At 42.4% G+C, this 143,167-nt stretch overlaps 4 protein-coding genes and 2 non-coding genes across 14 annotated transcripts; 4 read left to right on the top strand and 2 right to left on the bottom strand.

The window, feature by feature from the left end:
- Positions 1-3,249: 3,249 nt before the first annotated feature.
- On the bottom strand, positions 3,250-6,529 carry IFI6 (interferon alpha inducible protein 6). 3 transcript variants are annotated; one of them, XM_027109509.1, is made up of 5 exons: positions 6,421-6,529; positions 4,918-5,017; positions 4,503-4,556; positions 4,273-4,422; positions 3,250-3,486 (listed from the first exon to the last, which is right to left on the bottom strand). In XM_027109509.1, exons 2-5 carry the CDS (start codon positions 4,985-4,987, stop codon positions 3,380-3,382), a joined length of 381 nt encoding a protein of 126 aa, XP_026965310.1. In that variant the 5' UTR covers positions 4,988-5,017; positions 6,421-6,529; the 3' UTR covers positions 3,250-3,379. The 3 variants fall into 3 exon arrangements, 2 of the variants coding, with proteins under 2 accessions (XP_026965310.1, XP_026965311.1); XR_003433363.1 differs by lacking the exon at positions 6,421-6,529 and adding an exon at positions 3,566-3,785 and having other exon boundaries at positions 3,390-3,486; positions 4,918-6,362; XM_027109510.1 differs by lacking the exons at positions 4,503-4,556; positions 6,421-6,529 and having other exon boundaries at positions 4,918-6,328.
- A 7,967-nt stretch (positions 6,530-14,496) lies between these two features.
- Positions 14,497-14,569, bottom strand: TRNAG-CCC (transfer RNA glycine (anticodon CCC)). The gene has a single exon. It is a non-coding gene; the product is annotated as a tRNA-Gly (tRNA).
- Positions 14,570-31,952: 17,383 nt separating this feature from the next.
- FAM76A (family with sequence similarity 76 member A) lies at positions 31,953-60,086 on the top strand. 2 transcript variants are annotated; one of them, XM_027109506.1, is made up of 9 exons: positions 31,958-32,145; positions 33,438-33,502; positions 36,396-36,450; positions 37,198-37,350; positions 42,150-42,307; positions 47,156-47,242; positions 54,416-54,551; positions 57,176-57,277; positions 57,802-60,086. In XM_027109506.1, exons 1-9 carry the CDS (start codon positions 32,065-32,067, stop codon positions 57,886-57,888), a joined length of 924 nt encoding a protein of 307 aa, XP_026965307.1. In that variant the 5' UTR covers positions 31,958-32,064; the 3' UTR covers positions 57,889-60,086. The 2 variants fall into 2 exon arrangements, with proteins under 2 accessions (XP_026965308.1, XP_026965307.1); XM_027109507.1 differs by lacking the exon at positions 47,156-47,242 and having other exon boundaries at positions 31,953-32,145.
- An 8,462-nt stretch (positions 60,087-68,548) lies between these two features.
- Positions 68,549-102,826, top strand: STX12 (syntaxin 12). 4 transcript variants are annotated; one of them, XM_027109503.1, is made up of 11 exons: positions 68,683-68,791; positions 79,533-79,679; positions 80,460-80,648; positions 81,832-81,901; positions 83,681-83,780; positions 87,930-88,067; positions 94,180-94,223; positions 95,532-95,637; positions 99,080-99,152; positions 100,210-100,292; positions 101,594-102,826. In XM_027109503.1, exons 3-11 carry the CDS (start codon positions 80,561-80,563, stop codon positions 101,684-101,686), a joined length of 795 nt encoding a protein of 264 aa, XP_026965304.1. In that variant the 5' UTR covers positions 68,683-68,791; positions 79,533-79,679; positions 80,460-80,560; the 3' UTR covers positions 101,687-102,826. The 4 variants fall into 4 exon arrangements, with proteins under 4 accessions (XP_026965303.1, XP_026965305.1, XP_026965304.1 ...); XM_027109504.1 differs by lacking the exons at positions 79,533-79,679; positions 80,460-80,648 and adding an exon at positions 100,432-100,502 and having other exon boundaries at positions 68,572-68,791; XM_027109505.1 differs by lacking the exon at positions 80,460-80,648.
- Positions 102,827-107,754: 4,928 nt separating this feature from the next.
- PPP1R8 (protein phosphatase 1 regulatory subunit 8) lies at positions 107,755-125,223 on the top strand. 3 transcript variants are annotated; one of them, XM_027109499.1, is made up of 7 exons: positions 107,755-107,899; positions 109,792-109,852; positions 114,484-114,637; positions 115,942-116,162; positions 117,748-117,892; positions 122,207-122,271; positions 123,759-125,223. In XM_027109499.1, the coding sequence occupies exons 1-7, from the start codon at positions 107,844-107,846 to the stop codon at positions 124,110-124,112; spliced, it is 1,056 nt and encodes a 351-aa protein (XP_026965300.1). In that variant the 5' UTR covers positions 107,755-107,843; the 3' UTR covers positions 124,113-125,223. The 3 variants fall into 3 exon arrangements, with proteins under 3 accessions (XP_026965300.1, XP_026965301.1, XP_026965302.1); XM_027109500.1 differs by lacking the exons at positions 109,792-109,852; positions 115,942-116,162 and adding an exon at positions 115,405-115,883 and having other exon boundaries at positions 107,876-107,899; XM_027109501.1 differs by lacking the exons at positions 107,755-107,899; positions 109,792-109,852; positions 114,484-114,637; positions 115,942-116,162 and adding an exon at positions 116,182-117,649.
- On the top strand, positions 111,424-111,589 carry LOC113622523 (small Cajal body-specific RNA 1). Its single transcript, XR_003433564.1, has one exon.
- Positions 125,224-143,167: the final 17,944 nt, after the last annotated feature.

Genomic DNA, 143,167 nt, shown 5'->3' with positions numbered 1-143,167 from the left:
ACCTGGTGGCCACATCCATGCATAGAGCAATGGAATTGTGGGAGGCTTGCCTGGAGAGGGAGTGAGTGGACTTTCAAGGGTCTGGGGGCCAGGGAGGCCCTTAAACAATAAAAGAAATCTCTAGATAAAGGGATTTTTATCAAAGAGCAAGACACCTCTAACTTGAGCACTTTGGAAAGACATTCTAGGTCTAGAGGAGAGTCCAACACTTCCCTTCCTCTGTTTTATAGACTAGGACACTGAGGTCCAGAGAGAAATGATGATGTCAGAGGACCTCAATGCTGTTTTCCATCAAGTAAGCCACACAGATGGGATCTATTTTTGGGCTTGTGTTAGGGTGTGGTCCCAGAGTGAGGAACTGCCCTGCTAGTTTCTAGCCACCCTCATTTGTGACCAAACAGGCATCTCTCAGCACCATCACCCACCTTAGTCACCAAAGTTGGCACCACAAGGTGGCTTTTGGTAGCTTCCAAAAATAAAATCTCAGAGGACTGGGACCTGACAGGACCCAGGGGATTCAGAAGTCTGTGCTTCAGCTCAGCAGTTTTAGAGCAGGAAGCGCTCGGAGACTCTGATGTCCAGCCCCCCTGGTTTTGAAAATGAGGAAGCTGGGACTCAAAGAGGGCAAGTAACCTGCCTGAGTGCCCCCGCCCCCGGAGCTGGGCCAGGACTCAGCATTGTGTCTTTCTGAAGGCCATTGTCAAGGAGAAGTCCAAAGGTGATTAGCATGTCCAGACTTGTTGCACTAGTGAATTCTGGTTTGTATTCATCATTCTGTCTCATACTTTGTAGACAAGACAATTGTGGTCCGTGAAAGTTGACAAGGGCCAGGATGGGTGAAAGGAGATGGGGGCGAGGAGGTGGTGACAGGGAGGGAGAAAGGGGGTCATGGATGCTTTGGGGGGCTCCTAGTTTGTACGCTATGGGCTCCAAGTACGTAGGAACTGGGTCTCTTCCACTGCAGTGTCCTTAACACTTGGCACAGTGCCTGACACAGAGTGAGTGCCCAGCAAACCGCTGCAGAATGAAAGCAAAGATTTATCCTGCACAGGCCCAAAGGGATCCTGTGGTAGGCAGAGGATCTCCTTAAAGACAAGTCATTGCCAGTGTCATTCAGCTTGAGAATTGCTGAGGCCTCAGATCTAAAATCTGGGGGCAGAGCTGTCCATTTCTCTCTGGCCTTGACGCTGTGCAAGGCAATACGATGTCTAAGGAGGGTGTTTGCCCCTGGGGCAGGCTGCCCGCCCTTAGGAGGAAGGAAGAACAGGGGCTGTGAGCCCCAGAAAGTAAACCCTGACTCCACAGTTAGAGCATCTCATTCTTGGCTGTTGTTTGGCTCTTTCCTCTTTGCTTCATGCAAGTCCTTAATCATAATAATAACGGACATTGACTGAGTGCTTACTGTGTGCCAGCATCATGTTAAACTCTTTCTGTTCATTATTTCATCTAATCTCATAACAAAAACCCCGCCAGGTAGATGCTATTATCATTCTCAGTTTACAGGGGAGGAGACTGAGGCACAGAGAAGTGAAGGAACTTGTGCCAGGGCATGCAGGTAGGAGATGGCAGGGCGGGTTTGAACCCAGGTCTGTGGGACTCCAGAGGGACATCCCTAACCACTCTGCTCCACTGCCTTATTGAAAACCCAGCCTCATCTGTGGTAGAGAATATTGAATAAAAGGTTAGGGGCCTGTGTTTACTTGACCACAGTGTTAAAGGGGGTTGAGGTCCCCTCTCCGAGGCCTGCATGGCAGTGACAGCGGGTATTATCAAGGGCTCCCCAAGGAAAGAACAAGTGGTCCAGTCCCTCCTTCCCATGAAAGTTGGGAAAGGTAAAGGGACAGGTAGATGGGCGGAGACTAACCTCAGGTTCAATTCTACCCACATATATTGAGCACCTACTGTGTGCCAGGCACTGGGGAGGAGAGATGAATTAGATGCAGTGCCCGCCGTGAAGGGGCTGAGGGATACACGTTTCTGTCTCTGGGATATCAACTCTACAGACTCGGGTGCAGTTACCAGGCCTGGGAGAGTGTGATGCTTGAGACCCCATCCCCTCCTGGGCAGAGGTCCACTCCATCTGCCCCTCAGTGAATGGCCCGAACAAAGGCAGGACTCAGCTGAGGTCCAGTGGTGATTATCAGGGCAGGGGACTCAGCTCAGCTTCCGCTCTTGGACACAAGCTGTGGACACAGTGTTTGAGGTGCAGATGGTACCTCCACCACCTGTGTCCCCTCTTCCACAAACACTGCTTCTCTGGGGGCCTGGGGCAAGCCAGCTGAGGCAAACCATTGCCACCTGCAGGGGTGGCGCTGGACCTGGAGATGGGAGCAAGCACGAAGGAGCCTCTTACCCACCTCCATACATTTGTAATCAAAGAAGAAATTCTGGATTAGAAGTGGGACTGGGTAGGGGAGGCCTGAGGACAGCTGGCTTGGCCCTTTAGTGACCAGCTTTTGTAGTTCACACATGGCCACTTCCCAGGGGTGCAGATCTCTCTAGAAGGCTGGTCTGGTATCGAGGCTGGTACACCCACTCAGACCAGAACCACAGCACGATTGGTGCTAGAACCAGCCCTAGCTTTACTACCAAACAATTTCCAGGGCCTTTTTGCCCTCCCCCTGCCTAAGTCCTGGCACTCTCGTTCACTGAACAGGCCTCCCAAACCTCAGATCCTCCCAAGGGCTTGGCCTTCCCTTCCCCCTCAGAAGGCATGTAGGCTCCGCATGAAAACTGCCTACCCTGTCCCCAGAGTTTTCTGAGGGAAGGGAGGCCTTGTTGACCCCCCAGAAGCTGCTGTTACACCGTTTCCCCAAGACAAATGTCTGGCCTTCTATCCTCCACTTGAGGGAGACTACTCTAGCACTTCTTTGGAGAATGGAGATCTGGCTTCTCCATCTCTGCCCAATCAGGGAAGTAGTTGGAAACTTCTCTCACCGAAAACAGAAAGAATCTGCCTCCCCAGGAACCCTGAGAAATAGAGCCTGAGCATTCAGGCTGTGACAGGAGTAGCAGCTCTGCTGGGAAGGAGTCCCGGAGGAGGAGATGTCTGCGCTGGGTTATGAGCTTCAGAAGGACATTCTAGGCAGAGAGAACAGAATACGCCGAGGCTCAGAGGCAAAATCAGCTAGTTTTGCCCCAGGAGCTGTGATGGCCTTTGGGGGAAATGCGGGTGGGGTGTGTGGATGAGGCAGCCCAGAGCCAGATCTTGTGGGGCTTCTCATAGCCAGCACGACTCACAGCAGGACAGAGTGTTTTCTGAGAGACGTTTATTCTGTTTTTTTTACCTAGGTCATTGCCAAGTGTGAAAGAGGAACCTCTGGACTGCAGCTGGAAAAGGAAGACAAGGAGGAAGGAGGGGGGTCCAGGGAGCTGCTAGCTACTCCTCATCCGCTCTCTCCTTCCCTCTGCTTTCCATTTGCTTGTGGACAGTATAGCCCAGAAGGGCCCCAACCTTGGCCATGAGGGCACTGCCACCGTTAGCCCCTGTAAAGCAAATACAATTGGTGAGAGAACAACCACCTCATAGCCCAGGACTGTTTCTAGCCTTGCCCACACCCTTCACCTCTCACTGCAGACCAGGGGTGCAGCCTGGTCTGTGTCTTCCTCTCTGCCCCCTCTGAGAAGGGCTGTGTCCTTTTGGGCTGGTTCTTCGGGCTTTTGCCATCCAGAATTGAGGGAAGATGGAGGGTTCAGAAAGGCAGAGGGGCAGTTTGTCAGGGGTGGTTTTTCTGTAGGATTTTGGATGCCTCAGAGGGGGAGAGGAAAAAAAAAAAAAGAAAGGGCTGGAAGAAAGAGAGAGAGAGGTGAAAGCACGTATTTTAGAAGCACCATTCTGTGCTCTGTATCCATCCCCTTCATGATGTTCAAGAAATGCAAGAGCAGGGTTGGTATGAGATTGAATCGGGTCGCTTCACCACATTTCCTTGGCACTCTGGTTCTTTGGGATTGAGGAGACTCATAAAATGTTAAATTGAGGATGTTTATCCTGGTTAACGCATGAGGAAACTGAGGGACTTGTGACTTGGCCAAAGCATTAGTGAAGGCTCTGGCCTTAGAGTCTGAAAACCAGAAGGCAGACTGACTGGGTTTGAATCCTGGCCGTGGTGCTAACTATATGGGAGAATTTGAGTAAATTCCTTAATCCCTGGGTGCCTCAGTTTCCCCATTAAGTGGTGGGGATTAGAAGAAGCCCCACCTAGTAGAGCTGAGTTAGCCTGTGAAAAGGGCTCAGGACAGAAAAGAGGGCCACCTGGGCCGGCCCACACTCACCCAGGCTCTGCAGCGTGGCCACCAGCCCCCCGGCGGGCACTCCGCCCCCGTTCGCCACGGCCGACCAGCTCATCAGCGAGGCAGCCACCGAGTTGGCGGCGATGCCTGTGCTCGTGAAGCCCAGCCCGGGCAGCGCCACGGCCATGAGCCCTGGAGGAAGAGGAAGCAGTGAGGGACGCCAGCCGCAGGGCCCGCCCCACCTTCCGGGGCTCCCCGCCCTCCAGACCCACCTCCTCCGACGGCCATGTAGGTCAGCGTGCCCCAGAACCCGGACTCACTTTCTTCTGGAAGGAGAGTGGGCAATGTCCAGTGGGGAGCAGGGTCCCCCTACTCTGTGCCTGATGCTCCGGACCACCCCCGGAGGTGGGGCCACCATCCTCCCATTTCGGAGAGCCTCAATGAAGGGAAGGGACTTTTCCCAGGGCGCTCTGCCTGGTACAGAACTGGCATGAACTCATTTAGGGAGAATGGAAGAATTGACAGAGCAGGGACTCGAATCTGGGACTCCAGCTACAGGGACCCCGCGCCGCGCTGTCCATTGGAATAGCTTCTCTCGTTCAGAGGCACGCCTGGGTCTCGAAACCAGGGATCCTGAAACTCTCCGCTTCTTTATCCCGGAGTCCCCAGGTGCCCCAGGATCCTTACCTGTCTCCTCGCAGCCGCAGGTGTTGAGTAGCAGGTAGCACAAGACGAGCGATACCGCCTTCTGCCGCATGGTGGCACAGCGCAAGGCTTTGTCGCCGTACTTGGGATGGGGGAGAGGGAAGAGACGGTCCCCAGAGCCCTATTGGAGCCACTCCCGCTCTATTGTATTCCCTTTAGATTCGAGGGGGAGTCCACAAAAAGCAGCAAGATGCTCTGGACTGAGCCCAGGACCCCTCTAAGGAGCCGCAGGCTTTCCGTTTCCTCACGGCACCAGCGGGCTGATGTTCCTGCCACACCGGTGGTTATGAGAATTACAGGATGGAATCCTCTCCGGTACAGTGCCTGGCATGCACTGTGCACTCAGCGGAAGTCAGCTAGTATCATTACTGTGGTTTCTGTTTCTGGCTTTGTCTGGTTTTGTCATAAGCAGGATACCTGGGGCTTCTCTGAGCCTGTTTCCTTATCCCTAAGGTGGGCCTATTAATAAAGCCTATTTCGGAGGGTGGCTGTGAGTTTTGCAACCGTTCACCACTATATCCCTAGCAATTAGAACAGTGCCTGTCGCACAGAATGTTCTAAACGATGGTTGATGATAGATTTATTCTCCCACTGCATTGAATATTTACAGGCCCCAAACACTGGCTTCACATCAACTTCCTTTCTCACAAAGAAAGCAGAGAGGGGTAAAGGAGCTTGCCCAGGGTCACACAAGAAATTGTGCAGCCTAGACACAAACTCAAGACTGCAGAATCCAAAACCTATGCTCTTTCCGTTACACAGCAAAATAGAAACACACTTCCCTTCCCCCACCACAACTCACCTCTAATGTGAACTTTGTCCGCTCAAAGCATTTTCCTTGAATTGAAAACGAACAAAAAACCCAAACTTCCCCTCTACTGAGCACTTCCTCAGCACTTTATGGTACAAGGTTATTTATACCCATAGCAACCCCATAAAGTAGGTACCTTTGTTCTAAACCACACGTTATAGATAAGGAAACTGAAGCTCAGAAAAGTAATAATCCCAAGCCTGCTAAACTAGGGAGTAGCAGTCAGGATTTAAAGCCACAATTGACTAATGCCCAAACCCACACTTTGAATATCTACTTCAGATCACTTCATCTATCCTCAAAGATAAACTCACTGTCACATTAGATTCTGCAATAAAGGGATTTCAGAAATCGTCCAGTCCTTTGGACAGGTAGCTTGATTCTCATTTTACAGATGAGGAACTAAAGCCCAAGGAGGTGAAGTGGCAGGGTTAAGGCCAGAGACTGCTGACATGGCACCTATAAGCTAAGTTTCATGAATCTTGGGGTTTTGCAACCCAACCCCCTAAAAGCCCACCAACACATCCCCTCAGACCACTCTGAGTCCAGGGCACTCAGGGGTGTAGACTCCCTGAAGAATGGGCATCCCGGCTCTCATGGCATGAGCCTCAAGGGCAGGCAGCCTGGCAGAGGTTGGCAGCTTGACACCCACATCTCATAGCTTCTGGGTTTACCTTGGAGGAGAGCAGAGAAGGAAGCTTCCTGCCTGCAGCCTGCTGATAGACGGGAACAGCAGTGAGGTAACAGCTCTTAGGCTCGCTTTTTTATAGCCCTTTCAGATTGCCCCCAGGTGGCCAATCCGTGTCAGAGTTTCTAGTTTTGGTTTCCCCGAGCTCTGCGGAATCTTTTCTCTTCCCCTCCAGCTCTGCTCAGTGACAACATCTCTGCTGAGCTGCCTACTGGCCAAAAAGTGTAATTCAAGTCGGAGACTTTCCGAATAGCTAAGAGTATTCAAAGCAGGTCAAGCTAGAGTGAGATGAACAGCCCTACTGGGCTTAGTGAAGCCCGATCACCAGCTCCTCCTGGGGCAGAGGGTCTTTCACAGTTTAATTCAATTAATAATAATGCCTACCACTTATTGAGCACTTGCAGCATACAAGGGCCAAGAAAGAGATCCAATCCCACAACAGTCTTGTGAAGTACTAGAACTGTTTATAATCCTATTTTGCAGAAGAGGAGATTAAAACTTGCGGAAATGAAATCACTCCATTCCATTGTTCTCTCAGGCTGGCTGCTTCTGGGTGATGGGCATATGGTAAGACCAGTGAAGCCCATGTTCATGAGGCCATGGTCACATATCCTTTGCCATAAAATGAGTCTTCTGGCTCTGGGTAATGGATTGAGCATTCTTTCAACCTTTGGATGGCGATGCTTGCAGAACTAGAAATGCAAACCATATTTGGAGTACATAATTCCAGTAAGGATGAATCATTGCTTTCTGCAAGGTGGAAGGGGGTTGATACAATTGACCTGCCCACGGGGGGCTGGCTGCCCTCCCTGACCAATGTTTCTATGCTGCTGCCTGCTGCTGGCTGGTTGACTAATTGTTGGCCGTTGTCAGATCAGCCTCGATGAAAGGGAGCCCAAGTTGTTGGGTCCATTCATAGCCTCCATCCTTGCCACTATGGCCACCATTTTATGGGTCTTTTGCAAAGCAACAGGGTGGCTAACTTTAGAGGCTGGCTGACATCCATAAGATGGGACATTTGGCCATCTGGCTGGAGAGCCTCGATGGTCTCTGGTGAGCATTAATGTGAGACACAAGATCTGCATACTTTGCACCCACTCCGATAAGTTCATCTATGTGCCCCTTACCCAGACCTGCTTGTCTCTGAAATTCTGCTCTTTCTCTTTCCATGCCCTTGACCAACTAGCCAAGCCATTTGCCAGTTATTAGGAATTAGTGTATATCTGTGCTTCAGTCATATCTTCCTCCATACAAAAGGAAGGACAAAGTATATTGCTTGGAGTTTTGCCCCCAGGGAGTTTACCGCCGTCCTTCAGGGCTACCCCTTGGGGTTGTAATAGAGTGGTTCATTTCCAGCTTGTGCCTATACTGACTTGCGTGTAAATTGGCTTCTACTCCCTTCCTCCTTTATCAGTTTGCTATAGGGAACCCTCCATGAGGCCATAGGTATGAATTAAAGCAGAGGTGTCAGATCAACAGAGTTAGATGCCATGAGAGTCTGAGCTACCTGTTCATTTGATTTACTCATGCCTCTGAACTCTTTGAGCCCAGCCCTGAATGTACCACTTCCATCATATTGGATTGCTGCTGTGCCTGTCTGATAACATCTAGCTTTAGACGTACAGCCACCTGACATCTGGTGGTCACATGCTCAGTCACTACTGGGGCCCAGTGACACATCAGAACCTTTTTGTTCAAATGGACCATGGTAATTATGGCCTTACTCCAGAATCCTAGGGGTCCTCACTGCAACTCTCCTATTTGAGCTTTCAGAGACTCCCCACAGAAACTTTATCCACCACAGATTCCTCAAGCAACATTGTATCTGCAGGATCATATAATCCAAAGTGGCCGCATTGCCTGTTTTATGATCTGAACCTGCTATACAGTCCTCTGTTGGTCTGGGCGCCACTCAGAATTGGCAGCTTTCCAGGTCACCTAATAAAGGGTTGGAGAAGTAGTTCTAAGCGTGTCTATTCTGTCTCCAAAATCTAAAGAGGCCCCCCCAAAAACTGTGCATTTTTCTAAGAGATATGTGAGGTGAGATAACTTGTCCTGGCATGCCCCAAACCACTGAACCCCTAAAAATATTCCCAGTGTGGCAGGACCATGAATCTTCACGCAATTTATCTTCCACTCCCTGGCAAATATGGTGCTTACCATTTCCTTTTCATGTCCAATGAGCATGATGTCATCAATATAGTGGACCAATATGATGTTCTGTGGGATGTCAAGGTGATCAAGTTCCCTGAAGACTATAGATAACAGAGAGCAGGAAAGTTAACAAAGCCCTGAGGGGAGAGAGTGAAGGTGCTCTCACTGTCCTATTGTGACGTAAAGGCAAACTGACTGCCTTTGATCATCTCTTCTCTCGGGTATTGAAAAGAAAGCATTTGCTAAATCAATAACCACACACAAGTGTTCGAGATTGTGCTGATGTGCTCCAGTAAAGATACCACATCCAGGAGAACATCTCTGATTGGGGCTATCACATGGTTAAGTTCACAGTGATCTATCCATCTTCTACCTGATCCATCTGTTTTCCTGGAGGCTAGACAGGTGAATTGAATGGGGATACGATGGGGAATCCAAGCTCAGCTAAAGTATTAGATCAGAAATAATACTACACAAATCAGCTGCAGGGCAGCGTAATGGTTAATTTTACGTGTTAACTTGGCTAGGCCACAGTACCTGGATATTTGGTCAAACGCTACTCTAGATGCTGCTGTGAGGTAGTTTTTACGTGAGATTTATATTTAAATCAGTATACTTTGAGTAAAGAAGATTACCTTCCATAATGTGGGTGCGCCTCATTCAGTCAGTTAAAAGCCTTAAGAGCTAAAAAATCCTGACTCTCCCTTGGAAGAGGGAATTCTGCCTGCAGTCTGCCTTCGGGCTCAAGCTGTATTATCAATTCTTCCCTGGGTCGCCAAGTGGCCAGCCTACCCTGAAGATTGTGCACTTGCCGGCCTCCACAATTGCATGAGTTAATTCCTTAAAATAAATCACTCTCTTACTATATACGTACACATCCTATTGGTTCTCTGTTTCTTTGGAGAACTCTGACTAATACAGGGAGTTTCAGGAGCTTCTGCTTGGCTTTTCCTATCATTATAGCCTTTACTCTGCAGATCGTGGAATCAATTAAAGGATTCTGTCAGCTTCTTTGGGACCCATTGGACTTAAACTCCATCTATATCACCTGCGCTCCTTTACTCCCTGCTCTAGCCAGAGAACTCTGTTTTGTGTCAATTCAGACTCCATTTCTTTAACAATCTTTCAATATTCTGAATATTGTCCTTTTTCCAGTGCACAGTTATCCTGGTAAATGGCAGCAGATTCCTTTGGGGAAGGATTGGAGGAATATTTACTATATATAATTATGGTATCACTGGAGAGTTGTTTCTTTAGGGGGATGGCCTCTGCTGTAGTCAAGGGGTTCTGGCTCTGTGAGCTTAGATCTAGAATCTAGATGAGGGACTGTGGTTATCCATTGTAGCAGCTGATGTCAGTCATCTGCTTACCAGCTCCTGATTTTTTAAAAAATATGAAAATAGAGGATCCCCCAGTCAGCGGTCCATCCATTCCATCTCCATAACAACTTGCCATAGATTCCTGCAGATCGAGGCATCCTCATCGTCACTCTGGCCTTGCTGCCCTTGACAGTAATTATATTCACCTGGTCTTGGATGCCACCTCTGCCATTCTGGAATCCCAACATTAGTATTGATATTAGGGATCCCAATTCCATGGCAGCATCTATTACTCTTAATCCCAGGGTACCCAAAACAGTCACCACTGAGCTACTCAGAAGTGCTGGTGTCCCTTTTATCAGTGAGTTCCTTTTTGACTTAGTGCAGAGGGTGTCATGTGGGCCCTCCTAGAGAACATGGGTGCTGAGTTCTTAGATCTTACATTCCCACCTCCCTAAACTTTCTGACCTCTTCTTTTTTTTTTTAATTTTTTTAAATTTTTATTTATTTATTTTGGCTGCGTTAGGTCTTTATTGCTGCGTGCGGGCTTTCCTCTAGCTGTGGCGAGCAGGGGCTACTCTTCATTGCAGTGTGCGGGCTTCTCATTGCAGGGGCTTCTCTTGCTGCGGAGCATGGGCTCCAGGTGTGCAGGCTTCAGTAGTTGTGGCTCTGGGGCTCAGTAGTTGTGGCTCGCAGGCTCTAGAGCGCAGGCTCAGTGGTTGTGGTGCACGGGCTTAGTTGCTTCGCGGCATGTGGGATCTTCCCGGACCAGGGCTCAAACCCTTGTCCCCTGCATTGGCAGGCGGATTCTTAACCACTGCGCCACCAGGGAAGTCCCTGACCTCTTCTTAGTACTCTACCAAGGAAGTTCTAGCATCTTGACCTCATTTATTGTAGGTCATCATCCTGCTTTAAGGAACCATCCTTGCAAACTATTAAGATCATATTTCAATCATCTATTGCTGAATAACCACCCACCCAAAACTTAAAGGCTTAACACAACAGCAATTTATTATTTCTCACAATTCTGCAGCCTGGGTTAGGCTCAGCTGGGTGTTCGTACGCTTCATGTATTGTTTGTAGGTGTTGCAGGAGGCACAATGTCCAGGATGTCCTTTTCACTTACATAAATGGCAGCTCAGCTGGGATGGACGGAACATCTGGGGCTGGTCAGGCATCTCTCTTTCTCAGCATGGTGTCTCTTCACAGTGTAAGGGCGTCCGTGTGGTTGGATTTCTTACATGGTGGCTGGCATCCAAGTGGGAGGAAATGGAAGCTGCCAGTCTTCTCAAAGGCCAGGTCTGGAACTGGAACAGTGTCACTTCTACCATATTCTGTTGGTTATGGCAAGTCATAGGCCAGTCCAAATTCAAGGAAAGGAGGAAAATAGACTCCATCTTCTGATGTGAGGAGTGGCATGTACATAGAGGGAAGGAAGGAATTGATGGTGACCCTCTTTGGAAACTACCAGAGACCAGCTCAGGCATCCTTGCAAGCATATGAAAGCCTGACTTACTCAAGTGTGGTCCATGACAATGTATTCCCCATTAGCCAGTCTTATATTCTGCCATGCCTGCCCCCTCACTGCCATGTCTAAAACTCCCAAGATCACTCCCACATATATTAGCCAGGCCTTTCAATTCCTTTGATGTGTAGCTTATTTTTCCTGGGTCAGGACTTAAATCTCCCCACTTAGGATTTGCTAGGAACTGATCCCAGTTCTTTGAGTGTGTTTTGGGAGTACATTTGTATTAAGGAGAACAAATATCTTATGAAGGACCTGCTTCATGTGAGATCATTGTATAGTCTCAAGGAAGTGAGAAACTGTTATTCCTTAGCAAGAGGGCAGGGGCTGCTTCAGCCACCCAGGAGAACTTATGAGATAAAGATTCTTAGGTTTGTCTACCCTGATGTCCCTAGCCCAGGTCTCAGGATCCTACTCTTTCCCTATCAGGGCCTTGACTATGACATAGGAGGTCTACTGACACTGTACATTTAGAGACCTTTGCAACTCTGCCACTTATAATGTGATTGGCTGTGATTTTTTTTTTCTACATAGCCTTCCCTTCACCACAAGTGAAAGCTTTACTAATTGTGATGCCAGCTGAAGGGCAAAGTTATTATCACTCCATCTACTACCAACAATGAGATTCCTATTGCTTTCACATGGGTGAGAAATTCAACTACAAAATCACACCCCGGAGGTCTGTTTTCTAGGACCTCTTCTGGTACTAAATGTCAACCTATGTTCCTTAGAAAATGGAGCCTGAATCAAAGGTTGTACACTGATGCTTTCTTGGGTGTTACAATCCCAAGGAAGCAAAAGTGAGGGGGAGAACAGAAGTGAAACAAAAAGAAGGAAAGAAATATAAGATCTTACATTACTTAGCTGGCCAGAGCCCCACAAAAACCAAGGCCAGTTGCTCAGTCACATGGGATCTCTTCAAAGAGGTCACATGGAACCATTATGTCTTGAAATAGTCCATAGTAAGGCAGAAGAGTGAGGAATTTATCTGTCATCAATTTTTCATTGTCCAGTCTCATGGTTGCCAACAGGGTCTTAACAGTCTGCCCTTTGGAACCGTGTTAACTCCTTCCACTGGGCTGTTGCTGGGGAAGCCAGAGCCTTCATAAGCCCAGTTGGGTCAGACATGAGTGCCAAAGCTTCTGGTGTTCCTACTGTAGCAGGCTTAATTGAGTTCATGCCAAAGACTAGCTCTTGCCTCCTGATGATGCTGAGGCAGCCAGTAACGTTCGGCAATGAGGCAAGGATGTTGACTGCTGAGAGACATCTAAACTGAATCTGGTACAATTAAAGGAAAGACTTTGGCATTTACTTAGAATGAGATGGGAAGCCATTGGAGAGATTTGAGCAGAGGAGTGACATGTCTGAAAAGCTTTCACAGGATCACTCTGGCTTCCCAGGAGGGCAGGGACAGAAGCAAGGGGACCAGTTAGGAGTCAGTTGCAATAATCCAGATGTATCCATCAGGGTTCCATCAGAGAAGCAGAACCATTAAGAGTGGTAAGAATAAGGGATTTATTATACATATTTGATTATATGCAATTATGGGTGCTGGTTACACAGTTTATGTACAGCTGTTGTTTGTGCTTCTGCTGTTGGGTTAGGAGTCAGCAGGGAAGTCCTAAATGATGGGTGTTCTGAAAGACGGACATGAAGTGGTGGAGGGCAAGGTCAAGCTGGCACCCATGAAGATGAACTGGAATCTATGAGGACAAACTAGACCTCCACCCCCGCATTTCTCTCTCCCCACCTCTAAGCCTCCAATTTTGATGAGGACCGGCAAGAGAATCTGGTGCCTTTCATCAACACACACCTACCCTGGAGCTGGAGAAGCTGGGGCGGGGAGGGGGTGCTGGAGGAGCTATGGCCCAGCCGCTGCCTTACACCGACAAGGGGAGCCAACAGATCAGTGAAAACATGTATGAACTGCAGCAGCACTTGACCCTGTACTAGCCTTCCAAGCGTAAGCATGTCTACAGCTTCACTTCCACCTCCTAAATCCTGCCTAAATTTCCCTCTGTGGTCAATTCTCATCCAAAACTATACAAGAAAAGGAACTCTGGGAAACATAGTTGCAGCTTGGTTGAGTTGACGTAATACAAAGCCCACCACACCAGATGAGAAATTGAAATGGCTTGGACCAGAGTATTGGCAACAGGGGTGTAAGAAGTGCTTGAATTCTGGAAGTATCCTGACTATCCCTCACTATCTGAATCTATGTGGTTTCTGAGCTTGGATGGTGAGCTCTGATGTGAGAGTGGTCATGTCACCTTGAGTTTGATGAGGGAGAAGCAAACAGGCCCACCACTCACTTCTACAGGGCCTGGGACAATGGTATAAATGGATGCTCACCTACCAGATGTCTAAATATTTAAAAACTCTAAATCAAGACAAAAACCTATTATTTAAGGTATATTCTATCTTCATACCTTAACAAATATAGTTTCATAACAACAAAATGAAAAATATGTATAGAAACCTATGGTTTTTATATGACTGAGAGTCTGTTAAAATGACTGAATATTAGTACATACCTGGGTGTTCTATTGGTGGACTGGAAATACTTGGATGAGGAGTAAGAAAATATGTACACAATTAGTAAATTATGTATTTATTCCATTTAAGAAAGAAAAAAAAAAGGAGGCTGGCCTGGCACTCCGAGCTAGGTCATGTTATTAAACATAAATGACCACACAGAATACCAGTCTTAGACAAGATTGCTCTGACACCATGATAAAATGAGACAAAACAAGGCCACTTTATATTTTGTCTAAGCATAGACAACAAGTCAAAATATCAAACAACCCCACCTTAGCTAAAATGAGTGACTGCTACTTCTTACCAATTAGTTTTACCCTTGAGCTAGTCTCTTCCTTCTATAGATCAAACTTGCATCCCCAATCATAGCATTGTCCTTGCTTTCTATCTTTTTTTCTTTTTTAAAATATTTATTTATTTATTTGGCTGTGCCAGTTCTTAGTTGCAGCATGTGGGATCTTAGTTGTGGCAAGTGGATTCTTTAGTTGTGGCCTGTGAACTCCTAGTTGTGGCATGCAGGATCTAGTTCCCTGACCAGGGATGGAACCTGGGCCCCCTGCATTGGGAGTGCAGCATCCTAGCCACTGGACCACCAGGGAAGTCCCTGCCCTTGCTTTCTGACATCCAATCTAGAGCAATCCCTCACTTTCTTAGACCTTCCCCCAAGTCACTCAACCTTAGCCCAGATCCTATAATAGGTTCTTCCTAACACCCTCTGAGACATCCTATGATTCCCAGTGATGTGTATTCTCCCTCACTGCTGGGAGTTATAAATCCAATTCATTTAACTACAGGTGTGTCTCTGCTGGTCTTTGGCTGAAGGGTACTGACACACCTACAATGTATTTTTCTTGATTTTGTTTCAGCAAAATTACTAATATTTTTTCATAATTAAAAATTTCACATAATTTGTGTTCTCTTGACAGCACTGGAAAACTATAACCTGTGGACCAAATCAGGCCTTTCGCCCGTTTTTGTAAATAAAGTTTTATTAGAACACAGCCACATTAATTCATTTATGTATTGTCTATGGCTGCTTTCATGCTACAATGGCAGAGTAGTTACAACAGAGAATGCAATGACCAACAAAGCCTAAAATATTTAGTATCCCTCCCTTTACAGAAAAGTTTACCAACCTCTGATTTAAAGAATTAAAATTAAAATGTAGGGCTTCCCTGGTGGTGCAGTGGTTGGGAGTCCGCCTGACGATGCAGGGGACACGGGTTCGTGCCCCCGTCCGGGAGGATCCCACGTGCCGCAGAGCGGCTGCACCCGTGAGCCATGGCCGCTGAGCCTGCGCGTCCGGAGCCTGTGCTCCGCAACGGGAGAGGCCACAGCGGTGAGAGGTCCGCGTACTACGAAAGAAAAAAAAAAAAAAAATTAAAATGTAATTGTTTTCAGAATACACAAAATTTGAATATATTTTCATCAAAAGATTAGCTAAAAATTAATATTTTATTATATATTTTAAAATTTAAAAAATTACTTCAAAAGATTTAAATCATATATTACAAATAAAAAAGCAAGCTATACATATTAATATAACATTTTTTTTTTGCGGTACGTGGGCCTCTCACTGTTGTGGCCTCTCCCTCTGTGGAGCGCAGGCTCAGCGGCCATGGCTCACACGCCCAGCCGCTCCGCAGCACGTGGGATCCTCTCGGACCAGGGCACGAACCCCTGTCCCCTACATCGACAGGCAGACTCTCAACCACTGCGCCACTAGGGAAGCCCCTAATATAACATTTTAAATCAAAATTTGAAGCTGATATATTTTGTTTTGGTAAAGTTTATCAAATCTTATTTTTTTAAAATAAAACTTTCTACCATTTTAGTATTCAATATCTATCTAAATGCTAAAAGAAAGAATTTGTACTATGCTTCACATATAATCTAGAGCTATACATACCCAGGTGAGTAATAATTGTTTAATTGGAAAACATCCCTTTGCTGCCATGTGCAGCTGTTGTGAATGCTGAGGTAATTTATGAGTACGTCTCATTTGGAATTGAAACTGGAAGAGAAGCAAGAAAATGGATATTGGGCACTACCGGCAAATGATGCTTTGTCATGCAAGGATTTATAACTACATTCATGCTATCGGAGAGGAAGGATTTGGCAGGTCAACCAGTTTGTTGTTTCTCTTACCTAAGCTCTTCCATCTCTCAATCTTCCCCAGACACTGTAGCCGTGTCTGTCCCTGATGTTGGCAGCAACGCAACCTGTAAACTTTTACAGCAATCGACACAGTCAACTTTTGTTTTGAGGACATAGGGCAAGAGATTTTAGAAGCATTCCCCAGGGCCTGAATGGTGCTAGTCCTAGAGCGGATGTTTATGATTACGAGCTGTGCTGTGTCAGTGCTGGGCTTCGGATCCTGGGAGTCAGAGGCACTTGTGTGTTCTTTATTTGATGTGTGTTTGTGATATGCAGGGTCCCCTAAAACACAGGGCCTAGGTGGAAGGCTGGTTGTAGTAGTAAGGGCTCAGATACTGAAGGACTTTTCAAAATAGTTATCTGTGTCTTTTTGGTTTCTGAGTTTGGATAACAGGAGTTCAACTAGTGAGGGATACGTAGCCTTTACTGACTGTCCAGATGTGAGATATGAGAGAAAGAGAGGAGTAAAGGATGACACCAAGATTTTTGGCCCAAACAACTGGAAAAATGGAACTGTTGTTAAAAGAAAGGGGGAGGACTCCAGGACTTTTTCTGCCAGTTCAACTCTACATGAACTAGCCTGTGGAAGGAATCTGGGTGCCTGGATGACAACAGAGAGCACAGCCACCAGACGACTTGAATGTTAGTCCTTAGACCGTGATTGTCAGTTCAGGCTGCTATAGCAGAAGACCATAGACTGGGTGGCTAATCAACAACAGAAATTTATTTCTTACTGTTCTCTAGGCTGTGAAGTCCAAGAGCACGGTGCTGGCAGATTCAGTGTCTGATGAAGACACCTGTTTCCTGGTTCCTGTCTTCTGTGTCCTCACATGGTGGAGGGAGAAAGGGAGCTCTCTAGGGCCTCTTTTGTAAGGGCACTAATCCCACTTGTGAGGGCTTAGCCCTCTTGACCTAATCACCTCTCAAAGGCTCCACCTCCAAATACTATCACACTCAGGATTAGGTTTCAACATATGAATTTTGGGAGGACATATTCAGTCCATTGCAATTATACAAGAGAAAAAGAAACTTCTATTTCGTTCAAGCCACTGAGTGATTGTTCATTCTCTTTGTAACAGCAGCCTAGCCTTAGGTCCTCACACCCAACCCAGTCCAGGAGCAGTGGAAAAGGAATGGTTGGAGAACGTGACTCCTCATGTTTGAGGGTGGCACCGGGAGCAGTGGAACATTTTCTCCAGTGGCCTTGAGCAGAGTAGGTGTGGCACATATTGCTGGCAGGCATGAAGAGGAGGACACAGTAGCAAGCCACATGGGCAGATGACTTCACACCAGGTAGGAAGGAAGATGTCAGTAAGGACAGATGACCAAGACTAGATATTCCTTACCCTGCTCCATTCCACCTGTGTTTGTGGTTCAGAAGACTCCTAGAACTTAGATGCAGGCCCTGGGAAGTGTGTGGGGAAAACTCTAAATTATTCCTCCTGCTATGCCTATAGGCAACTTTCAACTTATACACTGGATCCCATCCCCACTCACCTACTCAAAGACTTTGCTCCTGCAAGTTTCTCCTCCTTCTCCTGTATCACTAATTTCCCCTTTACTGTCATAACCCCTATTTGAGAGAAAGAGGTCAAACTTCCCTTGACCCCCAGGCCCCCCTTCAATTATTATCCTGTTTTTGTTTTCCACTTTTTCTAAATGCTTCTCTATACTCCCTGACTCCACTGCCTCACCTCTCATTCTCTCTCTTTCTCCTCTTCTCCCCCCATTCTGTCTTTAACCCATCCCAAGCAGGCTTTTCTTCCTGCCAACCCAGTGAAACTGGTCATGTCAGGCTCACCAAACACCCTTTACCACAGGTGATCACTTCTTTCTTGAAGCCATTTCTTCACTTGGCTTCTGAGACTCAAAACTCTCCTGGTTTATGGGGCTTTCCTGGTGGCGCAGTGGTTGAGAGTCCGCCTGCTGATGTAGGGGACACGGGTTCATGCCCCGGTCCGAGAAGATCCCACATGCCGCGGAGCGGCTGGGCCTGTGAGCCATGGCCGCTGAGCCTGCGCGTCCGGAGCCTGTGCTCCGCAACGGGAGAGGCCACAACAGTAAGAGGCCCGCGTACCACACCAAAAAAAACCAAAACAACTCTCCTGGTTTTCTTTCTTCCTAACTGGTTGTACCTTCTCAGTCTCATTTGCTTATTACCACTCTCTCCTTCCTTCATCCCATCCTCAGTTCCCAATCTATTGTTTGGAGCTCCAGGCCTGTCTTTGGAATTCTTTCTTCACTCTTCCCAGATGATCTCACGGCTTTTGAAGCCATCTACATGTTCATGACTTCCAAGTTACACTTGCAGCCCTCGCTGATACTCTACACCCCAGGTCTGTATCTCTAACTGCCTATTCATCTTATAATCATCTCAAAATTATGGCCAAAATGGAAGCTTTGATTTTCCCTTCCAAATTAGCACCTCCATGACTCTTCCCATCTCAGTAAATGCCATCACTTTTTACCCAGTTGCTCAAGCCAAAAACATAGGACACACATCCTTCATTCCTCTCTATTGTTCACACCAATGTCCAATTCCTTGGCTGGCCATTTAAGTTCTAGTCTCGAAACTTATCCCATCTTCATGATCTTGGATTTGGCAATAGTTTCTTAAGTGTCACAACAAAAGCACGGGCAACAAAAGGAAAAAATAGACAAATTGGATCGCACCAAAATTAAAAACTTTTATGCATCAAAAGACATTATCTTATTACTCAGCCATAAAAGAGAATGAAATAATGCCATTTGCAGCAACATAGATGGACCTAGAGATTACCATATTAAGTGAAGTAAGTCAGACAAAGGCAAATATCATATGATATCACTTATATGGAGAATCTAAAAAAATGATACAAATGGACTTGTTTACAAAACAGAAGTAGACTCACAGACACAGCAAACAAACTTATGGTTACCAAAGGGGAAATGGGGGGAGGGATAAATCAGGAGTTTTGGATTAACATATACACACTACTATATATAAAACAAACAATGACTTACTGTATAGCACAGGGGACTATACTCAATATCTTGTAATAACTTATAATGGAAAAGAATCTGAAAAAGAATATACATATATACATATATATTATATATATATATAACTGGATCACTTTGCTGTACACTTGAAACTAACACAATATTGTAAATTAACAATACTTCGATTTTTAAAAATGTTTTAAAAAGACACTATCCAAAGAGTGAGAAAAAAACCCCACAGAATGGGAGAAAATATTTGTAAACTATATATCTGGGGCTTCCCTGGTGGCGCAGTGGTTGAGAGTCCACCTGCCGATGCAGGGGACACGGGTTCGTGCCCCGGTCCGGGAGGATCCCACATGCCGCAGAGCCACTGGGACTGTGAGCCATGGCCGCTGAGCCTGCGCGTCCGGAGCCGCAACGGGAGAGGTCACAGCGGTGAGAGGCCCGTGCACCACCAAAAAAAAAAAAAAAAAAAAAATTATACAGCCAATAAGGGATTAATATACAGAATATATAAAAAACTACTACAGGGCTTCCCTGGTGGCGCAGTGGTTGAGAATCTGCCTGCCAATGCAGGGGACACGGGTTCGAGCCCTGGTCTGGGAAGATCCCACATGCCACGGAGCAGCTGGGCCCGTGAGCCACAACTACTGAGCCTGCGCGTCTGGAGCCTGTGCTCCGCAACGAGAGGCTGCGATAGTGAGAGGCCCGCGTACCACAATGAAGAGTGGCCCCCGCTTGCCGCAAGTAGAGAAAGCCCTCGCGCAGAAACGAAGACCCAACGCAGCCAAAAAATAAGTAAATAAATTAATTTTTTAAAAAAAGAACTACTACACGTTAACAACAAAAAACAAATAATCCAATTTAAAATTGGGCAAAGGATTTGAACAGACATTTCTCCAAAGAAGATGTACAAATGACCAATAAGCACATGCAAAGATACCCATCATTAATCATTTTAGGGAAATACAAATCAAAACCACAATGAGAAGAGCTCTTCAGACCCACTAGAATGACTATTAAGAAAAATAATAGGAAATAAGTGTTGGCAAGGATGTGGAGAAGCTGGAACCCTTATTCATTGCTGGTGGGAATGTACAATGGTGTAGCTATTGTGGAAAACAATTTGGAGGTTCCTCAAAAAGTTAAACATAGAATTGCCATATGATCCAGCAATTCCACTCCTAGGTATGTATTGCAAATAATTGAAAGCGAGGACTCGAACAGGTACTTGAACATCGATATTCATAGCAGCATTATTCACAGTAGCCAAAAGGTGGACAAAACCCAAATGTCCAACAATAGATGAAAGGATAAACAAAATGTGATATAGACATACAATGGAATATTATTCAGCCATTGAAAGGAATGAGGTTCTGATACATTCTTCAATATGGATGAACCTTGAAAATAAGCCAGACACAAAGGGACAAATTTGTATGATTTCACTTATTTGAGATATCTTGAATAGGCAAATTCATGCAGACAGGGGTTAGAATAAAGGTTACTGGGGCTGGAGGGAGGGGGAATTGGGGAGTTATTGCTTAACGGGTACAGAGTTTCTGTTTGGGATGATGAAAATGTTCTGGATATAAATATATAGATGGGTGGATATAAATAGTGATAGTTGCATAACACTGTGAATATATTTAATGCCACTGAATTATAGATCTAAAACTGGTTAAACTGGCAAATTATACATATTTTACCACAATGAAAGAAAAAAAACTTATCCCAAATCTGGCCACCTTTCACCATCTCTACCTTTTTCTCCTGAGTCCCAGGCATCATCACCTCTGGTCATCTAACTGGTCTCCCTGCTGCCATTCTCATCTCAGATCAGCCAGAGTGATCTTTTAAAATGTAAATCAGATCGCACACTCTGCAGTTCAAAACCGTCCAATGACTTAGCATAACCCTCGAACAACATCCAAACTCCTTATCATGGCCCATAAACCCTGGAGGATATGGCTGCTGGCTGCCTCTCTAACCTATCTCCTACCATTCTCCCTTTCACTGGTCTTGTTACTCGGACATGCCCAGCGCTCCTAGCCTCAGGCCCTTTGCACTTACTGTCCCCTTCCTCTGGAATTCTTTCCCCCAGATCTTCACATGCTTGACACCTTCACTTCATTTAGGTGTCTGCTCATGTGCCACCTCCTCAGGGAAGCCTTCTTGACCATTCTATCTAAAATAGAGCCTTTCCCATCATTCTCTGTCCCTTTCTCCCACTTTATTTTATTTATTTTATTATTTCCCCCACTTTATTTTTTATCAGAGCACTTAGCATCACTTGAAATTATGTTATACGTTTGTTTACTCGTATTATCGCCTGTCTCTCCCCTCTCTGGAATGGAAACTTCACAAGAGCAGGGACTTTGTCATATTCATTGCTGTCCTTCCAAGGCCTAGCACTAGATACTAGATGTGCAATTCATGTTTACTGGATAAATAATATAGAAATTAAATTCAGTTATATGTCAATTATATCTCAATAAAGCTGGGGAAATAATTAACTTTAAAAAAATTAATTAATTTATTTTTGGCTGCATTGCATCTTCAATGCTGCACGTGGGCTTTCCCTAGTTGCGCTGAGTGGGAGCTACTCTTTGTTGAGGTGCGCGGGCTTCTCACTGTGGTGGCTTCTCTTGTTGTGGAGCACGGGCTCTAGGTGTACGGGCTTCAGTAGTTGTGGCACGCAGGCTCAGTAGTTATGGTGCATGGGCTTAGTTGCTCTGCAGCGTGTGAGATCTTCCCGGGCTGGGGCTCGACCCCGTGTCCCCTGCATTGGCAGGTGGATTCTTAACCACTGCGCCACCAGGGAAGTCCAATAATTAACTTTTTTAAAAAGAAATTGAATTCAGTTTTTTTTTAAGTGTGTTGGTATTTGTTTTCACACACACACTGTATTTTATTTTTACAAGAGATAAATAAACTGACACCAAGCATTGTAAATGGATGACCACAACAAAAGCAACAATGATTGCAATTACCAAACACGAAACACACTCATACTATGTCATAATATTGACATTCACTCCAGTAATCCTCCACTGTAACAGGTCCTTTACTTTGCAGTGAAAATTGATTTGAATATTTTTTTGCCTCTGAGCCCTTGTAGGATTTTTCTTTTACTCAAAAAGAAAGTCACAAAAATTATAATCATCCTCATCAGTTTGCTCAGACCCATGTAATTAATTTTTTTTATCTTGATCTTTTGTTAGCACTTTTATGAATTCATCAGTTTTCCATTAGAGTTCTGAAAATACTTATTCATTCAGTTCAGCAGTATAGTCAGTTACCAGAAATCTGTACTTGTCAGAGTCTTTTCCATGAATTCCTTGAAGATGAAACCCTTTTATAGGAACATTTTTGCAAAAGCATCAGAGTACACCCAGAACTGTCTGTAAATGACAAAAGACTTTAAAATGACCACGTTAAAGATTTGATGAAAGTTCATAATAATGCAATTGACAAGGAAATTTAGTTATTTCTTAGATATACATTTTAAAGTAATAACTAGAATTATGACTTATAACATTATACCAGAACATATAAGATTTTTAGAAATTTCATGTAATGTCTGAAACATTTATATAAACATATTTCCATACAAATAACCCAAGGAAAGTTTAGTATGTTTTTTTGTTTGTTTTTTTATACTGCAGGTTCTTATTAGTCATCAATTTTATACACATCAGTGTGTACCTGTCAACCCCAATCACCCAATTCAGCACACCACCATCCCCACCCCACTGCAGTTATCCCCCCTTGGTGTCCATACGTTTGTTCCCTACATCTGTGTCTCAACTTCTGCCCTGCAAACCGGTTCATCTGTACCATTTTTCTAGGTTCCACATACATGCGTTAATACACGATATTTGTTTTTCTCTTTCTGACTTACTTCACTCTGTATGACAGTCTCTAGATCCATCCACGTCTCAACAAATGACTCAATTTTGTTCCTTTTAGGTCTGAGTAATATTCCATTGTATATATATATCACATCTTCTTTATCCATTCGTCTGTCGAAGGGCATTTAGGTTGCTTCCATGACCTGGCTATTGTAAACGGTGCTGCAATGAACATTGGGGTGCATGTGTCTTTTTGAATTATGGTTTTCTCTGGGTATATGCCCAGTAGTGGGATTGCTGGATCATATGGTAATTCTATTTTTAGTTTTTTAAGGAACCTCTGTACTGTTCTCCATAGTGGCTGTATCAATTTACATTCCCACCAACAGTGCAAGAGAGTTCCCTTTTCTCCACACCCTCTCCAGCATTTGTGGTTTGTAGATTTCTGATGATGCCCATTCTAACTGGTGTGAGGTGATACCTCATTGTACTTTTGATTTGCATTTCTCTAATAATTAGTGATGTTGAGCAGCTTTTCATGTGCTTCTTGGCCATCTATATGTCATCTTTGGAGAAATGACTATTTAGGTCTTCTGCCCATTTTTGGATTGGGTTGTTTATTTCTTTAATATTGAGCTGTATGAGCTGTTTATATGTTTTGGAAATTAATCCTTTGTCCATTGATTCGTTTGCAAATATTTTCTCCCATTCTGAGGGTTGTCTTTTCGTCTTGTTTATGGTTTCCTTTGCTGTGCAAAAGCTCTGAACTTTCATTAGGTCGCATTTGTTTATTTTTGTTTTTATTTCCATTACTCTAGGAGGTGGATCAAAAAAGATCTTGCTGTGATTTATGTCAAAGAGTGTTCTTCCTATGTTTTCCTCTAAGAGTTTTATAGTGTCTGGCCTTACATTTAGGTCTTTAAGCCATTTTGAGTTTATTTTTGTGTATGGTGTTAGGGAGTGTTCTAATTTCATTCTTTTACATGTAGCTGTCCAGTTTTCCCAGCACCACTTATTGAACAGACTGTCTTTTCTCCATTGTATATCTTTGTCTCCTTTGTCATAGATTAGTTGACCATAGGTGTGTGGGTTTATCTCTGGGCTTTCTTGTTCCATTGATCTATGTTTCTGTTTTTGTGCCAGTACCATATTGTCTTGATTATTGTAGCTTTGTAGTATAGTCTGAAGTCAGGGAGTCTGATTCCTCCAGCTCCATTTTTTTCCCTCAAGACTGCTTTGGCTATTCAGGGTCTTTTGTGTCTCCATACAAATTTTAAGATGATTTGTTCTAGTCCCATAAAAAATGCCATTGGTAATTTGATAGGGATTGCATTGAATCTGTAGATTGCTTTGGGTAGTATAGTCATTTTCACAATATTGATTCTTCCAATCCAAGAACATGGTATATCTCTTCATCTGTTGGTATCATCTTTAATTTCTTTCATCAGTGTCTTGTAGTTTTCTGCATACAGGTCTTTTGTCTCCCTAGACAGGTTTGTTCTTAGGTATTTTATTATTTTTGTTGCAATGGTAAATGGGAGTGTTTCCATAAGTTCTCTTTCAGATTTTTCATCATTAGTGTATAGGAATGCAAGAGATTTCTGTGCATTAATTTTGTATCCTGCAACTTTACCAAATTCATTGATTAGCGCTAGTAGTTTTCTGGTGGCATCTTTAGGATTCTCTCTATATAGTATCATGTCATCTGCAAACAGTGACAGTTTTACTTCTTCTTTTGTAATTTGTATACCTTTTTCTTCTCAGATTGCCATGGCTAGGACTTCCAAAACTATGTTGAATAATAGTGGTGAGAGTGGACATCCTTGTCTTGTTCCTGATCTTAGAGGAAATTCTTTCAGTTTTTCACCATTGAGAATGATGTTTGCTGTGGGTTTGTCGTATATGGCCTTTATTATGTTGAGGTAGGTTCCCTCTATGCCCACTTTCTGGAGAGTTTTTATCATAAATGGGTGTTGAATTTTGTCAAAAGCTTTTTCTGCATCTATTGAGATGATCATATGGTTTTTATTCTTCAATTTGTTAATATGGTGTATCACATTGATTGATTTGGGTATATTGAAGAATCCTTCCATCCCTGGGATAAATCCCACCTGATCATGGTGTATGATCCTTTTAATGTGTTGTTGGATTCTGTTTGCTAGTATTTTGTTGAGGATTTTTGCATCTCTATTCATGAGTGATATTGGTCTGTAATTTTCTTTTTTTGTAGTATCTTTGTCTGGTTTGGGTATCAGGGTGATGGTAGCCTCATAGAATGAGTTTGGGAGTGTTCCTTCCTCTGCAATTTTTTGGTAGAGTTTGAGAAGGATGGGTGTCAGCTCTTCTCTAAATGTTTGATAGAATTCACCTGTGAAGCCATCTGGTCCTGGACTTTTGTTTGTTGGAAGATTTTTAATCACAGTTTCAATTTCATTACTTGTGATTGATCTGTTCATATTTTCTATTTCTTCCTGGTTCAGTCTTGGAAGGTTATACCTTTCTAAGAATTTGTCCATTTCTTCCAGGTTGTCCATTTTGTTGGCATAGAGTTGCTTGTAGTAGTCTCTTAGGATGCTTTGTATTTCTGCGGTGTCTGTTGTAACTTCTCCTTTTTCATTTCTAATTTTATTGATTTGAGTCCTCTCCCTCTTTTTCTTGATGAGTCTGGCTAATGGTTTATCAATTGTGTTTACCTTCTCAAAGAACCAGCTTTTAGTTTTATTGATCTTTGTGATTGTTTTCTTTGTTTCTATTTCATTTATTTCTGCTCTGATCTTGATTTCTTTCCTTCTGCTAACTTTGGGTTTTGTTTGTTCTTCTTTCTCTAGTTCCTATAGGTGTAAGGTTAGATTGTTTACTTGAGTTTTTTCTTGTTTCTTGAGGTAGGCTTGTAGAGCTATAAACTTCCCTCTTAGAACTGCTTTTGCTGCATCCCATAGGTTTTGGATCATCGTGTTTTCATTGTCATTTGTCTCTAGGTATTTTTTGATTTCCTGTTTGATTTTTTCAGTGATCTCTTGGTTGTTTTGTAACGTATTGTTTAGCCTCCATGTGTTTGTGTTTTTTACGTTTATTTCCCTGTAATTCATTTCTAATTTCATAGCGTTGTGGTCAGAAAAGAAGCTTGATATGATTTCAATATTCTTAAATTTACTGAGGCTTGATTTGTGACCCAAGATGTGATCTATCCTGGAGAATGTTCCATGCGCACTTGAGAAGAAAGTGTAATCTGCTGTTTTTGGATGGAATGTCCTATAAAATCAATTAAACCTATCTGGTGTATTGTGTCATTTAAAATTCGTGTTTCCTTATTTATTTTCATTTTGGATGATCTGTCCATTGGTGTAAGTGAGGTGTTAAATCCCCCACTATTATTGTGTTACTGTCGATTTCCTCCTTTTTAGCTGTTAGCAGTTGCCTTATGTATTGAGGTGCTCTTATGTTGGGTGCATATAGATTTATAATTGTTATATCTTCTTCTTTGATTGATCCCTTGATGATTATGTAGTGTCCTTCCTTGTCTCTTGTAATATTCTTTATTTTAAAGTCTATTTTATCTGATATGAGTATTGCTACTCCAGCTTTCTTTTGATTTCCATTTGCATGGAATATCTTTTTCCATCACCTCACTTTCAGTATGTTTGTGTCCCTAGGTCTGAAGTGGGTCTCTTGTAGACGGAATATATATGGGTCTTGTTTTTGTATCCATTCAGCAAGCCTGTGTCTTTTGGTTGGAGCATTTAATCCATTCACGTTTAAGGTAATTATCGATATGTATGTTCCTATAACCATTTTCTTAATTGTTTTGGGTTTGTTTTTGTAGATCCTTTTCTTCTCTTGTGTTTCCCACTTAGAGAAGTTCCTTTAGCATTTGTTATAGAGCTGGTTTGGTGGTGCTGAATTCTCTTAGCTTTTGCTTGTCTGTAAAGCTTTTGATTTCTCCATCAAATCTGAATGAGACCCTTGCCGGGTAGAGTAATCTTGGTTGTAAGTTCTTCCCTTTCATCACTTTAAGTATATCATGCCACTCCCTTCTGGCTTGTCAAGTTTCTGCTGAGAAATCAGCTGTTAACCTTATGGGAGTTTCCTTATACATTATTTTTCATTTTTCCTTTTCTGCTTTCAATAATTTTTCTTAGTCTTTAATTTTTGCCAGTTTGATTACTATGTGTCTTGGTGTGTTTCTCCTTGGATTTATCTGTATGAGACTCGCTGTGCTTCCTGGATTTGGGTGGCTACTTCCTTTCCCATGTTAGGGAAGTTTTTCACTATAATGTCTTCAAATATTTTCTCTGGTCCTTTCTCTCTCTCTTCTCCTTCTGGGACCCCCATGTGAATGATGTTGCGTTTAATGTTGTCCCAGAGGTCTCTTAGGCTGTCTTCATTTCTTTTCATTCTTTTTTCTTTATTCTGTTCCACAGCAGTGAATTCCACCATTCTGACTTCCAGGTCACTTATCCGTTCTCCTCCTCAGTTATTCTGCTATTGATTCCTTCTAGTGTAGTTTTCATTTCAATTATTGTATTGTTCATCTCTGTTTGTTTGTTCTTTAATTCTACTAGGTCTTTGTTAAACATTTCTGGCATTTTCTCGATCTTTGCCCCAATTCTTTTTCCAAGGTCCTGGATCATCTTCACTATCATTATTCTGAATTATTTTTCGTAAGGTTGCCTATCTCCACTTCATTTAGTTGTTTTTCTGGGGTTTTTATCTTGTTCCTTCATCTGGTACATAGCCCTCTGCCTTTTCATCTTGTCTATCTTTCTGTGACTGTGGTTTTTGTTCCACAGGCTGCAGGACTGTCTGAATTCAGTTTTTTAAAGTTTTATTTCTGAGTTTGCAGATCAAGAATTTACACCTGCCAATAGAAGGCAGTTTCGATTTTTATCAACTCCCCCCTTCCACCCTGGACCTATACCATCCTCCTTAGCATGAAGATTTTTCTGGAGATTGTGAACAGGAGGCAAGCAGTGACACTCTGGGAGAGCTGACCCCGTTGAAGCTAAGTGTCCCCTCCGTGTACTTCCACGATACTCTAAGCACAGCACAATTCAGTCATCCATTATTCTGTCCATGGTTATTCCCTTTTTGTCCTCCTTTTCTTTTGCTACCATGAACAATCCTGCTAGAAATACCCTTTTTTCCTACTGTTCCCACAGGGACACACCCAACTGCTGTTGCCGAAGACACATGGAAGGAAACTTGATAAAGGGAAGGAGGGATAAGGTTTGACAGGCTAGACATTCAGCAAACAGGTGTGTGTTCAGATCAGTTCAGGAAACATCAGTCACTGTCATCACTTTAGTCTCCCAGTAGCTGATGCCACTGTTGACTGATGTCTCCTGCTCTTCTCTTGGCTTCTGTGAAACTACTCTCCTCTCTGAACTCTCTTGCTCACGGCTCCTTTGCAGGCATCTCCTCATGACAAGATCTCTGTTGGATGGACTTTCTCTTGACTCAGGAAGGGGCACTGCTATCTTCTCTCTCTAGGCTTCCAAGGTAATATCGTCCAGTCTCAGGGCATATATGCTGATCATTTCCCCAGAAACTCTCTTCATCCCAGACCTCTCCTCTAAGAGATATACAGACTAGAGCCGCCACCTACATAATGTCTCCCTCTGGAGGTCCCATAGGCATTTAGAACTTACTATGTCAAAAATAAAACTCTTGGGGATTCCCTGGTTGTCCAGTGGTTAGGACTTCATGCTTCTACTGCCAAGGGCCCAGGTTTGATCCCTGATCGGAGAACTAAGATCCCACAAGCTATGTGGCGTGGCCAAAAAAAAAAGCAAAGAAATAAAACTCTTGGTTTTGTCTCTGAAACCCGTCCTTCTAGTCTTCCCTTTTGCTGGAAATGATACCATCATCTGCACACAGCTGGGCACATAGACCATAATTTCTTTCTTTCCCTCACCACTCCCTAAATCCACTCCACCCCTAAGTCCTGTTGACTCTATCTTCAAAATATATCCTGACTCTTTCCACTTCTCTCCACTGCAAACTTGTCATCATCACCTCTCACCTGGATGACTGCAATAGCCTCCTCACTGATCTCTGTGCATTTATGCTGGCCCCCTAAAGTCTATTCTCCTCGTAGCAGCCAAGTAAATTGTTAAAAAAAATTTATATCTGTCACTTGACTGCTTAAAAACTGCCTATGGCTTCTTTCCCATTATACTTCATACGCTGTACTTTGAAAAAAAAATCATATGCGCATCAGGGTCTACAGGCTTTGCACATCTGGCCCCTGCTGACTCCTGCCAACCTCTCCACTTGCCCTCTGTCCAACTAAGCCCCAGCTATACTGGCCTCTCCTCCATTTCTTGAAGATGCCAAGAAATATTCCACCTCAAGGTCATCACCTTTCCCTCTGCCCAGAACATTCTTGGCTAAGTCATATGTCTAAGTCCTTCTCAACCTTCAGGCCTTGGCATCCCCTGGCCTTCTCTCTACCCAAGTGACTCCCCCTACCTTCTCCCTATCCCAACTTTGTTGTTTATCCCTGCAGCATGTTTATTCATTCATAGTCTTTGCTATTTAACTGTCTTTGCCACTAGACTGTTGGCTTCACAAGGGCAGGGATCACATCTGTTTTACACACCAGCGTATGCCCAGCGCCTAAGCCAGAGCCTGGCACATAGTAAATATGTAAATATTTGTTGAATGAATGGGTTAATTAGCCCTGCACTGGATGAATAGGATACAGAGGACCCAGATATGGTCTTTCTGTTCCATAATGCCATAATCTGATGCATGAAAAAGAAGTAGATAGGTAATTGCAAAACTGGTAAATAATAGAGACCAGAACTGGAGGCAGTAGAAACATAGAGGGGCCCATACCCCAGTGTGGAGTATGCATGTGAGCAGAGAGGAGGCTGTGTTTCCATGATCGATGGCACCAGCATTTCCCTAGAAGAAATTCAGTTTCTCCTAATAGCATTTATTTAGTGTACCAAGTTCCATGTACTGTTTCTTGTTTGTTTGTTTTTAATAGGCCCAAAGTCATACAACTTCTAAGTGATAGAATTGGGATTCAAAGCCAGGCAGTCTGGTTCCCAAACCTGCATCTTTTAAAAATTTTTTTAAATTAAATTGTTTATTTATTTATTTTGGCTGAGCCACGTGGCGGCTTGCAGGATCTTAGCTCCCCAACCAGGGATCGAACCCAGACCCCCCTGCAGTGGAAGCGCAGAATTCAAACCACTGGACTGCCAGGGAATTCCCTGCATCCTTTTTTTTAAAAAAATAATTTGAGGTGAAATTCACATAATATAAAATTCATCATTTTAAAGTGAACAATTCAGTGGCAGTTAGTACATTCACAATGTTGTGCAACCATCTATCTAGTTCCAAAACATTTCCATCATTCCAAAGTAAAACCCCTTATTCAGGAAGCAGTTTCCCATTACCCTCCATGTACTGTTTCTGATCCCCACAATGACCCAATTGTACAATTGAGGAAAGAGGCTCTGAGAAATTCAGCTATAGTGAGAAGTTCAGAAGTTCAAGGTTACCTAGCTAGTAGAAATGGAGAAGTGATTTTTGAACCTTTGTTTTCTGACCCCAGAGTCTAAATCTTTGATTAATACGGGTCTTTGGGCAAAGTCACAAGTAGCGGGCTGGATTTGGGTATCAAAGAGAGTAAATTGGGGGGGGGCACGGATTTATAAGCCATAAATGCGCCCTCGGTTGTTAAAAAACGCACGTTTAGGTAAAACTGCAATTAGCATCGCTCAGGCGAGCATAGTCAAAAGTAAGAGCAGGGTCTTCCCTGGTGGCGCAGTGGTTGAGAGTCCACCTGCTGATGCAGGGGACACGGGTTCGTGCCCCGGTCTGGGAGGATCCCACATGCCGCGGAGCTGCTGGGCCCGCGAGCCGCGCGGGCCGCTGAGCCTGCGCGTCCGGAGCCTGTGCTCCGCAACGGGAGAGGTCACAACAGTGAGAGGTCCGCGTACCGCAAAAAAAAAAAAAAAAAAAAAAAGTAAGAGCGGCTATAGGGCAGAGACCTGGAAAGGTCAGCACTGCCGGAAGCTTTGCCAAAGCCTCAACAACAAGTTTGTAATTCCTTGGACAGCCCCTAGATGCACCACGCTGGGACCTGAAAAGAGGCAGAGTAGCTGGGAGGGTGTGGCTTGCCTTCCTGTGGCCGGACCTAACCAGGAAATGCCAGGGAGTTGTTCGACAGAGAAGCTGAGGGTGCAACTGGATTAGGCACAGTAGGAAGCAGTCCTCAGGCCAATTGCATCCCACTCAGAGTGGGCCTCCTGGGCACGAGTACTCTCAGGGGTGGAGGGCCTCGCCTTAGTACCCGTCTTCTCCTTCCGGGAGGAGCTGTCATCACTCTAGCACCCCTCTTCCACAAAATAGGGGTGCTCTCTCTGGGGCTTCTTTCTTTCTCTCGGGAAGTCAGGGACCCTGGAGGTGTCCCTCTTTTTTAGGGATCTCAGACAGAGGGCATCCCTCTAAGTTGCCTCTCACGTTTCCTCTCCTCCCTCGAGTGAGAGGGCTGTGCGGGCCCCTCCTACCCCGACGTTGGAGGCGTTTTCTCAGAAGCCCCCATCTCTTTCAGGCTCGGGGTGGCGGCCGAGTTCTAGTTCAACAATGCACCGCGCTCGGCTCAACCAGCTGCGAGAGGGCAACTCCATGGAAACCAAAACATCACAACTCCGTGGAGATATCGCGAGAAGCACGGTGGCTCCAGCTGCTGAGAGAGGAGGAGCGAGGGCGGGAACAGAGAGCGAAGTGGGAGGAGCCTAGGCACTTCAGAGTCCCTCGCGGGAGACCTTCCCTCCCAGCGGCGCCCCCTCGTGACTGCGCTTTACATAATCGAGGCCGCGCGCGTCATAAGTGGCGTACTCCAGTCCAGACCGAATCAGAGTCGTAAGAAGCTCCGTGTTCCGCCCCTTCCTCCTTGATAGACGTCAAAATGAACCAGTGAACGGGCGTCCAGCGCCGCCGCGCCAGCCCTGGTCCGCTCGCACACGAGAACCCGCCCGCCTGCCGCAGCCCGCAGCCTGCCGCCGCCAGGTTGTGCTTCAGACTGTCAGATAAAGCGGCGGGCCGGGCCGGTAGGGTTGTGAGCACGGCCCGGGCCGGACATGGCGGCGCTCTACGCCTGCACCAAGTGCCACCAGCGCTTCCCCTTCGAGGCGCTGTCTCAGGGGCAGCAGCTGTGCAAGGTGCGCGGGCTGGGGCGGCAGCCGGGAACTGGGACGCTGGAGGCGCGGCCCGGAGCTCCCGGTTCTGTGGGAACGCCCGGCGGGGTCCCCCGGGCAGGGCGTGGCAGGCCCGCCTAGCTGCGGAACCGCACCCGCTCCGCCGGGGGCTGGCGGGGCATGTGGGGGAGACCCGGGCCGTGTCCAGGCCCCAGCGGCCGGCGTGTCCGGGTGCTTAGCAACAGCGAGGGATTGTTCTCGGACCCCGTGAGGTCGGGGGAGGGGACAGCTGGTCCCCCGCTCGCCCTCGACCAGCCGCGGCGGAGATCCCTTTTGGGCTGGCTTCCTCCTGCGTCGGGGTCTGCCGGGTTTCAAGCTTAGGAACCTCCTGCCCCGCCTGGGACAGAACTCCAGAGTTGGGTGCTGTCTGGGACGATCGTGTCGAACTGGGCGCTTCACGGGCACTTTTCAGCCAGTTCCAGAGTCGGAGGTAGCCAGGCTTTATAATAAAGCCCCACAGTCAAACGCACGAAGCAAAAGGATGATATTTCAGCTTCTAGTTAGTGACCTTCTGTCGTCGCAGTAACCAGCTGCTGATCAGTTTTTACCCCTGAAGGTCCAAGTTCTCTTTTTTTCTTTTAAGTTGTTTCATCTTGCTTTGCCTATTTAAATGAATAGAGGGGCTGTGAAGCGACAGTTAAAAGTCACCAAGCCGGCTGGAGAGTGATGTTGAGATATCTCCAGATAATCCAGAGTTTGTGTGTCTGGTATGGCTAACTCATAATTGTGTGTCATCAGTGCTTTCAGTGGCCATGACTTTGTCTCTTTTGTTTACTAGGTATGAGAGAACTCAAAAAGTCAAATGTCTGAATGCCTTTTTGGCCTTAAAAAATACATATTTGATTATATGTTTGTATATGTATATATTTATTGATTTTAAGGGAGTTTTATATATGTAAGCAATAATGATTTTAATTCAGTACTTTGATTTCACAAGTGAACCTGCTCAAAAATCACACAGTGGCGGAGGCAGAACTGGACTAGAATCCAGGGCTTCTCATTCCCTAGGTCTGAGGCTTATTCATACCTTTGTTTTACAATTTATGACTAGTTCCATATAAATTCTTACTTAACTCCCACATCAATGCAGGGTGGTGGTGCCAGTTTTACAGACAAAAAAAATTAGTCCCAGAAAGTTTAAGTGACTCACTCAAGCACAGTGGCTATGCTTGGAATAGTACCCAGGTCTTCTGCCTCCTACTGAAGACTTTCCATTTCTGACTGCCTTTTAAAATTATATCCTCATTTCATTTCAGGAATGTCGGATTGCACACCCTGTTGTGAAGTGTACCTACTGTAGGACTGAGTACCAGCAGGAGAGGTACAGTTTTCGTTGACCATGAGCTTTTCCTTTGAAAATCTGTAATCGATTGCATTTCAATATACAGATTTGTAATCAGTTGCATTGTAATATATAGATTTGTAATCAATTGCATTATACACAGATTCTGCCATTTCCTGTTATAACACAATGGAAGTAAAATACACATATTTTTCCCTAGTTATTCATTAATTGCTTAAATTATTAGTTACTTATTTTTCACATCCTTGATAATTTTATATTGTGGGGTTTTTAAAATAAATAAATTTATTTATTTATTTATTTTTGGCTGCGTCGGGTCTTCGTTGCTGTGTGCGGGCTTCTCATTGTGGTGGCTTCTCTTGTTGTGGAGCACGGTCTCTGGGCACGCGGGCTTCAGTAGTTGGGGCTCGCTGGCTTCAGTAGTTGGGGCTCACTGGCTTCAGTAGTTGGGGCTCGTGGGCTCTAGAGCGCAGGCTCAGTAGTTGTGGCCCATGGGCTTAGTTGCTCCGCGGCATGTGGCATCTTCCTGGACCAGGGATCAAACCCGTGTCCCAGGGAAGCCCTGTATTATGGTTTTGACATTTTTGACACTAAGAAACCAATCCCACAACAGTAAAACATGAGCCTTGTGCTGTAGTATATTTATATGCAGAGTTTGAAGAACTTAGAAGCCAAAAGAAGATACTTTTGAAAATGTGACAATCTGATAAAGAGTTTGTTAGCCCTAGTCACATTTGAAAAAACTCACTTGCCTTTACACTTGCCTTGTGTGAATCTCATTTTGAAAAGTGTGAAAAATATTTAGGTGTGAATGAACACACATCTTTGGGGGACTTCTTAATAGCAGCAAAGTGGTTTATTGGTATAGTAAGTTAAACTTTTGGGGAACCGTGGCTGTAGGTAATATTGCCTTAAGCAGGATGGGGTCTGTTTGCCAGCTCACACATGGACCCAGAAGCCTAATTTTGGTCAGCTTCATTTCAATTCTAGGAATATTTTCCCTGATATTTCGTTATGTATATTTTCAAAGAAAAAAAAGCTAAAAAAACTAGATAGTAAACACTCATCTACCCACTACTTAGATTCTACAATTTACACTTACTACTTTTGCATCTATCCATCTCTCTATCCATCAGTGTATTAATCCATCTTATTTGTGATGCAGTTTAAAGTTGGGGACATCAGTGTACTTGACCCTAAACACTTCAGCATGCATATCATTAACTTAGAGTTCAATATTTGTTTATGGTTTTTAAATTTTTTTAGAGGTAAAATTTGCACACATTGAAATGCTCAAATCTTAAGTGCATCATTCAATGAGTTTTACAAACAGTATATATCTGTGTAACCCTAAACCCCATCAAAATATAAAACATTTCTATCACCCCAGAGATTCTAACCCCAACCCAGTCAGTCCCCACCCTCCTTGCTTTTTCCAAGCAACTACTGTTCTGATTTTCCTTTCCACCATAGATTAGTTTTACCTGTTCTAGAACTTCATGTAAATGGAGACACACAGAATATACTCTGGAAGGTTTATATTTTAGCTTTTACATTTAGGCCTATGATCCCTTTCAAATTTATTTCTGTGTGTAGGGTGAGCTTTGAAGTATAACCCTTAATTCACACCATACATAAAAATTAATTCAAGATGGATTATAGAAATAGGTTTTTTTGCATTTTTTTCTAAAATGTCAAGAGCATTTGTATATATTGATATATATGTCCCACTCCTTGAGTAATAAATCTAAAATAAACCCAAATGTTCAACATCACAGAATCACTGATGCTAATCCTCTTTCTAGAGGTCTCTTTCAATGTACTTCACTTCCTGAACTGCCTTTTTTTTTCTTTTTGGCCACCCCGTGGCTTGTTGGATCTTAGTTCCCCACTAGGGATTGAACCCAGGCCACGGCAGTGGAAGTGCTGAGACCTAACCACTAGACCCCACTGGACCACCAGCGAAGTCCCTGAACTGCCTTTTTAAAATGGCAGAAAATTGCCCTGGGAAATATTTTGTTTGAATGTCTCATTTTAATTTAATGATTTTTACTTTGAGGTTTTTCTTTTGTCTTTTAAGTTTGTAGTCACTTTGATAGGAACTGTATGGGAAAAAAATCACAAAGTAACAATATACTGGATTTTTATGTGATTTTGTTTTTAGCCCCCAAATATTGTTTAAACTGTTGTTAAACATGAAGCATTTGTTTGTACCTCCCTTTGTGAAGGGTTAGACTTTATTTGAAGATAATATTTTTTCCCCAAGGCAGTTTATCAGTTTAGGCATGTAGGTAATATTATGACTTGGATCTTCACAAGGGAAAGGGCGTGTTTATTTTTGTCAGTGCTTAGCTCTTAGAGAAATTGGAAATATTGAAAAAATATTTGGTGTTAGCATCTATTTCCCCACATCAGGGATTTTCACATACTTTTACTTATAGAGGAGAACATAGAGTAAGGTCAACATGGATAGAGTCTCTGAGCTTATATCCCAAACACAAATACTTTACTCCTCATCTCGAATTTCTCAGCTGCTCATCTGAATTGAGGAGAATTAATTTCTTTTTTGCTAGTCCATTTTGGTCTAACATAATATTCTTTTCAGGGTCCTTTGCATATCTGATAATTTTACTTAGTGGTACTTGGAGATGTCATAATCATAAATAACTCACTCTTCATTTTAACCAAAGCCTCCTTGTATTTGAGCTAATAAAATTTATAACTACAGAATAATTAAAAGAGTTACTGGCCAGATACTCACCCTTCAGTTAATCAAATGTCCAAACCATATTCCACCTTGGCACTTAGTAAGGAACAAATTCCTTGGACTTAAGGAAGAATCAGTTTTCAAATGTTGTAAGTAAAACGATTTTTTTCTTATAAAGCCTTGTATCTCTTTCTTCCTTAACAGTAAAACCAATACAATATGCAAGAAATGTGCTCAGAATGTGCAGTTGTATGGAACGGTAAGTAGGGTTTCTCTGTACCTAACAGTCAGGTCTCTTGGGACCGTACATTCTGTGAACTATTAATATAATTACAATATTTTTATTAGAAGACCTAGTTATGCGTAAAAATGTTCTCAGAAAAATTTATGTAGTGTTTTAGCTTTCAAACTTAGCTAATACTTAGTATTAAGGAGTTCTGTGTTTATAGTCACTGTGGCAGGATTGTGATTATAATTTTCCTTGAGAAGCTTCAGTAACCAGTATGTAAAGAGAAGGGGAATGATGAATCCTATGACGTGACCTCTTTGTTTGGTAACAGTTGACTATTCATTTTGATGAATGATTTTTTTTCTTTCAGTGTTAGGGTTCAGCATACTGTGTCCTTGCAGGCATTCTCCCCACATGTTTATACACTGATAATGTCAAAGAGGCCTTTTCAGAAATTTGGACGCACTTGCTCATTTCTCCAAGAGCTGGTTCTGTTGAATTGGTTAGAGAAGTCCCAGCATATATGCTAATGGGTTTTTGTTATTTGTTTATTTATTTAAAAACAATAGTCCTGTGCAGAAAAACACTTTACATGGTGTTAGGAATCGGGCTTTATTGGATCAGTGTAAAAGGAAATTTATGAAGTTGGGAATGCATTTTTACCATGACTAATGAACTGTGTATAATAGAAATCATTGCTTTAAAAAATGCACTGGAAAAAAAATGCACTGGTATTTTACAACATACTTACTTGACACTTTTTTTTTTCTCTTTAAGCCCAAACCTTGTCAGTATTGCAACATAATTGCAGCATTTATTGGCAACAAATGCCAACGCTGCACAAATTCAGAGAAGAAGTATGGACCACCATATTCTTGTGAACAGTGCAAGCAGCAGTGTGCATTTGACAGGAAAGATGATAGAAAGAAGGTAAATCTCTGTGTTTTTCTGGATATTTTTTTCTTTCAGAGAAATTCAGGTGGGCCAATTGTGTTAAAAAGACATATAACCAAGATTGATTTCTCAGTTCCTCTCCAAATTCTGTTATTGACTTTGAAGAAGATATTCAGCCTTTGTTTTCTTCATTTATCAAATGTGGACCATTATATTATAACATTTCATAGGTTAGTATTTCATGAGAATTTGAATTACAGTGTTCAACATCCCTTATAAGTGAAGTGGTGATTGGCAAAATTCTACAAAACTCTTTAAAGGAGAGATTGTGACTTAAGCAGGATATAGTCTGTTACCAGTTTTACTATCTGGCTCTTTAAATGTTTCTATCTGTTGAAGTTAAAGACCACAAGAAGATGATATAGATAAACCTCTATGTGGAATGATGGTACCTTAGTGGAATTAAAATGATTTAGATTTGGTCTGTTTAAAACCCTCAACTGGCTTCCAGTTGCACTTAGAATGAAACCCAAACTCCTTCCATAGCCTGCAAGGCCCATACCTGACTCTCAGTCTCATCTTCCATCACACTCCCCTCCTCCTCCCTTGGTCCAGCCACACTGGCCACCTTTCAGTCCTTCAGATATACCAGTCTCATTTCCACCTTTGTGCCGGCTGGATTTGCCTGATACACAGCCTTCTCCAGAGTGTCATAACTTGTTCCTTGTGTCAAGTCTCAGCTCAATTGCCAGCTTCTCACAGAGACCTTCTTTACTAACTCCCCAGATCACTCTATCATAGTACCCTGTTTATTGTCTTCATAGCATGTAACGTTATGAGAAATTATCTTGTTTGTTTACATGTTTGTCCACCCCCACTAAAGTATGAGTTCTTTGTCCATCTGTTTTCATGCTGTATTACCAGCAGCCTGGCACATAGTAGGTACTCGATAAATTTTTTTGAATGAAAGAATGTAGTACAGAAACTCTCAGTTTCCAGAGATGCTTTTCAGAGATGCTTAGGCTCTCAAAAGCTGATTCGTGGTAACCAAATTCATTAATTTACAATGGGAGGAAGTAACTTTCCAGTGACCAGAATACTCCTGCCTGCCAACCAGGGCACCTCTTCCCTGAATCAAGATACTAGAGAAGCTGAATTAGTAATCAGAAGGTAACGTATAATAATAGTTGGAGCACAAGCTTTTTAGTCCCATAGATCTGGGTTCCAGCCCACTTCTGGCTTAGCTGAATGATCCTGGGCAAATTATTTACTCCTGTTATGCATCAGTTTTGTCATCTTTACTGTGGGAATAACAGTAGCTACTTCACAAGGGCATAGGGAGATTTAATTGAGATAGGTATATAAAACAATTTTGAGCCTAGCATATACTATACTTCATTAAATGGTACCTATATTATTATTATTTGGATTACACTAGAATTCATTGTTTCTACTTTCTAGTTACAATCCTATCATAAGAGTTTGCGTATTTGTAGGCATCCTCAATCATCTATTTATAAACTTTAGGAGGACCAAGCTTAGGGATTGAGAGTGGATGATCTGGACTCAGAGTGCCTGGACTGAAATCTTTGTCTGTCACTTATTTGTTGTGTGACTTCAGGTGAGTTAATCTATCAGTGCCTCAGTTTCCTCATCCGTAAATGAGGCTGCTCAGACCTCATCGTTGTTATGAAGGTCAAGTGTAAACCCCTTCAGAAGGAATCTGGCACATGATAAGTACTCAGTGTTATCTATGATTATTTCTTTATGATAGTTTAATTCTGAGAGGGTGATTTTATATTTTTAAAGTTTGTGAAGGAGAGATCTGAAAGTGTCCTGTGGTTCAGTGTGTGATTTTCATGTTTAATGTTGGCTCTCTTTCAGTGCAGTTGCTTTGTTTTCAAACCCTTCTTCAGTGAAAGCTCTTTCGTGGAGAAGGTCTCCTATTTTTTTGTTTTGGCTGCATTGGGTCTTTGTTGCTGGGCGCAGGCTTTCTCTAGTTGCGGCGAGTGGGGGCTACTCTTTGTTGCAGTGTGTGGGCTTCTCATTGCGGTGGCTTCTCATTGCAGAGCATGGGCTCTAGGCATGCGGGCTCAGTAGTTGTGGCTTGCGAGCTCTAGAGCGCAGGCTCAGTAGCTGTGGCGTACGGGGCTTAGTTGCTCTGCAGCATGTGGGATCTTCCCGGACCAGGGATCAAACCCGTGTCTCCTGCATTGGCAGGTGGATTCTTAACCATTACGCCACCAGGGAAGTCCTCCTAAAGTCAGACCTTCAGGCCATATCCCATAACCATGAAATGCAGCAAATTGAAGTTTGGTTTCAAAATTCATTTATACATTCGTTAACAAATAATTAGATGCTTATCATGTCTCAGACACTGCTCTGGGTGTTGGAAATACACTGATGAACTAAGCAGAAGAGACCTTATTCTCTCAGAGCTTTTATTTATGTGTGTAAGAGATGGATGAGAACAAACAAGGAAATAAATGAACACAGATTTTAGGTGTAAGTGCTATAAGGAAATAGGGTATATGGTAGAGAGTGACTGGGGAGGCCAGTTTTGATTGGGCAATCAGGAGGACCTGCATGGAGATAAAATCTGAGCTGAAACAGGAAAGATGAGAAGGAAGCAGCCATGGGAAGCCCTGGAGGGCAAAGATCCTGGAAAGAGAGACCAGCTATGAAAAGACCCAGAGGCAAGAATGAGCTTGGCAGATGGGAAGAACAGAAAGAAGGCAGAGTGAACAGAGAATGAGATTATAAAGGCAGGCAGAGGCTACATTTAAGTCAACATAGGCTATGGTAAAAAGTTTAGATTTTATATTTTAAGGCAAGGAGAGACATAATCAGATTTACATTTAAGGAGCCCTCTTTGGCAGCTATGTGGAAATGGTTGATCTGGAGAAAAATAGTGAGATCATTTGGGTGGGTCTTGCAGTTGTGACAAGTAAGAATGGCTTTGCTTGGGTGGAAGCAGTGGAGTTGGAAAGAAGTGGGTAGATTCGGACGGATGACTTGCTAATAGGTTAGGAGAATAAGGTGCAAAGAAGCTTTTGCTAACAAGACAAATACTTTAGGTAAATGATGGTCTGGCTTACCCATGTTCAAGATGGGGCAGAAGATGTAATTTAGAGGCAAGACATGAAAACTAAGATTCCATGAAATATCAGCACACTCCCTCCTCAACCTGAGTAACTGCAACCAGCTCTGCTGCCCTGCCACTTGTACCAGGCCACCCCACAAACTTACTTTTGCCATCTGAGTGCTGTACAGAGGCACCCCAGCTTCAGAGGATTGTGGAAGCCCCATTCTGCTTTCCTAGCCCTGTGCCCTGCACCTTGGTACAGAGCTGCTTCTGCCCAAAGTGATCAACTTTTTCTAAATCAAACAAAGTGCCATGGTAGGCCACTACCAGGGGTTGGGGCCCTGGAAGCTACTTGCCCATCAGTCTTTTTCTGGAGACATTTTTTTTTTTTTTTTAACAGAAGATATTGGGGGTAGGAGTTTATTAATTAATTAATTGATTTTTGCTGTGTTGCGTCTTTGTTTCTGTGCGAGGGCTTTCTCTAGTTGTGGCAAGCGGGGGCCACTCTTCATCGCGGTGTGCGGGCGTCTCACTATCGTGGCCTCTCGTTGCGGAGCACAGGCTCCAGACGCGCAGGCTCAGTAGTTGTGGCTCACGGGCCTAGTTGCTCCACGGCATGTGGGATCCTCCCAGACCAGGGCTTGAACTCGTGTCCCCTGCATTAGCAGACAGATTCTCAACCACTGCGCCACCAGGGAAGCCCTCTGGAGACATTTATTTCCATCTGAGAAAAGATATCCAGCATACCATTTTATGAGCCATTTATAAGGTATTAAAGCTAAAGTATAGGGCTTCCCTGGTGGCACAGTGGTTAAGAATCCGCCTGCCAAGGCAGGGGACACAGGTTCGAGCCCTGGTCTGGGAAGATCCCACATGCTGCGGAGCAACTAAGCCCATGCACCACAACTACTGAGCCTACGCTCTAGAGCCTGCGAGCCACAACTACTGAGCCCATGTGCCACAACTACTGAAGCCTGCGCGCCTAGAGTCCGTGCTCCACAACAAGAGAAGCCACCGCAATAAGAAGCCCATGCACCGCAACAAAGAGTAGCCCTCACTCATCACAACTAAAGACAGCCCATGCACAGCAACAAAGACCCAATGCAGCCAAAGATAAATAAATAAAATAAATTTTAAAAAAAAGGAAAAGGAAAAGCTAAATTATAAATTTTATGTTTCATCTTCTGTCTTCTCTTTTCCCTGCTGTGTTTTCCTTGATGAGCACCATAGAGATATTTGTGTCTTTTGAAATTCTTATGGGAACTTTGCTCTGGTCTGTGTTAAGTTGAAGAAAAACAAAATTAAAAAATATATAAAATTAGCAGCTCATTTTTATTTTATTTATTTATTTAAAAAATTTTTTGGCCATACCACACAGCATGTGGGATCTTAGTTCCCCACCAGGAATCAAACCTGTGCCCCCTGCAGTGGAAGTGTGGAGCCCTAACCACTGGACCGCCAGGGAAATCCCCAGCTCCTATTTTATTGAGCAATTTTTATGTACCTTGCACCATGCTTTACCTACATTATGTCACTAGATCCTTGCACCAGCCCTCTGAAGTAGGTTCTATTATCCTTCATTTTATAGATGAAGAAATTGACCCCATGAGTACCCAGCTGACTTCCGTAAGGTCACACAGCTTGTAAGTGGCAGATCTGGACTTAACCAGAGGTTCTAGCTCCTAATACCCATGTTCTCAGCCACTGCACTAGCACATTCCTTCTTTATCTTTGTTTCCTCATCTTCCAGGTAGATGGGAAATTGCTATGCTGGCTGTGCACACTTTCATACAAACGGGTCCTTCAGAAGACCAAAGAGCAGAGGAAGCACCTGAGCAGTTCTTCCCGTGCCAGCCACCAGGAGAAGGAGCAGTACAGTCGACTGAGTGGTGGCAGCCATTATAACAGGTAACCCCGAGATGCATGAGATAGGACTAGAGGTGCTGGGAGGTCAGATGTAATACTCACACAATTAGCCGTGGAAGATACCATTTTGTCTAAATTTTCCTATTTTCTCTCTAGTTATTAGTCTATAGAGGGAATCTCCTTTGTCGTAGTTTGTAATTCATGTATCATCCAAGGGCCAGAGAGACTTCCATAAGGCATCAGGATTTTCTGACTTGGTTTCTGTTGTGTCTTAAAAGTTTGTGGAACTTACTCCACTTTAACATGTAACGTTTTCCCCTCCGTTAGAGTGGGTTATCTCCCTAGAAGATTGGACATTTCACAGTCTGAGGGATGCAGCTTTTTTATGCATATTGGCTAGGAGATTGATAGATATTCTAGGTTTGTCCTTGTGAGATCCAGTCAAAATGATGTCCTTTCATTATTGTCTTAAGCTTCTTTTCAGAGTATCTGTAGAATTGTTAAGAGTTCTGGCTTTGGATTGAATCCTGGGTCTGCCAAGTTTTCTGTATGGGATATTGGGCAAGTTTTTTCATCTGTGAAATGAGGGAAATAATAATATTACCTCATGGAGTTGTTGCAGAAATAAATTATATAGTATGTACATAGTGATTAGTTTTATAACCGGCATATAGGAAGCTTCAATACATTTTAGTTATTCGTTGTTATTATTACCATTGTGACTTTCTTTGTTCATTGTTAAGTACTTTCATGAGCCAGGTTCTCTGCAAGGAATGCAGAGATAAGTAAAAGACTCACGCTGCTATCCAAGAGTATGCAGTCTGGTAGGGAAGACAGACCTGTAATCAAATCATTGCAGGATAATTCGATGGGCATCACAGTGGAAACATGTCAAAATACAGGCATAAGAGGCAGTGGTAATTAACTGCCTCGGGAGGTTAGGGAACGAAAGATCAGAGAAATGCTGGTGTTGGAGCTAGATCTTAGGATGGTCAGAATCATCAGATAAGGAATGGGCAGAGACATTCTAGGCTGAGGGAATAGCATTTGCAAAGACATGGAGGGCATGAGACCACACGGAACTTGGAAACAGCAAGTCCTTTTATTTTGCTGGAGCTTATGATTGGGAGCTGGAAAATGGGAGGAAAAGGAATCCAGCAGACCTGGTAAGGAGGATGAACTTGATCTTAGTGATCTTAACGGGAAGCCACTGAAAGGATCTATGCAGGGGAGGGGCCAAATCTGCATTTAAAAAAAAATTAACCCAGACTACTGGGGAGAATGCATTGGAGGAAAAAGAGGCTGGGGCCTAGTTAAGAAGCTTCTTTGGTAAGAGTCCAGATAAGAGATGTTAATAGAGAACCTCAACTTGAGGCAGTGACACTGAAGAGGCAGATTCAGGAAGATACTTTAGAAGGAGATTTTTGAGTAAATTAGATAATGTGATGAACAGATAGATGGGCAGGAGCTGGGTGAGTAAAGGACAATTCTCAAATTTCTTACTTGGGTGAATGGGTAGATCCTTATCTGAGAGAGAGTATAGGAAGGGGGAAAAAAAGTTCAGTTTTGGAAAGTTGAGTTTAAAGCATCAAGAAGAATTATTTAGCTCTTTTCCGTAGCACCTTGGAGGTGAACAGCTGCTTCAGGATGAAGCTGAACATCTTTCCCAGCCACTGTCTGCCAGAAACTCACTGAAGTGAACTATGAACGCAAACTTTGTACCATCTGTGAGAAGTTTATGGCCATGGAAATTGCTGCTGATGCTCCAGGTGAAGAATGGACGGGTTATGTGGTCCAAATCAGTGGTGAGAGTGACAAACAAGGGACCATGAAGCCGGGTGGCACGACCCACAGCCGCGTCTGCTTGCTACTGAGTAAACAGCATTCCTGTCACAGGCCAAGGAGGACTGGAGAAAGAAAGTGCAGATCTGTACAGGGTTGCATTGTGGATGCCAATCTGAGTGTCCTGAATTTGGTCATTTTGAAAAAAGGTGAGAAGGATATTTCTAGATTTGCTGATACAACTGTGCTGCATTGCCTGGGGCCCAAGAGCTAGAATCCGCAAACTTTTTAAGCTCTCTAAAGAGGATGATGGGGCTTCCCTGGTGGCTCAGTGGTTAAGAATCTGCCTGCTAATGCAGGGGACACGGGTTCGAGCCCTGCTCCGGGAAGATCCCACATGCCGTGGAGCAACTAAGCCCGTGCGCCACAACTACTGAGCCTGCGCTCCAGAGCCCATGAGCCACAACTACTGAAGCCCGCGCACCTAGAGCCCGCGCTCTGCAACAAGAGAAGCCACCACAATGAGGAGCCCAAGCACCGCAACGAAGGGTAGCCCCTGCTCACCCCAACTAGAGAAAAGCCCGCGCGCAGCAACAAAGACCCAAGGCAGCCCAAAATAAAAATAAATAAATTTATTAAAAAATAAATTAAAAAAAATAAAGAAGATGATGTCTACCATTATGTTGTGAGAAGGCCCTTAAACAAAGAAGGTAAGAAACGTAGGACTAAAGCACCCAAAATTCAGCGTCTTGTTGCTCCACATGTTCTGCAACACAAACGTCGGCATATTGCTCTGAAGAAACAGCATGCTAAGAAAAATAAGGAAGAGACTGCAGAATATGCTACACTTTTGGTCAAGAGAATGGAGGCCAAAGAAAAATGCAAGGAACAGATTGTCAAGAGACAGAAGCTGTCCTTGGTCAAAAAGAAGATGTTCTAAGAGTAACAAATAAATAGATATGACATCCAAAAAAAAAAAAGAATTATTTAGTGGAAATTTAGCCTAAACTCACAAGAGAGGTTTGAACATGAGCCATTGGTAGCACATAAGAGTCAGTGGTAGCAGAGATTAGTTTAAAATGTGGATTTCTGTGGCCCTACCTCAGAGTTTAATTCAGTAGAATCTAGGATAGAGTCCAGGAATCTGCTTTGTTTTATAAACATCTCAGATGATTCTGATGCAGGTGATCTGGGGAACATCATTTCTAACCACTATGATAGATAGTTGTTAAAACCATGCTCTTGAATGACACGACTCAGGTTGGAGGCTGAGAACAGATTCTAGAAGCACTCAAGAAGGATGGAGTGAATATTTGAAAACCAAATATCTGATCAGGGTTAATATCCAAAATATATAAAGGACTCAACAGTATGGTGTTTCCTGAAAAAATTAAAAATAAAACTATCATATGATCCAGCAGTCACTCCTGGGTATATATCTGAAGGAACTGAAATCAGTATCTCATATTCATTATAACTTTATTCATAATACCTAAGATATGGAAGCAACCTAAATGTCCTTCGAGGGATGAATGGCTAAAGAAAATGTGTATATATATACAATGGAATATCCAGCCATAAAAAAAGAAGGAAATCCTGCTATTTGCTACAATAGATAAACCTGGAAGGCATATGCTAAGTGAAGTGAGCCAGAGAGAGAAAGACAAACACCATGTGGTATGACTTTTATGTGGAATCTTAAAAAAAATAAAGCTGATTTCATAGAAAGAATAGAATGATGGTTGCCAGGGGCAGGGGGAGAGGGAAATGGGGAGGTGTAGGTCAAAGGGTACAAACTTTATAAGAAGAAGTAGTTCTGAGGATCTAATGTGTAGCTTAGTGACGATAGTTAATAATACCATATTGTATGCTTGAAAGTTGCTGAGAGTAGATCCTAAGCATTCTCACCATTAAAAAAAATAAAAGAGGGAATTCCCTGGGAGTCCAGTGATTAGGACTCTGTGCTTCCACTGCAGAGGGCATGGGTTCAGTCCCTTGTCGGGGAACTAATATCCTGCAAGCCACATGGTGCAGCCAAAAAATAAAGTAAAAGAATTAAGTATTCGAGGTGATGGGTGTATTAATTATCTTGATCTTGGTAATCATTCTATAATGTACATGTATATCAAATTGTCACCTTGTACACTTTAAATATGTACAATTATATTTGTCAGTTATTCCTCAATAAAGTCGGGGGGGAAATGGATGGCATGGTCAGTGGTATCAAATATTGAAAAGAGGCCAAGTAAGAAAAGGTCTGAAACATCCTTTGGGCTTGGCGATTGGACATCCATCAAAGTAAAAGGGTTGCAGACTAGTTTTAGGGGGTCAACTTATTGGGGCTAAAACTGATCTTTAGTGTTGTTGTGGGACTCAGACACCAGAAGATTCACAGAAATAGAGGGAGGAAGAACTGGACTTGGAGTTCAAATATGTCAGCCTGGTGTCTAGTCCCAGCTTCACTGCTAACTAGCTGTATATCCCTGGGTAGGTCAGTTAACCTTGATGAGCCTCAGTTTATGCAAAATAGAAACAATCCCTTGTATATACCTCACGGTATTATAAGATACATGTGAGACAATGAATGTGAAAGTACTTTTTAAATTGTAAGATAGATTATACTTCTGAGGTTTTATTGACTCTATTCTCATAGTTATTAATAAAGCAGATAATATTTAATCAAGGCCAAGAATTTGGGGGAGGACTATAGAAACGAGCTACCCATGCATCCAGGACCTATGAAATCAAGACTTTGGTGGATTTTGATGATCAAGAATAATTAGCTCTTAGATCTTAGATCAGGCCACCTGGACATTTGTGCTTGTTGTCTGTTTCATGCGGACAGCGTGCCCCACCTGACCTCAGAATTGAAAGCTTTACCCCCTTTAAGTAACAACACAGCTTCATGTGTGTTCCTTGTGTTATGCTGTATTTTTTTAAGTAAAATAAATGAAAGAGAAAAAAAAGAATAATTAGCTCTTGCATAGAATGGGTACAGTATTACATTGGTCCCATTTGACAAGACTTCCATTGTGATGTTTTATTAATCTTTGATTTCTAAAGTGTGTGTATCTCTCTCTCTCTCTCCTTTTTTTTTGCCACTAAAAGTCAGAAAACACTTTCTACATCTTCAATTCAAAATGAAATCCCAAAGAAAAAATCCAAGTTTGAGTCGATCACAACCAATGGAGATAGGTAAGCCAATTCAAGTGTGTGTGCATGTTTCTGTTTGAAATGCATACACAGTTCCTGAAACAGGAATACATTTTAGGGTGTGTCATGGAGCTAGTCTGTGGTTGTCAATGAACTTCTCAGGTTCGCTACACTAGCCACTTGATATCTTATAAATAAACAGTACTGATATTTGTTTATAAATCTAATCTTGTCTAGAACATATAACTGGATTTCATAGCAATTGAATTCTGCAGTCCACAAATAACTTCCTCACACGAATTCAAAGAAGTCAATAGCTAGATGCTTTTTATTGTGATCTGTGCCTGTAGCCTCCTCCAGGCAGGGCAGGAGTTGGTCTCCAGAGGCAAAGCAGAGACAAGTTGGGATTTTTTTTTTTTTGGCTGCACTGCACAGCTTGTGGGATCTTAGTTCCCCGACCAGGGATTGAATCTGGGCTACGGCAGTGAAAGCGCTGAGTCTTAACCACTGGACCGCCAGGGAATTCCCGACAAGTTGGAATTAAGGCAGTATTGCTCAGTCTGTGAGGGATAATCCATGCTTCCTTAGCATTAACAGAGATAGCCCAATGCAGATGCTGGCTCAGGAGAGAAGGAGATGTGTTTAAATATTTTTGTTTCATTTTAAGCCTTTCTAAATGCATTTTTATTCCTCACTTTCCCCTCTCCTTCTCAGTGATGCTTCGCTTACGAGCTACTTTCTCCTCATATCCAGGGTGCCCCATCCATGTTGGTGCAGTGGGCGGCTTCTCAGCAGAGTCTTGGGGCCACCTGTTTTCCTGTTCCTCCAGGCCTGGGCATCCTGAAGTGAGACCACCTGACACACTGTTCCCTAAAATCCTTGGAATCATCTCCATTCTGAAAACTTCCATTCTTGGTTCTCCCTCCCAGGCAGTGGTGGGTATGGGAGCAGACCAGCATATAGGCTTACCAGCGCTGAATTTTATTTATTTAGCTGGTTACACAGCGTCTATGAAGTTGGCTTTTTCATTAACTTGATTTGAGACTCTGCAAGCTGTCTTCTTAATGCTAGTATTAGTGACTTTAAACTTCTTGAATTGATCCTTCTAGAAATGCTTAATTTAGATATTTCTGATTACATAGGGGAAGGAACCATAAAGACCATCTTTCTGGTCAGCTTTATTGTTTATTCTCTGAGCAGCTAGTTTGACCATTCTGAAGAAAATAGATGTGGCGCTGATTGTCCCATCACCTCTGCCAGGATTCATGATCCTGTAAAAACTACTTTTTAAAAGAGTGAACCATTCTGAATGCCCTGCTTTATAAAGGCCTAAGCCAAGACCCACAGCCTTTAGATTCATCATTTCTGTTTTGTGCTATTTGTGACGCAGGCTATGTTTGAATGACCCAGAAAAGCTCATTTAGTTTAACTTTTAGTTTAACCAACAGTCCTTAAAGTTTGCTTTCTATTAGCTCATTTTGTTCTTGAGATACTGCCACTATTCTTTCTGACTCTTGTTATGGATACACCAAGCCAAAGACTTAAACTTTCTGCTCAGTGTTTTATTGCATCCGGTTACCAGCAATGATTGTTTTCCTCAAGTAGGATGCCGATCCTTAACTTAGGTCTGTAGTCTTTCATAATGTCCTCTGGGAAAGATCTTTAAAAATAATTTTTCCTTTAAATGTACATGGTAATTAAAAAAATAACTTATCCTAATAACTTGAAAATTTGGAAAAAATTTTTCTGCTGCCAAAAAAATTATTTTCATATACAAGTTCCATTTGAATGTTCCTGTATTAGCAATCTTAACAATCAATTCCACTTGTTTACATTTCTGTCTTTTAAAAGTTCATATACAAGGTAAATTACATTTTTCCTTTTCTTTTTACTTTTTGTGTTTTTTTTCCCTTGCTTTTCCTTCACTTAGAAAACATTCTGACAAGACTTTTTTTTAACAGTCCTTTTTTTAATGTCATGCAAACCAAAAATTTTTTCCTGAGTATCCATTTTGAATTCAGTTCTGTAGTAAATGTTACCAGTTTTGTTTCCTAACTATCTATTGTGACTGCCTCCCAGTTTTTAATTAATCACAATCCACTTTGCTTGTCCCACTCTTAAAATATCCATATACTTTTTATTTTATTACAGTATAGTTGCTTTACAATGTTGTATTAGTTTCTGCTGTACAGCAGAGTGAATCAGCCACACGTAATATACATATACTTCTAAATTTATGCTTTTATTCTTTCATTTTTATCCGTTCATGTCTTCTGCAGGTTGCTCTCTAACAGTTTTCCATTGACCTTTCTATACTACCATATTCTCCTCTCTTTTTTTTTATGGCCGTGCTGCACGGCATTTGGGATCTTAGTTCCCCAACCAGGGATCAAACCCACGCCCCCTGCAGTGGAAGTGTGGAGTCGTAACCACTGGACCATCAGGGAAGTCCTCTTTTTTATTTTTTAAATATCGAGGAATATTTGATTATTTTTTCTCATCTTTTTCTTTTTTTTTTTTTTTGCGGTACGCGGGCCTCTCACTGTTGTGGCCTCTCCCGTTGCGGAGCACAGGCTCCGGACGTGCAGGCTCAGCGGCCATGGCTCACGGGCCTAGCCGCTCCGTGGCATGTGGGATCTTCCTGCACTGGGGCAGGAACCCGTGTTCCCTGCATCGGACTCTCAACCACTGCGCCACCAGGGAAGCCCTCTTCTTTTTCTTTATTCATTAGCCTTCCATATCATAGAGAACCCATTATTTTAGGGTTTTTTTTTTAAAAAATAAAACCATTTTTCTCATGGTTTTATACTTATAAAATGCCTTAGTCTTTTTATTTTTTAGTATCCTATAAAATTCACAGCCTCCATCTCAATATTTTATAGTTTGTCAAAATTGTAACAAAAACTCTTCAATTTGAAGAAAATCGGAGTTCATTTCTAGCTTTCCTTCCCTGAGAAATGCACTTTTTGATCATATTTGTTTATTGTTCTATGGGCAGTAAAAGCAGTGGGTGACCTCCAGGCACACCTTGTGGTTTATTGTTTCTAAAGGACATTCTTTTCCTTTCCTTATAGTTTTATTTTATTCTCCCTCTGAAATATGCCTGAAAGATTAGACTTACTCTGTGTGGCCTTTGAGGACAGACCCAGGACTAATGGATGAGACTGATAGGGAGGCAGGTTTTGGCTCAACCTGAGGAAAGATGTTCTCTTAAGCTTTTGGAAAAGACAAGAAGCTTCCTGGAGAAATAGTGAGTTCCCTGTCTTTGGAGGTATTTAGAAAGAGACTGGATTTGATTCTCTGCCTTGGTAACCTAGCCATCTTTTTTCATTTTGATACCCAGCAGTTCTTATTAATCAGGAGTTACAGAGTTAGAGAGGTCAGGACCTAACACAAGAAAGACACAACTAGTTTTGTCAACGATTTATTGGTATAGGAAGACTCCTCCCTCAAGAAGCAGGTAGAGCCAAAGCAATCTTGAGAATGAAGAACAAAGTTGGAGGTGTCATGCTTTCTGATTTCAAACTGTACTACAAATCTGCAGTAATCAAAACAGTATGGGATTGGCACAAAAACAGACACATGGACTGATGGAACAGAATAGAGAACCCAGAAATAAACCCACACTTATATGAGCAATTAATCTACAACAAAAGAGGCAAGAATATACAGTGGGGAAAAGACAGCCTTTTCACTAAATGGTGTTGGGAAAATTAGACAGCTACATGCAAAAGAATCAAACTGGACTACTTTCTCACACTACTTACAAAAATAACTCAAAATAGATTAAAGACTTAAATGTAAGACCTGAAAGCATTAAACTCCTAGAAGAAAACATTGACAGTATGCTCTTTGACATTGGTCTTAGCAATGTTTTTTGGATATGTATCCTCACGCAAGGGAAACAAAAGCAAAAGTAAACAAATAGGACTACCTCAGACTAAAAAAGCTTTTGCACAATGAAGGAAACTATCCATAAGATGAAAAGGCAACCCACTGAATGGGAGAAGATATTTGCAAACGATATATCCGATAAGGGGTTAATATCCAAAATGTACAAAAAAATCATATATCTCAACATCAAAAAAGCAAACAGTTCTATTTAAAAATGGGCAGAGGGGACTTCCCTGGTGGTGCACTGGTTAAGAATGAGCCTGGCAATGCAGGGGACATGGGTTCAAGCCCTGGTCTAGGAAGATCCCACATGCCGTGGAGCAACTAAGCCCATGCACAACTACTGAACCTGCACTCTAGAGCCCGCGAGCCACAACTACTGAGCCCATGTGCCACAACTACTGAAGCCCGCCCGCCACAGAGCCTGTGCTCCACAACAAGAAAAGCCACCGCAATGAGAAGCCCACGCACCGCAACTAAGAGTAGCCCCCGCTTGACACAACTAGAGAAAGCCCGCACGCAGCAACGAAGACCCAATGCAGCTATAAATAAATGAAGTTTATCAAAAAAAATAAAATGGGCCAAGGACCTGAATAGATGTTTTTCCAAAGAAGACATACAGATGGCCTACAGTCACATGAAAAAATGTTCAACATCACTAATCATCAGGGAAATGCAAATCAAAACCACAATGAGATACCACCTCATACCTGTCAGAATGGCTATCAAAAAGACAACAAACAACAAGTGTTGATGAGGATGTGGAGAAAATAGAACCTTGTGCACTGTTGGTGGGATTGTAAGTTGGTGTAGCCACTAGTATGGAGGTTCCTCAAAGAATTAAAAATAGTACTGCCATATGATTTAGCAATTTCACTTCTAAGTATTTATCCAAAGAAAACAAAAATAGTAATTCAAAAAGATAGGGCTTCCCTGGTGGCGCAGTGGTTGAGAGTCCGCCTGCCGATGCAGGGGACACAGGTTCGTGCCCCGGTCCGGGAAGATCCCACATGCCGCGGAGTGGCTGGGCCCGTGAGCCATGGCCACTGAGCCTGCGGTCCGGAGCCTGTGCTCCGCAACGGGAGAGGCTACAACAGTGAGAGGCCCGCGTACCGCAAAACAAAAACAAAAACAACAAAAAGATATATAGACCCCAATGTTCATTGTAGCATTAGTTACAATAGCCAAGATAATGAAAGCAACCTAAGTGACCATTAATAGACAAATGGATAAAGAAGCTATGATGTGTGTGTGTGTGTGTGTATGTATACACACACACACACACACACACACACACACACACACACACACACAGTGGAATATTACTCATCCATAAAAAATGAAATCTTGCTGTTTGCAACAACATGGATGGATCTAGAGGGTATTATGCTAAATGAAATAAGTTGGAGAAAGACCAGTACTGCATGATCTCACGTATATGTGAATCTAAAAAACAAACAAAGCAAAATAAAAACATGCTCATAGGTACAGAGAACAAACAGGTAGTTGTCAGAAGGGTGGGGGTAGGGGATGGGCAAAATAGGTTGAAGGAGATTAAGAGGTATAGACCTCCAGTTATATAATCAGTAAGTCATGGAGATGTAATATACAGCATAAAGAATATGGTCAATAATAATGTTATATGGGGACAGATGTTTACTAGACTTCCGGTGATCATGATATATGCAAATGTCAAATCATTATGTATGAAACTAACATAATATTGTACGTCAACTATATTTCAGTTTAAAAAAAAGAAGAAGCAGGTAGAGCAGAGTATTAGGAGCTGTGAGGACAAGAAGAAGTTATTTATACTAGCCCATTACTCTATTTCATTTGTTGCTCTGCTTATGGGTTTACCTAGATTCTGTTGAGTTGAGGGAAGACAGTCCCTTGGTGAGCATGAAAACCGGTGGAGACAATGATGGGTCCTTTCAATATTTTCTCCTGCATGCCTTGTTTTATTATTTTACATTTACTTTTTGTTACCCAGTAATTCTGCACGTTTATCAGTTAGAAAAGCAGTGATCCATTCTTCCTCTGACATTCTTCTCATATGCTTCGTGTAGACAGAGGGGGAATATTCTTATCAATGGAGTGTGTCTTCCCATTCTAGCCATAGAAATGTTTGACTTGGTAACTATGAGGAAGTTTGTCCAGTGGTTCATCTTGTTATTTGGAGTTTCTACCTGTGTAGAGAATTATTAGTTATTAGATGTTGTTTAAGATGTAGGAAAGAACCAACAGCAGGGGGTATCTAGAGTAGTTGCTATATTGATATAGGGAGTTGGGAATCAGTATTGCAGTATCTGTTAGGAGAAACAGGTTTGTGTTTTACTTTAAAGGTTGCCCTGGGAAAAGTAAAGAGCTTCCTTTGGGAAGTCTGTAGAGAAGGGCAGGATTTGACTCTCTTGGCCGTGATTCCTTAACTTGTTTGGGTCTAAGACACCTCTGACCAGCCTTAGAAAGCTATGGATCCTCACCCTAGAAACCATCCATTGTATGTATACATAGAATTGTACATACAATTTCAGAGCTTTACAGATTCCCTGAACGTGTCCTGGTTACTCTACTAAAAGGATGGAGTTCACCTGGCACTTTGACAAAGTGTAGTGCTCAGAGACTATTACTGGGAGGAATCTGTTGAAAACCCCAGGTTGTGGTGTGGCTTTGCAGTTTGCCACCTCTTTGTTCTTTTCCTAACTAAATATTGCAGAATTCTTGATATTGGAAGTGACAATGAACAGGCCAGTTGTAGTGGGGGAAGTTGGCTTCTTTCCTATTAATTTCATCTTCTTTCTATCACTTTTTAAAAAAGACTGACTGCTCCTGGGGCAGAACACAGGAGCTGCACCACATCGTGGGCTTTGGAGCAGAAAACAAAGAGTCAAAAACTCTATGGGTAGCTTTAAAGAAAAACGCATGAACTTACAATTGATAATTTATCCAGATTCTAGGGAAATTATCTAATCACAAAAAAATTATGACTCTCACCCATAAATAATCGGAGATCTTCAGTGAACCTGGAACAGAATATCCTTGGCTCTTGTGAGAAGGCATTTATTTTAGTCCTGAATGTGAGCAAAGATGCTGCAGGAATGCTGTGGGTTGTGGCTTTGGTTGGTATAATTATCTGATGGCTACCTTACCTGTGCAGTTTAGCAAATACTCTCAAGTCAGGTGTGTATTTTGCTTGATGCTGGGAATTCACGTAGTTGCTCCTGCTCTTGCACTTGCAGTCAAGTGGCCTACGATGTGTACTCAGGTAGAAAAAAGTTTATCAATCCAACTGATTTTCTCCCCCTCCATTTTTCCACTCAGCTTTTCCCCAGACCTGGCTCTGGACTCACCAGGCACTGACCACTTTGTCATCATTGCCCAACTGAAGGAAGAAGTAGCCACTCTAAAGAAGATGCTGCATCAAAAGGATCAAATGATTTTAGAGAAAGAGAAGAAGGTACTGTTTAGTTAGTGCTTCCCAGGTCAGAATGAGACAGGCGGGTAAGATATGTGGTGCAGGGCATGATGCTGTTTTTTTGTTTTTGTTTTTTATAAATTTATTTATTTATCTTTGGCTGCGTTGGGTCTTCGTTGCTGTGCACGGGCTTTCTCTAGTTGCGGTGAGCGGGGGCTACTCTTTGTTGCGGTACGTGGGCTTCTCATTGCGGTGGCTTCTCTCCTGTTGTGCGGTTTCTCTCTTGCACCTGGGCTTCAGTAGTTGTGGCATATGGGCTCAGTAGTTGTGGCTCGCAGGCTCTAGAACGCAGGCTCTCAGTATTTGTGGCGCATGGGCTTAGTTGCTCCATGGCATGTGGGATCTTCCCGGACCAGGGCTCGAACCTGTGTCCCCTGCATTGGCAGGCGGATTCTTAACCACTGTGCCACCAGGGAAGTCCCAAAAGTTGATTTTTCTTTCTTGCATTTGGAGGAAGCTTCCACTTCTAAGGGAGGACCGATGTTGACCAAGCTTACAGAGATGATGTGTAAAACTATAATGTCTGCCTCTTAATATAACAGAGTACTACTCTTTTCAGCATAAGCTGTCTAGGAAGCTTGTAATCAGAGGGTGCTGAATGAGCATGGAGTTGGGACAAGAGGAAGTAGTTACATAATTGGAATTTTTAGTGCTCTCAGGCTAGGAGAACCTGATGCCTCCGTTTCTGTTATTGGGATGGCTGTGTCCAGGGGACAGTAATACTCAAAATATGTGGACCAGGTCTCTCTCCTCCCTGGACAGTGTTCAGGTAGGCCTTCCTCTGTAACTGCATCACTTTGTTTCTATTGCTGATAACTCCCTTCCTGAGTGACCTACTCTTCGAGCTCATTAATATCTTCAGTAAAGCCTTACTCTGGTCTAAGAGCCATCTCCCCCTCTTTCGGGGAATTTTTTATGTCCTTGTTCTGATTCATATCTATTGTTTCTTATTTTCAGATTGTTAGAGAATATCTCATTTTTGCCTTAATATTTTCATAACAATAAAAATAATAGCTAACTTTTTTGGAGGCTTACTGTGTGCCTGACCCCATTCTAAGTGCTTATATATATTAACTCATTTATCCCCATAACAACACTTCGAGGTAGGAATTATTATTATCATCATTTCATAGATAAACAGTACCTTCAGTATTTTTCCCCTTAGGGTTCCAGTCCCTTCCTCTAGCTCTGTTTTCTTCCGGAGGCTGTTATGTTGTTTTGCACTGTGTTCGGAATGCTATGATTCATTCTGAATGGCTAACAGAGACATTTATAATGTTAAAATCTTTACGTGCATTCTTTGCATCTGATTTCTACCTCATCTTACAGATGAGGAAGTGGACCCAAGAGGATTAAACGACCAAATTAAATGTCCGAATCACACAGCTGATAAATGACAGAACAAAGGAATGAACCCAAATCTTCCTGACCCTACTGTGCTGTGTTTCTACTCTGCCAGTAAGGTGGAGATTCATGGGAAGAGACCAATATTCTTTCCAATTTACTACATGACTGTCAGATGAAAGCAGACCCAAGTATATTTTCTTCATGAACTAGATCAGAATGACACATAAAAGGATTTTTGCAAAATAGAGACAAAATGAACACTTGTTTCTAGTGCTTTGCAATTGCGGGATCTTAGTTCCCTCACCAGGGATTGATTGAACCTGGACCAGGGCAGTGAAAGCGCTGAGTCCTAACCACTGGACCACCAGGGAATTCCCACAAAGTTAGGGTTTTAGAAAGAGCAAAAACAAGTAGTAGATTATTTCCCATAACTTTCAGGATCAAGGTCACACTCTTGGGTTGGAACACAGGCTCTTCCACATCATGCCTGCCTATCAGTAGCCTCATCTCCTGACACTCTCTTCAGTCATTTGAACACGCTCTCAATTATCTCGCACTCTGCCTGTGCCCATACTGTTCCCTTTGCTCGGATGCCCTTTTCCTTAGCTCATCTGCCAGTTGCTGCTTGTACCTCAAAACTCAGCTCACACATCACTTCTCTGATTTAGATACCTCTTCTCTGTGTTCCTTGAATAGCATAGTCAATAGAAGACCTGGAGTTTGAATTCTAGCTCTGCTACTTGCTAACATGTATGATCTTGGCCACTTTACTTAACCTTTTCTAAGGCTTTGATGTTCCCATCTATAAAATGGGAAGAATAACATTACTGTCCCACAGGGTTGTCATAGGATTGAATGAAATAATATAATCAAACAGTTTGCCTGGAACAAGGTAAAAATTCAGTAAATGGCAGCAGCTGTTATTCTCATGGCTTCTCTCAAACTGTCAGTCATATTTGTTATAATCACTGATTTATTTGGAGGTATTTGAAAGATTATTGCATATATTAAATACATGAAATATCTAAAACCTTCTAGTAAGTGGTTAAGTATCAAACATGCTATTTCAGGATTTTGTGTAATTTTCAGGAAATCATTAGAAAGAATAGGATACACAGTTCCCTGGCTTTGATTTAGGTATGAATCTTTAGGAGAGCCCTGGATTTCATTAATTTGGGGGACCATTTAGCACTCTGGTACCAAACCATTTCTCATTGCACAGAGATTTCTTCTGGTCACTCTGCCTTTTTTTCTCTCAGATCACAGAGCTGAAGGCTGATTTTCAATACCAAGAATCTCAGATGAGAGCCAAAATGAACCAGATGGAGAAAACCCACAAAGAAGTTACAGAACAATTGCAGGTGACTCTTCCTATTTAATATGGTAACTCTGGTTTATTTAGCTGATGGTATTTTAAGTGATCATCTCTTAGATTTCTTTTTTCTCAGAGAATTGACAAATCACATTAATCCACCTTATAGATGTCTTTTAATATTTTCTCTTGGATGTGTTCTGATCTTTTTCTCTCAAAAACAGTGGAATTAATAAATGTATTCTTTGATTTTTGGGTAAACCAGATGTGATTCCAGATGTCTGAATTGTAAATTCTGTTTATCCAGCACTTTAAGGCACTCCACAGTTCGTTTGTGTTGCATAAAGCATCCTTTTGTAATAGTGGATCCCAGGAGATTGAAGTACACTGATTAATCTCCAGCAAATACTTTCTTCCCTCTGAACCAAACCCTAGAGCTTTCTGTTGTTTTCTGCCTCTAGAATTTGTTCACCTCTTCCTGACCTCTGCATTGTCTCCCTTAGCATCTGCATGAAAAACATAGCCTATCCTGCTAAAACGTCTTGTGTGCACTGATTTTTTTTTTTTTAAAAGGCCAAAAACCGAGAGCTCCTGAAGCAGGCAGCTGCCTTGTCCAAGAGCAAGAAGTCAGAGAAGTCAGGAGCTATAACCTCTCCATGAGAGACCACAAGGACGCTCCTGGCAATAGCAATGGATTCCTGGGTTAGGGTGGCAACGTAGCTGTTCTCTGGGAGTTGCAAGCTTTCTTAAGAAATCTCTATTTTACTATAGTTATCCTTCTTTGTGCGATTGCAGTGGGGCTGAGTGGAAACACCTGGTTTGTGCTATATTATGACTGCATGCTTGAATGTTTGGGGTTTCAGGCGCTCTCTCTCTCTCTCTCCCACTCTCTCTCACTCTCCCTCACTCCCCTCTCTACCCCCAGCCCTCCTCTCAGTACTACTGTCTCTCTGTCTGTCTCTATTTTGTTACTTTTTTATGTGTGTGTGGTGTTCACTGCTCAGTGTTATGTGCAGAATGGTTTGGTTTTTTTTGTTTGGTCCATCATGGCATCCTGCCATACCCATGAGCAAATAGTTGGCATTAATTACATATCACTGCCACCCTCTGAACTTTGAAAACTGCCACCTTAAGACTTGGTACAGTGGAAGAGAATTTTTCTCTCCAGTAAACCTTTTGCTTCAGGGTATACTCTTGGGTTTTTTTCCAGGTGTATTATGTACTTTGTACTATGTATAGCCAGAGTTTTATTTATTTTTTAAAAAAAGAAACTTTTTCTTGATAAAGGAGTAATGGTAGCCTAGCGTGTTCTTCTTGTAAAAGTGATGCCTCTTAAAAAAAAGTCCTACTCTCTAGCGTTTAGTAAAAGAATCAGATCTTTTCTTTCTTGTTACCTTGGAGTCTTAAAAACTGATTGCTAAGGTGAAACAATTCAATATATAAGTATGGAGTTAAGTGCCTTTTGGAGGATTTCTTGGAAGACCATGTAAGAAGATACTTAAGGGAGGTAGCAAAGATTTGGGCAGTCTGTCTTTCTAAGTAAAGGCAGAAAGAAGGGTTGTCCAGGTTGTACTGGACACTTCTCTCCCCCACCCCTTTCTTGATTGTTTTACGTGACTGATTTTAAATTCTCACACTGCCACCTCTTTTTTAAAAAATGCCCTTTACTTATATCAGTTGTCATACTGGGCCATTTTCAGGTAACTTTTTTTTTTTACATGATTCAAAATGGGATAATATTCAGACTACAGAGCATTTTGGAGGTTAGTATGAGCTGCTCAAGTATGGACTGTAAGTCCTGGGAGAATGATATCACTGTACCTTTTCCCCACTCCTCCTCACCCACCCCAGCCTGTACACTCCCTGCCTTTAATGGAAATGTGTTGAAAACAGCTGCTTCTCAAAAGCAGCTTGGCCGCAGCCTGAACTGTGTCCTGTTTTCCCTTCTTGACCCAATAGGCACATGGATTCTCTTTTCCAGGTGAGAGGATAGATTTGCATTTCTAGCTGTACTCTCAGGTCCTCTAGATGATGTTTGTGAAAGGAACTAGAGATGTGTAGTGTGCCATGAAACAGTAAAACCAGCTACCTTGGAATCATTGATGCAGGGGGTGGTACTAGAGTTAGAGGTAATCATAAGGGCAGATGACATTTGTACCTCAGTCTACCAAAAGTGTAGCAGTAAGTTTAACTTGCTAGGCATTTCCTAGGAGCAAATGCTTCTAATCTGTGAGCATTCTCACAAGTGGAGCCATGCACATAATTGGACAGAGATGTGGCAATGAGTGGCTTCCTTCTGGTAAGAGGAACAATGGACCATGTTACTTATCTATCACTCTAGTAGAGGATGTAATTTTCCCTTCTAAGCAAGGGAAATGGCAGTGCTAAACAGTTTTGTAACTTTTTGAATGAGAAACTTTTAGGTAAAGATAAACTGTCAGATAATATTTTCAGCTGCATTTACATTGACTATGGGGAAAAGATTGTGAAAAAAGTTACAGTCATTTTTTTTTTAATTTTAAAGACTTGAGAAATTCTGTTACGTGAAGTGACAATGTAAAAACACATTTAGTTTTATACTAAATCTTTTTTTAAGGTCTTGGCATTTAATATAAAGCAAATCCACACATTTTCTAACTTTCCACAAGTTCCAAAAAGGGAAGGAAGAAACCTCAGTCTTGAAATTTTGGTTTTTAAAAATCATGACACTGTTTTACCGTGAAATTGAGTAGCTAACTTTTGGTAACACCTTTTGTTTATTTGTATGTTTGTAATAATGGACCTTTTAAAACACAGGAATGTTTTGGTTTGTACAGACTTTGAAAAATGTGTGTTAATAAAAATTCATATTGACTTAAGTATAATTGTTTTTTTTTTTCATTTCTTGCTGGTTCACCAATAGACATATCCCACAATCCCCTTCAACCTAGAAAAGAGTCAGTTTGTCTTGCTTGTAGAATTTAAACAATTAAAAACCTAACAGTGCTAATAGGGAGTTTTGTGTCCATAAAATCATTCTCTTTCTTCTTCGAGTTTATTTATTCAGTTTCAGTGCTTGCTTTGTTATAAGCATTGGTAGGCAATGAGGATACAGCAGTGAAGACAATTGACAAAGTTACTCTCCTCATGAGGCTCCCATTTAATGGAATATTGGACTACACCATTGTTCCTTGATTTTATATTTACCATTATTACTCAAAATTAATACGGGATGAATCTTTGTAAGGTATGAGTGAAAGGTTTTTGAGATGTCATCTCAAGGAGAGGAATGTATTGGTTTGAAACATTGGTGCCAGTAGGTTTCTAAATAACAGGTGCCTTTCAGACATTATCACTGTCACATCCTGGTCATTCTGTTCTATAGGTGCAATGACAACTTACTTTCTCTAAATAAAGATAGTTTTATAGGTGCCATGGTCTGAATATTTATTGCCCCTCTCCTCTCCGCCAGATTCATATGTTGAGATCCTAACGCCTAGAGATGGTAGTGTTAAGAGGTGAGGACTTTAGGAGGGGCTTAGGTTCTGCCCTCGTGAATGGGATTAGTGCCCTCATAAAGGATGCTCCAAATAAATCCCTTGCCCCTTCTACCATATGCCAGCTATGAATCTGGAAGAGGGCCCTCATTAGAATGCTGACCCCTTGATCTTGAACCTCCCAGCTGCCAGAAATGTGAAAAATAAATTTCTGTTGTTTATAAGCTACCCAGTCTGTGATACGTTGTTATAGCAGCCCAAACAGACTACAACAGTAGGTTATGTTTATGACCGCATTTATTGTGTGAATTACCTTAATTTACCCATTTACACAGCCGTATAAACGGCTGTAGGGGAAGCATATAGTATAAACAGAGAAAGGTATCATCTAGTTCTTCAGGAAGTTCTTCAACCACTCTAACTAACCTTAAAAGCAACTTAGCAGGATTTTGGTTGCATCCTTTTCAGTTTAAGACCGTATGTTACCTGCAGTATAGCTATCTTCAGCTAACGGTCAGTTCGAGGATTTGGGGGGAGGGGCCGTTTTCGGGAAGGTCCAAACTGTCAGGACCTACAGAGTGTTGTGGTTATTATTCCTGCATAACAAATCACCCCCAAATTTAGATGTTTTGTTTTTGTTTTGTTTTTTGGCTGTGCCGGGGGCTTGCGGGATCTTAGCTCCCTGACCAAGGCAGTGAAAGCACTGAGTCCTAACCACTGGACCGCCAGGGAACTCCCCAAAATTTAGTGTTTGAAAACAACCATTTTAATATGCCCACAAACTCTGTTGATCAAGAATGGGCAGGGCACTGTGGGGACGACTGGTCTTTGTCCTTTAATGTCTGGGTCCTCAGCTGGGAAGATTCAAAAGCTGAAGGAAACTTATTGGAACTGAAATCATCTCTCTGAAGGCTCTGCTTACTTGTGTATTTAGTGCCTGGACTGAGATGACAAAGTCTAGTAATGCTGACTGAAGCACCTATGTAGGGCCCCTCCATATATACCTTGCCTTCTCCAGCATGATGGGCTCAAGGTAATCAGACTTCTTCCATGGTGGATCAAGACTCCAAGCACAAGTGAACAAATCCGAAGCTGTGTTTCATCATCTGACCTGTCCTCAGAAGTCACATTACCTCACTTCTGCAGCATTTTACTGGTCAAAGCAGTCAGGAGTCCATCCAGACTCAAGGGGAGGGGACATAGATCCCTTCTCTTGATGAGAAGGTGACAAAGTAGAAGAGCATGTGGGATGGAAGCTACTGTGGAGGCTATTTTAAAAAATATAATCTGGCAGACTTCCCTGGTGGCGCAGTGGTTAAGAATGCGCCTGCCAATGCAGGGCACACGGGTTCGAGCCCTGGTCCGGGAAGATCCCACATGCCGCGGAGCAACTAAGCCCATGTGCCACAACTACTGAGCCTGCTCTCTAGAGCCCGAGAGCCACAACTACTGAGCCCATGTTCCACAACTACTGAAGCCCGTGTGCCTAGAGCCTGAGCTCCGGAACAAGAGAAGCCACCACAATGAGAAGGCCACGCACCACAGCGAAGAGAAGCCCCTGCTCGCCGCAACTAGAGAAAGCCTGCGAGCAGCAGCGAAGACCCAACAATGAAGACCCAACGCAGCCAAAAATAAATAAATTTATTAAAAAAAATATATATATATATATAAAATCTGCCGCATAGAGAATGGATTTTGGAAACAAACCGAATTTAAGAGAACAAGGCACAAGGCAGAAGCTGCAATGACTCTCATGGCCTATCTCTGGATGTCACACTGCATCATTTCTGTAATACCCTATTGGTTACAGAGGACAAATTACACTGGACTTCCCTGGTGGCATGGTGGTTAAGAATCCGCCTGCCAATGAAGGGCACACGGGTTCGAGTCCTGGTCTGGGAAGATCCCACAAGCCATGGGGCAACTAAGCCCATGTGCCACAACTACTGAGCCTACATGCCCCAACTACTGAAGCCCGTGCGCCTAGAGCCTGTGCTCCGCAGCAAGAGAAGCCACCACACTGAGAAGCCTGCGCACTGCAACAAAGAGTAACACCCGCTCGCTGCAACTAGAGAACGCCTGCACACAGCAACAAAGACCCAACGCAACCAAAAATAAGTAAATAAATTTTTAAAAAAATTACTGACACTATTCAATGTGGAATGGGACTACCCATGTGCATTCATATCAGGAGGCGGAACCACTGGGGTCCATCTTGGAGACTGGCTACCACATTGACCTTTGACCAATAAGATTGATTAACAACTATGTGAATCTCTGGATTTTGAAGGCAGGAATGACAGTTGGCATTTGGGGGAAAGGAGTTCATATTTCTTAGTTATGACTGGAGTCAAATAACCACTTTGCCTGCCAGTGCTTGTCAGGCTGTCACTGAAGCAGATTATCAACTCTACTTGAAAAGTGAGACTGTGTCAGGCTGTGGTTAGCTCTAAAGTCAGACTGCCTGTGTGTGAATTCTATCTCTACTTAGGGTTGTTGTGAGGATTAAATAATGTATGTAGAAGTCTCTAAAACAGTGCTTGGCACATAGTAGGCACTCGATTTTTCAAGCTATTATTATCACAGAATCTACATTTTCTGTTTCTTGAGAGAGAAAACAGTGACAAAATAGAGTGAACATATATGTTCACTTTTTTAAAATTTATTTTATTTATTTTTACTTTTTTGGCTGCATTGGGTCTTCGTTGCAGCGCACGGGCCTTCTCCAGTTGCGGCAAGCGGGGGCTACTCTTCGTTGCAGTGCGCAGTCTTCTCATTGCGGTGGCTTCTCTTGTCGCGGAGCATGGGCTCTAGGTGCGCGGGCTCAGTAGTTGTGGCTCACGGGCCTAGCTCCATGGCATGTGGGATCCTCTCAGACCAGGGCTTGAACCCGTGTCCCCTGCATTGGCAGGCGGACTCCCAACCACTGCGCCACCAGGGAAGCCCTGTTCACTTGTTTTTTGTTTCCAAAGTTACTTTATCTCCAGATCACTTTATCCCCAGATTCACGCAAGACACAACTTTTATATCTTTTTTTCAACTCCACATTACCCACCTCATGCGTGCCACTTCATTACACTGATCCTTAGAGTGCCATTTTTCTTTACGTTTAATAAGATATAACTTGCATATGGTAAAATTTATCCTTCTCAGTGTATAGATCAAAAAGATTTTGATGGATGTATGCAGTCGTGTAGTCACCACAATCAAGACATGGAACATTTCCATCAGCACAAAAACTTCCCTTGTGCCCCTTGGCAGTCAGTTCCCTCCCCCAGCTCCAGCCCCTGGCAACCATTAATCTGATTTCTATCCTTATAGCCTTGCCTCTTCCAGAATGTCATATAAATGGAATCAAACAGTATGTAGACTTTCATGTCTGACTTCTTTCATTTAGCATATGCGTTTGAGATTCATCCACGTTGTTTCACGTCTCAGTAAATTTATTCCGTGTTTCAGTAGTTTGTTCCTTCTTATAGCTGAAAAGTTTTCCATTGATAGATGTACCACAATTTGTTTATCTATTCAGCAGCTGACGGATATTTGAGTTATTTCTAATTTTTGGTTACTATGAATAAAGCTAACACATTTGCATATACATCTTTATATGAACATGTGCTTTCATTTCTCTTGGGTAAATACCTGGCAGTGGGATTGCTGGATTGCGTGATAAATTTATGTTTAATTTTCTGAGAAACTGACAAACTTTTCCAAGTGGTTGTACAAGTTTGCATTCTCACTGGCAATATATGATGAGTGCTAATTTTAACACAGTCTTCTTTGCAAACTTCTTTGAATTTCTCCACTGACTCTTCCCTACATTTCCCAGAAAGCTTGTTATATTGGTGATAATGATACTTTATTTTTAAAATATGAGGTGTATTTACTGAAGTGTAGCATATATACAGAAGAGGACACACATCACAAATGTATGACTTGATGAATTTTCACAAAGTAAACACAGTTATATAATCACCATCCGGATCAAGAAAGACTGCTACCAGCACCCTAGCCCATCTCATGTGCCCATTCCTAGTCACTCCCTCTCTTCCTCAAAACTGAGAGTTCCATGGTGGCCTAATGCTTAGGATTCCAGGTTTTCATTGCCGTGGCCCGGGTTCAATCCCTGGTCAGGGGACTGAGATCCTGTATAGCTGCACAGCAAGGCAAAAAACCAAACAAAACCAAAAAACTAACTACATGCTACTCTGAATTTTAATAATATAGATTCATCTTGCTGGTTTTGAACCTAATAAATATGGGATAATACAGAGTGTACTCATCTTTGTCTGCTTCTTTTGCTAGACGTTATGTTGGACAAGGTCACCCACATTGCTCACATAGCAGTGGGCCATGAATTTTCATGCTCTATGATACTACAATTTATTCATCCTACTGTTGATGTACATTTGGGCTGTTTCCAGTTTGGAACTTGTAAAAATAAATGCTGCTCTGGCCATCTTCATAATAGCTTCGAACTGGAAACTATCCAAATGCCCATAAATAAGAGAATGGATAATCAAATTGTAGTAAGATCATATGATAAAATACTACTCAGCAATAAAGACCAAACCACTGACATATGCAATATCATGGATAAATCTCAAAAACATTATGTTAATTGAAATAAGCCAACACTAAAGAATACATAACGTATGATCTCTTCTTGATGGAGCCTGAGAATAGGCAAAACTAATCTGTAATGATAAAAATCAGACAGTGATTTCTGGGGATGAGGAGAATTGATTAGAAAGGAACACAGCCTGGACTTCCCTGGTGGCGCAGTGGTTAAGAATCCAACTGCCAATGCAGGGGACACGGGGTCGAGCCCTGGTCCGGGAAGATCCCATATGCCGCGGAGCAACTAAGCCCGTGTGCCACAACTACTGAGCCTGCTCTCTAGAGCCCGCGAGCCACAACTACTGAGCCCATGTGCCACAACTACTGAAGCCTGCGCACCTAGAGCCCATGCTCCACAACAAGAGAAGCCACTGCAATGAGAAGCCTGTGCACTGCGACGAAGAGTAACTCCTGCTCGCTGCAACTAGAGAAGCCTGCGTGCAGCAACGAAGACCCAACAGAGCCAAAAATAAATAAATTTAAATAAATAAATAAAAATAAAAAAGACATTGGTGACTTACAAAAGAAAAGCATCTCTTAAAAGAAAAAAAAGAAAGGAACACAGCCTGAGGAAACTTCCTTGGGTAACAGTGAAAGTGTTTTATTTCTCAGTTTGGATGGTTGTCACGTGGGTATATACAAATGTCAAAATTCATTGAAATGAACACTTAATACCTGTGTACTCTATTGTGTGTTAATTATGATGAAATAAAAATTAATACAGAGAAATGCTGCTTAGTCGTAAAAAATGCTGTCATGAACTTTCTGATACTTGGTTTTTGGAACACATATGGATGCACATCTGTTGAGTATACAGGTAGGAGTAGAATTGCTGGGTCATAGAATATGTATGAATCATGACTCTGCAATTTAATAGCTGGATGACATTGGGCAAGTGCCCAGAACCTCTAGAGAACACCAGTTTCCTTATCTGTTACCAAGGAGCTAATCTCACCTTGATGGGTTCGAACCATGAAAACTGTTTTTGTCAATTAGCAAAAAGACATAATGCTGAGAAACCTCATTTTCTAAAAGCACTGCTTTTTCAGAAAGTTTGCTATTTGAAATATCAGTAAGAACGGAATATTCCACTCTCGCCTGGAGGATCTGAGTTACTTTGACACAGAGAAGCAGCCTCAATTTCCAACCCAGGTGCAGAGCTTCAGATAAGGGGTTTCCAGATACAGCATTCCACATTTATCTTCACGCTGTAGTTTCCAAGGAAACAGGATTCTGAATCTTCTTGTTAGCTCAGGCCTGACGATAATCCCTTTACACATAGCCTGGTGTGCTTTGAGGCTATCAAAAACACTGCTTCTTTTAAATTTTACCTACACTCCATCTTTCCAAATCCTGGAATAATTCTCTCTCTCCTGTGCTTGGTGAGATACCCCATGATTCCTCTGGTGTGTAGTCCCCCTTGCAGCAGTAAGTTAATAAACCTAACTTTGTCAGACCATATAAAGATAAAGCCACTTTATCAGATGGGCTTTATCTTGGGTATTACCAATAACTTCGTAAAATGTGTTCACATTACCTGGATGGACATTAAGAAATGATAGTTATTTTTTATTATTCATGTATAAATTCAATATATGTTCATTTGACATCTAGTATTTGCGAGGCACAAATGTATTGCTATGAGAGATAGCACAAGATAGCCATGGCACAGATGGAAAACCACTTTTTATTTTAGCTGGAGAAAGAAACCAACAATAACAACCACCACTATGTTTTCAATCCTAGGAGAAAAATACCTTTACTGAACTTCACTTTAAATAGAATCAAATGTAAATGAAAACATTCTCAAGACTATTTTATAGGTAAAAAAGTACAATGTACACGATTTACTATAAGATAGGACATAAAACTATGGATTCTAAGAAATCGTATGGTTTTAATAACCAGAATGAGAGGACCCAAATGTCGTCTGACCTTTTCTAAAGAGAAAAAATTGCTCTTATAAACGCTCCAACGAAAAATAGAGACAGCATTGCTTACAAAAGCTCTAAGGCTGAATGCAGGCTCATTCACCCATTTAGGGTCCCCTCCTACACAGGCAAGCAGCTTCCTCTCTTGGTCATTCCCCAGAGATTGCAAAGCAGACTGGAGTGAAGTGGGGTGGAGAATACAGGAAACAAACACTGCCAGTTCCCCTTCACTTCTCTCTATCTTGATCTCCTCCCAAAGCAAAATCCTACTCTTGTCTTTCCATCTAACATACGCTCACAAAATGCAGTCTTCTATGGGAACATTGAGGTCATACACTCCAAATTACTTAAGAGAATGATTTTAAAAATTTGACAGTCTAGTTCTCCAAGAAATCCTGGTTTGGGATATAGATGAAGAAGTTATTTGGGAGGGATTTAGATGGAGAATGAATTTGGTAATATGAGAATGCGTTTTAGGGACATAGCAAGATGACAATACAATTAGCTTAGTGTTTGGGTTTTGCAGTCAAATCTCAGAAAAACAAATTAACCTCTATGGTCTTAACTTTCTCAACTGTAAAAGGGAAAATAATAATGCTTGCTCTGTCGAGTTACTTTACTTCAACATTAAAAAAAATCGATTGTCCGTTATCTAGTCTGAAGGTAAAAATATAGTTAGAACATCGTCCCTTGCTGTGAAAGAGCTTATGAACAACTGAATTGCAGTGAGGGGATCACAAATAATACGTGCTCAAGAAATCTTATTATTATCATTTTATTGTTTAGACTAGAAGAGGGGTGGAGGGAGAAATGAAAGTAATTTGTAAACCATAAAAGTGCACTCCAATAAAGATGTAAAAAAAATAATAAATAATAATAAAAAAAAGTGCTCCACAAATCCTAACAAAGCCCTAGAGGATGGAAGCAGAGTGAGGAATTTCAGGAGTTTGGTTACGGATCTGGGTTTCAAGGCTGTCGAATTCTCCATATTTGGGCCTGAATGCTCAGAATAGAACAGAATAGGATGTTAGGGCTGAGATCATCTGGTACAATTTTATGCTAATCGAAAAATTCTTGCCTTCTGTCACCGTGCCCTGGCGATAAACAACACCGCCACCTCAGATTCTCCAATCCGAGCCCCAATGGTATGATGTCATCGCCCCGCCCCGCATCCCCAAGCTCCAGGGCGTCACGTCTCTAAGCTACCGTGCCTACACCAGTTCCAGAGGCGCCTGCGCAATGTGGGGGAGCCAGGGCGGACGTGAGCGCGCTGCGAGGGGGCGGGGCTAGCGCTCACGCAGCTTTAGCCCCTTCCCCGCCCTTTCTCTTCCCGGTTTCCCTGTCAGCCTGCTGGTCGGGTCTGGCGGCTGCTTCCGGTAGGAGCGCGGTGCAGGGCGAGTCGGTCTCGGCTCCTCGTCATGTCCTACGGTCCCTTAGATATGTACCGGAACCCGGGGGCCTCGGGGCCCCCGCTCCGGGACTTCAACAGCATCATCCAGACGTGCAGCGGCAACATCCAGCGGATCAGCCAAGCCAGTGAGCCGGGGTACCGGGCTGGAGGGCGGGGGCCGTCCCGGGGACAGGCCCGGGTGAGGCTGCCGGGACGCGGAGCCCGGCTAGGGCTACGGCCAGGGCCACACCTGAGGCCGTCTTGGGTGCTCTACTCTGGGTACGGCGGGCTGCTATCCCTGAGTCTGCCAGGCCCAGGCACCCCGAGGGTCCGGAGCCCCAGCTGCAGCTCGAGTTTCTTAGGAGTTCTGCTCTTACCGTGTTGGGGCCAAGACAGCAGTCCTGACAGCCGCAGGGTGGGAGGGTGTGTGTGTGTCCCCTCCAGGCAGTGAATGAGTCGACTGGCTCCAGTGGTCAGCCTAGTTTTTCCTGTCATCTGCCTCCCTCCACCCACCTCTCTTTCCTCTTTGGCCAGCTTGGATCGGGAGCTGTTTACTGGTTTAGACTTTACATTCTGCTGAGCTTCTGGCTTCTTGGAAGTCAGAACCTTTCAATTAAGGGAAGTGGAGAGTGCATGTGTTTTGGTGACTTTAATACAGTTCTTCCTGTAAGGAATTTGGAAATCAGATACAATGACTTGGATTCGAGGGGTGAGATGACCTCTACTTTAATAAAGAGAATTCACCAAAAACATTTTAGTTTACATTCTTTTGTCTTTTGTAGCAAAAGATTTGCATATATTTTTGGATTTCAAGCCAATGAGGCTTTTGTTTTCCTTCCCCACCTAGTTACTCTTTTGAACAAGCATGATACACAGAGAAGCTCAGGGACATGGCCACAATCACATAGCAAGTAAGACATGGTAGAGGTGGTGGTGGATTTCAGAATGTCATTGCTTGTCTTAAAACTCCCTCCCCACCATTAGGGTCTGAATGATACTATAGTTGAATGAGTCAAATACACGTTATTCCTTGTGCCTGAAAATTAGCTCAGAGCCTTATAAACAGGAGGTCAGCAGCAGCAACTACTTGGAAAGAATGGTATCATGATCCTTGTTGTTTATTATTGTGTTTTTGTGAGCTTGGCTGTACCCTGTTAATAGGTACAACTAGTTGGTCCTGAATTACAATTATGTTCTATATTTTAAAGAACAATCTATCACTTAGCTTTTAAATTTAAATATATAATGAGAGAGGGAAGTTTCTGATGGAAAGCGTTTGAATCTGGGCACTTTGGAAGTGGAAAAAAGAATATGTGGTCTGTTAAATCCAGAAATTTGAAACAAAAATTAATGTGACCACTGGTTAGAAAGTATAGTACTTTGTGTTCCAGTTTCCTTTGTGAGGGAGCTGTAATACAGGTTAGATCAGAATATTCTGGTTCAATACTGAAAGTTTCTTATTGAGGCCAAATATAATTTTAATGTCTATTTGTGAAATTTTCATTCTGCATGTATTTGAGTATGAGGCATGTAGTATGTATAGGAACTGACATGGATTCCTTCAATAGGGAACCTGTGGCGTACATAATGACTGAAAGGGATCGCTACTATAGAATAGATATAATAAAATTATAGATATTCAGGAGAGAAAGACACCTTTTTCACTTGGGAGAGGCCAGGGAAATGCATTATTGGCATTTGAGCTAGGTCTGGAAAGATGGTGGAAAGTATTTGAACTTTCGAGAGTAAAGAAGGGAAGAGCATTCCAGGAGGGAATAAAATGAACAAGGCATGGTAGTGGGAAAGCATGTGGTGTGTATAGAAAAGTAGAGTGATTTAATTTGGCTAGACTGGTGGAGTCCAGAAAGTAGTGGAAAATAGGATTGGAAAGGTAAGTTGGGGCCCAAACATGAAGTGCTTTAAGTGCTACACTAAGGGGGTTTGGATATAATTCTTTAGAAATGTGTAAATTGAGTTGGAAGGGAGAGAGACTGGAATCAGAGACACCAGTTAGGATCTGAAAATGAAAAGAAGGAAAGGATAGGAGAGGTGTCTGGTGATAGAATTGTTAAGGTTTAGCTGTTGATTAGGCATCAGGCTCAAGGGATAGTTGGATTCATTTCATTAATAACATTAATAGCTAACATTTGAGTACATACTGTATGCCAGGCAATATAAGTGCTTTACATGCATTCTCTTAATTTCGTAACAAACCTGTGAGGTAATTACCAATATTATTTCTTTTTATGGGTTAGGAAACAGGCTGAGAAAGGTTAAATAATTACCCAGCTTACAAATGGCAATACCTAAATTTGAAACCAGATCTGTCTCTTATGACCAGCATTCAGCCTTTTTATAATTTTTAATTAATATTACAGTTTTATAACAGTTAACACTTCAAGTTACAAGTGACTTTTCTTTCTTTTTTTTTTACTCTTCATAGGAAGCTATGGGGAATACCTGAGGCTGTGGAACTTTCTCTTCTTGTGGTGTGTCTGCCTCTCCTGCTAGATTGTTAGTTCCTTTGAAGAAATGGGACATGACTTATTCATCTTTATATTTCTAGTACTTATCTCAGACCCAAGTATATGTTAGATTCATTCATTCACTGTTCAACAAATATTCTATGAGCACCTGCTGAGCACTGGGGCTGGAGTGATGAGCAGGACAGACAAAACCCTGCCCTGATTGTGTGTATGTGTGTGTGTTTGTGTATGTGTACGTATACACACATATGCATATATAAACAATATTGAGAAATAATAAGTGCTATGAAGAAAAAAATAAGGGGACAGAGAGTGAGGAGAGCAAGAGGGTGGGTGTGCTATTTTATATTTTTACATCAGTTGGTCAAGGAAGGCCTCTCTGAGGGGGTGATGTTTGAGTAGACACCTGAATGAAGTGAGGGAGGGAACCTCGTGAGTAGCTGGGGGAAGGCATCCTAGGCAGAGGGAATAGCAAGAGCGAAGACCTCAGTGCTTTCAAGAATAGCAAGGAGACTAGTGTGGCTGGACTGCAGTTAGAGAAGGGGAGCGTAGTAGGAAAAGAGGCCAGGGAGGTAGCCAGGGATCATATCATTTAGGGTCTTGATGCTTAGTAAATTGTATTTAGTAGATTTGAATGAATGAGGTTTCTCTACCATCTTGGAACTCTTCCTGACTCATTTACCTTGTGCTGTGTGGTTCCTACCACATCTTATGACCCTAGTCAGTGTGAGTTGGAATTCTCCCCTTGGGATTGTTTACTGAGGCACTGGGAATTTGAAATTGGTAGGGTGACATTGCTTCTACCCACTTATCAGGCTGGTGCCCATCCCCCAGACGTGGCCAGCATACCTAAGTATACAGTCTGAATGTGACCTCCCAGACATATGCCCACATCCATAAAGTCCTGCAAGGACCTGTATCTATTGAAAATTTGAGAGAATAGCTATTCTTTTTTTCTCAACTGTGGGTTTTTTCACATATGTGGGTTTGGAATTGCTGAGCATATCAGCCTGAAATACGGCAGGCCACTGCATGGGTTGTTATAGGTACAGCTAAGGTTGACTGCCTGGTACAAGGGGTTGTTACCAGTATGTGTGGGCTACAGAAGAAAACTGCTTGACTCTGTCTATTGTGAAACAAAGGGTCTGGGCAAGTATTGCTGAGGCAGATATAAGGAAATAACCTTAACAGGCGCCAAGTTATCTCTGAAGAGATTTAAAGAACATCATTTCTGTTCTTTAACGTTGCTAATTTTTTTTAAAAATTTATTTATTTATTTATTTTTGGCTGTGTTGGATCTTCGTTGCTGCGCGCGGGCTTTCTCTAGTTGCGGCGAGCGGGGGCTACTCTTCGTTGCTGTGTGCAGGCTTCTTATTGTGGTGGCTTCTCTTGTTGCGGAGCACAGGCTCTGGCGTGCGGGCTTCAGTAGTTGTGGCACGCGGGCTCAGTAGTTGTGGCTCACGGGCTCTAGAGCGCAGGCTCAGTAGTTGTGGTGCATGGGCTTAGTTGCTCTGCAGCATGTGGGATCTTCCTGGACCAGGGCTTGATCCGATGTTCCCGGCATTGGCAGGTGGATTCATAACCACTGCACCACCAGGGAAGCCCAACGTTGCTAATTTATTGATATGGTTCTGTTTACTAAAAAGATGAAAAGCAGTTGAACTTTTAAAACTGATTATCGTGTGCAATCCTCTGGGTTGTTCTTGCAGAGTTATTTTCATATTGGCCCCTTGCTCTTTATTTCATTGTCCTCCTCATAAGTCTTCATGATCTCAGCCTCTGTCGTCCAGCAGCATAGTCTCAGTGTCTCTGTTCCCATTCTAGTTCATCCTGATAAGGCTATCAGCAGTTTGTCTAAAGTCCTGTTTTCATTATACCACTCACCTCCTCAAGAGCCTATGGCGGCTCTCTGTTGTCTGCTGTATCAGATCTTAACATTCCACCTTGCTTTCACTGTCTCTGTCATCTTAACCCAAATTAGCCATATTTTCTACTTCTCTTTGTTACAGGCAGGCTGTTTTTCTTAACATCCCTAAACACGGGGTTTTGCTGCAAGTTTTTGCTCTTTCTGTTCCTCCTTTCTTTAATCTTTCCCTATCTCACTAGCTACCTAAATTATAAAAATCCTTTGAGTTGCGCTTAAATCCTGCCCCTTGTAACTAAGCCTTCCTTTGCTTTTGAAAGAGTGAAGTCAGGAAGAGCCTGGGCCTTAAGCTCAGTAGATCTGTGACTGAGTCCTTGCTCCTCTGTGTTGTACTGTTCACCTTGGGCAGGCTAGTTCCCCTTTCTGTCTGTTACCCCATATGTAAAATGAATGGTGTTGTTAAAGTGGGATGTTTGAAAGTGCCTAGTCTAGTGCCCGGTACATAGTAGACATTCAGTAAATGGTGATATCATTGGTTGAGCCCCCTGCTCCACTATAGTTTAGTAGTTAAGTGAGCAGGCTCAGGAGTCAGACTGCCTGAGTTTGAGTCCTAGATCTGCTTCTTACTAACTATGTAAACATATTGCTGTACCTCTCTATTTCACAGCTTCCTCATCTATAAGATGGAGTTAGTGATAGACTCTACTTCACAGGATTGTGAGAATTAAGTGAGGTAATTTATATAAAGTGCTTAAAGCAGTGCCTGCAACATTGTTTAAGAAATGTTAGCTATCATTTTGGTTTTTTCCTTTGAACTTGCAAGCTTAGCACTTACTTTATTCTGTAGTCTTTAATTCATGCTTTTTGACCTTGTTATTCCAACTGAGAGATTACTATTAGTTTTGTTGTGGGGATAGTGATCACACATTGTACAGCTGTCTTTAGCTTCAGTGCCTGGCACAGCAGTGGATATGTAGTTAGCATTCGATATGTACTTAATAGATTTTATCATTGCTAAGTACATTTTTCTTGGTCTCGAGTTTGATAATAATAGCTATCCTTAATTGAGTTCTTTTAAGTGCCAGACGTGTTCTAAAGTTAGCTTCATATTATCTTAGGTCATCCTCACAACAACCATATGAGGGTTCTCTTGTTTTTCCCATTTTTTAGGTGAGGAAACTGAGGCACAGAGGAATAGAAACTTTTGCTAGGAAGTGGTGGAACCAGGAATAGCACACAGCAGTCTTAACTGAGAGTCTGTGCTCTTAACGAGTTCGTGTCCTGTCATGGGTATGGTAAATAGAAGATTATACCTTTGATGTTTAGTATTCATGTTCAGTTTAGTTTAGAGCTTTACTATTGTAGTATAGCGGCTACTTTTTTTTTTTAGTTGTTTTAATTTTTTAGCTGCATTGGGTCTTCGTTGCTGTGCGCGGGCTTTCCCTAGTTGCGGTGAGCAGGGGCTACTCTTTGTTGCGGTGCGCAGGCTTCTCGTTGCTGTGGCTTCTGTTGTTGCGAAGCACGGGCTGTAGGCGCGTGGCTTCAGTAGTGCGGCACACGAGCTCAGTAGTTGTGGCGCGTGGGCTCAGTTTTTGTGGCTCGTGGGCTCTAGAGTGCAGGCTCAGTAGTTGTGGCACACGGGCTTAGTTGCTCTGTGGCATGTGGGATCTTCCTGGACCAGGGTTCGAACCCATGTCACCTGTTTTGGCAGGCGGATTCTTTTTTGTTGTTGTTGCTAGAAATCTCTCCTGTCTTAGGAAGTTGACAGAGAGATGCTACTTTTTTTTTTTCTTGAATTTTATTTTATTTAATTTATTTATTTATACAGCAGGTTCTTATTAGTTATCCATTTTATACATATTAGTGTATATATGTCAATCCCAATCTCCCAATTCATCACACCACCACCCCGTGGCAGGCGGATTCTTAACCCCTGCGCCACCAGTGAAGTCCTATAGTGGCTACTTTTAAAAAGTCAGGTCATTTTCATCGTAGCTTTGCAAAAGCAGTGCAAACCTAATTTTCAAAGACACTGAGATGACTTCATTGTAATAATGACCACATAGGCTATCATTTTCTCATTTAATGTAAATAATGCTCTTTCTTTGAATTTATATTTGCTTGTTTAATATACTGAATTAGAGCATTCGAGTCTCTCAGATGAAGAAATTTTTACCTGTATGGTAGTTGCTTTTGCTATGACTAGACATTGATTTGGATTAAGGTTCATTTGGAGATTCACATTCTGCCTATATCAGCTAAAAGCACACGAAGAGTGTTCAGTTTAGAGTAGTTCCTAGTGTGGATGTTAGCTGTAATGTGCAATAAATTGATTTGCTTCGTAGTCTTTTAAAAATTTTAGCCAGGACATGCTTTTAAAAGTGAGAGGTCAGTGATAGGAGAAATTGAGGCCTAGATTTAAAAATAACAAAATTGCTTACACGGAACTGAGGCCTAGTCATCTGGTTTCCAGGGTTATGTAGCATTTCATAGAGAATAGATACCCAATTATTTTCATCCAAAATATTTTGACAAATCAATCTAAAGTAAAACTTTTATTTACTAGAATGCTTAGAAAAGGAGTTTTCTCATTAACCAAGCTGACCAGAAAACCCTTTTAGATGTAGCCCATTTTGGTAAAAATTGTTCCAAGAAGTATCACTGTACTTTTTGACATTTTAAGTACATTCAAGTGAAAATAAGCATGTATGTAAACATTCACACTATTCTATTTCTTTTTGTGCTTTAGGTTTAAGGGATACATTTCTTAGTTGTAAAACAGATGGGTCATTAAGTCACTATTTTCAAATAAACCTCTGATGTTGGTGGTTATGGAGGGCGGTATACAAAACAATGATACTTCCAGTAGATGTAGACACCACTGTCTTTATCGTTTGAGTTTTGGGGCATCTGATACCTGAGTCTTGCTGGAAACTTTTAGGAAAATATCAATATGCAGGAATTTAGACAGAATTGATGGAGGCTTGGATTCATTCTGGTGCTAAACTAGTAAGTGACCCTATAAAGTCCTCCTCTGCCCTACCCCCCATCCCAATTCAGGTAATCTCAGCAAACAAAAGAAGTCAGAAAAGTCTAGATAAATAAAAGTTCTCAGCTGAGAATATACAAAGAGCAGCTGAATTTCAATTGATTTTTTCTCCCCCAAAGTCTGTAAAGTCCCCTTTGCTCTCTAGGGCATTTAATATGGTTTGATAGATGATTAACAACTTGAAACTTTGACATACCTGTAGAGTTTCTAAGGAGAATGCTCTATATAAAGACAGTCAGTAAGATGAAATGTTTCCTTGAACTGCCATACCAGTAACATTTCCCTTTATATGTCACCCTGTAACCAACTATTTTCTGGAGGGGTATGTATGTGTGTGTGGTTATGCAAAAATGAGTAGAATGTGGTCAGTGCCATCAGAGGCATATAGTCAATCCAGTCCCATTTGTACACAGGCAGAGTCTCTCTAAGCCAAACTCTGACTTAAAAACACTGCTTGGTTACACAGCATCATTCTGGGACTAGAGCTTCTTCATTATTGCTGAATTTTAGCATTGAGCAGTGGTGGGAGTACTTAGAGATCATTTAGTCCTTACATAGTTGTAATAATTTAATGAATACAAAGCCCCACACAAATAGTAAGTACTGTGACAAATAGTAAGTACTCAATATATGTTAGTTAAACCTGAATATCATATACAATTGGTGAAAGAGACCCAGCAACATGAAATGACTTGTCTGGTGCCATACATGTAGTTAGTGGTCGAATCTGGCTTAGAGTTTAGGTCTCATTATTCCTAGCTCATGTTTATTCATATCTTCTGCCTTGAAAGTGGCATGACATAAAACAGAGGCTAACTCAATTAATCAGCAGTTACTTATTACCCGCTGGGTGCTGGCACTCTGCTGAACTCTGGTGAGTACACAGGAACCTTACCAAAGGTGGGAGGGAGTCCGGGAAGGGAGCAGGTTAGAGCAAGGGCATCAGCCTATCTGGAGCAGAGAGCTATTAAGTTAGGAAGCTATCAGATAAGCAGGTGGGGTGAAGTGGAACACTGGGAAACGGAGGCCTGCCCTAAGTCACTAGTTCTGTGTATTTCCTTTAAGCGTCAGCCTTTTGAGAGAACCTAGTGTGGCATAAAATATATAGTCATTGGGGGCTTCCCTGGTGGCGCAGTGGTTGAGAGTCCGCCTGCCGATGCAGGGGACACGGGTTCGTGCCCTGGTCCGGGAAGATCCCACATGCCGCGGAGCGGCTGGGCCCGTGAGCCATGGCCGCTGAGCCTGCGTGTCCAGAGCCTGTGCTCCGCAAGGGGAGAGGCCACAACAGTGAGAGGCCCGCATACCGCAAGCAAAAAAAAAAAAAATATATATATATATATATATATATATATATATATATATATGGTTATTGGAATTAGCCCTCCTGGGTTTGAATTCTGGTTTTTATGACACTCTGCTCAAAACCATCAGTGGCCTCACATTTCTTTAAAATTCGAAGTCCTTGCTCTAGTTTACAAGGCCCTATGTAATCTGGCTCCCCTCTCTCTCTTACCTCTCTTTTGCTCCCTCTAGGCCTCCTGTGCCTCCATCACAAGTGCTCTTGCCTTGGGGATTTTGTGCTTAATGCTCTCTGCTACAGAGCTCCCCAAGAAATTTCGCATGGCTTGATCTTTCACTTCCTTTAGGTCTCTGCTCTGTGTCACCTTATCAGAGAAGTCTCTGACCGCCCCGGGTAAACTAGTACTCCCTCCCTACCAGCCTTTATCTGAATTTATTTTTCTTTATAGCACTTATCACCACCTGATATATACTTATTATCTCTTTTCCTTAAAATGTAAGCTTCTCGAAAGCAATATCTTATAGAGCATATAACAGTGTAGAGCAGGTATTCTAAATGAATGAATGAATGAGTTTTGTAACACTCAGTGTGAGCCTCAGTGTGCCCATCTGTAATAATGCTTATTTAATAAGATAATACTTATCAAGTGTGAAGGAAACACACTTCTGTGTTTCCTCCACTGTCAATACTTCTGACACCAGATGTGTGGATTTACCACACACCAAGCAATTATCATATTCTCTGGACTTCAGTTGGGTGTCCTCCAATTTAACTCAATTCTGACACTACCTGGAGTTAGCATCAGATTCCACAAATTAAGGACTTAGTCCCACAAGACTCCCCCCACCCCACCCCCTTCAGATGCCAATTGTAAGTCCAAGTTCTTATCTGTGCTTCTGACCAGTGAGCCATATTGGAGGTTCCCATGAGCCCCTCCTCAGGTTCAGCTAGTTTGCTAGCTCAGCTCACATAACTCAGGAAAACATTTACTTACTAGATTACTGGTTTATTATAAAAGGATATAATTCAGGAGCAGCCAGATAGAAGAGATGCATAGGGCAAGGTATGTGGGAAGAGCTCAGAACTTCCTTGCTCTCTCTGAGCGCTGACACCCTCCCCGCATCTCCGCCCCCACCCCCCCCTGCCTTTCCAGAGGTTGATGGGTGGAACTGAAAGTTCCAACCTGATAATCACTTGATCTTTCTGGTGACTAACCCCACCCAACCTGAGCCTATCAGGAGCCCTACCCTAAGTCACTTCAATAGGTAAACTCAGTGTGCTCCAAAGGAACCCTTTATGAATAACAAAAGACACTACTATCACTCAGGAAATTCCAAGGGTTTTAGGAGCTTTATGCCAAGAACTGGGGACAAAGACCAAATATATTTTTTATTATACCACATCAAGTATGTAGCCCAGTGTCTGGCACATGGTGAATGCTCAGTAAATGCTAACGTCTGTCCTCTTTCTTAAATTATTTGTTTGGCCACCCAGTAGATAGCTTTGACTCTGATTCCCATTTGACTTGGGTAAGAAGGACATTATACATCTTAGTGATGAAAAATGATTATTTATATCTTACATAGTGTTTTTTTTAGCAGAATGCAGTATTTTATAGTGCTTACATATTCCAATGGAACCAATAAGCTAAAAACCCTCATTTAATAGAATAGATATATTTTAGGAAAGTTTGTCAAAAGGCAACTTTTTAATCAAGTGAATTCTATATTTCTATTGTAAAAGTGGAGTTATAGTTTTACTTAAAAAATGGCCTCAAAATAAGATAAAATCATAATTTGAAGTGTTAAAAACCAATATATTCTTGACTTTGCAAAATTTTGCTTTGTTACACCCATGATGACACAGGGATTTGGGCTAGCGAGTGTTGACCTAAAACAGAGACTGCCAGATATTTCTCCAGCAAAGAGGGGTTTATTCACGGTCAGCAGAGAGTTGCAGTTTGGGGTCTGCAATCATGGCTAGCCAAGTGGAATCCCCCTCCTGGCAAGGGAAGGGGAAAAGGAAGTTGGGAGGGGTATAGCAAACAAAGAGTCCATGGCTTTTCATTGGCTGAGAGGAGTCTTCTTCATAGCAGTTGGGCTTGGCTGTTGTGGCAGGGTGTGCGAGCTCCCCCTTCTGGTCTCCCAACTCTGTTTAACTGAAGTTTCTGTTTATTAATTTTTTACAGGAGAAATAACTTGTACATGCTGCTAAGGACTAAGTTGTTCAGTTTCTACTTAGGAGAAGAGTCACTCAGCAATCACCTGGAAGATTTTGCTTAATTATTGTTTCTTAACAGACTTAGAGGCTATTAACACATCTGTGTTTTTGTAAGGTAACTGGTACTTAATAAACTTCGGCTTGCCTCTTTACTATCCTTGGTGACCGAATAAGGGCCAAGGTTATGACTCTGACCCCCAAATTTTGTTATTTAAGAAGCATCTTATCATAAGAAACAGTTAATTTTTATTTATTAATTTAAAAAAATATTTATTTATTTTGGTTGTGCTGGGTCTTAGTTGCGGCAGGTGGGCTCCTTAGCTGCAGCTCACGGGCTCCTTAATTGTGGCACGTGGGCTCCTTAGTTGCGGCAGGTGGGCTCCTTAGTTGTGGCACGTGGGCTCCTTAGTTCTGGCGTGCGAACTCTTAGTTGCGGCATGCGTGTGGGATCTAGTTCCCTGACCAGGGATCGAACCTGGGCCCCCTGCATTGGGAACACAGAGCCTTAACCCCTGTGCCACCAGGGAAGTCCCAGGAACAATTAATTTTTAAAATTTAAAATTCTAATAAGTGCAATTTCGTTTTCGTTGGACATTGAAGCTTTGTTTATATATTGTTACTATGAGATATATACAAATGATACAGTATACAGTGGTTTCCTCATCTTCTTCCACTAAGCCAGTCATTTAGCAGTCTGGTGTTTCACAGGTGAAACTTGGGCATTAATCCTGAGAGGGTAGGAAAGGCCCTCACAAAGGACACTGTCTTTTGGCTAGAGGAGCCATATATTACCTATTGTGTTATAGTATCTCTTGAAGTTCTAGTGAAACTTGAAGATAATTAATTGTGTTTCCCCTGGGCAAAAAGTACTCTATTATTGTGTTCTGTATTCCAGCTACTTGCAATAGAAGACAGGGAATGCTCTTAAAATGCAAGCGTGTAAACAAACAAAAAAGTCGTACAATAAAATTCCAAGCTCTGCAAATGAATGAATGAATGAATCTCCTTCGTCCTCCCTACCAACCAGAAAAAGAAAATAGAAAGCAGGACATGGGAAATCAGGGACTCTGTTCCTGTTGCAGAGGTCAGTGAGGGACAAGGGTGTTCAGATTCCCAGGCAGGCTGGTGTTTCTCCTTATTGAGAGATAATCCATTCCTCTGCTTTCCTAGTCCAGGACTAGGGGCTTAAACATCTAGGATTCAAACATGACCATTCCAAATCTTAGCACAATATCTAGGTAGAGTAATCTGAACAAAACAATACACTGTCTACAGACAGCGTAGTTAAAATATAGGCATTGCAGTCTGATATACCTGGGATTGATTTTTTTGCCCTGCTACTTTTTGTGTGCCCTTATATAAGATATTTAACTTCTTTAAATACATTTCCTCATCTGCACAGTGGAGATATATCTGCTTCAGACTGTTGCTGTGAAAATTAATAAGATTATGTATACAAAGCTCCTAATATAGTACTTGGCACATAGAGGTGCTCAGTTAGTGGTAACTTAATAATAAGGGTACATTGTCTTTCCGAAAATGTCTGCCGTATAAAATATTGTGTATGAGTGAATTTAAATTTTTATTGTTGTGAATTGATATTTGGTATCAAGGCCATTCCAAAAGCAATGAACATTTTAACCAGTGCCATGGGAAATCTGGCAAAATGTGGGAGTTCTTTGGGAGTGACGAACAAAACCACCACCCTCTACTTAGTGGCACAGTTACTCTAGAGGAGAAAGGCGGACCTTATAAGTAGCTTTAGACGGGAATATATATGCCAAGGTCTTGATCATAGCATGCTTTCTATTAGTTGTATGTACTTATTCAGGATGTGGAGAGAGACCAGTGATCTGAGAATTAGGATGCTCGTGATGAATGTATTTTTCTTTTTTTAAAAAATTTATTTATTTTATTTATTTATTTTTGGCTGTGTTGGGTCTTCATTGCTGAGCGGGGGCTACTCTTCGTTGCGGTGCACAGGCTTCTCATTGCGGTGGCTTCTCTTGTTGTGGAACACGGGCTCTAGACGCGTGGGCTTCAGTAGTTGTGGCACGCAGGCTTCAGTAGTTGTGGCTCACGGGCTCTAGAGCGCAGGCTCAGTAGTTGTGGCGCACAGGCTTAGTTGCTCCACGGCATGTGGAATCTTCCTGGACCAGGGCTCGAACCCGTGTCTGCTGCATTGGCAGGTGGGTTCTTAACCACTGTGCCACCAGGGAAGCCCTGTGTTTTTCTTTTCAATAAATCTTTTTTTCTTCTCTCCCCAGCTGCTCAGATAAAGAATTTGATGAGCCAACTAGGAACTAAGCAAGATTCAAGCAAGCTACAGGAAAATCTGTGAGTAGCTTCCTAACAAGGTTGGGATTTGTGAGGACCTTTTGGGGACACACTTAATACCCTTGCTGACTGGCAGCTGAGGTTTCAGGCCTGTGAAATCAGAATGAGAGGCAGTGGGATATGAGGTCATAGCTGGATCTAGAAGGGGAGCAACAAAATATATTAATGGGTTGTGATCTCCGTTGCCTCGCAGAGTCCTTGAACGCTGCTTCTTTCCTCCCTTGGGCAGTTTAGCAGAACAATTTAGGGAAGCAGAGAGGGAATCCCTACCACTCTTAAACTACATTCTGCCTAAATGAGCTTCCCTGTTGGCAGAGGCCTCCTGATGAGCTACAGCGCTCGTCTAATCTGGTTGGATTTCCAGCTGTCTATCATATTAGAAAAATGTATTCAGAATGACCCGAGGAGAGTCTGAGGGAGAGAATAGTGGAATAGATTCTTTTTATTATGTCCTTCTTGACTCCATCTCTGCTTTTAGAAGTTCTAGTTTTCATCTTTAACACGCACTGAACAATATTCTTTGTTTCCTGACCTAGACATTGTGAAGTGAGAGAATGACTTACTACTTTGAGTTTTTTCCAGGGAGATGTGAGATAGCTCTGGGTATGTTAGTACTGTCTACGATGCTCAGGCTTCTGATTGACTTCCCTCTTGGGGTTTTTTTGTTTGTTTGTTTGTTTTGTCTCCCTCTTGGTTTTGATTCCTTTGTTTTATTTATTTTTTTATTTTTATTATCTTGGAGGCCCCTTTGCAGTGAAAAAAACATTAGTAATTAGTGGTGTGGTTTCCCTGTCCTCCCTTAAACCCTTTGTACAAATGGCCAGATAGTAGAGGAAACCATGACTAAAGGAGCCTTTTTTTTTTTTTTTTTTGCGGTACGCGGGTCTCTCACTGCTGTGGCCTCTCCCGCTGCGGAGCACAGGCTCCGGACACTCAGGCTCAGCGGCCATGGCTCACAGGCCCAGCTGCTCCGCGGCACGTGGGATCCTCCTGGACCGGGGGCATGAACCCGCGTCCCCTGCATCGGCAGGCGGACTCTCAACCACTGCGCCATCAGGGAAGCCCTAAAGGAGCCTTTTTTGTATTTCTACTACCTTTCAATCCCACTTAATATAGCACACATTCTTCCCTCTTTAATTTCCTTCCCCCTCTGCTCGTTACATTTTTTTACACAGTATAGGGCTTCTTTGTTTTGGAGGGAAGAGCCAGAAAGTCAGGCCTAAGGGACAGGTAGGGAGCCAAGGATAAAGCTGAAAAAGCATGAGCTTTAAGCAAGAGCGTGGGAGTAGATCTTTGGAGGTTGTTCCCTAGGGTGGAAGCTGTGCTTCTAATGCACATTTCGTCCAACCTCCAGTGCCTGGATTCTGTCACTAGTCGGTGGACTGTGACAGACAGTACCCATGCAGAACTCCTGGGCAAATCAATACGAGAGTTTTGAGAGAGCGTTCAGTGTGTTAAAACTCTTAGATTGAGGTGTGGGGGCAGTTGCTCTTCTTCTATCAGAACTGCTGAGAATGCTTTTCCTTCCTCCCCGAGAAGTTAAAATACCCAGTCAGCAGGTTTCCTTGAGGCAGGTTCTTTCTACTCCGTAACATGAAGACGACTTGAGGTGAGTATGACTGGGTAGTATTTCCGGAATTTTGTTGTGAACCTGGGCATCTAGGAACCCATTTCTTCAAGTGCCCTTTCATTCCCTGCGTTGTGAGACACTGAGAATGAACTGATAACAACAGCTCTCAAGAAGTGAGAATATCCTAAAACATATCTTTTCTCTCTTAGGCAACAGTTACAGCACTCTACAAATCAGCTTGCCAAGGAAACAAATGAATTACTGAAGGAATTAGGGTCCTTGCCCCTTCCTTTATCTACTTCAGAACAGGTTGGTATTTTGTGGGGTTTTGGCTTGTTTTTTAATAAGAAAGGACTTTGTTTTTGTGGAGAGGCAGTGTGTGAAACAAAAATAACTTGGCCTTTGGTTCTAGATAGACCTTCTCTGAACCTCAGTTTCCTTATTCATAAAATGGATAAGTGTCTTTTGTGACAACAGAAAGAACGCATGCACCAGATCTTGCAAAGTGCCTAGCATTTAGTAGGTACTCAATATGGGTAGTGGCTGCTGTTATTAGTAATAATATATTAGTAAAATGGGTTTAACTGGAGAAGAATGTCCATGTTTGCATCTTGTTGGGGTTTGACCTGCAGCTTTATGCTTTCGGGCTTGATCCTAGTTTTCTTGTATCCTGTATCTATAAATTTCAAGCAGACGTCTTCTATATTTTGTGGTCACTTTCATGTCGCATCATGAATCATTTATAGGTCTCAGGTTGAGGAAATGCTCAGGGAAATAGATTCTTCTATTTAAGTCATTTTCTTCAGTGGCCATTTAAATCCTTTAAAAACACACAATTTTTACTGGAATTCATTGTTCCCTTGATATGCGTGCCTTTTCTTCAGACGTTCCTGAAGTCAGATGTGCCCCCTCCATTGTGGCTTGACTTTTTAATCTATTATTCATGGTCTGCCTCAGGCCTCAGATCCTCTCTCTTCCAGGGCAAAAACCTTCTCCATCTATCTTAGCCTATTATGATTCTATTTTGCTTTTAGTTTCTGTACCATTCATGGGAGCACTTAACTTACATTTCTTTTTATTATTGAATTTTTTTAAATGATGGTATCCTATCTCTGATGGCTCTTAAAGATGAAGCCTACCACCTCCCTATCCCGGGTTGTCTGTGCATTGTGACTATTGGAACATAAAACAATGTTAGTGTGTTGTGATCATCATTTATAAAAATGAAACAAAGTAGAAATATCAGAGTGTGTAACCATGTAATAAGGGTAAATACTGTTAATGAAACTTTCATACATATGTATATATATGGTGCTAGGTCAAGATGTCACATTCTTATTCTGTGTCTCCATCAAAAAAGTTTGAAAATCATCAGTTTAACCCATTCCTGGCAAGTCATTTAATGAAGTATACGTTCAGTCTTTGGAGTTTTGGCATCCCCTTGCACAAAAGAAAAGAACCAAAACTAGGTGCTTTTGTCATCCTGCTACAAAGTAGTAACCTTAATATAATCACCCTTTGACTATCCGCATGTGCTGTTTGTTTTGTTACTCATCCTGATATTTCACCTATGGACCAGTTCCCCCTTGCCATTCATTATCTCAAATTGTTCCCAAATCACCCCTTTCCTCCTCCCAGCTGTGCACTTAGGGAATCCACACTTGCAGATAGTTTTAACAGTAATAAAAAGGGAGTCTAAGAGTCTGATGTAAACAGAGTATTGAAAGTACTTAAGTGTTAAATAGTAGCCTAAGCAAAATATAAAGTTCAATCTGCTTAAAAATAAATCTAACGTATTCCAAAATCAAATAGAATTTAGTTTTGGATTATGCATGCTCTTGTTCCCTTACGTTATCTTGGATCATTAAGAACATGAAATAAATCTACAGACATTCTCTCTGGTGAAATACAAATCCTTGATTCCCTTCCTCCTATTGTGCTGAATATTCTTTGCCCTTTCAATTGTTTCTTTATCTAATTAATGTTAGCCCTGTCACCCATCTTTTTGTTACTGGACTATCAAACCATACATCCTACTCTCAGCATTTTTCTCATACTTACGTGCTATCATCAGTAATCTTCTAGTTGCTAAATCCAGTGGCCTTTTTTGAGTTTATTCACTTTTCTTTGTTTCATTTGATCCTCTTGCCCATCCTGTCTTCGCTGAAACTTTCTTCTTTCCATGATCTCTGTAGTAAAGCCTACAAAGTAGTTTTCATGTCTCCCAACTCTGGTGATCCCTTTCTGGCCTATTTTCTCTTACCCCAGGTTGAGTCTCAGCCTCCTTCTCTGACTTTATATCTTCCTAGAAGTGGGTGTGCCCCAAGGCTCTGCCATTGATCCTGTAATTTTATTACTCTATGCTTTCTCCCTCAGGAGTCTTTTCTACTGTACTTTTATGAGCTTCCTGTCACCTTTATGAATGTGATCCCCAGATCTTTTTCAAGCCCTAGCCCCTAAACCTCTAAGTATTTGGCCCATATTGCCAATTCCTGTTCTAACATCTCCTCTTGAATATGCTGCCTTCATCTAAAATTTAATGTGTTGTCTTATACTGAATTCCTTCTGTTTCACCCAAACCCCTTAACTAAGCTGATTAACAATGCTTATTGTCATAAAAAAGTTTGTGCCTTTTGACCTAATGTTCCCACTCATGCAAATGTGTCTGCGTTCTAAGAAAAAGAAACCAACTATATACTCTGGAGCCAAATTTCCTGGATTTAAATTCTACCCCTGCCATTTACTGTGTGATCATAGGCAAATTGCTTAACCTCTCTGTGCCTCATTTGTCTGATCTGTAAAATAGGTACTATAATAGTACCTAATTTATAGGTTGATGTATGGATCAAATGAGTTATTATATAAGGTACTTATAACAGTACTGGTACATGATAAGCACTGTATAAATATTAGCTGTTACAATGGGGCTCACTTTAGCTTTATTTATAATGGTTAAAAATGGAACAGTCTAGAAGGAATGTTTACCTAAAATTTACTAGATCAACTTGATGGAGTATTATGTAACAAAGACCATAATTGTGAAGAGTATGGTAACATGGAAAATGTTAATGATATACTTAAAAGATAGTACTTTTGTATAGTGAGATTGGGGAGTGATGGGTTTTTTTCCCCCTATTGTTATAATGTTTATGTAAAAATTAAAATCCAAGAAAAGGGATAAAAAGTCCCTTATCTAAATTTGCTTTTCAGTATTACCATCACTCTCCCAGGTGTGAAATTTGAGTCATCCCTTGACTTTATACCCCTTTCCCCACAGCCAGTCACATAATATTCCTTAGATTCATTTCTTTGTGTTCCCATTACTGATACCACATCTTCCTAACCTTAAATCTAGATTATTGCAGTCATCTTTTTGACTTGTTTCTTTTTCCCATTCCATCACCATCACGGACTAATTTTTCTAAGTTATCATTTTGTACCCATCGTGTTCTCCACACAGAAATCTTCGTTGCTCTTTGTTCTGTAGAGGTTGAATCCCAAACTCATTATCTTGGCATTTAAAACCTGCCGTGGCCACCCCCTTTCCTCCTTTTCCAATTTTATCTTTTAGCTATGCTCATGAAAAAGCCTTTGGTTCAAGCCAAACTATCCTTTTCTAGATCCTCTGCAAATTTCTGCCACCATGCCTTTGCTCACGCTGTTGCCTTGCCTGGATTCGCCTTACCCCTTCTCTCTGCTCTTCACGCCTTACTCTTCCTTCAGTGCCCACCTCCTCTGGAGGCCTTTTGATCACTTAGATTCTTACTGATCATACTTGCCTCTGTATAATGTGTACAGTACTCTGTATAGTACTAATTGAATATAGCAATTATTTGTATTGATTTGTTATTTGTATATCTAAATTCTTTATCTCCAAATAGATGATAAGCTGTTTGAGGTCAGGGGTGACTTTTTACTTCTGTGTTCTCAGCACCCAGCAAGTGCTCTCAGTATGTGTTTTTTGAGATGTAGCATCAGTAAGCTTAGTAAAGGTAGCTTGTAACTCTACAAAGTAGTTTTCAGGTTCTCAAAGATTTTGAACCTCACTACAGTGTGAAGGAAAATGATTCCATGGTTTTCAGGTAAGCTGTGAACTCAGTATAGATGAATACAGTTTTAACATTTTAGCAAGAAAACAATCTCTGTTGGGTATTCTGCTTTTAGATTCTCCTGGGAGCTAACATTTTGAATTGTGGTTCCCTCTGAGATTCCCTTACCAGGTAAATGATACCCAATTCCCAGGTTTGTCAGAATGAAAGAAGGAAAACTCTGACTTGGCCTATAGTATTAACCAGGGATTTGAGTTAGAAAAGGACAAATTTATTAATTTAAGGAAGAGCCTATTTCATAGTAATTTTCCTAGTTGGAACTCTTTAGGAGGTATAATTTTTAATGGGAATTAAAACCAAATGATTCTGGGTTAATGTGAAATTTCAAGTTCTTATTTAATTTCCTTAGCGCCAGCAGAAACTTCAGAAGGAACGTCTCATGAATGACTTCTCTGCAGCCTTAAACAATTTCCAGGCTGTGCAGAGAAGGGTATCTGAAAAGGAAAAGGAGAGTATTGCCAGAGCAAGAGCTGGATCTCGTCTTTCTGTAAGTTTATTTCCAAAAGAAGACCTTTGCAAATTTCAGGATGTTCTTTCCTAAGTTTTTAAAAATTTTTTGACCATTTTGTTTGCTTACTATCCCTCCAAATAATAAACATAGACATTAGCTGCTGTGAAAATGTCAGATTGGTTTACCCTTTGTTTAAAAAAAAAAAGTGTACATATGGTCACTTTGTACACTAGACTAGAAAAGAATGTGCCCAAAGATTTACAAAAGTGACAGGTAGAATTGTGTGTAATTTTCTTTTTCCTTTTTTCTTGTCATGTTGATCTTATGTTAAAAACTTAAAAAAAGAAAAAAGAATACATCTGTTTCCTAGAATATCGCAGGCTAGGTTATTTGGACTAGCCTTCTCTTTGAAAAGAATTAACAAATACTAGATTTTAACAACCCAATTTCTTAAAAATATTAAGAGCCATGAAAATATTAAGGTCAAAGTCTAAGAGAAGGTGTGAACCCATAGACATGAGCAGAGCACTGAAACTGCTTTTCCACTGAGTGCATTTACTGAGGGCCAACTTAGATTCAGTTTTGATGTCCTCATGGCATGAAGGGGGACAAAAGTCAAAGCCAAGGTTCCATGCATGGTGGATAATCTAAAAGAAGGTGCTCCTCAAATTAAACTGGGCCCTAAAAAATGAAAAGTAAGCCCTCCTTTCCCCTAGCAGACTGCAAAAAAGATCGCATTAGCACTGAGGATGGCAGGAGGGAGGGGAAATCCAGACAGTAAGTTGTACCACAAAGTAACCTTCAGGCAGATTTACTGCCCAAATTCTACCTGAATGGTCCAAAAGCCTAAAGCTTCAAGTAGTCCTGGTCTGGTTGAGTACCTACATGCCAGGCAGAAGCAAATACAAATCCTTTCTGTTTAGAGGCCTTTATCCTAGCCCTAAAAGAATACCCTCAAATAATTTTTGAAGTGTAATGAGCAGCCCAGGGTACACAAATAAACAAATAACCCCGGACAAAAACTAGTAGAAACAAAAGTGAGGTGAAATAGACCTATAAAGACTTAATGTATTAGAATTATAAGCTAACTATACTTACTGGGTTTAAAGAAATAGAAGATCTTGAACACATCTGCAGGAAGAAGGAAACTACAAAAAGCTTTGTAAAGAGTCAAAAGATTTTCTAGAATTGAAAAATATAATGTGGAAATTAAAAACTTAACGGGTGTGTGGTTTAACTGGAAAATAGGTTAGAAGGTATTATCCAGCATGTAGGACAGAGGGTTAAGAAGTTAAATAGGGAAGAAAGGTTATGAGAAATGGAGACTGAAGTAAAAGGATCTAAAATAGTTTTTTTTAAATAAATTTATTTATTTATTTATTTATATTTGGCTGCGTTGGGTCTTTGTTGCACGCGGGCTTTCTCTAGTTGTGGCGAGTGGGGGCTACTCATTGTGGTGTGCGGGCTTCTCATCGTGGTGGCTTCTCTTGTTGCAGAGCATGGGCTCTAGGCACACGGGCTTCAGTAGTTGTGGCACACGGGCTCAGTAGTTGTGGCTCATGGGCTCTAGAGCGCAGGCTCAGTAGTTGTGGCGAACGAGCTTAGTTGCTCCATGGCATGTGGGATCTTACTGGACCAGGGCTTGAACCCGTGTCCCCTGCACTGGCAGGCAGATTCTTAACCACTGTGCCACCAGGGAAGTCCCTATAATAGTTTTAATTAGAGTTACAGAATGAGGGTAGAGCAGACATAGATCAGAAGTCATATTTGAAGAGATAATGGCTGGTAATATTTCAGAACTGATGAAAGTCACTAATCTACAGTTTCAAGAACCCCAACAAATCCCAAGAAGGATAAATTTTAAAACTCTCATTCTAGGTATATCAAAGAGAAACTTCAGAACACCGAAGGCAAAGAGAAAATCATAAAAATAGCCAGGGAGGGCTTCCCTGGTGGCGCAGTGGTTGAGAGTCCGCCTGCCGATGCAGGGGACACGGGTTCGTGCCCCGGTCCGGGAAGATCCCACATGCCACGGAGCGGCTGGGCCCGTGAGCCATGGCCACTGAGCCTGCACGTCCAGAGCCTGTGCTCCGCAACGGGAGAGGCCACGGCAGTGAGAGGCCCGTGTACCGCAAAAACAAAACAGCAACAACAACAAAAAATAGCCAGGGAAACAATAGAATATCTTCAAAGGTGCAATAGTTAGACTTCTCAACAGCAACACTTGAAGCCAGTAGAGTGTTGTCTTTAATGTTATGAAGGACGATAATTGCCTCCCTAGGATTCTAAACCCAGTGAAAATAGAAAACCAGAATGAGGGCTAATTAAAGACGTTTTCAGTCAAAAGAGAGTTTGCTATCAGCACACCTTACTTAAGAACATTCTAAAGAATGAACTTCAGGCAGAAGGAAGGTGATCCCAGATAGTAAGCCTGAAAAGCAGAAAGGAGTAAGAATGAAGAAAGTGGTAAATATGTGAAAAGACAAATCACAAACAGGGAGAAGATACTGCTGTTTGTACAACTGACAAAAGACTGTTATCGACAATATATAAAGAATTCTCAGGAATCAATATGAAAAAGACACAACCCAACAGAACAATAGTTTCTTAAACTTTTTGATTTCAGGGCCCCATTATACTCTTAAAAATTATTAAGGATCCCAAAGAGCTTTTGCTTGTATGAATGATATCTATTGATATATATTGTATTAGAAATTAAAACTGAGAAGTTTTAAAAATGTTTATTATTTCATTTACAAATAATAATAAACCCATTACCTACTAACATAAAAATATAAATGAGATTTTAATTAATACTACTTTTCCAAAACAATAAAAAAAGTTTTAATGAGAAGAGTGGCATTGTTTTCATTTTTGCAAATCTTTTTAATATCTGGCTTGACAGAAGGAAGCTAGATATTCATACCTGCTTCTGTATTCAGTCTGTTATGATATGTTGTTTTGGTTGAGGTATCTGAAGAAAATCCAGCCTCACAGAGGTAAGTAACTGGAAAAGGAAGGAGTATTTTAATTAACCTCTTCAGATCATTGTTGTTATTTTTCCTTGATACTACATCAAAACTGGACAAAACTTAGTTGCATTGTGGAATCGAAAACCATTGTCAATGACTTGTTCATACTCTGACGCATTAAAATCTTGGTCTGTCTTATGCTTTTATTGGATCTTTTATCCGTGTATGCTTTTTATAACATCATGTATTTATCATTTGGAAAATATTGGTTCCCTGACTTATGCAGGTCTTCTAAATGTTGATATATTTCATTTTACAATATCAAAAAATCATGCATTATCTTCAGCTTGACCAGAAAAGTCTTTAAATATTGAGAATCTCTCAAGTTCACAAGCAGTAGATACAAGTTTTCCAGAATTCTTTTTTTTTCTATTTGAAAGCTAGATTTTTATCACTGGCAACAAACACTGTGCATTATTTTCCTTGAAGTGACAGGCTCACATTGTTTATCTTGAAGACCTTGTCTTTTGAATACCCATCTGAGTAACCATAGATTGTTAGTTATTCTTTTATATATATCATATATAATATATGTTTGTGTATAATATATATGTGTATATATATATATACACAAATTGTATTAAAAGTTTATATATTTTAAAAGTTTTATATATAAGTATAAACTATATTGAATAAGTAAAAATGCTATTCCCTAAAAAAAGTAGCTAGTTCACCCAGCAACTCAATTACACAAGTGCTTTTCCTGGAGACAAACATCGTATTGCTGTTTGTAGCAGGAGGGCTTTATGTATACTTCCCATTTCATCATACAGAATATTAAAAAGACATGTACTAAAAAAAAAAAGAGACATGTACTGAGATTTAGTTAATTAATACATTTAATGGCTTCATTAAGGACGAACTGGCTTTTATCCCCCTATGTGTGGTGGTAAAGAATAGAAAACTAGTATGGTTTGGTGCCACTGCCTTGATTTGTGTTAAAGTGCAAGTGGTAGTTTTGTCCACCTTTGTTTTTGTCAACACAGTGAAAAAAGCAAATAACATCTTAGTATTGCTTTGAATAATGGTCAAATGGACCATTTTTAGTAGTCATGGAATTACAGATTAAAACCACCCTGAGATACTATTTCATGTCCAAAATAAGGGCAGAAAAAAAAAAAAGGCAGAAATTTTAAATTCTGTGAACAGGGAGGGTTGTTGCCATGGATATGATGCACAGGAACTTTCCTATCTGGCCAGTGGTAGTATGAGTTGGAACAACCACTGGAAAACATTCTGGCTGCAACTTCAGAACACATGCACACCTTATGACCCAGCAGTTCTATGCTAGAGAACACTGTAAGTCTGTACCAGGGTATATGTACAGGAATGTTCATAGCAGCATTATTTGTAGTACTCAAAAATCGGAAACATCCAAATGTCAATTAACAGTAGAAGAGATAGGGCTTCCCTGGTGGTGCAGTGGTTAAGAATCCACCTGCCAATGAAGGGAACACGGGTTCGAGTCCTGGTCCGGGAAGATCCCACATGCTGCGGAGCAACTAAGCCCATGCGCCACAACTACTGAGCCTGCTCTCTAGAGCCCGTGAACCGCAACTACTGAAGCCTACGCGCCTAGCGCCCATGCTTTGCAACAAGAGAAGTCACTGCAATGAGAAGCCCGCGCGCTGCAATGAAGAATAGCTCCTGCTCGCCGCAGCTAGAGAAAGCTCGTTGCACAGCAACGAAGACCCAAGGCAACCAAAACTAAATAAATACATTAATTAATTTTAAAAAACATAAAAAATACAAGAAAATGATGATCACAAAGTCAGGATGATGGTTACTCTAAAGGAGAGGGAGGTGGTTGTAACTGGAGGAGGGCACATAGGTAGGCTTTAGGACACTAGCAGTGTTCTGTTTCTTTTTTTTTTAAATTTATTAAATTTATTTATTTTTGGCTGCATTGGGTCTTTGTTGCTGCGCGTGGGCTTTCTCTCATTGTGGCGAGTGGGGGCAACTCTTCATTGCTGTGCACAGGCTTCTCATTGCGGTGCCTTCTCTTGTTGCGGAGCACGGGCTCTAGGCGTGCGGGCTTCAGTAGTTGTGGCACACAGGCTCAGTAGTTGTGGCTTGTGGGCTCTAGAGCTCAGGCTCAGTAGTTGTGGCGCACGGGCTTAGTTGCTCCGCAGCATGTGGGATCTTCCTGGACCAGGGCTCAAACACGTGTCCCCTGCCTTGGCAAGCAGATTCTTAACCACTGTGCCACCAGGGAAGCCCTTGTTTTGTTTCTTGATATGGGGAAAGAGTAAAAATGTTTTTTAAAAAAACCCACAGTGGGGCTTCCCTGGTGGCGCAGAGGTTGAGAGTCCGCCTGCCGATGCAGAGGACACGGGTTCGTGCCCCAGTCCGGGAAGATCCCACATGCCGCAGAGCGGCTGGGCCCGTGAACCATGGCCGCTGAGCCTGCGGGTCCGGAGCCTGTGCTCCGCAATGGGAGAGGCCACAACAGTGAGAGGCCCACATACCGCAAAAAAAAAAAACAAAAAAAAAAACCCACAGTGTTCCTCTGGGTGGGAAGAATTTTGAAATTTTCTTTATTTTGCTTATCTTTTTAATTATTGTTATCATAAAAAGGGACGGCTTTTTAAAAATAGGAAAAGATTCCTCTTTTAACATTTTTTCTTGGTTGTTAAATTACAAAAGTAATACATAATTAGACTGATTTTTTTAAGTCAGTTTGCCACTTTAGTACCTAATATGCTTTAAATGTCCATTTAAAAAAAATCTTCACATATTCTGAAAATTTGTTTCCTAGCAAATTTTCAACTCCTTCCCTTAATCCACCTGCCTCCAAATTTTAAGATAGGTTATCATTATTATTAATTTTTATTCCTTTCTCCTATCCATGTTTTCTCCGTCCTACTTAGTATGGTTTCTGTTCTGAATCCAAATTGGAATGCAGATTTGCTTTCAACTGCTTCACACCCATTTCCTGGTCCAGTCAGATTGCCAGAGCCCTGTGTCATCTTACAGAGTCTGTTGGAGCCAAGGGATGTTACTTCTTTATACTGTAGCTAAAGGAAGCCATTGTGTGTGTGTGTGTGTGTCTGTCTGTCTGTCTGTCTGTGACATGTTTCTGGATAACAGCAGCAATAATGCCATCTGCTTTCTAGGTGGAGGAGAGGCAAAGAGAGGAGCAGCTCGTCTCATTTGACAGGTAAAGGAGTTATTCTAATGTAGAGAATCGAGATGGGATTTTATACTTAATTTTAATTTTAAAAATCAATGAGAAAAAAGGAGGAAAAAGAAAGGGAGTCCTGGAGTAGGTAATTTATAATCCATCAAATAAAAAAGTCAAAACTGTGGGCTTTTCCAAGATCTTTGAATTATGGAAGGAATAATTTCAAAGTGAATAAAAAACTTACAAGAAATCTCTGATGTCTATGTGTTGAGGAGAGGGTGTGGCTCAATAAGAATAAGTATGAGCCCCCAAATCTACGGATTCGGAGGTCTGAATAATTTTACCTCAAATTCAGATTTAAATTATTCAAAGTTCTTGGATCTGTGTTTACTCATCCCTAAAATGGAGGCAACCCATCCTTCTAGGAGTATTAAAAGAAGAAGCAAATAATTTGTATCTGAAGAACATCTCCTTTCTTAACTTCTCCAAACTGAATTAACTAATTCCATAAAAATGTACTGATGGTATTAGTTGAGAACATAAAATGTTTTGTTATAGGTATGTATCTATCTCCCCCCCCCCACTGTGAGCACCTCAAAGGCCTGGGGTGCTTATTCAGTTTTGTATCTCCAGCACATGGAGGAAATTCTTTAAATATTGTGGAGATGATTTGTGATTTATGTGTACTGTTGGAAAATGCTTAATACTGAATTTTCAAAGTGTTACATTTCTAGTATAAGATGTCATATGCGTTTCTTTTAAATATGGTACCTGAAAAGAAGAGTTATAACATTTCACTAGCTTTTAACTTTGGCTTTCTGTTAAGAGACATTTAACCTAAAGCATAACCTCAAAGAGATTCTCGAAAACCAGGGGGTGTGATTCTATCGGACTAATTGGTGAAGCACTGACTGGTCACTTAACCTGCTCTCCTCCACCTGTCTAGTATCTGAGATACCAATACAGCTTGCACTTTGAGAGTGCCCTGGGAGAGAATGGGCCAGTGTATTTTGTTGATTTCAAACCTCTGTCCACTTCTGTCTAGCAAGCCCTAGCAAGATTGTAGAGTGTACCCCTGAAGGGAAACAGCAAGGAGTCCCATCCCTTATAATTCTGCTTCCTCTTAGTTTTGCCCAGGAAAGCTGAGACTTTGTTTTCTTGGTATTACCAACTCTTTGTCTCTGGATGTGAAGAATGTGGCCTCTGACACTTGTATTGATACCAGAGGAGTTGGAGCCCTGGTACTGTCTTTGGGCAGGCTCTGCTGGCAGCAGAGGTGATGAAGGTATGTCTTATGCACACCTTAGAGAGGAGGAATCAACTAGTGTGCTTGTCTCCCTGCAGCCATGAGGAGTGGAACCAGATGCAGAGCCAGGAGGATGAGGTGGCCATCACTGAACAGGATTTGGAACTTATTAAAGAGAGGGAAACGGCAATTCGGCAGCTGGAGGTGAGAGCCAAGTCATGTTTTTTGTTTAACTCAATGTAGATGCAGTCTCTTAATTCACTTGGTTTTTCTCGCAGTGATTATGAAAAAGGATGAAATGAGTTGTTGTATGGCTAATGAGACATATTATGTCTCAGTGTAATCACAGTGAATTTGAACTACTCTTACGTTGATATTGGCCATGGCACCTGAGAATACCCGAATCCTCTCCTCAGTTACTATATCTTATGTGGTCTCCATGAGACTATGCATAGAGAACAGAGCAAGGCCAACAAATATTTTATTGCTCATTAAGACTTTGTCCCGAAACCTCAATGCCAACCTCTCGGTCAGGTAGGACTCTATGGAGAGCCCTTTGCTTAGTCTGAACAGCCCAGAATAAAGATAGGCCAAAAAGGTTTGCTCCATTTTTGTGTATCCCAAAGTCCACTCCCAAGTTTTGGATATCACGTCAGTGAGTCAGAGAAACAGGAAGAGTTTTTGAGGTGGGGGTTGAGAGAGCGGTCTCGAGGCCTCTCTTCCCTGAGTTCCCAACTTTAATCTTGCACAGTGACCAGTAAGATATCCTTAAACCTGAGTACTTTTCTCCTCCATGGAGATAGAAAACTGCCATCCCCGGGGGCAGTGGGGAGGGGAGGCTTGAGAGAGGAGAAACTTGGAGCTCCTCCTTGACCTTCATCTGTGGCAGTCGTTCTGAACCATGACTGCACTTTAGAATCACTTGGAGATTTTTTTAAAATTCCCCAGCTCTCCTCCTCCACTACCAATTACTATGTTTGGACTATATGATTTGCCTATTTTTCGTAGATTAAAAATGGGCAAACATCCACAAGAGGCCCTGGCCGTGGACACTTTTCGCCTTACAAACTTCGCAGGTGATTACAATGTGCATCGAGGTTGAGCCCCACTGCCCTAGAGCCCATCAGTGTCACTTTTTTTGATGGGACAGCTCATCCTCAAGTTTGATTATTACCTTCAAAAATGTCATGTCTTTTCTCTGTTTCACCTATTGCTACTAATCATTGACTTGGTTCTTTAACATGAGAAATCCTGTTATAGCAGGGAGTAGAGTGAGATACATGGAGCTAAGGAGAAGAATGTAATGTAGTAGATGTCAGGAGTGTAATGGGCACTTCATTCAACAGAATTAAGGCCAAATTCCTTAGCCGGGGCTGGATTTTCATATCCAGTCATTTCCTGCATCTAACATACAAACCCCATTCTAACGGTGAAGCATCACACTCCTGTGTGTCTCTTCTACTGTCACACTACACTTCTGACACTTCTGGCCCCCAGATGTGTGGGCTTATTCCCACATCAAGCAGTTCTGCCACACCATCGGGATGTCCTACAATTCAACTCCATTCTGGCACTATCTCCCTGGAGTTAGCCTCAGATCCCACAAGACTGACCCCCCTCCCTGTGACTTCAGGTGCCACTCCCAAATGCAGGTCGTCACCTGTGCTTCTGACTGACAGGCTGGAAACTGGAGGTTCTCACGACCCCGTCCTTGGGTTTGATTAATTTGCTAGAGCTCCTCACAGAACTCAAGAAAACAGTTTACTCACTAGATTACCGGTATATTATAAAAGGATACAGCTCAGGAACAGCCATATGGAAGAGATGTATGGGGCAAAGTATGTGGGAAGGGGTACAGAGCTTCCATACCCTCTCCAGGCGCACCACTCTCCCCAAATCTCCATGTGTTCACCACCCAAGAAGCTCTCTGAACCCTGTGGTTGCATGAGCATGATTGATTAAATAATTGGCCCTTGGTGGTTGATTTAACCTTGAGCCCTCCTCTCCTCCCCAGAGGTCAGGATTGGGGCTGAAAGTTCCAACCATCTAATCACCAAGTTGGTTCCCCTGGCAACCAGCCCCCATCCTTACTGGTTTTCCAAAAGTCAAGCCATTAACATAAACTTAGGAGTGGTTGAAAAGGGCTTGTTATGAATAAAAAAAGACATCTTTATCTCTTTTATCACTTAGAAAATTCTAAGGTTTTTAGAAGCTCTGTGCTGGGAATGGGACAAAGACCAAATATATATTTCTTATTATGCATCACAATATCACACCTTATGTTATAGCCAAACTGGGCTGTTTGTTCTTTTTTTTTTTTTTTTTTTTTTTGCGGTATGCGGGCTTCCCACTGTTGTGGCCTCTCCCGTTGCGGAGCACAGGCTCCGGATGCGCAGGCTCAGCGGCTATGGCTCCCGGGCCCAGTCGCTCCGCGGCATGTGGGATCCTCACGGACCGGGGCACGAACCCGCGTCCCCTGCATCGGCAGGCGGACTCTCAACAATTGCGCCACCAGGGAAGCCCTGTTTGTTCTTTAACCCAGTTACCTTTCTGTGTATATGGCTTCTCTTTTGCTGTAAGGCACAACTCAAGTCCTACCTCTTCTGCCATAGTCTTCCTCCTCTGCTAGACTTCCTATACCATTTATTAGTCATTTACCATGTAACACCCTTTCTTGTTATTTATCTTATTGTATACTGATCCCTCCCCGCCCGCCCCCCCCCACGTTAGCTATTATTAAGCCCTTTTATATTCACAGCAATTAGCAGACTCTCCCAACTATAGTAGACTCTTAGCAAGTAATTGAGGTTCTGGCAAGAACTATTCTTGCAAGTTATGATTAGGAAGTCATTGCTTTGAAGACATCATTTTTTATTATAGCATTCTGAGAGGCAGTACACTTTGAAAGAGCGTGGGCTTTAGGGATATAATCCTGGCTGCAATGCTTAGTTTCCTCACTGACGAGTTGTATGACTAGACAAGTTACATAACCTCTCTGAGCCTCATTATCCTCAAAGATACTTAATTCATAGAGTTACTGAATGATTAATTCAAGTATCAAGGAGGCATAGTAACAAAAGATCATGAACTTTTAATTCTCAGTTCTGCCACTTGCTAGCCGTGAGACCTTGGGACAAGTCATTAAACCTCTTTGAGCCGTGATTTTCTCTTCTGTAGAATGGGGATAATACATGTCTCATTGGGTTGTCATGAGGGCCAATTAAGTAATAGTTAATAATAGCTGACCCTTATGAAGTGGTTATTTCACAGTTCTAAGAACTTTTTATTTAGTACTTCTGAAAACCCTATGAGATGGGTACTGTCATTGTCCACATTTTAGAGGGGAGGTCCAGAGAAGTTCTTAATTTAAGGTTGGACAACAAAACTGGAGGATTAACAGTCCTCTGTAGCTGACAGGCTCCAAGAGACTGTGCTTTTAATTACCTACCTGGTATAGTACTTGGCACATAGTAGTCATTTAGTAAATGTTAATAATTAACTATTTTTCATTTTCTGTTCATGGAGAAAACATGATTTATAAGCTTTAAAAACACATGTGTTGTTACTAGACAAAACTTTAGGTAAGTAGAGGAAATGAATCTTCTAACATGTTGCTTAATGTTAATTGTTTTTTTGTGTTCCTTAGGCTGATATTTTGGATGTCAATCAGATATTTAAAGATTTGGCGATGATGATCCATGACCAAGGTGATCTCATTGGTATGTATTACTGATACCTTTAACATGAAGGTGAGTTGACAGTATTTGTGTGCAAAGAAGTCAGTAAGACGTGTCTTAGGAATTTTGGAATACCATTTAAAAATCATTAAATTCATTTTCTTAGCAATTTTCTTATGTTGTCAAATGTGTAAGTTAAAATGAGGCTTCCGTGAATAGTCAGCTCCATTCACTTGCCATAGCCTCTTGGTAAGTCTTTGGCTGTTTAGGGAAATATTAGCTGTCAGCTTCCCAGTTTTTATCTCCAGAAACTTGCACAACTATGGGCTTAGAAACCCTTTTTTTTAAAGCTTTTAATTTGGAAATAGTTTCAAGTTTATAAAAAGTTGCAAAAATGAAAATAATAAGGAACTCCTTGGGCTTCACTGGTGGCTCAGTGGTTAAGAATCCGCCTGCCAATGCAGGGGACATGGGTTCGAGCCCTTGTCTGGGAAGATCCCATGTGCTGTGGAGCAACTAAGCCTGTGTGCCACAACTACTGAACCTGCGCTCTAGAGCCCGCGAGCCACAACTACTGAGCCCATGAGCCACAACTACTGAAGCCCACGCGCCTAGAGCCCCTGCTCCGCAACAAGAGAAGCCACCACAGTGAGAAGCTTGTGCAACGAAGAGTAGCCCTCGCTCGCCACAATTAGGAAAAGCCTGTGCACAGCAACAAAGACCCAACACAGCCAAAAATAAATAAATTAAATAAATAAAAAATAAGGAACTCCTTTATAAACTTTACCCAGATTTACCTCTTGTTAACGTTCTACCCCACTTGCTTTTTATTTGTACTCACTCTTTCTCACTCTATGTATATACCTGATTTTTTTCTGAACCATTTGTGGGTAAGTTATATACTTCATAACCCTCCACCCCAGTATTTATTTCCAAAGAATAGGGCTATTCTCTTACGGAGTTAGTAACTTTTGATTTCATGCCTGGATAGTTGGAGTGATGATGGTGAACCAGGACCCATAGCATCATAATTGTCTTCAGTTTGCAGTCTTGAGACATCTGAGTGTGGTAAAACATCCACTGCCCTTCTTTTTTGCAGACAGCATAGAAGCCAATGTGGAAAGCTCAGAGGTGCATGTAGAAAGAGCCACTGATCAGTTACAGCGAGCTGCTTACTATCAGGTAAAAGCAGGTACTAAAGAAAGTCACTGTGTGCTGTAGACTTTTTGAGAGCAAGCTGCAGCCTTTTGCTTAGACTTAAGCTGGAGACAGGTAGTCATAATTGCAGTCCCAGCTCCATTTTTAGTATTTTTCTTTGCAGAGAGATCTACAAAAAGGCATCAAACTTTGAATAAACTGACATAGAAGCCTCTTAGCTGCAAAGCTAACCACGTAAGCTAGCATGATACCTAATCTGGTATAAGGCTACGTTTATAACCTAAACAGCTGAAGTTTGTTTCAATTAGGATAGTAATAGGTACAAAGTAGAACTTTGCAGATGGTTTATGTTGACCTTTGCCACAGAGGATGGACAAAGAATCAACTCCGACAGCTATTTATGAATTAATAGGGGCTTATCATTTTGGGGTTATTTCGTATGAATAAATAGGGGTTAATCGTTCCACTTTCTGTAAAGTGATATTTTTCTACATATGAGTTGAAACCCTAGTTTTATGACTTTTATTTGGGTCTTTACCTCAGTTTACAAATATTGTGAATGAGGTCCCTCTCATTTCTCCTCAATTTGGTGTTGCATGGCTTTTTAGAAATAAATAGCATTCAGTCAGTTACATGTTCCTAAGATAGCTGTATTTCACCTGGGACTGTTCTTAAAGAAATTCATATTTAATAATAGTGTTTCCCTTTAAAACTGAATGATGACTTTAATATTCAACAGTAAAGGAACAATTAAGTAAATTATATACATCCACTCAGTGTTATGTGGGAATTAAAAGAGATGTTTATGAAGAGTTTATAATATCAAAATTTTTATGCTAAAATATTAAGTGATAAAAACATCAAACATCATACAATATGGTCCCAATTATGTCAGATAACAATATGCATGGATAAAAGATCAGAAGGAAATACAATCAAAATGTCAACTGTTTTATTATCTGTGGGTGATTATTTTCTCTTCTGCTCGTGTGTATTTTTTACAGTGAACAAAATTTTATACTAGGTATAAAACCTTTATTAAAATACACATGTACGGATAACTTATTTTATTGCAAATAATGCCTAGCAACATAGGTATAAACAGTTCCTTTGCAAAATTGTATTTGGGAGCCTGGAATTAGAACTTGCGCTGCTGCCTAGCACTGGTAATTTGAGATTTTTGAGAAGGTGTCCGCATAGTCATACATGGATAGAGTTAATTTTGAATTACCAGGAGGCAGATTGATGAAGCACTCTTGGGGTCTTAGACTGAAACATTTTTTACTTGTTTCATGAGTGTCTTCTTTACATATTTCTCTCCTCAGAAAAAATCTCGCAAGAAGATCTGTATCCTGGTGCTTGTCCTGTCAGTGATTATTGTAATCTTGGGACTTATTTTGTGGCTAGTTAATAAATGAAGTGATTGCCTCCGAGCCTTCTCCTGCTGAGCTGTTTTCAAGGGCAAGTGCTTGCTGGAGTCTTGCCAGAACAAACTGATCACAAGAAGACAGAATACACCAGAATGTCCTGTAATAATTTAGTTAGAAACTAACTACTAACTAGTCCTTGGAATTAGTGACCTGTGGAGACAGTATTTATCAATTTATGTATACATTTTATTGATTTCTCAAATTAAGAATTAATTTATGTGGATTTTGCTTTCTCTTATACTCTGATTGCCCTTCGTCCCAAGTGTTTACTGAAAATTACATTCTAGATATTCTTGTTTTGGTAGGTAACACTATAGTCTTGTAATAATTGTCTTTCTATGTACATACAAGATTTACCTTTTTACTAGCAACTGAGATAGAATTACTTTCTGTCACCCAGCATATTGGAGTCTGTCAGAAACTGTATAATAAGCCAGCAATTTTTATTATTTAATATTTGTTTGAATTTCTAAGAAGCCTGCCCCCTATATGCTTTGGAAGGTTTTGGCAATGTATTTAACTAGAGAATAAAAAATTGCACAGGTGATCCAGATTAAATGAGAAGTAACTATTTGAGCTGGTCAGCTGTTGGGGTGTGTGTTAATCTGGGTTTAAGTTTATTATCTGCTAGTGTCATCGACTGCAATTCATCCATATATACACTAAATGATCTTGTTCACTTTTTGAAGAGTTTCATTTAATTAACATTATGATTCTCTGTGGGGTTCCTCTCCCACCTGTCTGTATAGAAGGGGAGAATTAGACAAAGCGTTCTTCTGGAGAGCAAATAGGAATTGTTTGGAATGATTTAATCTTTTGTTGTTGTTGCTCAGTTGTGGTTCTGCATTCCTGGTAAATGATGAATGTTGCCATCAAAAGGCTGCCCCCTACCCTAATAAGGTTTGCTGGGCATTTGATGGCAGGAAGATTTTAAAAGCTAGACTGAAGTTGGTTTAAAATTTAGTCCTGTGAACCTGGCGATAAAGCAAAGGTTCTTTTTTGTAAATAATACTGGTTTGGAATAGTGATGTTAGACTTATCCTAATTTATGAACAAGAGATTAATCTCTCCATGCATAGTTTTAGACAAAAAATGTTTCAATAAAAGATTGCTGTCTTGTAACATAAATGTTGTCCACTCCCCTTTTTCACAAGTGTAGGGAAGTTAAAGGGAAAGTAATTTCTCTAGGCTCTCACATAAATGTGAATTGGGCCGACGATTTCAGTTCATCCTTTAGTGAATCAGAGGATCTCACTACCCTGGATATATTTATACTTATTTCTTCCATTCCCTTTAATGTTACTTAATCTTCTTTTACTAAACTAATGTGAACAGCAGGGAAACAGGGCTAAATGCATAAGTTTCTTTGCACTCTTGCAGCATTCCACCCACATAAAGAAACACTTGAAAAGCTTTTGTAGTAAGTTTTTATGAGTTAACATCCTAATGCAGTAGATATTGGGTAATGTGCTGTCCAGAGAAAAATTGAGACCTGCAAGAAGACTGGAGATCAGGTGAGGATTGGTTTAGGGGTGGAATAGGTCCTTTCCTTGAGGAACAGGATAGAGCTATTGGGGCATCAAGTGGCCCAAGCAGCAGCTTCAGAGGTAATTCCTTGGTTATACAATCACTGCCCCTTCAGCTCTAAATTACGGTTGGACTTGAATACATCATTTGTAACATTCCAGGCAAGAAAAAAGTCTTGACTGTAAAAAAATACCAAACAAACAAAAAAAAAAAACACGAAACCTTTCAGTTTGGGTAAAATGAAGCCACCATAGTTCTGTTCTGTGTTATCCAATGGTGGTGGTAATAGTAGTCATGGGTAGCAAATATGACCTTGGCCTAGAATTTCAATGGCCTGGAATTTGTAGTAGTCACCAAGAGGTTCTGCTAAGTGGTCCTAACAAACCTTTTCACAGAATCCTCCTTGACTGTGCTTTGTCCACCTTTAGGGCACCATGGTTTAGGGCAGTGGCTCTTAACCATGGCTTCACATTAGAAACTAAAAAAATACTGATACCTAGGTGACCGTGCCACAAGATTCTAATTTAGTTAGTTTGGGTTATAGCCTGGGTATAGAGACTTCTAAAAGCTCCAGATAATTCTCAGGTATAACCATGGTTGAAAACCATTGGTTTGGAGGTCAGAAACTAGACTGGGGTACAGAAGGCCTGGGGAATCTTAGCTCTGTCATTAACTTGCTGTAGGTATTTGGACAAGTTATTTAACCCATAGGCCCCTAGTTTCCTCAGTAGTTCTCTTAAAATTATACAATTCTTTGATTATAAAAACCATAGGGATGTGGTCTGAACATACCAACTGTATGTTTGTCTCTGTATTCCTTTCCTTTTCTCTTTCTTTCTCCTTTCTTTATAGAATGTTTTCTCTTCAAGTGAATTAAAACAGTAGTACTGTAGTATAGGGTAAGGTAGAGGTGTCATGCTGGCCACTTCCTCTGCGAATGTTCCAGAACAAGAACTTGCTAGCTGCTAGACCAACGCTCCCTGGGTAGGTTTTGTTTTGTTTTGTTAAGGGGTGGTGATACACTGCCTTGCACCACTGGGAAAATAATATCAAAATGAAATCATGCTTCAGTCAGTGCAAACTAAAACATACCGAGCCTCCTCCATTCAGTGTTTTTGTTTTTTGGGTTTTTCCCCCTTCTTTTGTTCAGGGGCAGTTCTCAGTCATGGGAATGAAGCTTTTGCTTTTGGTCACTAAATGCAGACCAGAACCTCACTCAGATTTCATTCTATCCTGTTTCCTAGGGCTAGAAATCTGCTTCCTCCCTTTTCTAAGCATGTTTAGCGTATCCCTAGGTTTCAAGGAATTTTTCAGTATTGCTTTCCAGTACTATGAATTACATCTACTACTTTAGAATCTCCATTTAGCCAGGAAATAGCTTGAAAGGTTTTAATTCCAACCCTTGATCCTGCTTTTAGGCCAACTGAGTAGTAATTTTAATACGTATCCAAAATGAAATTTGATTAACAATATACTACTTAATTTTTAAAAGATAAACTTGAAATAATAGAATTTTTAATGTGGGACTCTGATTAAGGACCAAGTTTTTACAGTCCATGGAGAAATGAGAAAAATAACATAGTGGGCTTTTTAAAGTACCATCTTTGAATCTGAGCTAATGGCCTTCTCACTTTTTAAAAAGATTATGAAAAGGTGGTGATGTTAGGTGACAGTCTTCATTTAAAAATCTCAGTTGGCAAAATAAAAGTTGACACCCCTATAATACTTATTTTCCCCTAGTCCATAACATCTCGAATATCTGAACCACTCATCTATAGACTAGCCGCATCGCTTTACAACTGAAGAAGCTGAGGCCAGCAATGGCAGTATACTGCAGGAATTTAGAGGCTTGAGGAAGTGCTCTGTATGTGAATGGTCATTTGTGGGGTAATACTGGAGCCCTTACTACAAGCAATTTACTATGCTGAATGTTTTACCTTTATCATCTTACACTCACAAAACTATCGAGGAGATATATTTTTCTCGTCCTCTTTTTATGGATTAGGAAACCGAGGCATAGTAAGTAAGCGACCTGGCCAAGGGCACACAGTTCAGGAGCAGTGGAGCCAGGATTTGATCTCAAGCACACAGACTTCAAAACCACACCTTTAGACACTATACACTGTCTCCATTCATCACTGATACAAACTATCCTGCTCACCACGTCTTTCATGAAGCTTTAACAATGCGGAGTAGTGGCAATTTCTGTTCAGTTTTCATGAATATTCTTTTGTTGGCACCTTGTAAACTTTTCATTCACCACCCTGCTAAATGAAGTCTCCTGCTGTACCATCTCTACACAAACACACAATTTTTTCAGTGTCTCCATTTGATCACTCATACATAAAAGATGTTCTAAGAAGTTTTTTGATATCAATATGCTCCTTATGTCTTTAGATTCTATTCTAAGGAAGTCTCAAAGTCTAAGAAATTAATGTCTTTGTTGAGATACCAAAATCCAAAGGCAGCTAGCCCATCAGTCTTTACATTTCAAAAGGTTCATTTCCTAGACTGCTGTCCTCCAGTTTGCTGATCTCTATTGACATCATTGGTGCCCAAAGAGCATTTTGCTTTATAAGGCCCAGGAAAGTGTAAGGTGCCATTACATCAGAGGTCAGTGTGAATATCAGCTATGCTGGAAACAGGGAACATGGCCAAGGAATAAAAAATTATAAGGGTAAGAATATAGCTTAGGTTTCTTGGGTGTACATTCAGCATTATAAGGGATAAATAATAGACCACCCACAGAAGCTGAGAAATTGAAAGGCAAAGCTGACATAAGATGCTATTAGGTCCCTGATAGTTAGACATGGCTTCAATACCTCTTCATGCCTGGAAAGGGCATGGGACCTTAAAGGCCCACACAATCTCTGTAGATACAAGCACCTTGCTCCTTTCTGTTACACTCAAAACACTTGAAACTATTTAATTCTTTCTTAAGAATCAAGTCCTTGTGCTCAAAGGAGGAAGCTATAGCCTGGTTTCCTGAAACCAAGTTTAGAGCTATCAGCCTAGTCTATTTTTGGAATCACAAAGCTGGAAAGTAGGATATTAACCAGTTTGTGGGATAAGTGATCTGAGGGAATTCCCTGACAGTCCAGTGGTTAGGACTCGGCGCTTTCACTGCCGAGGGCTGGGTTCAATCACTGGTCCGGGAACAAAGATTTGCAAGCCCCGAGGCACAGCCAAAAAAAAAAAAGTGATCTGATCAGTTAACATCCTTGCTGGATGAGTTCACTGTGCATTTGAAGACCAGGAGAAAATGTGATCCTCCTGCCTAAGAGTTGATGATTTTAAATTCTAAGTTAATATTATGCTGCAGCTAAATCTTGATGCCTAGAGATGTCACCAAGGGCAAACTCTTTTGAACAGGCTGATGTTCGATTTAAAATCTAGAGGAACAGTAGCAAGCAATCAAGAAAAGAAATAACTCCACCATAGAAGGAGATAACTTGCTGTGCAGTCAGTGCCTCTTTATGGGTGAACAATAATTTTGCATTCGGTTTCCTTAAAAGAAAGAAAAAAAAAGGTCAGATAATCCTCCCATGTTTTCTACAAAAGTGAAAAAGTGTTGGGCTTTAGTTGCATGCTAATATGATCACACCAACATCAAAATGTGACAGATAGCGATGATTAAACAGCATGGCCTTTGGCATCACACTGATTTAGATTTGAATCCCACTCACCACTTGTTCTAGGGTGAGGCTGGGTAGCTCAATCTCTCTGACCCACCCCTCAGGAATCATAATACCTATTTCAAGAGAGTTGTGAGAATTAAATGAGATGATTCATAGAAACTATATACTTGCACAGATAGGTAAGCACTCAATAGACATAAGCCATTACAACCAGAGGACCTGCTGCTGGTCTCTTTCACCCAGCTGTTGGCCTAAAGCAGGCCTGAATCCTAATTCTTCCTTACACTATCTAGTCACTATGACCAAAGTTTTAAAATCCAAAGGGGCCTCAACTTGATTAACCATTTCATTCATGCACACTGAAGATCTGGACGCCTGCCATCTGGTTGGATCCGTCCCTGGCTCCTGTTTGTCCAGAGTTTAGATGACCCCCAAAGGTAGCTTCCCAGATAAACTACAGAAGCTCTCAAGTGCCGGATTTGGGTTACAATGGGGAAGGGAGTACGGTGCATGCAGCTCTACGCAGAAGGACGGGAAGAAGAGAAACAGAAAAGTTGGAGGTTTTCCAATCTCTGAGCTCTACCCTCTAGCTTCTCTCCAGACTGGGGTCGAAAGGCTGAGGGGGCAGGCCCAGAGCAAGGGTGGAGTCGCAACATTTTAGAGCCTGGGAGCGTGTTTGCAAAAAGAACGTAGAGGGAAACCGAACCCCTCCTTACAAGCCCATTTTCCTCAAACAACTCCCGGCCAAGGAAAACCCTGACCTCTGTAAATAGCGAACTATCAAGCACTGAAAAAGACCTCAAAACCCTATCCCTGTTCCCCCCGCTACTAGAAGCGCCCTGTGCGTCTGCGCGTCCATGCGTCCGTGGGTGGGCGCGCGCGCGCATACGCACAGGCTGCTGGGAAGCCGCCTCTCTCCTCTGGGTCTTCCAGTTTCCCGGCGTGCTTCAGGCCCGCCAAATGGGAGGGGGAGAAGCAAGATGGCAGCAGCCGCGAACTCCGGCTCTAGCCTCCCGCTGTTTGACTGCCCGACCTGGTGAGTGGCGGGGCGACCAGCGCTGGAGTGGCCTAGACTACGCTGGCCAGGGCTGGCCGGGCGGCTCGTTTCTCGTAGCGAGCCGAGCGGCCCAAGGATCCTGGGACTGACTGAGGGAGAACTGTCTGTAGGGCCGGGCGGCGTGTGGAGGAACCGGGAACCCGGAGCCCGGGCCCAGGAACTGGGGAAACCCAGAGTTGGGGGCTCTGAGGCGCTCGCTTAGGCAGCCCCTCGGGCAATCAGCTGGTTGCCGGGGCGCTTCGGGGCCTTGACCCCGAACTTACCCCAACTCCTGTCTGGTGCTCTTGTGGAGCATCGTATCTGCCCCCCTGCTCTCTGTCCCGAGCGCGCACGAGCTAGCTTCCCGGCCCCGGCGCCCCGCTCAGAGCCCCGCATCCCGCGGTTGTTGATGCAGCCTGGGTGCGGCACTTGCCTGTCTCTCGCAGACTGGGAGCTCCCTGAGGGCAGGAACGGCTCTGACCTACCCCCAAGCTCGCCTCAGCGACCAGCGCGAAGCCGGGCAGCAGAGGGCATCATTGCTTGTTAGGATGAACCCCTTTCCTCCTTTCGCAAGTTCTTGGGAATAATGGAATAATTTTAGTCTTTGAATAGAGTACACGATGAATACGTATGAATTGCCTTGCAAGGAGACCCATCCGAGTTGGGGCTATTTCTGCTCATCACAGTGTATTGTTTGTGTTACTCTCTGGCCCCCGTTATATAGAGATCCTCAAAGGCAAGGGCTGCCTAACGCATCTTTATATTCCGAGTTCCTAGACCTGAGCCTGGCACGTAGTAGGAGTTCAGAAAGCATGTTTTAGACATAACTTGGCTTTCCCTGTTTTCCAGACAAAATGGGCTTTTGTCCAATGCACTTGTCTTACTGACAACCTCCATAGAGGAGTTGGGTCAGGATTGTGAGATGACTGTGTTGCATCTTAAGTTAGATGTAAACAGGTGCATTTTTGTGTGTGCATATGTAGGGACTCTGGCAAGATTGTTCATCCTTCAAACTTCAAAGGAGCAAACACAGGAAGCAAGTGAATGTGTGGCTATTTTCTGGGTCCCTCTGCACTTTTGTAACACCCAGTTGCTTCAGTCTACAAATTCTGTGTCCATTTTGGTTCCTTGCTGCATTGATTTCAGAAGTTGGGCCAGGACAGTAAACTTATAGTTAGAAGAGGCTGTATAAGATCACCTACCATTTCCTCAGCGTCTGTTAGGCACCCGGCACTGTGTTAGGTGCTTTGACATACATGTATCTCCCTTGGATGGTGTGGTTACAGGAGTGTAGAGAAAAGTTCCCTTACCCATGCCATTGTAGAATGACCTGTTCAAGGTTAACAAATATGTCTTGTATTTATTGGTACCTGGTTTCATGGGCATAGTTTTGGATTGCCTTAGCTCCCTAATTACACTTCTCTGATTTGGACTCAGAGCTCAGGACAGTACCCTCTGCTTATTCTGTGATGAGTCTAGTCTTGATCAGCCCCAGACACCAACTGATTTATTCTGCCTTTATATGGTATTAATTAATGGTAGTGGCAAATCTTAGATTCAGACTCCAAGTGACCAGACAACCCCAGCTATAGTACTTGCAGTCTTTGTGCTGCTTTCTCTCCAAGGTGGATAATCCAGTGCTAAAATATGGGTTTCTTTGGTGCTGCTCTAAATACAGATCCACTAAAATATGTTTCAGAGCAGTTGAATCACTGGGGAAGTAAGTGTCAAATGTAGAAAGGAGCTATAATAACAGTGAAGTAGATGGCATTTCTGCTTGAACGTGAACTAATTATAGGCTAGTAAGAGAGCTACAGTGTTGAATGGGATAATGATTGTAAATAGCATCTACAAACTCATCCTGAAAATGTTTTTTCACACTTATTTTTCAGGGCAGGTAAACCCCCTCCTGGTTTACATCTGGATGTAGTCAAAGGAGACAAGCTAATTGAGGTATGGAAGTACATGTCTTCCCTTTTTTTCCCACCACACTAAAGATTTTTGCCAGTGACTCACTTTTCCACCTCCTCTCCTGTGCTTTGTTTTACAGAAATGCTACTTTCGTTCATCCTGATTTTTTTTTTTCTATTAAAAGCACATGGTGATATAACACATTAAAACCATGTATCTCCACAGACACTCAGTTTTTTGTGACTCCTCTCACCTTCCAAATGAAGGGTTTTAGTAGATCATGGCCTTGTAGGCCTCAGTCAATCTGGATGCCCTATAACTTGGTGAATTCCTTCTCTCTGAGTATGTGGAGTTGTATGGAAGGTGCAAGATCTGTAGTAATTGAAGAAGAAAGTGAATGATGTAGATTGAATTTAACTTTTAAGTTGCTTTTATGAGATTCAAGCCAAAACTCTTCAAAGAAGATAGTAAACTACGATACTTGCTCAAAAAAGAGAATGGAAATGGTGACAAAATTCATTCATTTATTCAAAACATTTACTGAGTACTTATTATATGCCAGTCATTGTGCTCGGCATAGGACTATAGCAGTGAACAGAACAAATGTGGTTCCTGTCCTCAAAGGAATCATCTGATGGGAACAACAGAATCAAACAAAAATTTGCATGATTATAATTGAAATAAGTACTATAAAGGACAAGTTGAGCAGAATTCCAGCTTTTCTACAAGTCTCTAGAATGAAAACCACATAGAACTTCAAGAGAACATGAATTTTGATTAGCTGTTAGGTTGTGTACTTTTTTTAAATCCTTATGTTACCATTTATTTACCAAGAGATGGAGATTAAGCCCACTCTGACTGTGGAGTTGTGAGTCTCTGTGTCTTCAACCAATTTTATGTTTGCTTGCTCAGATAGAATTTAAGTTCAAGGCCCTATTATTGAGTGCAGTTATTTTTCTTTGGTATATATAGTAAAAACATTGCACTCCATAATGAAAAGCTATCTTTGAGGTCTCCTGCAGGATGTTCTATAAATACAGTGTTTTCACTTTCAGGATGTTGTAGAGATACCCACGTATTTTGCAAAGTATTAAGGCATGAGTTGTGATGAATTCTCTTATTAATTCATCAAGCCCTGAGCCAGTCACTTAGAGCCCCTTTGTCATGTGTTCTTCTGTCTTAAAGATTACAGAGTACCAAGATTATTCAAGGGAATAAGTTAGCTAAAATATTTTTTGTTTTGTTTTGTTTTGTTACACTGTAGACTGTTCCACACATATAAAATATTGTTGCTAAATAGACATATAGGAGTCTTTTTTTATATATAACCAGAATTTAGTAAATCTTTAGTTTACTACAGGAAGAAACAGACAAGGAGGGCTAGCTTTAATGATAATGTCATATTCCTCTGCGAAATAATTTATACTTTCAAAGCACTCTGACTTGTCAAACATCCTTCTAATTACTGGTTTCCATTAAGTGATAATGTTCTCTTTCAGTGCTCTTAGGTGTGCTGAGTTGCCACAGAACTGTCATGTTACAATACTTAGACATCACTGTATTGTTTCCGAGAGGAATAGACACGAGATGTGCTTATTTTTTAAGGATTTAGGCAGCACTTGATACTAACCGAGCTATCTATGTCCTAGCCTTATGTCAGAGGCTTGTGATGTGTTGTGATAGCTGGGTTTAAGAAGTGCAATATTAAAACAAAAGCCATGAGTCTTTTAAGCCCAGTGTGTAAAGATACACTCTGAGTTATAACTCAGAGGCACAACTGAATAATGGTACTAGCCATAGCTAGTTAAGAAATTGTGGCTTAGTGGCTATTGAAAGACCAATGCATTATTTCATTCACTTGGACAGAAGAAGCATATTGTCTAAGAATTCACACATTTTCTTGCTTCTGAGGCATACTTTTTTTTCCCCTACATTTTCACATTTCTATAATTGAGATGCCTTTAATAGTGAATGTATATATTTAATTTGGAGGCCCTTTCTTTTTTTTCCCCTCTAAACACCTAAATCGCTGGTACTGGCAGCTTAGAATCATAGAAATGTGGTCAATTTTATATTAGAGCCCAAGTGCTGGTGATCTTATGTACTGTTTCTTTAAGTCTAGCCTGTGAACACTTTGGTTAGCAAATTTAAGCTTATGAGGACATAATCTATGTGCACATAAATATGAATGAGAAATGCAGTGAGATTCAACCTGCATAGATATTATCTAGAGAGAATAAGATGCTGAAATTTCAGGGCTCTCTCAATTCTGAAGCATTGTCTTATTTTTAACCCAAATCTTAATACTTGGGTCTGAGCAGACATGGGGATGCTTGTGTGACTGAGCTGTCAGGCTGTTGTTGAATCTTGGTGCTCCCTAGCACTAGGGGCCTGGGACAAGCTCTGCCAGCAGCAGGTGGGCACTGTTGGACAGGGTTTCCCAGAGGTGACCCCCATACCTATTTTGAGCCTTAAAGGCTAAGCTGGGAAGGAACTGGGTAAGTGATTGTTTAAAAAACAATTAAGAGTGTGACCCATAGTACTTGTTCATTCCTTAAAATGTTTTTTGCCATATGGTGGATTTTTTGACGCAGGAAGAGTGAAGAAAATATATAATGTAGTGGTTTAAAAAGCTTAGACTCTGAAGTCAGACAAACCTGAAATTTCTAATCCAGTTTATAAATATCTAGCTGTGTGAACTTGCATATATTAATTAATTTCTTTGTGCCTCACTTTTCCTATCTATAAAAATAGGAATAATAGTGCCTGCCTACTTCACAGAGTGGTTGTGAGGATGAAATGACATAGCATAAAACTCATAGCATAAAACTCATAGCACATAGGCACATAAGTACTCAGCAGTTGTTAACCGTTATTAGTACGTGAGGTGTATTTCTGGTTTTGTAAGAACCAGAACCAGCTACATAAAGCATAGGGGAGAATTGTAGCCCACTGTGGATTCAATGACATAGCCAGGAATGAAATATAAGCCTCTTGATTCCTAGCCTGGTACATCCTAGTTTGACTATACTTCCCTACTCAACTTTGTGTTGTCTTCTCTCAGGGATTTTAGAAGGAGCATAGTGTGAAATGTGAACTAGAGCTTAGTGAGACCTTGTGTTTAAAGGAAAAACAGGGAATTCCCTGGCGGTCCAGTGGTTAGGACTCGGCACTTTCACTGCCGAGGGCACTGGTTCAGTCCTTGGTGGGGGAACTGAAATCCCTGCAAGCCGCGTGGCACAGCCAAAGAAAACCCCCAAAACTTAAAGGAACAACATAATGTATATGAATGAGGGTTATTCTTCAAGTACTCATATTGTAGACTTTAAGAACTGAAAGCAGTGTTAGCGAAAATTTATCCAGAGTCCTTCATCTATGATGGCCCAGTCTACAACCAGTCTGTGGCAAAGGCTTTACTGATCATGGGCTACAAGAAAAATAAAGACAGTGTAGTGAGTTTTTCATAAATTCAGCACGAAGAGTGGTCCTTTATCCCTCTTCTTACTTATTTGTTAAAATGACCTATCTTTCATAAAATGATTATAATACTGATTGGTGACAATTAAAAAAATAGTTCTCATATGGCAAAAGAAAAGTTAACAATACTATGTCACCCCCTACAATTTTTAAAATAATAGATTGCTGGTCTGCGAAATCCTCTTTTCTGCTATTATATTGGGGCCTTATACAGTTTTTTTTCCAGTACCACAGCAGTGGCTAGAAACATTTTGGAGCTCTTCTCAGAATTGTTTCAGACCCATGGCACTGTTGTTTAGAATGTTAGCATTGCAGGTCATTTCACACCTGAGTTTAAACCCCAGATCTGCTACTTAACCAGCTGGACTGCCTTGGATACGTGGCTTCATCTCTCTGAATCTATTTTCTTATGTTTAACAGTAAAGGTGATACTTGGTTCACAGAGTTGTTTTGAGGATTAGATGACATAATACTTAAAAATGCCTAGCAATAATAGTTCTTCAATAAATGTTTAATCCCTACATCCCCTAACCCCCAAACCTGGAAAATCTTTGCCCTGTGAGGTTGTTCCGTATTTGGACACAGCAAATACTCATTTAGAGTTAACTTTGAGTAATGCTTTTTTGTGGGCAAAATGAAATGGGACAATAAAGTTAGATTTAGAGGCTCATACAATGATGTCTAATGTAATTCTAGTTTCTAAAGAGGGTTCCAGAAATACTCTGGGTCTCTGGCAGCATGATTAGAATATAGATAGGTGTTTCTATCCCCTTCCTTTTTGAACCAATTGATAATCTTCATTTGAATATATATTTTTCTGAAAAGCGGTCTTATTACTTTATAGGCATGCTTTGTGTTTCCTGCTTGACCTAAAATTAAGATTCAGTGAAATCTTAAATTTCCAATGGTCAGAAGACAACCACTCTTGAATGCCATTTACATCTAATACGATTAGGAAAGTTCTTTTCATATCAACACTAAACATTTGACCACTACATTTGGGGAGATTAATTGCCATCCATCCCCCAATGTTCGTAAATTATTCTGAGCTCTTTATCTTGAAGAATAATAGTAAATATAAATATTTCCTTTGACAAGGAATTTTATCTTAAGATGCTCTACTTAGTTTATTGGAAGAATTTTTGCTAAACCCTGTTGAAACAAGCTTTAAGTAATATTTAATTTAATTTATTTAGAAACTGATCATTGATGAGAAGAAGTATTACTTATTTGGGAGAAACCCTGATTTGTGTGACTTTACCATTGACCACCAGTCTTGCTCTCGGGTCCACGCTGCCTTGGTCTACCATAAGCATCTGAAGAGAGTTTTCTTAATAGATCTCAACAGTAGTAAGTAACTCATATCCCATCCTATTTCACACATTGTCTTTTGGGTAGTGTGAAAATGCTCTTTGGGTTCTTCAGTTTTGAAATTGTGTTTTGTTGCTTATCAAGGAAGTTTATGTTTGGTTTTTAAATTAGTTGTTCTCTATTCCTGTGATATTTCCTATTTTACTGGAATAATTGATGACTGGAGAGAGAAGAGGGTTTTGGGGAGCACTTTCCTGGAGAGAGCAATAAGTATATACAGAGAACAGAAAAAGCATCCAGGAACTAAGGAATGTGTTTATAGGCCCATGATAGATTGTGGTCCAATTTAAGCAGAAGCTGTGATTAGCTCCATTAATGTAGTAGAGTTGTAGTACAGTAGGACATTAAAAAAAAAACAAAACTTGTTTTGACCAAAAGTTAATTTTTTATAATGGGCTCTTTATCCCAGCTACATTTTGCTGTGATATTAATAATATCAATTTTAATTCTATGAGCATACTCCAACTAATAAGATTTTCAAGTTTGTCAAAGATAATCCCAGAAATGCAGTTGAGACTTGACTGCATGGGGCCTTGAAATTTGTTCATTTTTGCCTATGTATAATTACAGCTTGAAATGTAAAGGATCTGCTTCCTGGGTTGATCGTGTTTTACTCCTTTCCCCGCTCCCCATACACACGCACACATCACCCCAGTATGCTTATATAATGGTTTTGGAGAGCATTGTCTCATAAGTACTTACTTGCAAATTTATCTCATCTTTTCTCTCCATTTCATAATATGCAGAATGCAGACATGGAAAGATATCCAGACTCTCCAGTAGGATTTTGGCTTGCCTTGCCATTGATATTGCACCTGTTTCAGCCAACCTCATTTCTTATCCTGGGGAAACCCCAAACATAACTGCCACCAGGCCAGCAATTTCTATGTTCCTTAGACTTGGGGCTGGAGAGGTCAGACCATAGCAATTCCTGTCTCCTGCCTTAGCGGGCATGCCTATTGCTGGGTTGGAACCATTCCTGCTGGATCCAGAATGGAGCCAAGCCTGTCTGGCAGCAGAGAGCAAGCAGTGGTATTTGTTATGTGGGGTAACAGCAGGTCTGAAGATGTGTAAGAAATCCACTGAAGAGATTCAAGATTCAGTGAAGGAGTTTCCTTTTCATTGTGACCCATGACAAGGGATGCAAAGTGGACCCAGTGCCATTTCCATTTTAAAAAGCAAAACTGATGTGCTGGCAGGAGCTACTCTCCCTTCTACAACTCAGGTTTGTTTGTTTGTTTGTTTGTTTTCCTCTCTTACATTTCTGATTTGGTTATTCCCAGCACACGGCACTTTCTTGGGTCACATTCGGTTGGAGCCTCACAAGCCTCAGCAAATTCCCATCGATTCCACGGTCTCATTTGGTGCATCCACAAGGGCATACACTCTGCGTGAGAAGCCTCAGACATTGCCATCGGCTGTGAAAGGAGATGAGAAGATGGGTGGAGAGGATGATGAACTCAAGGGCTTACTGGGGCTTCCAGAGGAAGAAACAGAGCTTGATGTAATTCCATTGTCTATGTCATTGTTATGTCTTTTGGGACGCTGGCTTTTGCAGTGTGTAGCTGTTCTGTGTAGTTTGAAATGCCAGTGACTTAGCAACTGGAGGTTTTCTTGAGCCCAGTGATAAGCCTTTGCCACTTTGGCAGTGTGGTGTGGCCCTTGGAGAGCTGCATTCTGTGGGTTTGGTTATGTATAACCAGGGCTAACTAGGAGACTGGGTCTCCTGCCAGTAGACCTTTATGGTTGTCTTGTGCACTTTCAGTGGATGTTAGAAGCCAAGGCTGGGAGTTACATTTCTCTAGAGCTGCACTGTCCAATGCAGTAGCCACTAACCACATTCCAAGTTCTCAGTAATCACATTTGGCTAGTGACTAACCATATTGAATAGCACTGATAGAAAACATTTCTATCATCCAGAAAGTTTGTTTGAACAACACTAGCTCACAGAGGTTGAAGCTTTCATTCATTTATGTAGCTGTTTTTGATATTGTCCAGTCAGCCCAAGAATCTTCTGAGTAGAACTTGATTACTTTTGCTCTGGGCCTGGCGGCCCTGAAGGCCATGAATTTTACAAGATTTAATTTTAATGTGCTAAGGTTTTCTTTTCTAGAGCTGACCCCAGTAGTTTGTGATGTAGCTTTTGTCTTCACGTGTCTATCACTGCATTGGTGTGGCTGGTCTATCCAGGTAGATCAAACGCCAGCCTGTCCTTAACCACCCACATGCATTTACTATTCTTGTATACCGAGACAGTTTCCCAGCCCTTAGGAAGAAAAGCACAGTAGCAGTCTTACAACTTAGAAGTTATTTTGTTCTAAAGAAGTAGCCTGATAGCCAGGGACCTGGTTGGCAGTCACTCTTGCACATTCTCTTCCAGGCTGCTTCCATGCCTTCCTGTCTTTTAGTTCAGTATGTTAGGTCATCTCTGGGTCCTTGTTCTCAAGACATTTGGGATGTCTCAAACTGCAGTACAGATTGGAATAAGTCCAGGTGATTGGGAAGAGGCAGGCAGCAGTGATGAGGCCAAGTTAATCACTGAGATGGATAGATAGTTATGAGTAGAAATGGGGCCAGATGAAGGGATGGGGAGTGACAACATTAATGCCAGATATTCAGTGCACTGGTAACGTCCTTACAAGTTTTAAAGGAGAGAGCTACTGGGAAAGAAGCTGTCAGTTGTCCTTTCTCGTCTCTGTTACTTAAAAACAATTCTTGGATTTCTTCCCAGTTGTATTCTTTTAATTCTCAGCATGAAGACATGATAAACTTTATTCAGAAAAACCCAAAACCTCAACTCAAGGGTTTTTGCACAGATGACCTGTCTTCATCTCAAGGTCCTTCACTCCCTTTTGAATATCACTGCCGCACTAGTCAATGAAGATGTTCCACATTCTGTCAAATTGAGGCTTGCTGGTATTAGCTGTCTAGGGACGGTAATGAATCTTTTCTGAATGCAGAAAAGAATCTCATCTGTGTGGAGAGGTCAAGGTTAGCTCCTAATATCTTCCTGCCCTTTATTTGGTAATATTCTCCTTCAAATTCCTTGTGTACTTATTCCTGTCTTTCCTGTGTGAACCCTGTCCCAGAACCTGACGGAGTTCAACACTGCCCACAACAAGCGGATTTCCACTCTCACCATTGAGGAGGGGAATCTGGACATTCAGAGACCAAAGAGGAAGAGGAAGAACTCACGGGTGACCTTTAGTGAGGATGATGAGATCATCAACCCAGGTGAGGTATCTTCCTAGTTTTTTCTGATGAAAAAGCTGTGATGTCAGAGAGTAGTGTACACAGCCTGTAGGTCAGTTGTAATGTTTCTGTACAAGGTTTAGGATAACAGGTGCTATGTTGAGGGGAGATATTTTTGTACAGAACAGGCATACCTTGGAGATATTTTGGGTTCAGTTCAAGCATTGCAATAAGGCAAGTCACATGAATTTTTTAGTTTCCCAGTACATGTAAAAGTTACGTTTACACAACTTCAGTCTGTTAAGTGTGCAATAGCATTATGTCTAAAAAAGACAATGTACGTACCTTAATTAAAAAATACTTTATTGCTAAAAGATGCTAACCATGCTAGTCTGAGCCTTCATTGAGTTGTAATCTTTTTGCAATAGTAACAACAAAGATTGCTGATCACAGAGCACTGTTACAACTATAGTAATAATGGAAAAGTTTTAAATATTGTGAGAATTACAGAAATGTAACACAGAGACACGAAGTGAGTGAATGCTGTTGGGAAAATGGCACTGATAGACTTGCTTGATGCAGGGTTTCCACAAACCTTCAATTTATAAAAAACTCAGTATATGTGAAGTGCAGTAAAACAAGGTATGCCTGTACATTGATGGAGTGCCCTGAAACTCAAGCATTATCCAGTTGCAGTGTGAAAGAAGTAGATGAAGGAAGGCTGTAATTCTCCTTTGCTGATCCAGGTATAGTGGAGCTTAAGTATAGGTCAGAGCAGACACTATTGTCATGGGGTTCCATGTATGATTGGTAACTCTAAGATTGGAGAACTTTCTGCTACTATTAATCGCATTGAAGACTTGCCTCTGTAAGATCCTAATTTATAGATAGTTTGTATGGAAACGTCAGCAAGATGAGAGCATCAGTTTCTGGGAAGGCCATTGAGTTTACCCATTTGTTCCATCATTCACCATTCGTTTATTGGGCTCATGTTATATCTCAAGTACTCTGGGAGGTGGATGGCATGGAGCTGGGAGGTGCAGTTTATACAGTGAAGATGGAATTGGGATTCCAAAAATCTTGTTTGAAAATAAACCTTCATGGATGGAAACAAGGATCCCAGACTAACAAGTTGCTTTTATATCCCAAATTGAAATGCAGTGAGAATAACTTTCAAGTCCTGCATTTAGTTTCAGAATGTCAATTATTTAAATGGAGAAAATCTGCTCCAGTGACAGCTCATGTTAAAAAAAAGGTATAAGGATTTTAGTTAGTTAAAAATGCAGTCTGAGTCATCAGGGGGATATGGAAACTAATCAAGTACAGTTTAAAATTGCATTAATAGAATAATGGGGGACAGTAACCCGGTGGCCTGTGTTCTGAGCAGAACTCACCCAAATGTGTTACTAAATGCAAGCATGGCCTTAAGTACTAAATGTGTTATGTAGTCTTGAGGGAAGGAGACTCCCAGCTATGGAAAGTGGTCCCTAAATGCTGGGAGCTGTACATGAGGGAGAGTAGATTGGAGGGAGGCACCCTGAGGTGGATGTTTGCAAGGCTGACCTTCGGGAGGACGGAGGAGGCGAAACCAGAGCCTGTGAGTAGCAAATATTTGGCTCAGCATGAAAAACAACAACAAATCCTTCTTATATTTAGAAGAAGAATTAAAAGAATTCCTGTGAAAGAGATTGGGGCATTCATTCTAGTGACTTTTGTTCACTTTTTGATGATGTGTGAAGTGGAATGAATTACTTCTCAAGGTACTGAATGCCCAAGGGAAATGTTTGGGCAGGAGCTGGATGACTAATCTGGGAAGTTTATTTCTGAGTGCCAGATAAGAGTTTCTAGGGGTTGGACCTAGACATTTGTAGTTTTAATAAGCTCCTGTTTGTACTGATGAACAGCCAACAGTTTGGGAATCACTGAACTAGATAATTTGTTAAGTCTCTTTCAGGACTTGGGGTCTGATATGTTCTGTTTTTCTCCTTGAAAATTATTGTGGGACTTCCTGGCGATTCAGTGATTAAAACTCTGCACTCCCTGGTTGGGGAACGAAGATCTCACATACCGCACGGCATGCCCAAAAAAAAGAAAAAGGAAAAAAAAGAAAATTATTGTCTTGCAGCTTTATTAAGGCAGTATGTTCAGACAGAGTATGGCATAGTGTTTAAGAGCGTGGGCTCTGATCAGAGGGCCTAGGTATGAAATCCACCTCTCCGCTTAGTAGCTCTTTGACCCTGGCCAGTGACATGACTACTGGTCTCAGGATTGGTGGAGAGATTAAATGATTAATATATGTGAAAATACCTCATATCTGTGCTTGGCACTCAGTAGCCCTTGGTAAGTGTTAGCCATTGTCCTCATCATCATCCGCCACCCCTTTTGCCTTTACCTATGCAGACTTTCCTATACTAGAAGTAGACTTAGCAAGAAACTTCTCAGTAGATCTTCCAGGAGCAGAGATTTCCTGCAATGGGCAGACCCCCTCTCTAGGAGTCGAATGGCTAGAGAATGAGGAGAGGGTGAGAGGCCTGAGCACCGTTCAGCCAGCACAGGACAGGGTCCCCCAGATGGCTTAGCCCCCACTTCCGCAGGCCTCTTGTGTTTGTGGGCCACATACCCCGTTAGCCATGCCTCTTGGGCTCCAGTTGCTCTTGCACTTGATTTAGCTTTCCTGAAGGGATGATTGGAGCAGGGCTGTTACGGTAATGAGAGAGAAGATAAGGGTGCCTTTTTTAGAGACCTCTCCTTCCTGATGAGCCTGGATATCTTTTCCTCTTTCTTCTTCCATATAGAAGCTATTCATTCATTGAACATCGATTGTTTGTGAAAATAATTCCAGGGTATGTTCCTTAGAGGCACCCTAATATGTGAAAAGCCAGACTTAAAACAAATAAACCAGGGACTAATTATTCAAGTTAAATAAGGAATCCTTGTATTCCAAAGGGACTCACAAGAGTGTTTCTTAAATAGCAAGTGCCCTCAACACATTAAAATAAGGTGAACAACATCTATTAGGGAAGCAGCTCCTTTCCTGCCACTGCATTAAGATAAAAGGGCCCTCGAGTAGTGTTTCTAGTAATGATAATAAGTCTATGCTTGCCTGTTTCCCCACACTCAGTCTTCAGTGAGAAAACTGTTCATTCTAGGTGATCCAGCCCAATCTCCCCTCTGTGCTCCAAGAAAACTATTTTTGCACCACTCTTCAAGCACCTCCATTGTATCCTAGCCTGTCTGGCTTTACAACTGTGAACTCCTTACAGGCAGGACGGTGTCTTGTTCTTTATTTCCGTGCCTGATGTCCAGTAAATGAGAGACTGACTGACTACAAGCATGTCCCTTACTTGGTCTTAGTGCATTCTTCTGGCACAGTGAATAAATGAAGCTAGAAGCTTCGTAGGGTTCAATAGTGGTGTATAAGTTGTGGAAAGGGAGCCGCGGTCCCACCCTGCCTGGACAGGGGCTTCAGATCCTTTAGTGAGTCTTAATTGTACAGGCATACCTTGGAGGAATTGTGGGTTTGGTTCCAGACCACTTCAGTAAAGTGAATATCAAAGCTAGTCACACATATTTGTTTGGTTTGTCAGTGCATATAAAAGTTATGTTTACATTATATTGTAAACTGTTAAGTGTGCAGTAGCATTATGTCTACAAAAGCAGTGTACTTGTTTCTTTACAATGCCTTAATTACAAAATACTTTATTGCTAAAAAATGCTAACCATCGTCTGACAATGCACGGTTGCCACCAACCTTCAATTTGTTGGTTTTTTTTTAAAAAAAAACAATATCTGCAAAGCACAGTAAAATGAAACTCAATAAAACAAGGTATGCCTATGTACAGTTGTTCAGGTTGAAAGGCGAAGTTAAGCTAGAAGCCTTGGGTCTGAATCCTAATTCTGTTATTTGCTAATGAGCGGGTGTTAGCAAGGTATGTGGTGTGTGACCTCTTTTTATCACTAACATGAGATTATTGATGTCTTCCCTCAAAAGAGGGAGGTATGTGGAATGGGAAAGAACCTGGGGGAGCCGGTGTAGCACATAGTCCGGAGCACAGGCCTGTTTCTGGCTGCTTAGATTTATATCCTGGCTCCTCTCCAGCAAGGTGACTGGGCCGGTCACTTTCCTTCTCCAAGCCTGAGTTTGTTTTCTCATCTATTAAATGTTTATTGTAGTGGTACTTACCTCGTAGGGTTGTTGTGAGGATTTAACACAGTACCCAGTAAACACTTGAAGTGTTAGCTGTATTTTACTGTTTTAATATGAATGACTGTGATTGCTTTATTCGCATTGAGCCCTATAACTTTAATCCTCCCAGCTGGTTACTGAACTAACCCTGCCCTCGTGTCTTTTTGCAGAGGATGTGGATCCCTCAGTTGGTCGCTTCCGGAACATGGTGCAGACTGCAGTGGTCCCAGTCAAGGTAGGAAGCATGTTGTGACAGTATTTGAAATGTCATATAGTCTGGTTTAAAAACCCACTCTTTTATATGTAGGTACGTGTTAAGTGTGTGCTTAATTTTAAAACATTCTCTGCTCCTTTCCCATTTTTCATACTGTGGAAATCCATTTACCCCATCTATGTGTAGGGATCCTGGAGTGCCATAGAGAGGCTGCAGGTGACCAGCTAGCTTGATCCTGCATGTAAATTATGGTGTGATGTGGGTCTGTAAATTTACCTCCCAGCAGGGTGCAGAGAGACCCACCTTTCTTTAACCTTCCCTTCTTGACTCAAAGTAAGCTATTGGCAAAGAAGAGACATTGTTGCATTTCTGCATGGCACCTCTGGCTTTTACCACATCTTTATTTTGTGAATGGGGATGGCACAGATAGGAAAGCCAGCCCACATTGGATTAGGTTTAAAGAGCAGCTCTGTTGAAGAACCAAGAGGTGGAAGTTACAGAGGTGTTCTGATTGCTCAACATGTGGAGAACCACCTGCCAGCTAGGGCTCCAAAAGGGAGCAAGTGGCCCCTGGAAGTAGATCCCTATTAGTAGAGGTATTCAAATGTGATTGGAAGATGCTGGTCAGAGATGCTATAGGGAGTTTTATTTTTTTAAAAATCTTTAGAATATATTAGAATAGATTGATAAAATGTGTCAAGTTCATGCAAAAGGAGTAGAGGGGTGAGGGAGGATCTTTCATTGAACTTTAGTCCAGTGTGAAAAAGTATAAGATGAAATTTTTCCATACAACTCCATAGTATTTGTGTTACATTTCCCCTTGGGCACTTTTCTCTTTTTTCTTCACCCTTTGGAATTTTCTGTTGTCTTTAAAGTATAATTTGAATTTTGACAGATACATACACCTGGGTAACCACCACCATAATCAAAATACATATTTCCATCACCCCAGAAAGGTCCCCTGTGTCCCTTTGCTGTCAGTCTCCTCCCACTGCCAGGCAACCAGTAAGCTGCTTTCAGTCACTACAGATTTGTTCTGCTCTCAGATTAATGTTTAAAAATTAGGTGCCCAACAGGAAGATACTAACTTTTTATTTTACCCCCAAAAAAGAAAAATGGAAATACTTACTCCATCTATTATCACCTCTGATTCCTGAAAGGGCATTTTAACATTGAAAACGAGAGGGAGGATTATGACCTTAGGGTAAAGAATGGTCACTTAAACTGGATAAATCTTACTTTATGAAAAGTTCACACACTAGCCTCGTTTTTCTCAGTTTGATGTAGGATGGTGACCACTTTGTGTGGGGCAGTGTTCGGGAGCCGTGATGTTACATGACCACTGTAAGGTCTCTTCAAACCCTGAGATTTCAGGACAGTGAGATGGGTTGTTTAAGAAACAAAACAAGTTAGAGGTTTAGGGGCCTTCCCCTGTTTTTCGAGGACTGCAATAGAACAGGCTAACAGCACTCTTGTGTCTCACTTCTTGTCTTCTCTATAAACCACAGAAGAAGCGGGTGGAGGGCCCTGGCTCCCTGGGCCTGGAGGAATCAGGGAACAGGCGCATGCAGAACTTTGCATTCAGTGGAGGACTCTATGGGGGCCTGCCCCCCACGCACAGTGAAGCCGGCTCCCAGCCGCATGGCATCCACGGGACAGCACTCATCGGTGGCTTGCCCATGCCATACCCGAACCTCGCTCCTGACGTGGACTTGACTCCCGTCGTGCCGTCAGCAGTGACCATGAACCCTGCACCAAACCCTGCCGTCTATAACCCTGAAGCTGTCAACGAACCCAAGAAGAAAAAATATGCAAAAGAGGCTTGGCCGGGCAAGAAGCCCACACCTTCCTTACTGATTTGATATTTTTGGTAATGGAGGAGGGTGGGATTGGGTGGGAACAGGGTGGAAGGGTGATGGGGGAGCTAATGAATTAGGGAGAAAAACTTTCCATGTGTGCAGTATCGTCTTTCAGAATGTCTCCTGGGGTCCTAACCATGTAATATTAAAACTGGGGGTGGGGTTGAAGTATCCCAGAAAGACCTGTCTTCAGAACACTTTCATTGAAGAGAAATGTTTCATACATCCTTTTAAATAGACTGCCCTGGCTCTTTTGCACTCTTTCCATTATCTCCTTTTTTCTTTTCTCCCTCTTTCTAGGATCACTTTTTAAAAAATTATTTACCCCAGGGAGAGACTCCAGGCCCTCAGGTTGAATGTAGAGCTGTGGAGGTGACAGTAGCATTGCCAGCTTTGTGGGTTTAGCAGCCTGATTTATATTTACTATCCTGCAAGTCCCAGGTAGCGGAAGGGTTGCCACGGATTCCAGGTTAACAAGAGGGTTTAGAATGCTTCAGTTAAGCTAAGGTTTAAAACAACTCAGAAGTTTTCCTGGGTCGGTGGTTTTGAGGTCCAGTAGTTAGGCTTTTCTCTTTTGTCCTTTCTGTTAGAATGAGAACATTTTGATTTTTCTTCATCTGTGACCAGTGCCATAGACACAGGTTGATAGTTTTAAACTTACAGTATTGTTTGAACTTTACCTGTTTTTCTTGTCAAACCTGAGTACTCTACTTGCTGAAGTTTCTCATTTGATTCCAGAGTACTGTCCTCTACTCTCTAAGGCATTACTTTCCTTTTCAAGTGTGTTATGAAGGCAATATAAAGGATATGACCAGTTAGAGCAATTTCAATTAAAAAGGAAAAGATTTTACTTTGAAGTAACGGATATCTCGAAGAGGACATCTTCAGATGTTGATTTGGAGGCTCTTTCCCCCCCTTGACTGAGAGCTCTCGTTGTCCAGAGCTCCAAGACTAGACCTGGTTAACAAACATAGGAGACGAAGGTAGGACACATTGATGTGAGCTTTGTACAGAGATTTGTACATTTGTGTAATAGGCCTTTTCACGCTTTATGTGTAGCTTTTTACCTGTAACCTTTATTACATTGTAAATTAAACGTAACTTTTGTCATTCGGGTGCAGTCTGTGATTCAGTTGCCATCACCTATTTCTACTGCCATTAGGGAATATTTGTCAATACAGCTGTCAGGCTTGGGAGGTGATGCTCTGTCCCCATTTTATTACTACAAATAAAGATGCCCCCTGATGAACGTGGAAATTCTAATTAGAGATTCCAGTCCCCAGACTGAAGCCTCAGCGAGCAAAGTGGGTTAAGAAGTGCTTGCTGCCCTTCATCAGGAGGCAGAGCCGCAGGTCTGACGAGGAAGACTGGGCTTTGAGGCCCTTGTCCTGGGTGTAACCATTGCCCTCTGGTTACAGCTGCATGCATTTGCGCTATAGCTCAGGAGGCACAGGAGTGAAAGGAAGCTAAAGATGAGTACATTTAGAAGGGATTTCAGCCAGAGTTTGGATTGGATGGGTGGGTCTTGCATACTAGAACCTCGTGTGCAGGAAGCGCATTTGTGTGTGGTGAGACTTAATATATGTGGCTTTGTGGTGAAAATGCCAACTAGGTTCCAGATCCCTTAGATTGAGAGTGTGGACTCACGGCAGGAGCAGCCTGTTAAAGAACAGATCTGTAAAATCACAGACAAGTTAACTTCTCCACTGGCCTCCGCAACAGTGAGTGTCCTCGTCTTCATGAGGGTGCCTTCCTCTCATCACAGCAAAGGTTACTGTTAGTGCTGGTTAACTGTCACTCGTTGAGCACCTGCCTACTGTGCCAGCCATCTACAAGCATGTCATTTAATTTTCATAGCCCTAAGAGGAATACTGTTTTTAATCCCCATTTTACAGATGAGAAAACGGGCTCAGAGCTAAAGTAAACTTCCTTATGATTTCATGTAGTAAAGTCAGGATTTAAACTGTAGCCTGAATCCAGAGCCTGAGCACAGGTTTACACGGCCTCCGGGATGAGTTAAGGGGAAGGATGTGCCGGTCTTAGGTGGCTCGTCATTGTGCTCCGTAGACTGGAGCTAGGTGTTTGTTCTGAAGTTTGAAAAAAGTATTTTTGGGACTTCCCTGGTGGCACAGTGGTTAAGAATCCACCTACCAATGCAGGGGACACGGGTTCGAGCCCTGATCCGAGTCCTGGTCCAGGAAGATCCCACATGCCACGGAGCAACTAAGCCCGTGTGCCACAACTACTGAGCCTGCGTGTCACAACTACTGAAGCCTGCGCGCCTAGAGCCTGTGCTCCTCAACAAGAGAAGCCACCACAATGAGAAGCCCACACACCACAACTAGAGAAAGCCCGCGCAAAGCAACGAAGACTCAACGCAGCCAAAGATGAATAAATAAGTAAATAATTTTTTTTAAGAAGGGGAAAAAAAGGTTTTTTTCCAAACTGGACAACTTACTAGAAGGTATAATAAGGGATTTAGGTCTAGTTTAGATAATAAAATAAATCCTTCCTGGTGAGAGAAAATAAAATCCTTCCTGGTGAGAGATGTCATGCATTATTCGGTTTCAGAATTTGAGTTGCAGAGTAAAACGAATTGGTGTCTCAAAGAAGGCTCAACAGAGAATATCCAAGCCTACAAAGCTCTGTCTTTCTCTTCAAAGGTCCATTTGCCTTTAGTGGAAGCAGGACTGGCTGAATTTGGTGGTTACACAGCATACGGAGGCATGTGTGTATGGAAACCTGGCTCTCCTGGCACCAGATTTCTGATTTATTCCAATCATGTTTTAGTGCCCCTCAAAGATGAACACTGCAGGAAGGGGCTCAGCTGTGCCTCGCCCCTAATGCAGCTCTAGACGATGACTGTGGGTAGGTAAGCCCCTGCTGTTCACCACCAGGATCAGCAAATCGTCTCTATCACTCAGGTGAGCACAGTGCTGCTGAGGGATGCAGGGATGAGAAGCAACTGTTGGTTTCCCCAGAGTCCTATGCCCCTAATAGACCACCTGCTAAGGAGGGAGGAGATGACTCTTCCCCTCCCCAGGGTGGGAGAGAGTGATGAACCCCATGGAGAAGGACCTATTGACAGAAAGCAATAGGTGATCACAGCTCAAGCTGTTTGGTGACTGCTTGCCTAAAATATGCTCATCATTATCAACTCAGAATTTTGGAGTCTGGAAGGGTTTGTAAGATCCTGTCTGGATCCCTCATTTTGCTTGCAAGCAAACCATGGCAGCGGGGACTGACTTCTACTTCTTTCAACTAATATGGATTGAACATGTGTGAGTAGAGATGAGTGAAACCCGGGGTGTCAGGGAGGCTTCTAGGGAGATGATGTTTGAGCTGAGCATTGAAGATCAAGGAGGGATTTGCTGCGTGAAGGACTGTGGGCCATGGTTCTCCAGGCAGAAGAACCAGTGTGAGAGGCATGGAAGGAGGACGAGGGGATGGCTGGGGGGTGGCAGGAGGGAGGAATCAGAAAGGCAGAGTCCAGGTCCCACATGGTGAGCTCTGCTGGGGAATTTGAATCTACCAGGGAGCCAATGAAGGATTTGTTTTCCTTACTTAAAAAAAAAAAATGTATACAGACATTCTTATACAGCAATATTGGAAAATCCAGAGACATATACCTCACACAGACATGCACCCTCCTCACCCAGAGTGGGGAGACTTCCTCGGGGAGATTTCAGGCAGGGCAGCGACTGATCGGATTCAGATGTTAGAAAGTCCCTCTGGCAGCAGCTGAAGGTGAGTCTCGAAGCAGGGGAGACAGGTGTTCTAGTGTACTCTCTCACACAGTTTAGCAAACCTAGAGGTAAGTCCAGATGTAGAGAGAATAGGGAAAAGAAAGTTCCTTAGTAGTTCTATCTGTGAGAGGGAGGGGTGCTAAGAGGAGAGGGTCATGGAAAGCTTCAGACCTTTGATGTTTCCATATGGCGGAGGTGGGGGCACTCCAAGCAAGGGTAGCTGCAGGAGTAAAGGGGGTTAGGGTGGATTAAAGGCCCTGGCGATGATGTTGGGGGTGGTAAGAAGGCTGGAGTGCTCACCTACCGAATTGGGGTAGTATCTGTAGCCATGGAATGAAATTGCTGGAGGAATTGTATGTGGAGGCTTCTACCTCTGAACTGGGGTAGAGGTGCAGTTCCAGAATCAGCCAGCAGGCAGGGCCCTGCTCCCATCCTTGCAGCCGCCGTAGGAGCCAGTGTGAAGACCCAGGGTTGTGGGTGGCAGAAGATAGGAAGGGAAAGCATCTGGCTCCTTGTCAGGCACCTGATGGTACTTTACGTGTTTTACCTCCCTAAATTCTCCCAACAGCCCCGAGAGGAGGTTGGTTGAGTCCGACTTTATACCTGGAGAACTTGAGGCTCACAGAGTGCACAGTGGGCAAGTGATAAACCAGCAGTTTGAACCTGGACCTGCTGTTGAGGATGACGAAAAACACAGGGGAGCTCCTGACTCAGGTTGCTGTCCCTGCCTGTGCCTGGGGTCTGTGAGAGACTCTGGATTTTGGTCCCTTTCTGATTTTTCTCTTTCTCAGTTTCCTACCCCTTCTATCTCCATCTCTGGTCCCTTTTGGGGTCCATGGAGCTCCAAGTGCTGTCTCCATACCTGGGCCAGGCTGGGTGACTGAAGCCCCCTCCAGACACTATTGCACTCATGGCCTGGGGACAAGGTTACTGACAGGAAGTGCAGGTGAGATGTGGGGAGAGGCTCTCAGGAGAGAACCTCTGATGACCAAGTCCCCCAGCCTGCCTGCCTCGGCCTCCCCTCCACCCCCACCATTACCACGGTCTTCCTCCACAGCCAGGCCGCCACTTGGGCCTGGAGTCTGTTTTTCTGCGGTTATGCCCTCTCCAACTGACACCATCAAGACAGTCTCTCCTCCAGACCTTCCTCAGCAGTGTTCTGTTCATCGTCACTGCTCTCAAAGGGAAACAAAACCAAAACTTCTTTATTCCACTTTCTCACCAGGTACCACAGCTTCCTCCTGTTTCTCTCTTCCACCTTGCACTACAACTTCTGGAAAGAATTGTCTCATCTGTGTCTTCATTCTCCACTTGCTTGTGAATCGACTTCAGTCAGGTTTTTGTCCTAACACTCCATCAAAACTGTGCCTGCTGATGACTCCAGTCCGTCGTGTTCACTGCTCTGCTCAGAACGCTCCAGAGGCCCCTCATTTCCTCTGGCCTGAGAGCCAGTCTTTTCACTGCTCTGCACCCCCTCCCATTGCCTCTCTGTCCTCCTACCTCTCTCCCCCTTGCTCATTCTGCTGCAGCCACCACGGGGTCTGGCTGGCCCTTCAGCCCTCAAGGCACACTCCCACCCTGCCCCTGTGGCTGGAACTCTTCTCCCAGATGGCTGCCTCCCTCACTGCCTTCAAGCTGAACAAGAGGAAGGCAGGCCCTGACCTCCAGAGGCTGGCCTGGCTCACACAGCTGGGCCTTGGTGCTCTCCTGCTGAACATATACAGTTTCACAGAACATCAGTGTCAGACAAGGCCACTCTGTGACCACGATGGATCAAGACAAACAGGACCACTCTGTAATGATGTCTGAACACAGACAAAAACGTGAACATTGTCCAAACCACAGAAAGGAATAATTACCTTAAATGTCAATGGACTGAATGCTCCAATTAAAAGACATAGAGTGGCAGACGGGATAAAAAAACAAGAGCCTACGATATGCTTCCTACAAGAGACCCACCTTAGGGCAAAGGACACATAGATTGAAAGTGAGGCAATGGAAAAAGATATTTCATGCAAATGGAAATGAAAAGAAATCAGGAGTTGCAATACTCATATCAGACAAAATAGACTTTAAAGCAAAGTCTATAAAGAAGGACATTATATAATGATAAAAGGATCAATACAAGAAGAGGATTGTACACTTGTCAACATATATGAACGTAATTTAGAAGCACCCAAGTGCATAAAACAAATACTAACAGACATAAAGGTAGAAATTGACGGGAATTCAATAATAGTAGGAGACTTTAACACCCCACTTACATCAATGAACAGATCTTCTAGACAGAAAATCAACAAGGCAAGAGCGATCCTAAATGATACAATAGAACAGTTAGACTTAATTGATATTTTCAGGACATTACATCCAAACCACAAAAAGGACCAGCCATCCCTGTACTGGGTTGACTTGTGGCCCCAAAAGATACGTCCACCCAGAACCTCAGAATGTGACCTTATTTGGAATAAGAGTCTTTGCAGATGTATTTAAGGTAAGCATCTTGACATGCGATCATCCTGGATAAGAGTGGGCCCTAGAGCCAATGATGAATGTCCTTGTAAGAGACAGAAAAGGGAAGACACAGAGACACAGAGGGGAAGCTTGTGAAGAAGGTGGCAGAGACTGGAATAACATGTCTATAAGCTCAGGAATGCCAAGGGCTGCCAGCAGCCACCAGAAGCCAGGAGAGAGGCATGGAACAGATGCTCCTTCAGAGCCTCCAAAAAGAACCAACCCTGCCAACACCTTGATATCCAACTTCCAGCCTCCAGAATTGTGAGAGAATAAATTTCTGTTGTTATAAGCCACAAGTTTGTAGTAATTTGTTATGGCAATCCCCCTAAGCTAGCTAATATGGGAGACTTGCTTTTTGCTAATAACAGTGGTAGCCTTGGTCTGGTCTTCCCTCCTTCTAGCTAAAGTTAATTAAGATCCCCAGTCATGAAAGTAAGGGGATGGAAAAAATATTCCTTGCAAATGGAAATCAAAAGAAAGCTGGAGTAACAATTCTCATATCAGACAAAATAAAGACTTTAAAATAAAGACTATTACAAGAGATGAAGAAGGACACTACATACTGATCAAAAGATCAATCCAAGAAGAAGATATAACAATTGTAAATATTTATGCACCCAACATAGGAGCACCTCAATACATAAGGCAAATGCTAACAGCCATAAAAGGGGAAATTGAAAGTAACACAACCATAGTAGGGGAATTTAACACCCCATTTTCACCAATGGACAGATCATCCAAAATGAAAATAAATAAGGAAACCCAAGCTTTAAATGGCACATTAAACAAGATGGACTTAATTGATATTTATAGGACACTCCATCCAAAAACAACAGAATACACTTTCTTCTCAAGTGCTCATGGAACATTCTCCAGGATAGATAATATCTTGGGTCACAAATCAAGCCTTGGTAAATTTAAGAAAATTGAAATCGTACCAAGTATCTTTTCTGACCACAACACTATGAGATTAGATATCAATTACAGGAAAAACAGTAAAAAATACAAACACATGGAGGCTGAACAATATGCTACTAAATAACCAAGAGATCACTGAAGAATTGAAAGAGGATATCAAAAAATACCTAGAAACAAATGACAATGAAAATACGATGATGCAAAACCTATGGGATGCAGCAAAAGCAGTTCTAAGAGGGAACTTTATAGCTATACAAGCCTACCTCAAGAAACAAGAAAAATCTCAAATAATCTAATCTTATACCTAAAGGAACTAGAGAAAGAAGTACAAACAAAACCCAAAGTTAGCAGAAGGAAAGAAATCATAAAGATCAGAGCAGAAATAAATGAAATAGAAACAAAGAAAACAATAGCAAAGATCAATAAAACTAAGAGTTGGTTCTTTGAGAAGATACACAAAATTGATAAACCATTAGCCAGACTCATCAAGAAAAAGAGGGAGAGGACTCAAATCAATAAAATTAGAAATGAAAAAGGAGAAGTTACAACAGACACCGCAGAAATACAAAGCATCCTAAGAGACTACTACAAGCAACTCTATGCCAATAAAATGGACAACCTGGAAGAAATGGACAAATTCTTAGAAAGGTATAACCTTCCAAGATTGGACCAGGAAGAAATAGAAAATATGAACAGACCAATCACAAGTAATGAAATTGAAACTGTGATTAAAAATCTTCCAACAAACAAAAGTCCAGGGCCAGATGGCTTCACAGGTGAATTCTATGAAACATTTAGAGAAGAGCTGACACCCATCCTTCTCAAGCTCTTCCAAAAAATTGCAGAGGAAGGAACACTCCCAAACGCATTCTATGAGACCACCATCACCCTGATACCAAAACCAGACAAAGATACTACAAAAAAAGAAAATTACAGACCAATATCACTCATGAATAGAGATGCAAAAATCCTCAACAAAATACTAGCAAACAGAGTCCAACAACACATTAAAAGGATCATACACCATGATCAAGTGGGATTTATCCCAAGGATGCAAGGATTCTTCAATATATGCAAATCAATCAATGTGATACACCATATTAACAAATTGAAGAATAAAAACCATATGATCATCTCAATAGATGCAGAAAAAGCTTTTGACAAAATTCAACACCCATTTATGATAAAAACTCTCCAGAAAGTGGGCATAGAGGGAACCTAACTCAACATAATGAAGGCCATATACGACAAACCCACAGCAAATATCATTCTCAATGGTGAAAAACTGAAAGCATTTCCTCTAAGATCAGGAACAAGACAAGATGTCCACTCTCACCACTATTATTCAGCATAGTTTTGGAAGTCCTAGCCATGGCAATCTGAGAAGAAAAAGAAATAAAAAGAATTCAAATTGGAAAAGAAGAAGTAAAACTGTCACTGCAGATGACATGATACTATACATAGAGAATCCTAAAAATGCCACCAGAAAACTACTAGCGCTAATCAATGAATTTGGTAAAGTTGCAGGATACAAAATTAATGCACAGAAATCTCTTGCATTCCTATACACTAATGATGAAAAATCTGAAAGAGAAATTAAGGAACCACTCCCATTTACCATTGCAACAATAAGGATAAAATACCTAGGAATAAACCTACCTAGGGAGACAAAAGACCTGTATGCAGAAAACTACAAGATACTGATGAAAAAAATTAAAGATGATACCAACAGATGGAGAGGTATATACCATGTTCTTGGATTGGAAGAATCAATATTGTGAAAATGACTATACTACCCAAAGCAATCTACAGATTCAATGCAATCCCTATCAAATTACCAATGGCATTTTTTATGGAACTAGATCAAAAAAATCTTAAAATTTGTATGGAGACACAAAAGACCCCAAATAGTCAAAGCAGTCTTGAGGCAAAAAAACGGAGCTGGAGGAACCAGACTCCCTGACTTCAGACTATACTAAAAAGCTACAGTAATCAAAACAACATGGTACTGGCACAAAAACAGAAATATAGATCAATGGAACAGGATAGAAAGCCCAGAGATAAGCCCACACACCTATGGTCAGCTTATTTTTGATAAAGGAGGCAAGAATACACAATGGAGAAAAGACAGCCTCTTCAATAAGAGGTGCTGGGAAAACTGGACTGCTACATGTAAAAGAATGAAATTAGAACACTCCCTAACACCATACACAGAAATAAACTCAAAATGGATTAAAGACCTAAATGTAAGGCCAGACACTATAAAACTCTTAGAGGAAAACATAGAACACTCTATGACATAAGTCACAGCAAGATCCTTTTTGACCCACCTCCTTGAGAAATGAAAATAAAAACAAAAATAAACAAATGGGACCTAATGAAACTTAAAAGCTTTTGCACAGCAAAGGAAACCATAAACAAGGCGAAAAGACAACCCTCAGAATGGGAGAAAATATTTGCAAACAAAGGAACTGACTAAGGATTAATCTCCAAAATATACAAGCAGCTCATGCAGCTCAATATCAAAAAAACAAACAACCCAATCCAAAAATGGGCAGAAGACCTAAATAGACATTTCTCCAAAGAAGATATGCAGATTGCCAACAAACACATGAAAAGATGCTCAACATCACTAATCATTAGAGAAATGCAAATCAAAACCCCAATGATGTATCACCTCACACTGGTCAGAATGGGCATCATCAAAAAATCTACAAATAATAAATGCTGGAGAAGGTGTGGAGAAAAGGGAACCCCCTTGCACTGGTGGTGGGAATGTAAATTGATACCGCCACTATGGAGAACAGTATGGAGGTTCCTTAAAAAACTGAAAATAGGGGCTTCCCTGGTGGCGCAGTGGTTGAGAGTCCGCCTGCCGATGCAGGGTACGCGGGTTCGTGCCCCGGTCCGGGAGGATCCCACATGCCGTGGAGCGGCTGGGCCCGTGAGCCATGGCTGCTGAGCCTGCGCCTCCGGAGCCTGTGCTCTGCAACGGGAGAGGCCGCAACAGTGAGAGGCCCGCGTACTGCAAAACAAACAAACAAACAAAAAAACTAAAAATAGAACTACCATATGACCCAGCTATCCCAGTACTGGGCGTATACCCTGAGAAAACCATAATTCAAAAAGAGACATGTGCCACAATATTCATTGCAGCTCTATTTACAATAACCAGGACATGGAAGCAACCTAAGCATCCATCGACAGATGAATGGATAAAGAAGATGTGACACATATATACAATGGAATATTACTCAGCCATAAAAAGAAACGAAATTGAGTTATTTGTAGTGAGGTGAATGGACCTAGAGTCTGTCATACAGAGTGAAGTAAGTTAGAAAGGGAAAAACACCATATGCTAACACATATATATGAAATCTAAAAAAAAAAAAAAAATGGTTCTGAAGAACCTAGGGGCAGGACAGGAATAAAGACGCAAACGTAGAGAATGGACTTGAGGGCACGGGGAGGGGGAGGAATAAGCTGGGACAAAGTGAGAGAGTAGCATGGACATATATACACTACCAAACGTAAAATAGATAGCTAGTGGGAAGCAGCCACATAGCACAGGGAGATCAGCTCTGTGCTTTGTGACCACCTAGAGGGGTGGGATAAGGAGGGTGGGAGGGAGACGCAAGAGGGAGGGGATATGGGGATATATGTATATGTATAGCTGATTCACTTTATTATACAGCAGGAACTAACACAACATTGTAAAGCAATTATGCTCCAATAAAGATGTTTAAAAAAATAGATCCCTAGTCATAGAATTGCCCCCACTCCTACAGCATCCAATCCAGAGCAAAGTCCTACTTCCTGAAGCCCTCCCAAATCATCTAACCGAAGTCCAAATCCCATAGTAATTCATTTCTAACACCCTCTTACTGAGTGACCCCACGGTCACCATGGAGTACGCTGTCCCTCACTACAAGTCAGAAACTCAACTTGATAACTGCCCTTTCTGGTGGTTTTTGGCTGGAGGTCCTTCACAAAGTCTTTACCCAGAGGTTACCATCTGCAGTGAAAACTGCAGCCTGCCCCACCCCCCAAGCCTCCCCATTCCCTTGCTCCGTTTCCATCATAGCATCCATCGCCTTCTCCCACACTGGATCAATTTCTTATTTGCTCTATATTGTGTGTGGTCTGTCTCGCCCGTCCCCAACCCCATCTGAATGTGAGCTCCACTAGGGGCATGGATTGCTGTCAGGATTGTTTCAGGTTGTATTCAGGATGGCTAGAACAGGGCCTAGCACATCGTAGGCACGTGGTAAATATTTGTTGAATGAATGAACCATTGCTAGGACCGGAGGTCCTAAGCAGCTTGGCCATCAGGAAGGCTTCCCTGGAAATGGGCTATGAAGGCTGGGATCTGATGGGTAAATAGAGGTAATCCTGCCTGACAGTGGGGAGGAGCGTTTCCAGCATGTGCAAAAGGCCTGGGGAAGCGAGGGGATATTTCATGATTGGGGGATTGCAAGTGCTTTGAGATAGCTCAAGAGGGAGTTCTGGAAGGGGAAGGCAAGAGATGAGGTTGGAGAGTTGTCAGGGGCCAAGAGGGCTGGGTCACTGGGAACTCAGAGTTTACCCTGAGGGCCACCAGGAGCCATGGAAGTGCTTAAGCAGAAGGCAGCATTTTAAGAGCAGATGGCAGGAGGGGGACAGTGCCGTGGAAGAGGTGAGGCTGGAGGTGGGAAGACCAGTGGCAAGACTGTAGGAAAATGAGATGATGCCACCTGGGTCACGGTGGCAGCTGGAGAGAAGGGGCTGAGTCCAGGGAGAAGGAGAAAGACCCAGGTGCCTCCTGGGTCCTGGCCTGGGCATCCAGGTGATCAGAGGTGCCATTCACTGCAGAGGGGGAGGTGGGAGGGACACGTTACGGGGAAGGTGCTGAGTGTGAGACACTTCGTGCTGTGGAACATCAGGGGAGATGTCACGTGGGCAGTTGTATGTATACCTGGAGCTCAAAATTGGACTGGAGACACAGGTTTGGAAGATGGACACAGCGGTGCTGAGAGGAGTGGTGGAGAGAGGAATTCTGAAGACTTCTAGCTGAGAAGCCACAGCCTTGGGGGCTCAGGGCAGACAGGGTTTCAGGAAAGGCAGAGGAAGGCCCACTTCCCCCCGCCACCCCTCTTCCACTCTCTCTGGGGTCTCTAGGTCTCACCTTGCTCCCTGGAACTCCCAGTGGCTGGATCACTCGCTGGGACAGAAGAGTCCTCCCTCTCCTAATAATTCACCGCTCCAGGCTTGTTTAGAAAGCAGAGGGGGAGGCTCTGTGCTGCACACAGGCCCTGGGACCAAAGGCGCTCTGGGACCAAAGCCCCACCTGGAGGCGGAGATGGCAGCCCCTCCCCAGGACACAGGCCCCCATTATTCTGGGAAAGCTCAGAAGGGGGGGCTGAAGTCGGGGGGCGGGTAACCAGAGGAAGTCCAGGCACAATGTCACCATCAGCAGCTCACAGACAGCAGAGCCGGGGGGCAGGCCTGGCACTCTCCCTCCTTGTCCCAATGGCCCCAGCCACCTGCCCCCAAGACTCCGACCGGAGCTGACGGCAGCCCTGCCCGATGGAAGGGCTTAACCCAGACTCCCTGGGCTCCATTCTGCCTCCTACATGCCTCTCCCTTCCATCTGCCCACAGCCAGGTGGGACCTCCCTCCTCCCTCCTCCCTCCTCCCTCCTCCGAGCACTGCTGCAGTGCCCTTCTCTGCCCACCAAGCCATCTTCCACATTTCCCCGGGGTCTTCTTCCTAAAATGCAATTCACAGCACATCACTCCTCCTTCAGATGTCCCTGAAGCAGGGACTCATCCCCAAAACATTTGGGTCAAAGGCCAATCTCCCTCCTGGGGCCTCAAACCCTCCCATTTGACTCTTTTTTTAGTTCCTTAGTGTGCATCCTCCCTGCTGCCCTCCCCCTTCATCTGCTGTTCACTCTCGGCTCACTCATCACTTCCTCTGGGGAGCCTTCCTTGGTTCCCAGGCTGCATAAGGAAGGTCTGCTTGAGTAACCCCCACTCACTGGGTTTTTCCCACTCGGGTGCTGGGAGGGCAGAGTCTGGGTCTATCGTATTCACCACAGCTTCCCAGCAAACCCACAGTGGGCCAGCCGTACAGACAGCATTGAGTTGGAATGCGTCATGAAGCTCTTTCACCCTCCTCCCCTCCCCCATCCTTGGATCCTGCCCCCGCTGGATCAGGTGAGCAGGAGGTGTTATTCCCCATCTCAGCGAGAAGGGGCAGCTGAGTGCAGAGCCGCGTCCCTTCACCTGTGCCACCTAGAGGGTCTCAGCCCTGAACCCAGTGACGTCCCAGGGGTGTTGGGAGGAGACACCAACAACTGAAGTCGTGTTTCATCAAGGCTCCCAAACCCTCAGGGGAAGTAAGGGCAATGAGACAGAGCAGGGGGAGGGCCCCTGAGAAAGGGAAATTGCCCTGTGGCTTCCTGCTCCGAGCAGCAGAGGGGATGCTGGCTCCTGGGAACCTGGTTTGGTCTCTTCCTGGCAGCGGAACTTGGGCACACCGCTTACACTTTCCCACCTGTAAAATGGAAAGCACCAGAGAACCCTGTCTCAGGTATGGTGAGCTTAGCAGAGCAGTGCGTGGAGAGCCCCTTGCACAGCGCCTGCCGCATGGGGAGGCAAGTTCCCCTTCCCAGGCCCCCAGGCCTTCCCATCAGCTTCATGCATATGAAAATCCAAGTGTGTGCAACATCCAGGCCGAGGGTGGATGGGACGGACCCGGCTGAGGGGACAGAGGACACAGGGGCAGAGCTGCTGACTAAGGGCTGTGGGACAGGGCCCTGGGGCTGAGGAAGAGCAGGAAGTCCTAACAGGAGGAATAGGGAGGGGACCTGTGACCTCTTTCAGCCCCTTTTCATTGCAGCTGGGGAAACTGAGGCTTAGAGGAGGCAGAGCCAGGTTTGCGACTGCAGCTCTCCTGAACCTACCGCGCTGAACGCAAGCTTCGAGGCACACGCTTTAGACGCAGACAATTGTTTGACTCAAGATCACAAGGAAGAGGGTGTGACAAGCCAGGAACCCAGGGTCCTGACTCCCCAGGACCCTTCCCCCTTCCCCAGGAGGCCATCCTCACAGGGTCTGGAGGAAGATGTGGAGGCTGGGAGTGAGGGCAGATCACACAGTCCAGAAGCTTCCCATCATCTAGTCAACAAACGCCAGGCTCTGTGGAAATAGCAGAAGAAGAGACGCAGCCAGCTCTCAGGGAGCATATAGACTACTGGGGAAGAGATGTGAAGAAATCACGAATGAATGTAACAGTATAACTGTGATGAGGGCTATGGAGAAGGGGTTCATGGGACTGTGCAAGGATGTAGTAAGGGACCACACTCTACCTGGGAGGTCAAGAAAGGCTTCTGAGGATGCGGTGCTTAGGCTGAGAATCAGGATGAAAAAGGTTACTGTGAGATAATAATTACATATCTGTATCGATACCTGCCCCTGGTTCCTGGCCCAAGGCTCCTATAACCCTTGTAATTTCCTGACTGATGAGGACACTAGGAGCATCTTTTGTTTTACTGAAGTCACTTGGCTGGGGGGAGTGGTGGTCCCGAACGGCTCCTGGAGGGGGGCTGTCCACCAGGAAGACCAAGCCTTGATTAGAAGCTTGGAATTTTCACATACCCACTGCTCAACGCCAACTTCTCCAGAGAGGGGAGAGGGCTGGAAATAGTTGATCATGTCTACACAAAAATCCAAATAGCACGGGTTTCGGGGAGCTTCTAGATGAGTGAACACATCCACGTTCTGAGAGGGTGACACAACCCAGCTCCACGGGGACAGAGGCTCCTGCGGTGGGACCTTCCCAGACCTCGCCCTATGTGTCTCTTCATCTGGCCGTTCATCCGTATCCTTTGTCATAACCTTTAATAAACTACAAAATGTAAGTGCTTCCCTAAGTTGTGTGAGCCACTCTAACAAATTGATTGAACCCTAGGAGGGGGTCGTTGGAACTTTCAATCTGTAGCTGGTTGGTCAGAAGCACAGCTAATTACCTGGGCTTGTAACTGGCCTCTGAAGTGTGTGTGTGTGTGTGTGGGGGGGGCAGTCTTATGGGACTGAGCCCTTAACCTGTAGAATCTGATTATATCTCTGTGCAGATAGTGTCAGAATTCAGTTGAATTGTAGGACACCTAATTGGTTTCACAAAGAATTACTTGGTGTAGGGGAAATTCCCTGGGAAGATGGTTTTTTTTTTCCCCTACACAGTTACCCAGGCAAGAGGGTGGAATGCATTCCAGGCAGAGGGAATGGCATCTGCAAATGTCCTGTCATAGGAGGAAGTACAACATACTCTAGAAATGTGCTCCAAGTTTGCCTTTTCAGGAAGGTGGAGTAGAGGCATCTTCTTCCCCTTTTCTTCTTGAAAATCACCCCATCACACACAGACAAACAGACAGACACACACACACACACACACACACACACACACACACACACACACACAATGAGAACAAGAAACAGAAACTCCATCTTCTAAGAAGATATTTCTGACCTCAAACTACAATATTGTAGAAAAGCATCAAATATTCTAGATTCTAGTATGGTTAAATAATGGAATTATTAAACAATTTTGTCTTCTCTCTAGTTCTAGAACTTGGCTTCCTCAGCCCTGCTCTTTCTTATTGCATTAACTAATAAAATTCCAATGCCTGGCCCTAAGAATGAAAATTTTAATTAACAACTTCTATGAAAACAAGCCTCAGAAAGATGGGAAGTACCTGTCTTTTCTCCCCTGAAGCTGTAGAAACACAAATACTTATTATACTCCATCATAAAAATGAGTTTAAGAATCAGACATGATTGGGAATTCCCTGGCGGTTCAGTGGTTAGGACTCCACACCTTCACTACTGAGGGTGTGGGTTTGATCCCTGGATGGGGAACTAAGATACCGTGAGCCGTGGTGCGGCCAAAAAAAAAAAAAAGAAAAGAAGAAAAAGAATCAGACATGATACAGATCAAAACAAGAAATTTCACGAGTGTGTCCATCTTGTTTTTCTGTCCAATGTGGAGACTGTGGAACTATGTGTGAAAAACATGTTAGCTCTGTTAATACAAATCCATCCTGAGTGGGACTTCCCTGGTGGAGCAGTGGTTAAGAATCTGCCTGCCAATGCAGGGTTCGAGCCCTGGTCTGGGAAGATCCCACATGCCACGGAGCAACTTAGCCCGTGCGCCACAACTACTGAAGCCTAAGCGCCCTAGAGCCCGTGTGCCACAACTACTGAGCCCACGTGCCACAACTACTGAAGCCCACGCGCCTAGAGCCTGTGCTCCCCAACAAGAGAAGCCACCACAATGAGAAGCCCATGCACTTCAATGAAGAGTAGCCCCTGCTCGCTGCAACTAGAGAAAGCCTGCATGCAGCAACAAAGACCCAACACAGCCAAAAAAAACCCCAACATCCTGGGAAAGGTTGTTTGCACAGAGAGTCTTGAAAGACAGCCAGACTTCAGGTTGTACAAAACTCTGTGGAAGTAACTGTTAAATTCCAAAAATAAGACTGGGATGGCAATTGGCTATTTTAACTGATAATTTGAGCCAGGATAATTATGTTACAATTGTCATCTGTACGGCCCTTATCATAACTGACACCATCTTGGGCCCATTCAGCTCCTCCTGTCCTTCCACTGACCCTAGCCAGGACTATACTGTCCTGTCATCAAGGACTTTGTAGTTAACAGATACTGTTTAATAATTGTGATGTCCAGATGGCTCTATATTCTGTCAGTCTCCAAACAATGATGAAGACCTGTGCTGACTCTTCCCGGTGCCCATGCGACTAGTTACCCATTTATAAATCTTGACTAGAAATGCACTTCCTGTTTCCAGGCACCTACCCCCAAACCCTAAGTTCACTATAAAATTGTCGCAGTGGCCCCTTGGTGGTGCAGAGTGCAGCTGCCAGTGCTTCTGTATCGTTGTCTGCCCCATCCCACCTTGTGGTTACTCTGTAATAAACTGGTCCTCTGATTATACGGAGTTGCTTGCCTCATTTTTGGTCTCAAGATAACTTCTCAAGGAATTCCCTGGTTGTGCAGTGGTTAGGACTCGGCGCTTTCACTGCTGTAGCCCTGGGTTCAGTCCCTGGTTGGGGAATTAAGATACTGCTAGCCATACGGCATGGCCAAAAAAAAAAAAAGATACCTTCTCAGTTTGGTTTTTGTTACCTCCTACAGCCAACAATTAGCAAACCAGCCAGGAGACTGAAAACGACAGAGAAATGGGTAAAGGGATAGTGTAGGGGGGCTGGGGCGGGGGAGCCCATCTCTGGTGGGGGAAGCCCAGGCTGGCAAGCCACGGCCGCGTGGGGTGACCTGGCTAGGTTTCTGGAATGCTTCCGGACGGTGTATGAGCATGGGGATGCCAGGAAAACACCAGAGGGCTTACTAGATATATTAATCCAAGCTGTGGGAAAGTGAAAGTGGAAAAAAGAAAGTGAGCAAGCTATCAGGTTGTTGCATTACCTTTGTTGTGTGTTCTGAAGATTAGCACAGACAAGGAATTGCGGCTCAGCAGTGGAACTAGAGCCAACTAGAGAGGCGCAGGGGTTAGAGAGGGATGTCCAGACGCCATGGTCCACCACCTCAGACGTTATGTCAAAGAAAATACAACAAGAAGAGCACATTGAAGTGATGCATGTAAGATGGCTCAAATGAAGGGCTGTGGGCTGCCCCATTCAAAGGTGTTATTTCAAAGGTGTTATAAATCAGAAGATTGCCTCTCTGTCCCTTTCTGGTTTATGTTTCGCCCATACCTGATTATGCCGTGGGTTTGGATGTCCTACAGGACTTGGACCTCACAACCACCACGGGCGAGTTCCGGTTACTGATCCCAGGGGTCAAGTTAAGGGGATCCTGTAAAATTGCTTATCCCTCGGAGAGTGGTGGCAATAAAACAATATTGCCTACCTGGGGGACAGGAAGAAGCAATGGCTACCGTCAAGGAATTAGAGAAGGTGGGAGTTATAAGACTGGCCCAAAGCCCATTCAATAGCCCCACGGGGGGACTTCCCTGGTGGTCGAGTGGTTAAGATTCCGCACTCCCAATGCAGGGGGCCTGGGTTCGATCCCTGGTCAGGGAACTAGATACCGCATGCCGCAACAAAGATCCTGCATGAGGCAATGAAGATCCCGTGTGCCGCAACTAAGACTGGTGCAGCCAGATAAATAAATAAATATTTTAAAAACATAGCCCCATGTGGCCGGAGTAAAAACCAAATGGCACCTGACGCATGGCAGTAGACTATAGAGGATTAAACAAGGTAACACCCCGTATCTATGTGGCAGTTCCAAACACAGCCCAACTCCTCTTCTCTCAAGACATATCGTTGTGTCTAAGACTTGTCTAATGCCTTTCTCAGCATACCCTTAGAAGGGATTCCCAGGACCAGTGTGCCTTCACGTGGGAAGAGAGACAATGGACTTTTACTGTCTTACCCCAAAGTTATCTGCATAGTCCTACTATATGTCATGGGATGGTGGCCCAGGACTTGGAGAGATGGACTCTTTTTCCCTCTTTTGTTCTCTGTTATTACACTGATGATATCATGTTAACCTGTGATGACTTGCTCTCTCTTTCCCAAGATGCTGCGTCTCTTCAGGAACGTTTAAAAGCTCGGGGATGGGAGGTAAACACTGACAAGAAGCAAAGACCAGGACAGTCAGTAAAGTTCTTGGGAACTCTCTGGTCTGGTGAGACCGCAGTGATGCCCGAGACTGTCATTGATAAAATACAGGCGTATCCGCATCCTGCAATGTAAAAGAACTACAAGCCTTTCTTTGTAGGTGGGCGAGGGTACTGGCAGCCTTTTACTCCCCACCTTGCCCAGATATTAAGACCCCTATAGGCTTTAGTGAAAAA

The sequence above is a fragment of the Aethalodelphis obliquidens genome, unplaced genomic scaffold, assembly GCF_003676395.1.
Source record: "Aethalodelphis obliquidens isolate GAN/ISIS:26980383/991018 unplaced genomic scaffold, ASM367639v1 scaffold9, whole genome shotgun sequence".
Lineage (NCBI taxonomy): Eukaryota > Metazoa > Chordata > Mammalia > Artiodactyla > Delphinidae > Aethalodelphis > Aethalodelphis obliquidens.
The sequence above is the reverse complement of the archived record's forward strand: the minus strand, read 5'-3'. Positions and strand labels throughout refer to the sequence as shown.

Bases quoted from the DNA above. Each gene is read 5' to 3' on its own strand.
- STX12 (XM_027109502.1), top strand. From the start codon at position 68,674: ATGTCCTACGGTCCCTTAGATATGTACCGGAACCCGGGGGCCTCGGGG. The intron at 94,224-95,531 runs GTAAAGGAGTTA...GTCTCCCTGCAG, and splicing joins CAGCTCGTCTCATTTGACAG to CCATGAGGAGTGGAACCAGA. The intron at 99,153-100,209 runs GTATGTATTACT...TCTTTTTTGCAG, and splicing joins TGACCAAGGTGATCTCATTG to ACAGCATAGAAGCCAATGTG.
- IFI6 (XM_027109509.1), bottom strand. From the start codon at position 4,987: ATGCGGCAGAAGGCGGTATCGCTCGTCTTGTGCTACCTGCTACTCAAC. The intron at 4,423-4,502 runs GTGGGTCTGGAG...CTCTTCCTCCAG, and splicing joins CTACATGGCCGTCGGAGGAG to GGCTCATGGCCGTGGCGCTG. The intron at 3,487-4,272 runs GTGAGTGTGGGC...TTTGCTTTACAG, and splicing joins GGCCACGCTGCAGAGCCTGG to GGGCTAACGGTGGCAGTGCC.
- FAM76A (XM_027109506.1), top strand. From the start codon at position 32,065: ATGGCGGCGCTCTACGCCTGCACCAAGTGCCACCAGCGCTTCCCCTTC. The intron at 36,451-37,197 runs GTAAGTAGGGTT...TTTCTCTTTAAG, and splicing joins ATGTGCAGTTGTATGGAACG to CCCAAACCTTGTCAGTATTG. The intron at 37,351-42,149 runs GTAAATCTCTGT...CTCATCTTCCAG, and splicing joins GGAAAGATGATAGAAAGAAG to GTAGATGGGAAATTGCTATG.
- PPP1R8 (XM_027109499.1), top strand. From the start codon at position 107,844: ATGGCAGCAGCCGCGAACTCCGGCTCTAGCCTCCCGCTGTTTGACTGC. The intron at 109,853-114,483 runs GTATGGAAGTAC...TAATTTATTTAG, and splicing joins AAGGAGACAAGCTAATTGAG to AAACTGATCATTGATGAGAA. The intron at 122,272-123,758 runs GTAGGAAGCATG...TATAAACCACAG, and splicing joins CTGCAGTGGTCCCAGTCAAG to AAGAAGCGGGTGGAGGGCCC.